The sequence below is a fragment of the Pleurodeles waltl genome, chromosome 11 (assembly GCF_031143425.1).
Source record: "Pleurodeles waltl isolate 20211129_DDA chromosome 11, aPleWal1.hap1.20221129, whole genome shotgun sequence".
Classification (NCBI taxonomy): domain Eukaryota; kingdom Metazoa; phylum Chordata; class Amphibia; order Caudata; family Salamandridae; genus Pleurodeles; species Pleurodeles waltl.
In genome coordinates, this window is record NC_090450.1 from 180,354,291 (window position 1) to 180,498,469 (window position 144,179).

The 144,179-nt window shown below is 43.1% G+C and overlaps 1 protein-coding gene across 1 annotated transcript; it reads right to left on the bottom strand.

The window, feature by feature from the left end:
- Window positions 1-32,136: 32,136 nt before the first annotated feature.
- Window positions 32,137-94,444, bottom strand: LOC138265570 (carboxypeptidase B-like). The gene is made up of 11 exons (XM_069213394.1): window positions 94,333-94,444; window positions 93,347-93,422; window positions 78,487-78,611; window positions 65,999-66,095; window positions 65,797-65,898; window positions 64,178-64,279; window positions 60,345-60,455; window positions 60,166-60,256; window positions 54,817-55,019; window positions 43,523-43,607; window positions 32,137-32,366 (listed from the first exon to the last, which is right to left on the bottom strand). The coding sequence occupies exons 1-11, from the start codon at window positions 94,395-94,397 to the stop codon at window positions 32,182-32,184; spliced, it is 1,242 nt and encodes a 413-aa protein (XP_069069495.1). The 5' UTR covers window positions 94,398-94,444; the 3' UTR covers window positions 32,137-32,181.
- Window positions 94,445-144,179: the final 49,735 nt, after the last annotated feature.

Below are 144,179 nucleotides of genomic sequence, written 5' to 3' on the forward strand. Positions count from 1 at the left end.
TCTCAGATTGCATCGTGCAACATATGGAATCCTCGTCTAACCTCAAATTAGCATCGGCATGTGGGACTTCATGCAAAAACAATTTAGCAACATTAATTTAGAAAACTCCTAGCTAGGGCTCTTATCAAAAAATCAGCAGTTGGTTACCTAAAAGAAACACAATGCAATTTTACAATTCCCTTTCATATTTACCAATTACGATCAGCATACAAGGAAATCTTCGTCTCACAGGTACCGTTTCTCGATCAGCATGGGACGGGACAAAGGGGCAGGGGTGAACGGGGCAATCGCCTCACGGCGGCAAGTTAAGACTACTACTTCATGCAAAGGGACAAATCAAAGTTAAAGTCTCTAGGGCAAGAATCATTAAAGTCTCTTTCTCTCGACTAGAGAAAGCATCAAAGTCTCTCAAAATGGCGTCGCAGCAAAGTGGGCCATAATAGCTACGAAGTCTGCAAACTGGCGGGTATCGAGCTGGTAATGGCTGTAATGATCTCATTTCTTCTCGTGCACCTGGGTTTTATAGACAACAGTTCGAATCCAGTAGGGTCTCCATTGGAGGATTCATAGGTTAGCTTCAAATTGTCCAATCAAAAACGACAGTTCTCAAGCTTTTACTTAAGCATACATTATCCTTGGAGATGGGTACGCAAATCGCAACATTGTCTACCAATTAGCTCACTTTCAGAGCCTCCATTGTCTGCACCTGCAAGTCGACCTTGAATTAAAGAGAAAATATGCCAGGCTGGCACGAAACTTTAAGATAAGCATGTGAACAGTTTCTGTGGAAAAGTACAGCTTCAAGCAGAAATACACGTTTAATAGCACATTGGAAAAATACGAACATCTAAACCGTGAGACCAGGCCACTAGGCCAAAGCCTCCTCTAAAGTAATGCTAAGCTAACGTAGTTCAAACAAGCAAATCGAAGCACACATTTATGATTATGTCAGATTAGTGCAATTCTAATACACCACGTTATATATAAAGCACGCGTATAATGTTGGCAAACTACTCTGAGGGCACATTTTGTCCCCGTACAATCTTTATTAGTTCGGTTAATGTCACGCATGATTATTTCACACTACGTTTATGCGTTAATAAATCAAAACCTTCATTTTCTGCTTCATCAAGTGCGACCTCACAGTGCAGCCTAGAACTACTGCGGCCGTAGTGTTACAGTGTTACGCTGCCTCAGGATGGATGAAATTAAAATTATGCCCCCTACCCTGAAAAAATGTTGTCCCCGGAACAATTTCTGCCACCCACGTCCCCCCACACACACATCTTCACAGCACTCACGTTCTTTTCAAATGAAACATGGTAGACAAACAAAAGCTAGTCTCTGGGATGCCCATAGAATGTTAGAGAAATAACTGCTGGTTTCTGTGTTTTGTGGAGGATGCACAGGTTCAGCTCATGGTGTCTAGTAGAGTCTTAATGACCGAATTCTGAATCAGCCCCAGCTAAAAAATAAAATTTCAATTCACATCCTTTTATTCACACGCAAACAAATAACTAAGAGCACTTTTTAACCTCTGTCTGCATCGTTGTTCAATGTCACTAGATGTCATCTTACCACTGAAGATGAGCTGCAGTGAACAGTTCCTCTGTTCGTGATTATCTGGTGTTCTGAGAGTTTTCTGATCATGTCGGTAGGAAATGGGCTGTACATGAAAATGTAGGAAGTGTCTGCTTCCTCAAATGATGCAATTAAGATTACATGTTTTTTTTTTTTTTTTACAAAAGATTGGAAAGTACAGAAAGTTATACGTGACTAAGCAATGCAACTTTAAGGAGGACACGTGCTATTTTTGTAGAGAGAGATATTATGATTTAACAGAGACAATTAGACATTTATTATTATTAAGTTCCTAACCTCTACATACCGGACAGGGCAGATTTACTAAGGGCCTGATTATTATTGGATCGGTGTGTTTCAACATCTATGTAAACCGTTTGCACATGGGTCACAATAACGTGTTGATTTGCATTTACAACATCCAATAATTATCGGCTGATTTAAATAACTGACCCTCCATTCAACCTCCTGGAGTTTAACAGCAGAGAAGTGAACGGTAGTTACTGTACCATGTATATTTTGGTACAGTAAGCACTAAAATCATCACATAATTCTTCAGAAACTCATAACAGGTGCAATTTATATCCCATAAATAAGGTACCCCTGAGTATTGGTAAATATTTCGCATCAAAAAGCACCTGCATTCCAACAAACTTTGAATCAGACTCCAAGACTTTGAGGCACCACAAAGCGAGCAAAGTAGAGCATGCTAATGAATATCCACAAATATTTGTTTTGCATTGGAAAAGGGCCATTTTCTTTAGAGCAAAACGGCTTTGTGCAGCTTCACAATGTTTTATATCATTGAGGCATTACTGGAGAAGATTAGGGCATACACCCATTGGTTTTGATGCAAAGCCTGATCTATTAGGAAAACCAGATCAGTTTTTTTTTCTAAAACTAGCATGCATGTGCACGAGGAAATGAGTTCCTTTCTCTATATAGATTATACATTACGTGTGCCATAGTGTACAGCACACATCCAATGTGCGGTATACCACCGAGTTTGCTACTCATTGGAATTTGTACTGGAATAGTAAACTCACAGAACATATCATCAGTGCTTAATGTGTGCTTGTTGTTTCCGGTGCGGGGCACCAGTACTTATTTTTGAGGGCCGGCACTTATGTTTCTGCCTCAAGCATTTGCTGCGAGCTAAAAAGACATCTGGGAAAGACGGAGGAAGAGAAAAACGAAAAAGCGTCACACTGGGAGAAAGCAGAAAAATGCAAGAGTGAGCTGAAGGGACAGGAAGGGGCTTTAAATGAATTGAAAAGGCCCGAGATGGCTTCAGGACTAGCTGCCTCAGTATTTCCTGTTCACACATTTAATTGCAGCAGCCCCGTGTTTAAGAGGAGAGCTTTGGGCACCTGCACTTTTTTTATGTACAAATTAAGCACTACATATCATATGCTGGGCAATGCACACTCATACCATCATGGTAGCCTTTTTTTGAGTTTCAGGGTAAGGAATCACTGCAACAGTAGGAAAATCTTGGTGGTTGTGACTCTGCTGCGTTTGCACTCCTACAATGTAGAGCAATTAATTTGGACGAGGCACTACATTTTGTGGCAAATTAGTAATTCTAGGCCTGGGTATTACTTCAAGTACGGTGTAATTTTTACATTTTCTGTCTTATGGGTTCTCATTAGGGAACCCCTCTCTTTAGGTTTTTACTAGCAAAAGTAAAGGCAAGAATATCCAAATGAAGCTTGTGCAGGAACAGTTCTGTGCTGAAGTTCGTCCCCCACAAACACCACAAATGGTGTCCACTGCAAATCTTCTGTAATGCTCTAGTAGATATTGATAGGGTGCAAAATGAGCAATGAGCATCCAGCCAGGGTAACATGAGACATGCTGTCTTGACGTTAAATGCATTCCGGTCTGCTCCTGGTGTGACAGGACTTTTTAGGGTCAAGCCTGTGTTGCATGCGCTCGTGCATGCGTATCGCAGCGAGACTCTTTTGTATTTAGAAAAGGGCTCAGGGCCCTGTCAACTTCACGTCAGTGTGGTTCGTGGGCTTGCCTAATAAAATCTGCTTGCTTTCATTAGTCGAATGCAGGCATAACTCATTCCTTTTCCGGTGGCTAGCCCTCCTCCAGCGCAGCGACCAAGTACAGAAAACATGCGAGGCTCGCTGTTTTCCATCGGGCTCGTGGACTTCTTTTTCTCTAATTTACGGGCGCGATCTCGCTTGGCAGAAGTCGAGCGCTTTACATAATTAATTTCACTTTTTCAGGTTATGTACATAAATGCACTTTTGCCCGATAGGTTAAAAGTCGGGTTAGGAGTTTACAACGCGATCAGCTCTAACATGAGCAAACGCGAGACCCGTTGCATTGTAAATGCTTGTTTATGATGGTGAGGGCTTGGAGGCCCTGCTTTTCGTGTTTGATTGGATGTGACCACATTATCACGACTGAATTGACTACTGGGGACACATGGAAAATCCCCAGTAGGCAGAGCCCAGACGTCTTTTTGCCACACACGCTTTTGTGCAAGATGACTCAGAGGTAGTATGATCGAAAAGATTGATGGGAGTGTGGGCTGCGCACTTATAAGGAATAGAAAACCGCGCCCAACGCTCATCCATATATCAAATCAAACAGACAATGAAGTACACACTTGGCATTAACTGCAACACAATCTTCCGGCACGACGACTGAAAAACAAGACACTTGTTTATTAAATAATTCAATTAGACAGAAGTGATGATCTGGTGGCCCGAGAAGCAACCCTATGCTAACTGTAAGGACATTGATTCACCAAATGCAGGGGTAGTGAAAGTGATTTCAGGCACTATTCGTCTCTATAATGACATCAGAGGACACGCCCTCTTCTTCATTGTGCTTCATTTGATGCTTAGGACTTCACAGGAGGGGAAACAATATAACATTTCACCCGCACATTCTGCGTTGCCGTGGTCAAAATGTCCTTGTGTCTCAGGTTAAAATAAGACATATTTAAAAACAAACGCAGTCTGAAAGAATTCCTACTTAAGAATGATCATTTAGTCAGAACTATTAGGGGCATATTTATACTCCGTTTGCGCCGGAATTGCGTCATTTTTTTTTTACGCAATTTCGACGCAAAGCTAACTCCATATTTATACTTTGGCGTTAGACGCGTCTAGCGCCAAAGTCCATGGAGTTTGCGTAATTTTTTAGCGTGGACACCTACTTTGCGTTAATGAGATGCAAGGTAGGCGTTCACGTCTAAAAAATCGACTTCGAGGCATGTGCGTCGGATTTATACTCCCGGGCAAAATTCACGCCCGGGAGTGGGCGGGTCAAAAAAAATGACGTACGCCCGCTTTTGCGCCGTTTTTTAGCGCCTGCAAAAGGCAGGCGTTAAGGGACCTGTGGGCTCTGAAGGAGCCCAGAGGTGCCCTCCATGCCCCCAGGGACACCCCCTGTCACCCTTGCCCACCCCAGGAGGACACCCAAGGATGGAGGGACCCATCCCAGGGACATTAAGGTAAGTTCAGGTAAGTGATTTAAAAAAAAAAAATTGTGGCATAGGGGGGCCTGATTTGTGCCCCCCTACATGCCACTATGCCCAATGACCATGCCCAGGGGACAGAAGTCCCCTGGGCATGGCCATTGGGCAAGGGGGCATGACTCCTGTCTTTGCTAAGACAGGAGTCATTTCTATGGGGGTTGGGAGTGAAACAAAATGGCGCAAATCGGGTTGAGGCGAAAAAATTGCCTCAACCTGACTTGCCCCATTTCTTGACGCCCAAGCTCCATTTTCCCCTACGCCGGCGCTGCCTGGTGTACGTCGTTTTTTTTAACGCACACCAGACGGCGCCGGCGGCTAACGCCGGCTAACGTCATTCAATAAATACGGTGTCCGCATGGTGCTTCAGAATGGCGTTAGCCGGCGCTAATTTTTTTGACGCAAAACTGCGTTAGCGCAGTTTTGCGTCAAAAAGTATAAATATGGGCCTTAATGACTGCATCTGAATTCCGTGCATTAGTAAGGATAGGCAGCTTTTTGTTTAGAAAGAGAGTATCCATGACCGTAATTGAATGCATTTCACCCGTGCAGTAGAACAACGGTTTGTTTTCAGAAAAAAGTGCATTAATACAGATGTATTTATTTTATCATTTAAAAAAGTGCATTGCTAATAAGTGGTTTTATATATCGATGGAATGTCAACATTACTTCGAAAAACCGGTGATCAATAACATCACGTACAAGTTTCTGGTGAACAATATAACAATAAATTGTCCATTTCTTGAGAATCCATGTTTCGAATACTTACTGTTCTTAACTTAAATGCAAGCTGACAGCAGCATCGCCCTGAACCAACACTGGAGCTTGAAAAAACAGGACATTTTATTCACAAGACGTGCCAGATATGCTATGGTTAAACATAATACATGCTTTCCGTATTTACCCTGTCAAACTAAATTAGAACACAGCTCTGCGTCAGTTTCTGAATAACCTTTGTATAATGTGTATTTTCTACATGGGAAGAAAAGAGAAGCCTTTTACAAGTGACTTTTTCAATGATATATGGGTTCATCACAGCATGCAGTCTTATTTGAAGTACGCTCCAGCTAGGAGTGCATCAACAGTGCCAGGGCACCAAATGGCAAGCCAGTGGAAGCAGTTGCTACCTCTAGAGAGGACTAAACCCAAGGCCTGTTGAACATACAGGGACCGTGGAAGTGGCGTTTCAAAAGCCTTGGTGCAGGCTGGAAGACTCTTCTGAGCTGAGGAGAGCGGGGTATGGCAGTAGACTGAATCAGGAGACTACCTAAGGCTGGACCGTAGTACATATCTAAACCCTTAAAGTCCACTGCTGCTAGGAAGGAGGGTGCAGCAGGACCATAGAGGCAAAAAGCACCGAAGATCAATCATCAAAAATGTGGACACCAAGAAGGTCGAAAAGAGCGCTCGTGGTGATTGAAGTACACCAATGTCATACAAAAAAGAGTCAGAAGAAAAAAGTGATAAGTTTGGTCAGCTTCCAATACTTTAACAACCAATATCACTGAAGAAAAACTCCTGTGATTTAATCTGTGGCAGCTGCCACTGAACAGGTGGGGTGGTTGAAAGAAAAAAAAAAAAAAAACACTTACCGGCTCCTTGGAGAGACACATAGATCTTGCCTCCATCCTCGTCCTCTTCCCGGAATCACAACGCTGCTGCCACCAGCAGGACAGCAGCATCGTGATTGGTGTGAGCGACCTGGTATGGCGTTCACAAAGTGATTGAAGTGAAGGCTTGTGCACTTTTCCCTCCCTGTTGTGCAATACATCTGGATGGAGGACTTTAAAGTGCGCATATCTGTTTGGCCAGCCCAACACGGCTGGTCAAACAGACATGCGCACTTATGGCGCACTTGCCCCTCCTCCGCTAGCCCTCCTATTGGCACCTCCAGCTTAGCCCCTTCCCTCCCTAACCTGGCTTACAGGAAAAATAAATGATAATAACATAGAGTTATTATCATTTTATTTTTCCTTGTACTGAATGCAGTGGGGCGACGTTCCTCTGCCTTAGCAGAGGAGGTGCCACTGGAATTAACATATCTAGTCCTTCTTTTTGGTCTATGGGGGGGGCACCTAGTTGATTTTTATAAAGGACCCTCGCCCACCATTGTCTAGTGTGACACGCTTCATCCTTGGGTTCTTGCCCAAATTGCCTAATGTATTTGGGTGGTCACTATGCTGTTGACTAGCAGAGTTTTTTTTGGGAGGTATTGTGGGACCCTGAATACAAATTGCTCGCAGGTTTTCCCTATTTGTTTGGAAGACTTTTTATTTACTGCACCTTTGACAAGGTTAAAACCAATGAATGATGTCCTTAGAGTATGCAAAGTACTCCAAGTTCCAAAGTCCACATGTTTCAGCCATTAAGATTTGCCTAAAAAAGTTGTATGGCTTTCTTCACGGCCAAGGGTAAATATCTCTGAAATTCCATACCTTAGAGACCGAGCACTATTTGTGTAGGCCAATCAACAGTGATCATTTCTGATGCTACTTATAATGTGGCTTATACAAACCATACCTTAGTGTTCCAGAGTAGAAAGGGTTTTCAGAGAAGTAATTAACAGTGAAAGTCAAACTTTGCGTTTGTATATGATATAACACCATATAACTACAAAGCGAGGCCACAATGAAGCATTTTTCTTCACAGCAAAATGCTTTGAGTGAGACAAAGCAGGATAGAATGCCTGCTAAAGATGCATCCACTATGTGAAAGTTATTGATGCAGCAACCATCAGTTCCTTAGAGAACACCAGGAGGCCAAACACTTGACGCATTGAAAGTAATACTATTCTCTCAGCGCCACTAGCTGTCAGGAGGACTTCTCTCCTCCAGCAGCTCGACAAAGTGTATTTTCTTCCAATTGTTTCTTCCTATGCCCATTGATGTTCTGAGGAGGTCGTGCTAGTGAGATGCCAGTTTTATCCTGTGCACATCAGTTATAGGAGAACGTTGTTCAATCAAACCTAGCAACTCTCTCAACCAAACCCAACCTCCTTTTACAACACTTCCTTTCTCAGTTTACTGCAATCCTTTCAAGAGTCCCTCATCTAAGACAGTTATAGGGTCCTTCTACACCTTGGGAGTTTTGTCATGTAGCCATTCCCATAAGGAAATGGGGTGTTCTCTCTTCCCCGTTTCTGTAGTTGGCTATGCCTCTTGGTTGGATCACAGCTAAAAGGTCTAGGGTAGCTCAGGAAGGGTTTCAGTACCTGAGACCCGTATTTGGTATGTCCTCTTCAAAAGAAGTAGCTGTTGAGGCTGACCTATGTGTTGCCATTTGTGCAAGTCTTCTCCCCTCTTTCCCAGATGCTTATTTATGTATTTATTTATTTTCTTAGTTACTTAATTATTGATTTATTGATTTAATGTTTTATAAAACACGTATGCAGTGTGTTGCACAGACAAACAGCAGTACAAACATTGAAGCAGTTAGGGGGTTAGGGTTTGCAACATACCAAACTTATACAGGACATTGATTACACAAGAAAGCAGCCATGAAAGAATGAAATCTAGAAGAACCACAAGGAAAATGAGGGACAGACAAAAGACACATAGAACCAGATCACAGAGGCAAAGAAGTGACATGAGATAAAATCATAAAACACAGATAAGGAGATGATAGCAAGTGAAAAATGTAATGACAATAACAAAAACCAACATGTAAAGTTAGCAGGAAAAGATAACTAGTTCAGTTGGCATAAATATGCAGCTGTTGAAAACTGTCATGGAAGAGAAAATAGAAGGTTAGCACAAGTAATCTGGATGAATTGAAGATAAGTAATCAAAAATTTGGGCCCCTGTTTAAAGATGAGATATATTTAAGTGAGGATAAAATCAGTGTTTGTAAAACAAGTTTAAGATCAGCAAATATAACAAAAGATTTGAGTTTACAAATGTACTAAAGAAGAAAGTTGTAGATATTAACGACTGACACAGCAGTGCACAGTCCAAGGAATAGTTAAACACGGTACCCAATTCAAGCAACAGAGATTTAAAGAAAATTAGTAGTGGGCATACAAAGGGATGTGGAGGAGAGTGAGTCGAGTGGGCAGGATGTAAAAGAAATTCTGTCTTACTGGTATTTACTTTAAAGAAATGAGAGGTCATGCATGTTTAGACCACAGGTGGGTGGAGCGCACGGAGTTCTTCTCTGCAGAATGCCCCAGAGTTATCTAAAATTTCAGTGAAATTCTGTGGAGTTCTGCGTCTGGCGGAATGCAGACTGGTTTGGAGCAGCTAATGCTCACCCGGTCTCCAGCTCTCCCTGCTGGCCTCAGTAGTGCTCCCCATAACACCACTTCCTTTCTCAGAGATTCTGGGGAGACAGGTTTTTCAAGGGGCGCTCTTACTACAAGTTTCCCTTTTTTCCAAGCACAGGCCCCTCCACCCCCTCATGTGCAAATACTGTCCATGCTCAGTGCCTGCCCCGTGTGCACATAGAAGAAAATGCAACACCACGGTCTGATTGCTGTCTGGATTCAGGGTCCCTTTTGACAGCGACCTGGCTCTTTGCCTATCTCTGCTCCCCCCTGCTCCCTGGCTGCTGAGGACAGTGAAAGGAGGGAGGCCTGTAACCAGAGCTGGTGCTGGTGGAGCTCCTCAGCAGCAGCTTGCAGCAGCTCCACGCCACGCCAACTGGCAGAAAGCAAAGCCCTAGCTAGGGTTCCTCTTGCCTGTCATAGGGCAAATGTTTTCTTCACTTTGGGTAGAGTGTGAACTTCCTAGCCTTGCTTCCCACTGGGCTCTAAGGCACTCCCCCAGGCCACATCTGTATGTGGCAGGGGCTGCAGGGCTACCACTCAGCAGCTGATGGTCCCGCGGTTTCCAGCTCTCCCTGCTGGCCTCAACAGCTAACCCCATAACACCACTTCCTTTCTCAGGGACTCTGGGGAGACAGGTTTTTCAAGTAGAGCTCTGGCTGGAAGTTTCCCTTTTTTACCAAGCACAGATCCCTCCACCCCTTAATATGCAAATACTTTTCATGACCTGTGCCTGTCCCTGTGCACATAGAAAATAAAGTGACATCAGGGTCTGAATGCTGTCTAGGTCCTGTTGCCAGCGACCTGACTCTCTGCCTCCCTCTGCCCAGCCCTGCTCCCAGGATGCTAAGGACAGTGAAAGGAGGGAGGTCTGCAACTGGAGCTATCGCCAGTGCAGCCCCCTCAGCAGCAGCTTGCAGCAGCTCCACGCCAATCAGAAGAAAACAAAACCTTAGCTATGATTCTCCTGATCTCCTTGAATCACTCACTGGCTAGGCAGGTCTCTGCAACAGCCCCGAGTGGGAGCAGCAGTAATAGGAGCAGGAGGACGGAGGGTGGGGCACTCGACCACTGGAAAGACTGACCGGAAGGCTCATGCATGCACAGAGGAGCCCAGCAGTGGAAGAAAGGAGAGCATGTGGACATTTGCTCCTAGTACAGACAGGGTGATGCCACTGGTGTGCTGGTGAACTCTGCTCTGCTGCCAGCTGACAAAGATTTTTCCAAACTAGTGCAGAAGCTCTGTGAACTCTGCCAGCGGAGCAGAGTTCACCGCACACCCCTAGTTTCGACCTGCAGATAATCACTGTTCAGTGGTCACTATTGAGACCATACCAGCCTTCCTGCTCCTAGAAGAAAGCCCTTTCTCCTTCAGAAGGGCAATCATCAACAGTCACTCTGGTGTGTTCAGCAGCAGGAGCAGGAGCAGGACTACTGAGCAAACCAGTTCTCATTCAGATTCCACTTTGCCAGCACAAAGTATACTTTTTACGAAGTCACATTCCGATTAAATTGTTCAAAAGTTCACTTTCACTATTGAGTCAGATTTTTACCTTCAGGGCATAGAATCTGTGACTGAAAGCTCTTTAACCTTCCCAGGCATCGTAATCAAAAATAATATTTTACTCATAAGTAGAACGACTCATAGAAAATACTCAACGGTTTGCAACACTTGACTGTAGTTGCATAATTTTCTCTACTATCTGGGAGATTCCGCCTATACATCTTAAGCCACCAGCCCTGTGGGTTTATGAGGAACAATTTAGGGTAGACTAAGTTAATGCATAAAGTGTGTTGTGTACACGGTAAAGTTTTTTCCTTGCAAGTGACAGTGCAGTATTTTTAAATTGCTGTCCACCCCGAACAGGTTCCTGCTCTTTAGAAAGCTACACTCTGGTTATTTTATGTGGGTGGTGTAGCTCACATATAACATTATTGTTCACACCAATTTACCACGGCCTAACGAGAAATTAAAACAGGTGACGTAATGTGCAGTAAGTTTTTTTGTGGGAAAACTCATAAGCTGTGATATTCATTTTTGGTTCAGTGTAGCAGTGTGTTGATTGTTCTGTAATGTTTTGTTTTCCTATTCCAATGTCATGCAGATTTCCCAGTCTAAATCTCAGGCCTCCCTGTCGTAATGTTTATGGGTTTCCTGTCCCAATGTCAGTGTATTTCCCCGCCAAATGCAAGTCAAATGCTAGTTTCTCCTTGTTCCATTTAACTAAATGCCTTTTAGTGATGGTTTGGTGGTGTGATATTGTACATATCCCTTTGTCATGGAGTACGTCTCCTTGCCAGTGTCAGTTAGTGTACGCCTTTACCAACTAGCTTCTAGGTATGCCAATTCCCCAATAGTCTACGCTTCTCACACAATGTCTTCCCAGTATCAGTGTCAGTGGTACTTCTTGCCCTAGCGCCAATGTTCCCTCTAAGTCATTTGATGCCTGTATATTGTATTGTTTTGTATTGAAATTGCATTTATTTAGTGCTCACTATCACTGATGAGGCGTTGGAGTGCTTTACAATGGGTATACGTCTGCTCAGGAAACCAAGATTAGTGATTGTTTCAGTGTTATTAACATTAGTGTTGTGCCTCAAGCCAACCATTCCATGCATATATCCAGTTTGTTTGTAGTAGATTAAAGTAATAGGAGTTGGGTGCTACCATTGGTGGGGTGGGGGAGGTATGTAAGTTAATGCAGATGATTGGTGGAATTAATAGATGAGCTAGAGGAGGTTATGTATTGTTTTGTTGCAAGGGTATGTTTTAAAAAAAAGAGAGATTGTGATCTATGAAATGAGTTCTGCGCGAAGTGGAGAAATACAATGACACAGAAGAAGACAAACATACACGTGACTTACGTACGATTGTGCCCAGAAACAAAGGCATGCAGAGGATGGTAAAGGGAAAAGAGGGTCATTTGAAAGGAAAATGAAAGACGCTAATCAGAAATTTTTAGCAAAGATTAGTTTTTCGTGCTAGACTTTATGAATTCGCAGAGGTAGCTTTTTTAGACAACATGCAATTCGAGGATGCAGGTTTCTAGAGGGAAGCAACATTATTTTTATGTGAAAATTGTGCTTTGTTTGATACTTTTGATATATGTTAGATTTGGCTGAACAGTTTGTGTGGTGCTAGGCTACTTCTAGACCACTGATTCAGCAAGGACAGCTGATCAGTCTAGAGTTTGGAAGCTTAAAACAATGTCTGGGGACAAACATTGAAAGAATATTCCGAATATCCTGGTGCTGCTGCCTACACAAGTTTAAAAACTACAGATGATGGATGGAATGTTGAACAAATCAAACATGTGTCCCCAGTCTTAAATCTGGCTTAAATCTGTTGTTTTTTTGCCCACCATGCCATTCCAGCCAAATACAAACCAGTCTTGACCCTGCTCTCCAATGAAACAGTCCAGCCTGAACTGCCAGGCCATGTCCTCGATTGACCGAAAATAATCATCCTGGAACCGGTTTCAGGGATTCAACCCTCATCAGCCAGGCTAGCTTGCATCTAGTGGCATAGCGAGCATGGGGCCCATGTCTGGGCATACCTTTCCCACTTAGGGCGACAAATGCAAAAAGAACAGAGGATGGACAGAATACTGAACAAATCAAACATTCACCCCAAGTCACAAACCTGGATTAAATCCATTGCCTTAACAAGTCTGGCATACACTATTACTTGAAAAGCAAAGTAGGATCCATTTTGCACACCTCTGGTTTGAAGTGCTACAAGATTGAAGCCAAGGAGATCCTGACACAGTAATTCATTGAGGACTTTGTTAGCAGAAGGCTGCTGATTAGACTTCCTGAAGCACTGATCATTGGTAGATGGCAGAGGTGAGGGGTAGAATTGCAGATTCTCTTGTGCATGGGGAGGTGGGGGCCTTAGGTGAGGCATTTTGTCTTCTTTGATCAGATTTTCATTTGGATTAATTTCAGCCAGTGAAACAATCTTACTCTTCTTTGTGTCTCTGTTGTGGATGCTCCAGGCTAGAAATTACCCTGTTGTGAGGGGGGTATCTCTACACAAAGGCAGCCTGAAAGTAGAACACCAATACAGCTATGGATAGTTAATCATCTAACAGTGAAACAGACAACATGATGCACAGAACCACTAACACAGTACAACAGTTATAAAAAAATAAAAGTGCTGGAGGAAATGCAAAGCATCATTTTAGGAGACTTAGGGCCTGATTTATAGTTTGATGGATGGGGTTACTCCACCACAAACATGACGGATATCCCGTCTGCTGTATTACGATTCCATTTTATCCTATGGAAATTGTAGTACGGCGGATGTGATATCCATCACATTTGTGATGGAGTAATCCATCTGCCAAATTCTAAATCAGGCCCGTAGAGTTAATTAAGGCATAGTGAAATATGGAAGCATGTTTATTAATGCTTAGTGAAATACAGAAGGCATAGTAAAATGCATAACAAGAAGTCAGGAAATAAAGCACAGATTATTCTGTTAAATAAGACACACAGAGCACTGCAAATCACGTTGCAACCAAAATAAATTGCTACATAGTTTAACTTAATGCAGCATTGCAAGTATTGAACTCTGGGTTACATCACAACAGCATGTCATGCTGATGAAAGGTGACTGTGGGCTTTGGTGCACACCCAAATGTATGGTCATCAGTGCCTTGCTCTAAGTCAGTGAAGCCTCACTCAAGTCACAAATCACCACAGAGTAACTGGATACCACAAAACATGATGGCGTCATAAGTTATATGTACAGCAGAGGGGCAGTCTGAACTTCACAACCAGAATGGACACACTCCATGGAAGCATCACAAATCAATCAGCAGGACAAGGGAACAGACCAAGCTGGGAGCTCAATAAAGTGCACTCCCTCATAAGCAGGCTCCAATTTGTGTAATTACCGCAGTTGCAGACTCCCCCATCCCTGCTGTTTCCTGCAACAGGTGTACCAAAATGAGATCTGAAGCGGCCCTTACCTGGGTGACTACCCGATGCTGAAGGACTAGGTGGCACCCACCACCCTGGGGAAGGGGTCTCCATGCCAGTGCCGTGCTCTGGAGGTCCAGGCTCTCCCACTCCATGCCCTGCCCTGCCATCCCTGATTTCTGTGCCACTGCCCGACGTTGATGGGGTGATCTGGATCCCTGCTCAGTGAGCAGAGCCCTGAGTGGCCAGCAGCCTTGTAGTCTTGAAGATGATATTCTAGTGGTGTCAGTGCTTCCCCTGTTCCTGTGCAAGTGTATTTCCTGTCCCCCATGTAAGTATCACCCTACTTCAGTATTAATGCATTGCCTGTTCAAGTGCACATCTGTCTCTGTTCCAGCTTACAAGTATTTCTTATAGGACTTCACAATAAACGGATGTGAAGGAATGAATAAGTTGCTCCTACAGGATTGCAATTGTAGCAGAGTCTTAAGAAAGAAACACACTTCTTTATAGAATGCGATTGTTATTTGGTAGCCAATCATTTAAAAAACTGTCTGAGATAGCCAATATAATTAGAAATCATAGTTCTCTCATATGTGCAAGAGGTACATTGCTAGCTGTCATATTGCAGTAACTATCAAGTTGCCTTATGTTGGGATAGGGAAGCCCACTACGGGGTAAACAGGGTTGTGTCCTTGCCCTGAGTGCCCAAAAAGCATGTAATGTCTGGCTTTCAGACCATTTGTGGCTTAGCTCACACACTAATTGGCAAAGGCTCCTCCATGTCAGGGGAGCCGCACATATGGCTGTTTTTTCTGGGCCCGAGCCCCAGTCATGTGATCAGTGATTGGGCAGAAGTGCAGTTGCAACTCCGGAAGCACCTGGAGTGCTTCTTTTTCTTGCGGTCTTAGCGTGAGCACCAGCCCGCCTATAAAAGAGGCGAAGAGGTAGTGAGTGGGTCTTTCACTTCTGCTTGCCTCCTTTCTCACAGGTTGCAGCCGCTCTCTCCTTGAGGGCCATGGGGGATTTTATTTAGTCTTTGCTTCTGTGTTTGTATTCGTCTTCTTTATTTTGCAGGTCCAGCTCTCTGCTCCACACTCTACATCAGGCACGCAGCATTAGAGCAACCATCTCCTGCCCGGGGGCTGTACAGGTGTTAGAAATGGGGACTTTGGTTGTCAGTCAGGTTACCCCCTGTGCAAGCAAGGACCCTTATTCTAGTCAGGGTAAGTCACACACAATCCAAATTATCTTGTGCCCACCCTCTGGTAGCTTGGCACTGAGCAGTCAGGCTTAACGTAGAAGGCAGTGTGTAAAGTATTTGTGCAATAAATCATGCAATAACACAGTGCAAACTCCACAAAAATACACTACACATGTTTAGAAAAATATAGAATATTTATCTGAGTAGATTGAGGTCAAACCGATCAAGATTTCATAAATACAAGTTTAAATATCACTTTTGTAATGATAAATAGAGTCTTTAGTTCTTAAAAAGCAATAACTGTCTCTTGCGAGCACAAAGTACCTGGTTTGCGTCTGCACAGGACCTCAGACGAGAAGATGTGTGGAAAATGGGGAGGTGTGCATCGGTTTCTCCTGGTGCATACAGACAATGCATTGATGCTTTTCCATGTAGCAACGGCTTTGTGTTGATTTCCGGTGCGCAGACTTGGATCCTCTTTGGGTTGCGGGGTATTTGGATGCCCCGGGGATGATGCAGAGAATTCCTGGGGGTGCAGGATGAAGTGCCAGGAGCTGCATCGATCTGGTGGGTGATGCGAGGAAAGTTTTGTCGCACGGCAGGCGCTGCATTGATTCCTCTTGCAGGAAGTCAGGCTGCGTCATTCTGGCTCGCTGATACGTCGATCCAGAGGGCCGTGCGTCGAAGTTCCAGCCACAATGCTGGCAGTGCGTGGATCTCCACTCGGTGAGCCAGACTGCATCATTCCGGTTCAGAGATGCTGTGATTTTCGCACTGCAGGGCAGGCTGTGCGTTGATTCCGGCAGGCTGTGTGTCGATGTTCACCACACAAGGAGTTCTTTGCAGAGATGGCCCTGAGACTTCGGGAAACAGGAGGCAAGCTCAATCCAAGCCCTTGGAGAGCACTTCTCAGCAGAGCCAGAGGCCAGCAAGGCAGCATGGCAACAGCAAGGCAGCAATCCTGTTGGACTTTTTTCCTTATGCAGGGTCATCCCCAATCTTTTTGCCTCCTGCCTCCAATTTTTTCTGACCTATTGTTGGCTTAAGAACTCTGAGCAGTTTATCACTGCTAACCAGTGCTAGTCTCAGGGCCATCAAAGATTTCTCCTACCAGCACCTGGACTCTCTGCTGAGACTCCTGCCTTGCCAAGTGGTGCCCTATCCAGTTCCTAGGGCCTTGGAAGGTGAAGCTGGCAGCCGAAGACTGAAAATGCACACACAGACCGCCATGCGGGGAAAATATCGACGCACCTTCCGAGTCGCAGCAGAAATTGACGCTCCATCGACGACGTGCAACACCAGCTGACAGAGGCTGAGAACGCCGCAACCCACATTGTGTGGTTTTGCAGATACCGTGCAGCAGGATTTTCAATGCAAACCTTGCTGGGTGTGGAAAAACAACGCAATGCCTGCCCGGACCCGAGTGCTGCCCGGATCGACGCATCGCTCTCCTGTGGAGAGGAAAAACGGCGCACCCTGACCCGACCGGAAAAGGAGAAATGACACACAATTTTGTTCCCGGGTGAGAAATCAACGCACCGCTTACCTTTTTCAACGCACACTCGCCCATGTATGTTATTTTGACACTACCCAGGTACTTTTCAACGCTAACAGTGTTTTACCTGTTTACAAAAGGATTTAAGACTCTTTTGCTTTTGAAATTAATAACTTGACTTGTATATGTTGACTTTTTGTCGTTTGGGTCTTGTTTTGTTTAGATAAATATTTCCTATTTTTCTAAACCTGGGTTGTGTCATTTTGTAGAGTTTTCACTGAGTTACTGTGTGTGTTGGTACAAATACTTTACACCTAGACTCTGAAGTTAAGCCTGCCTGCTCTTGCCAAGCTACAAAGGGGGTGAGCAGGGGTTAGCTGAGGGTGATTCTCCTTTACCCTGACTAGAGTGAGGGTCCTTGCATGGACAGGGGGTAACCTGACTGCCAACCAAACACCCCATTTCTAACAAGTCCTTTACAGCAAAGCAGTCAGAAGAGTCCTTTGGGAAGCCAGGCAGCTCTCTTAAGAGGTTGCAGGTTCCTGTTCAGAGTTCCTTTCCCAGTAGGTATCTTGTCAAGAAGGTTCCGAGTTGGTAGGGTCAGAGACCCAGTTTACATACCCAAATGTGCCTTTGAGGTGAGGGAGACCTCAAAGAGTGGCTTAGAAGTGCACAAGGTCCCCTTTCAGTTCCATCCTGTCTGCCAGGGTCCCAGTAGGGGGTTAGGCAGTCCATTGTGTGAGAGCAGGCCACTGTCCTTTTATATTTAAGTACTGGCCCTCCACCCTCCCAGCCCAGGAAGACCCATTCGGTATGCAGATGTGTGCAGGTGTGGCTGAGCATCCTGTGTTTGGGGCTGTCTGAGTGAAATGCACAAGGGAACTGTCAACTAACCTAGCCAGACTTGGATTGCAAGGCACAGAAGGATTTGAGTGTAGGGAAATGCTCACTTTCTAAAAGTGGCATTTCTAGAAAAGCAATATTAAAGCCAACTTCACCTATAAGCAGGATTTTCTGCTACCATTCTGGCCACACTAAATATGACCTGGTTACCCATTTCAGATCAGAATCTACCACTCAACCAGGATCTGAGGGTAGCCCTAATGCTATCCCATGAAAGGAGCAGGCCTCACAGCAGTGTAAAATACATTTGGGAGTTTTACACTACCAGGACATATAGAACACACATGTTCATGTCCTGCCTTTTACCTACATAGCCCCCTGCCCTATGGGCTACAGAGGGCCTACCTTAGGGGTAACTTATATGTAGAAAGAGGGGAGTTTAAGGCTTGACAATTACTTTTAAATGGCAAGTCGAAGTGGCAGTGAAACTGAGACATGGTTAAGGGCTACTTATGTGGATGGCACAACCAGTGATGCAGGCCCACTAGTAGTATTAATTTACAGGCCTGTGCACATGCAGTGCACTTTGCTAGGTACTTACAAGTAAATTAAATATGCCAATTGGGTATGAGCTAATGTCACCATGTTTTAGGGAGAGAGCATATTCACTTTAGCACTGATTAGCAGTGGTAAAGTGCGCAGAGTCCTAAAGCCAGCAAACATGAGGTCAGAAAAAGAGAAGGAGGAAGGCAAAACGTTTGGGAGTGACCCTGCAGAAAGGCCATTTCCAACAACAGTAACTGGGTCGCTCATCTAGTGCACTCGGTGGCAGCTCCAGCTGGGGGCCGCTGGTGTTGTAGGTGAGGCGGCATTCTTGGAGCAATTGTGGACTCAAACAGGCATCTATGAAACTAATCTGGGAGTAGTTTTGCAGGAGATTTGGGAGAAACGTTTTGCTGGAGGCAGTGGAGACTACTAATTTGGTAGTGATTTTGCTGGCAATTTATGGCAGCTCCTTCTGGTGCCTGTGACAGATGGATGGCTAGATTTCTGGGGGGGTGGGGAGGTGCCTCTTTTGTGGCATGTTTTAAGTCATTTAGCTGGCTTTTGGTGTGGCAGGCTAGGAGGATTGTGGCATATTCTCCTGACTTGGTATTTACTGGTCATTGGAAGACAGCTGTGTTCATTGACATTTGATGTCACACGCTACTCCACTGCAAGGATTCAAGCCTCCCCCCACAGGTGCCACAGTTTCATAGGTATCTTTAAAACAGCACCCAGCGGAGGCAATTTATATAACCATTACCTGATGTGTTGGGGGGCACTTAAAGGATAGTCTGAGAAGTGACCTTGAAGGGATGAATTTTAGCATTCGTGCCATATTGGTTCATGCCATCTTGTCTTGTTTTTGCCTGACTTAAGATACAACTATGTCTGGGAGTGTGCCAAGCGCTCATGAACTCAAGTGCTTTTAGAGGTGTTAGTGCATAGAATGAATGCCATGGACTAGGTGATTGCTTTACTGAAGTCTCAGCCCGTAGGTGTGCCTGTTGAAGAGATAGAAGGGCAGGAGTACTTTCTAATGAGGCATAATCCCCAAACCTGAAAAAGGCACAGGCGCATGGCAAACATAAGGGGGGACTTGTAGTGGGAGCAATGCAACCTGATATGTTGGGGGTCCAGAACACTACCCCTCAAGGGTTGTGCCAGTGGGTCAGACCCCGGTGCTGGGTGACTTTGGCCAGGTGGCAGCTTAGGGTAAATTCATAGCAGTAATGGGACTGGAGGTGAGTGGTTGCATTATGCAGAATGGCAACAGGTTTATGTCTATTGGGAATACGCCCACAGGGGGACCTCTCCAGTCAGACCTGGTGGCTAATTTAGTGTGTGTGTAGCCTTGGCTTTCCAAAGTGGGGATGCTGTGCATCCCCCTAGTGGGAGGGGCCCTTGTGGGTGCTAGTGATGGGTATGATTTGGAAAGGGCGAGGTGCTTGGTGGCTCAACTTGATGGTGCTCAGGGTGTTCAGGGATCCCAAATGAGTGCAGTAGCTTTAGGAGCCATTGCAGGGGCCAGTAAGGTGCCCCCGGTTGGTATAGCAGCCCCATCAGGGGGGCAGCTGGGATCACCTGGGGTCGCCCCTGCCCTAGGGCTTGGGAGGCACCCTCTCAGCCAGTTGGTCGAGTACCTTCAGCATCTGGCACCACAGCAGGGGCCGTACACCCGGGAGACCTACAGTGATGGTGATGGCTCCCCCTGCTCAGGGATCAGTGAAATCAGGTACAGAAGCAACTTTACCAGTTGTTGGTTTCGGTAATGTGCGATCCGCGCATGAGCAGCTAGGCAGGCATATTTCAATGGAAGTGAAGGAAACAAACTGGAACGGGTCATATGTAGATATTATTGAGTTGCTGGTAGATAAGTCTGAAAGGGAGGAAGTCAAATGCTACAAGGAATGTTTGCACTCTAGGGACTGTGGCCATTGGCCATATAAGAAGAAAGTTGAGGAAACTCGGGTGAATTGGGCTAGAGGCTTCTCGACTTAACAAGCCATTTTGGCCAGGCATTTTAATGATTTCAGAGCACAACTTGTGTACAATCAAAATAGGATTGTGTGTGCTCATGATGAGTATGTTGGGTCACCCTGAAAAGAGTATGCTAATGAGTTCAGGAGAATTAAGGCTACTAGACCCACTCTAGCATTGGATAGAAGTAATCACATGTCTCGTTACATGAAACTTCACCGCACTGACGATTCCTCCAACGAGCACTTTTGTTCAGGTTCAGGGTCCACTAGCAGCCCAGAGGTTGGGGATAAAGAAAGGTGCTTGTTGGGATTTCAACAGGTGTACCTATACCTGACCAGTGGGGACCTGCCAGCGGGGACCTGTAGGTTCAAACATCGTTGCTCATTCTGTGGCTTGACATCTTACCCAGAACCTAAGTGTTTTTAGAAAGTCCAATGAAAAGGGCACCAAGAAACAGGAATGACCACTTTGACAAAGCTCCCTCACTGGTTAACTTCATGGCCCCATGGCTCAAGACATGCAATAATCATTTGGCAGCTCAGATATTATATGAGGGATTCAAGAAGATTTCAGGATCCCAGCAGAAGATTATGTAGGCTTCCGTTATTGTAGAAACCAACAGTCACTTAGGGTCAATCCAGGGGTGGCCAGAGCAAAGATCCTGAAGGAGCTGAGTCTTGATAAGGTGGCAGGTCCATTCGACATGACCCCTCTTGATGATTTCGTCTGCTCCCCCTTGCGGGTGCTTCCTAAAAAAAGAGCCAGGAGAGTTTCGATTGATACATAACATCGACTCCCAGGGGTCAGTCAGTGAATGAGGCCATTGATGGAGTGTTATGCTCAGTTAAATATGCTTCCCTTGATCAGGCACTACGGATGCTGCAAGAGCTAGGATCTGGAACCTTGTTGGCAAAATCTGACATATATTCTGCCTGCTGTTTACTCCAGGTGCATCCGTAGGATTTTCATCTCCTGGGTTTCCAATCTGAGGGTGTGTTTCACTTTGATAAGTGAAGGCCTATGAACTGCTCTGGTTTCTGCTACTACTTTGAGCAGTTCAGCACTTTCCTCAAATGGGTCTTCAGGAGGAGGTCAGGTCAACAATGGGCTAGATGATTTTCTCCTTCTGGGACCACGTGGCACAGTGCAATGTGCTGATGCCATCTGAACTTTTCAGGACTTAATGGGTGAGTTTGGGGTCCCGCTAGCACAGTTCAAGGCACTGGGGCCAGCGACCACGATTGAGTTCTTGAAAATAGAGTTGGATTCTGTGGCAGGAGTCTCCAAGATTCCCTTGCAGAAGGCTAACATATTTTCACAAGCTTTGCAAGAAAGGCTGAGAGCTAAGAAAGTCACATGTCATCAGTTACAAGTCTTGATTGTCCAACTGAACTTTGCCTTGTGGATCATTCCCATGGGGAGTACCTTCTCCTGATCTATTGCCCAAGCAATGTCTTGCTTAAAGGTAAAGCATCATACCAGACTGTCTGGTGAGGTCAGGCAAGATATGAGAATTTGGGAGTGTTTTATGCAGGAATTTAACAGGATTGTGGTGTAGCACAGTCAACTCAGAACCAATGAGGAACTAGGTCTCTTCCACGAAGCAACATGTAGCAAGGGGTTTGCTGCCATTTTGAGGACAGCATGATATTCACAGTGGTGGTCCAGTGAGTTGGAACAATCTTGGTTGGTTACTAACATAGGATTCCTGGAGGTGTTTCCAATCCTGGTGGCATTGTCTATTTAGCCAGAACAGTTCCACAACCAGTCAGTCGTGTTCTGGTCTGCTAATATGACAATGGTAGACAGCATCAATCAGCAGGCAGCAAAATGCAAAATGATTCTGAGACTTTTAAAAGAAATTGCTGTGATTGATGTTAAATGTACTGTTCAAAGCCAAGCATGTCCCTAACTTGTTGAACAACACGACTGACGCATTGTCTCATTTCTAGATGTATGCTTTAAGGTTCTACCACTGAGGAGAAGCAGAGTCCCCTGCACCTGTCCCAGACCATCTGTGGTGGCTTAGTACCCAAGTTTACTGGGCCTCGTGGCAGCCAGCTTAGCCCCCAGGATCAGGTGTGCCAATGAGCGGTCATTTAGCACATACTGTGACTTCTTTGGCATATAGGGGTGGTGGGATGGTTTGCTTTCAATTCAGTCATAGCATTCTTGGGGGTGCTAAGAGGCGAGGGGCGATTGGTGGCTTGCACCGGGTGCCCACCGCAGCAATATCCTGTTTGGCAAAACTGCTAGGACACACTGACAGGACCAAGTTTTTCTTGGGTCAAGGTGCCTTGGATGGCTGGCAGAGTGTAGAGGGGGCCAGGTTGGATTCTTGGTGTCCCATTGATATGACCAAGTTGTCAGCAATTCTGGGGACTCTGGGGGACATCTGTAGGTCACCGGGGGAGGTCCGCCTCGTCAGCGCAGCATTTATCCTTTCCTTTTATTGAGCTTTCAGGGTGAGTTAATTGGTAGCCAAAAAGAAGAAAGTCACTGGAAGGAAGTTACAATTGGCAGACATTCAGTGGTTGGACAGGCCTGGGGCTCTGGCGGTTAACATCCCTCGCTCCAAGATAGACCAGGTGGGAGAGGTGACCACATCTTATTGGACAGGGCCCTGGGAATTGCACAGCCCCATACGTAAACTGGAGTTATTCCAAGCTCACTGGGCACAGGGTGAGGGGGGCCCCCTTACTTGTCCATGCTGATGGAACTCCCATAACCAGGTACCAGTTCTGGAGGATCCTTAACAGGGCCCTGCAGGCAGCTGAATATGACCCTACTACTGTTGGAGAAAGAATTATTGTGACTGTTGTTTTACTGAGTTTTCACACACTACCTCCCTGACAAGCCTTTGACTGCTTCAGCCTGGCTACTGTGGGAGGCAAATGCAGAAACAGTGTATTTAGACCAGTTTGTGCACCATAGTAGAACATACCCTAGGACACCAGAAGCAAATGACCACAACCACCATGACTCTGGCCCAGTTACCTCTTCTTGACTTGTGGTCCACGGGAATGGGGTTTGACACCTAACTTGAGGTATCACTGTGGGGGAGGCGGGATGATTATTTAAGGTATTGCTGTAGAATAACACCCAATAATATTAGTGCATGTAGCTATATTGTCGAGAACAAATATCCGGTGACAATTTTAAATATTCCATGGACCCATATTGAGCTATACCAGCATGTCTTCACTTCTAGAATAGCCCATTTTAATACAGTGGTTTAATATGTAGTGTAGAAAAGGATAATTTATCTGTTCCATTACTGATAAATTATACTTGTGTTGCATCAACTCAACTTTCTTCAAACTTATTTTTTTAGAGTAGCACTTTCTTTGTGATGGTGAATAGAATAGAATGCCTCTATATTATTTGTAGTTACAGATAGGTGAAGAACTACAACATGAAAGTATAATCCTCTGTATTTACCCTGCCATTAAATGTTACATTTATACAGTCAATCCGATGGTGCCTGTAGACTAAGTCGTCTGCCCCCAGTTTTCTATTCCTCCACTTCTGTTGAGCTAATGATTGTTTTTTGTGTATATTCATCTCCCTAGTGATAGTGATCACCTGAGTAAACCACTAAGGGCCTGATTTAAGAAAAGTGGCACTGCATCCAATGTAGCACCACTTTTCTTGCGCCCCTTACTGCCTCCTATGGCCACCATGTGTGCACCATATTTGATATACGGCACACCATGATGCAGGGTAGGGGCAATAGCATTGACATTTTTGACGCTATTGATGTACTGTGTAGGGTTATCTCCAAAATGTTGGTGCTAATGCTGCACAGTATATAGGGTCCCATTGAAAGCAATGATGTGCCTCCTTTTAACACCTGCCCTGTGCAGGCATTAAAAGTAGCCGCAAAAAGAGATTCCAGTGTGCCATTTTTGCGGTCCCTCTAATGGGGGAATGCCTGGTTCAGGCACAATGTGGTGCAAGGTGTTACAAAGTGCTGTCATGCATGCATTGCGTCACTTTGTAAATATGAAGCGGCTATTTTGGCCTCATTGGGCCACATGAGCGTAAAAAAGGTAGATTCAACAGGGTCTCTCAAGTAGCATTTTACGACTACATTTTATTTTGATTGTGAAGGATTAGATCACTCTTTAGAAGAGACTTAGGAACCATTTTGAGATTGATGGATGGAGGAGTCAATCGTATTGGTAGAGGCCATCCCATGGGTACTCTGACTGTAAAGATTTAGAGTTGTGTGCCAGCACAGCTGACAATTCTGTACATTGAAAGGACCCACCATCATAGTGGTTCCATTTAATGTACAAAACGTTTGGTGTAAGTCTACTGACTGAAGAATGTACAGAAACGTTTCAAAAGTTTTTGTTTTTAAAAACAAAACTCCCTAATTGGGAGTTTGATATTGAAAAACAAAAAGAAAATAACCCCCTGCACAGTGTTATGTCTTTTCTCCGATGGCCCCAACTCTGTAAGGCACACAGAGGAATATTTCCGTTTGACAGAGCCAATAGGAGTTCTGTCAGCAGTAATCTGGCAGTCTGCAGAACTCTAAATGAGGAAGTCAGACAGATGGATTGGCAGAAAGGGTACTTTTGTAATATTTTTGATGGATTATCCTATTCACCAAACTCTAAATCAGTCTCTTATTTTATTGCAGATTTTAAAACTGATTATCAGGTGCAGGAAAGTCAGATTTAAGTAAATAAAAAGTATCTAGTTAGATGGGACAACATGGAAAATGTACTAACAATGTTAAAAACAAAAGATATGTGCTTGCCTTCGGAGTCTCCACTTCAATTGAGATGGAATTTGGTTTCTTGAATGTTTTCATCTACCTAGCAAATCAAGTAACTATTGCTCTTATTGAGAGTCAAAGCGTGACAGATATCTTGACTGCCATATTACAAGCTCCATAAGTTATAATGAACATGTAATATAGTAGACAGGACATCTGTCATGTTTGTGATTAGTGCCTGATTTAGATATTGGTGGAGGGGTTACTCTGTCACAACAGTGACAGATATCCCATCCGCCAAAATCTGAATCCCATTGTCTCCAATGGGATTTAGATTTCAGCAGACGGGATATCCGTCACTGTTGTGACAGAGTAACCCCTCCATCAATATTGAAATCAGGCCTAGAGTATCTCATATGCCCAATCCTTCAAACTCTAAATAAGGCCCTATGTGTGTGCTGTGCCTTGAAAGGGAAGCAAGGACTTACAAATCAAGTTCAAATAAAAAAGCTTTCATTTTCCGAGAAGGTTCTTGTAGATCTCACAAGTTGTATTTGAGGACCACATCTCATTGAGTTTCTGAAGTAGTAGAATAAATTCCTCAGGCTAAAGTATTAAATGTTAATCTTTAACATAGAAAGTAACATGCAGATTTTTAAACAGGCAGGAAAATCTGTTTAAAACAAAGAAAGTGTTATCTAATAATATGGCGCAAATCAGAAGGTATGGGGCCTAATAACAACTGGTCGGTAAAATTGTTATCCTTGCTGTGCAAACACCTGCTGGTATAAGGATTATGTATGGTGTATTATTTATCACACCTGGTAATTATCTGGGGAAATAAAGTTTGCCCAACCAATACATTTTGTCAGGTCAAAAAATGCCTGGTGTATACAAGGACATGCAGTCTTTGTTGTGCTAAAGCACTGAAACCCATATGTTATTCCCCCAAAAGTCAGAATAGGCACATTTTACCATGGCCGATGAATTCTGAACCCCAGCATGGCAGATTTTATTTGATTCAATAAATCACAACTGTCCCTCGAGGGCACTCATCGTCAGGACAATAGTGATAAAAATGTCTCAAAAACAGGTGGTTTATGCCTGCACTGGTGGCTGTGCAAAATTCCGAATTATTCTTGTGGACATGAAGACAAATTACCAAAGCATGTCCTACAACATAGGTATATATTTATTTAAATCGTCTTAAAATCGTGGTACTGTCAATGCACAGCTGGCTTTGTCATAGGTTTTTGAAATCTTATTATATTAAATTGTCCTCGTGTTAGGGAGATGTTCATTGGAGTCCAGTGAAAGAATGTATGGCTACATAGACCACTTTGAAATCGAAAGCATTATAGAATTATTTTCAAAGAGGTAACAGAGCTCCTCACCTTGCAAGATAGTTAAGGATTTCAAATCATTTCTTAAGGAGCCCTGTATCCCCATGCACCGGCAGATCATTCTTATACAATAAGTAATTCAATGAGGGAAACCATAAAATAAACTTTCACCCATTAATTACTTGCATAATACACCCGTCACAAACAAGGGAGCATTAGACATAAAAAATAACATGTTTAAAAAACCAATACCTTAGAACATAGACCATTTATTTATGGATTTAGTCAGTTGAAGCAGTCATAAATGCGGAAAACCTTAATAGAAATAAGGGCTCACTTTGAGCCACCACCTCCTTGGACGTGGTGGATGAGAAAAAAATGAAGCACGATTTAACATTCCTAGCTGGGTGCGAAAAATAGCGCAAACCACTCCTGCCATTTTCCATAAAAACCTTATGAAAGACAGTAGATGAAAAATGAATGTTCTGGAGATGTGTGATAGTGATTGGAGAGGGGAACATCCATGGTAGTTTTTGACTTTCTGGAAAAGCAATTAAGGAAGTCAAACCGTTAAAGAAAGATTTGATTGATGCCTTTCTTCAAATACCTCACTATGAATTAGGATGTATTATTCTATAGCTCACCTTTAATGTACTGCCAACTTACCACAGGCTCAAAGCACTAATAACAAATGAGGCTAGTACCTCACCAATCTTCAACCTCAGCAAAATGAAATGTTTCCTCAGTAATTAGTATTTATGCCTTCCATCACGAACACGGTTCCGAGGAACAGATAGATTTGCCTATTGGATTAATAAATATTTGTGCCGTTTTGTTCTCATAGTCAATACTTAGAGGCTAGTAAGATGTATTTTGAGTTAAGCACTTGCTTCTGGCATGTCGGGATCATAGTATGTATAACAGGTCAAAACCCCTTTCTTTCATAAACCAGAGTCAGGGTACAACATGAGAATTAGCAAGGCGGTTCAATGGATCTCATTTCTGATCAGGTATGTTCCATATGTGAGGACCTGTACTGGATGCAAACTCCACAAATTCTCTAGTTTTGAGTCAAAGCGATTTTTTGCAGTACTCTCAAATTGCTGAATAGTTGAGAGTCGCATAGGGGGCACTGTGATCCAGTACATGTTGACTTGGCCTCTGTTTACCAATTTTCATGGAGTTTAGATTACTCTTGGAATTGCCATTCACGTGGCCCATAACTCTGGCAACCGCAACGTGAGCATTGAGCGTCTACATGACAGAGGTTTGTGTGCCAAATGGCGTTTTTGCACTGAGGAGACACATTTAACTAGTGATTTGGGTCGAAACATCAGCTCTTCCTCAGGGGTTGCCCTCGTAAAAACACATTGAATATAGGGAAAAATATTTAGATTGGACTATAAATCATGTGGCGCAGGGACCACCCCTGGTTGTATATATGTGTATCATACTGTCTGTTTCATATTACTTTGACTTTTGAGCATTGCACCTTCCGCACTACTGTATATTTTTAGGCACTCTTGAAAGGTCTCTGTAGTGGAAATTAGATATCTGGGGATCTGCATGTCACAAAAGCGAATCTCAGCAGATCGTTCTCAGCCTTTCACCTTTCCGAGTTTGATAAATGTATTAGCATTACAGTCTGTTTTCCTAACATGTTGCTGAGATGCTCAGAATGGTGGTATGAATCACTATATGAAATGAAATAATTGGTAAATGTTATTCCCAAAAATGTATTTTGTTTAATGTGATAGTCCTTTCATTTTTGCCAGATGTGTCAGAATCTTCTACTGAAACTGAGCCAAACACGTATCATTTTTTAAGTACACCAAGTACACCATGCCATTGGAATTTATGCTGATTTGCTTGCATCAATTTCAAAGGTTCTATGGGCTACTAGAAAGAAGATCAATTCAGATGAAGATGCAAATGCTTTATGAGGTGAATTGATGGTCCCAAACTGGAAAGGTGAGATCCCTTCTTTCCAGATGTATGTATGTTCCCTGCTATAGATGGAAGAAAAGCATGCAAAGTTATAAGGTTGGAGTTGTATGCCCAAATTTCAAGGCAGAATCAATTGTTACTACTCAGCATCAAAAAATGCGCTAAGGATTCCCAACTTAGAAAATCAGTGCTATGTCCCTTCAGAATGGGTATTTGTATTAAACAGGGTACTCTCAGTTAGGGTATTAATGCTAGGCCCAATCTATACAAGGCTAGTGTGAGAGGTTAAACATGTTTTAATATTCAATTTAACATGAAGCAACCAAGATACTTCTACACGTTGGCTACATTCATAAATAATGGAGTTAAATGCACAAGGCGAATTACAACTATAAATGAAAAGAAAAATGAGATATTGGCCCTCATTATGAGATTGGCGGCAAATGGCGCCTACCGCCACATGACGGCCACCAACATACTATCGCCGTGGCTACCGACCGTCCACGCCATAATGACTGTAGACAGAATACCGCCAGAAGGCTGGCGGAATTCCGTCAACGGTCATGGCGGCGGACGGTGGCTCCAGCAAAACACCGCCTGTTCCATGATACGCCCTGGCAGTGTTTTGCTGGCGGACACTGCTGCTGGCAGCAGCGCTGTGTCCCGTCTCCTGCCGGAGGACCCCCTGCAAGCAGGTAAGTCGGGTTCTCCAACAGGAGAGGGGGTGGGGGTGTTGTGTGCGTGAGTGGGGTGTGTGTGCATGAGTGCATGTGTGTGTAATGCGTGTGTGCATGAGTGGGTGTGAGTGTCTGTGCATGTTGTGTTGTGAGATTGCATGTGTGCCTGGATGTATGTTCGTGAGTGTTGCTGTGAGTGTGTATGAATGTTTGAATGCGTGGGTGAATGTGTGTATGCATGTGTGTATGGGTGTGTGTGTATGTGTATGTGTGTAAATGTGCAGGGGTCTGAAGAGGGAGGGGAGGGTGAGGGAGGATTCTGGGGAGGGGGGGGAGACCCCTATAAGTGCCAGGGAAGGAATTCCCTTGCACTGATAGTGCCTACTGCCATTGTTTCAGTGGCAGTACCGAAACCACTGAAACCTTGGCGGTGGGCCGGGTCATAATGCCATGGACAGCCTAGTGACGGCTGCCGGGCTGGAGACTGAAGTCACAAAAGTCATGCAAACCTGTGTAAAAATCTTGGTAGGAATTTACTTTCCAGCACAAATCTGATTTGCGCTGGAAAGTTGCCTGAAAGTAACATAAAGCAGGGCTTTCCCATGCAACCATTTATGGTTTTTGATGCAAACCACCTTGTACTTACAATAGCAGATGGGGTTTGAGGCAAAAAACAATGCCTTTTTGAAACAAGTGTTAAAATGAGAAATATATTTTTTTAACTTTTCCAGCTTTGCATGTGTGCTGCTCTGTATTACACACATCCATAGGACTCGGAGGCCGCCATAGGGGCCTCACCCCAACACTGGTCATACACCAACTGACAAGACAGTTTTGTTTGTTGGAAGAAGTATTTATTTTCAAATAAACATTCATAAACACAATTTATGCAAGTCATCATATGCACATTACTCAACTAAAACATTTCACTGCAAACTTTAATATATATAAACTGTTATAGACGCTACTTTGTAACCATAGATTTTGACAGGATCCCTTCCTGTCCTGAACCTCCTTTGGACCACACAGGGACTGATCGTCACCTGTATCCTTAGGGGGGGCGGTATCCCTGCTTCCTCTGTTCCTTGCCCCCTTTTTCAGGGTTCCGCCCCCTCTCCAAACACCACTCAACCAAGGGGTGTACCAGGGCGGCCCAGGGCATGAGCCCCGTGACCACCCCAGTGATCTGGGCTCCCTACCCCCAAACAGGTGTGTCCATCCGCAGGTTGGTCCAGGACTTCAGGATCCTATCTCTGTTGTTATACCGGGGCCCCACCCTTGGGGTCCCCTCTGTTTCTTCCGGTTACTTTATTCTCTCTTTCTCTCGCCCTTCCTCCAAGCCTAATAATAAGGAGAGGGTGGGTGGAAATCGCCGATGGGTCTGCCTGTCCCAGGGCCGCCGCGCACGAAGGAAGAAGGCCAAGCCTTCTGGGGGGGCGCTTTTATGCCCCCCCACCAGTGCGCGGCGGCCCAAACCGGTCCAGCACTGCCCCGACCACCGACGCTCTCCCAGCGTCGAACTTCCGCCCGCGCGTCTCGCGAGACACGCAAGCGGAAGCCCATGGCCAGCCTGCGCACAACTAGTGCGAGGCACGACCCCAGCTTCCCCGATCCCTAAGTGGCCGCGCTCCCCCATGTTGGGGGGGTGCTCTTCCAAAGTCGGAAAAGTTTAAAATTGTGTCTAGGCACAGTATTTTGTACTGGAAGGGCACCCCTCCAATACCAAACCTATGTTAGACATGATATATGAATCTTTGCATTATTGCGCAAAGATTCACCCTCTCCCTGGTACTGGCATACAACCAGGCGCTACACAGCCTGGTTGTATGCCAGTACCTGAGAGATAGTAGAACAGTGACATGTCTTAGTAGAAATTATGTTGTCCTGCGTTCCCCCCTTTATTCCAGAGCGTTTAAATTATGTTTTTGGAGCATATCCTTGGATGGGATAAGCTGTTGTGAGAGGAATGGTTCTCAGGAGATGTGGCCAGTCAGTCAGGGTTAAAAAAGATCATGTTTCAGAGCACTGTTCAAGAGGACATACCTTTGCTAATCTTTGCAAGAGGGCTCAAAGTGAAATATTCAATACTATGGCGTGAGAAGCCTTTTAGGTAATAGATGGTGCTTGCACACAGACTATGTAGAATGAAGGTATACAGTATAGGCACTAGTGGTTTATAGTGTGTTGCTATAGTGCAATTGAGAATTTACTGTGCTTTAGCGATCAATGAATACTGTGAGTATTTGCCCATTAACATGTCTTGATGTTTTTTTACGTGTTCTACATCATGGAGCTTTTTCTATTTCTATAGAAATGTCATATGCAGACCAGTCAACAGTAGCATACTCACCAAACATTGAACAACTCAATATAAAACACCTTCCGACAAGGTAGATCTAGTATACACTGGCATGAGCACCGTCATCATGAAAAGAGGTATGGAGCAGGAAGTTTGAACAAATGATAGAGATCTTGGTGGTTTTGTGGAAGAGTTTGAGGGGAGATTCAGGTCCACTTTCTACCTGCCAGTACAATTTACAACCATTCTGGGACTAAGGGCCTGATTCACAAATGGACTTACGACTCTTAAAGTTACAAGTATGGAGTCTCTGCACTTGGGGCGGAGTCTCTACACTGAGCTGCACTGAGCACTGGTGTGCAGAGATTCCACACTGAGTGTGGAGATTCCGTCCTGAATGTGGAGACTCCGTCCCGAGTGCGGGGACTCTACACTCACAACTTTACAAGCTGTATGTCCCTTTGTGAATCAGACCAAGAGTGCTTCTATGTTGGACAGACATCCCTATTACAATTTGAGAGAAGATTTGGGCCACACAAATAAATCAAAAATATAGGTGGCAATTTTCTGGTGATTTCTGAAAAAATGCTGTCCTGAAAGCCTATCATTTAAAACAATTGTTTATGTGTGGCATTTAAATTTTAATGTGAATCGTTGTCACTAATTTGTATTGAGAACGTTTTTTGCCTTTTTATTAATGATCTTGAAAAAACATTAAATTATAAATATTTCCCTGTTATGTTCATCAAAATTATTTATTCCACATGATACTGATTTTCTCTTAAAGAAAAGTTAAGACACAGATATTGATTTTCAATAAAATTTTATTACACTGAATTGTGCTCTCCTGTCTATACCTTTTTCTGGATATATTCAGCAATATATTTGACTGCCAACATGGTCTCTTCACATGTAGGCTTGATCTGAGATTCAGGCAGGAGGAATCCATACCTGCCTGTGTCCCGGAGCTCAAAGGTAAAGGAGTACTTGATCCCCTCGTCGTAGGCCCAGTCATCAGAGCCACCAGCAGCTGGATCTGCAATTGGGGAATAAAACCTCATCAACACAATTTGAACTGGATGACCAAAGATACATATTTCAAAAACATTTTAAAACTGTCAGTGTTAAAATAAACATTATAATTTCAAAAGATAATGCAACTGCATACAATAGTGTACATATATATATATTATATCTAGAGTCAATAAAAAAACTAAAGGTTACAGGGACGTTATAGTTAGGCTCACATTTTAAACTTATAAAACCATAGAAATTCACCTGTCATACTTATAGAGTTATCTCAAGTAAATATAACTCGTGCCCTAAGGTAACTATAACTCGCCATGCACAGTTCGTTAATCAAAAATGTTACCTCAAATATTACATTAATATTATCAATGATGTTATCAAAGATGTCATGGGTGCTGTGTTTTGTGGGGTAATTAGCAATGCGTGGCAAGGGAGCGAATTATAGTTACCTTATGGCACAAGTTATAGTTATTTGAAACAACTATAACTATAACAGGTGAATTTCTATGGTTTTGTACATTTAAAATGTGACCATAATCTTTGTTTTTTTCAGTGAATTTCTATGTTTTTTAAAAATTCTATTTCCTAACTATAACATCCCCTTTAACCTTTGTTTTTTTTCTGTGAATTTCCATAGGTTTTTTAACATATACTAATTTTCATTACGATACGCTAATCCAACCATTGCCGCGCCCAGCCTTCAGCCAATGCCCTATAAGCACCTAACCTTGCACCATGCACGGCCTTCCCCCATGCGCAATTGGGGTTGCCCGCAAGGCCTGGCCTGCAGCCAGTGTCTGTGGCCAACCCCCTAACCACCCAAACCTACTCTGCACGCATAGACTACAATATTTTTTTTAAACCATTTTGTTACACTCTGCATGCTATCTGGGACCCCGGAGGTAGACTTAAGGCCTCCTCCACTGTCACAGCAGATTTTTTTTTTAAATGTTGCCCTTTACGGGCTATCTTGGACCGCTGGGGGAGCCTCAAAGTTTCCGGCATGGTTCCAGCTGGCTCCTGCATGAGCCAGCATTGCTCCACCAAGCAAGGAACTGCTTTTAATAACAGCACCCTGCTTTCTGAATGAATATTTTTATGTCTTTCCTGCATGCATATCTGTGTGCAGGGTTGACAGATGAAAACTACGCTTTCTGACAGTGGGACCTGTTTGACAGGTCCTGCTGTCAGAAATTAAAGTTATGTTTTCTTTTGCTATGTGGGGGTGGTCAGCTCCCACCAAGCAAAAGCAAACAGCTATGTCTTTGGGGTGGGCAGCCTGGGACATAGTAGGAGCCAGCCCTGGGGGGTGGCGGTTTCCAGCTCCATCAGTGGCTCCTCGAGGGGCATCCAATGTGAAATAGCTCTGGGGAGGTGGTTTGAAACCAACCCACTTTACAATTTTTGTACTGTTTGCCCCAGGGAAGATGTGGTACCTGGAGCTGCGGTGGTGCGTAGACCCCTAACCTATGTTGGATAGAAGCTCCGGGGAGGTGGTGGTCTCTGGGGCTGCAGGAGGTTGCATGCCCCCCGCCCCGTATTAGGTAAAAGCCCTGAGGAGGTTGTGATCCCTGGGGCTGTGGAGATGCCACGTGGCCCCTCACACCATACTAGATAAAAGCCACAGGGAGGTGGTGGTCCCCGGGGCTGCGGGGATTGCATGCCCCCTGACTGATATTAGATAAAAGCCTAGGGAAGGTTGTGGTCCCCAGGGCTGTTGAGGGCCGCATGGCCTCCTGCACCAAATTTAGCAAATGCCCTAGGGAGGTGGTTGTTCCCTGGGGTGTGGGGGGATAGGAGGTTCCCTCATTAAAAAAGAACAATGCCACCGGGACTTGGCGCACTTGGGTGCCTATTAAAAAACAAGCATGGGAGGCCGTGCTTGTTTTTTGTTGCATTTTTTCCCCTGAGTTTGTGACAATGTTGCGATTGCGCAGCAATATTTTTTTAAAAAATTGTTCTGCTCTGGCGGAATCCCTCTGGGACCCAAGCACCAGAGCTAAGGGGTCAGGGTGACTCTACCCTGGCCCCTTGTCTTTTTTTTTAACTCTTTTTTGTGGGACTGGGCTCAAGCTGAGACCCAAGACGGCTGTCAACACTTCCTGGTTTGAAGTTGGCAGCCAATCAGGGCTGAACATTTGCTGTGCATGAGCTCTTAATCTCCGCAAAGTTGTCACGGCCTGAGATATCCAAATGTGTTTTTCCTTTAATATCTCAAAAACTACTGAATGGATTTACACCAAATAAGCAAAACTACAATCTGCGTACTGAAAGCTAGTTTTCTGCCAAATTTGGTGTAATTCCATACAGTGGTCTGGGCTGTAGTTGTGTCTAAAGGCCCTGTAGAAATTAACATGGGAAATGCAGCTTTTTTGACCCCCTCCTTTCTCTCAGGCCCGCTTGATGGATCACCCCAAACTTTCCCGGTGCAACAAAAATCACGGGCACTTTTTTTGGGACAATTTCGTGAAGACTTGTCAAACGGTGCCAAAGATATAGGCAAGTCCAAAAACGGGAAAGGTCACAGGAGCTCCTGCCATGCTCTGTGCCTGATGTGACGACTGGGGGAAAAGGAGCATTTCCAAGATGGCGGCAGGTGCTGAGTCAAGACCAAGCTACTGACTCCCTGGGGCCCATGCAGATGGGAACAGAGGACTCAGGTCATATTCAGGGAGGACATTAGGTGTAGTCTGAAGTCTGAGTGCCCGAGAGATGTTTGCAAGGTGGACTCACCGGTTCTAGGATGCTTTGTGTGCATCATGTGCTGAGTATCCCTGCCCAGAGTTTACGGAGCAGCCGAGAGAGGAAACGTTAAGTGAGTAAGAAGTGCTCTCCGGCCCCCAGATACATCATGTATGGCATACCTTGAGCTCTGCGAATCTATGTCTCTCGGGGCTGGCGGCTCCAAGGTACATCGCAGTACTTTCGGCTCTTCTGCTTCCCGCCCAGAGCTACTCAAGAGGGGCGCTAAGTGGCTGAAAATGCTCATCGGCTCCAGGGTACATCGCACAAGTCACGCATGAGACCCACGGCCGGGGGGGGTGGTCTGGAGATTTGTGGAGCGACTGGATCCTACTGAAAGATTCATGGACCAAGAAAGGGTAGGCTTTGACACTGCAAAAACTGTGAGTGATTTTTATAGTGTGGCTGCAATTTTTTTCTTGAAGCCTTTCAACTTTCACTTTTACCATATTGGTGTTGATAAAAGTAGATAAAAGTGGCAAACATAGGACTGTCAACAGAGTTTGCCTCCTGCTATAAAAAATTGATATGTTAAAAGACTGACATGCAGGGCCCAGGAGTGGGTATATGGCAATCCACTGGGGTCAACAGGGGCCCTTCCAGGTGGAGGTGGGCTTTGGTGGCTACGAAAGCAGTCTATGTAGCTGTACATGCTGTTTGTGGCTCCTGAGTCCCACTCTCTTGCCTTACCAGACCCCTGAGGCCTTGAACCCCCATATTTTGGTAGACCTGCCTTTTTGGATCCATAAGGGACCTAAAAAAAAAGAACCAATGAAACGATTCCACGGGATACCTCCATGTGAGCTCAAGCCCTCAGCAGAGCTCCTAAGACGTCTAAGCATTGGGGCCATAAAATCTCCAACGCAATGCAGGGCCGTATAAATACAGAGAGTATCAGTGACCTGGTGGGCACAGTGCAAACATTTCTCTGCAACCGATTTCTCCAGAGTCAAGACCCCTGACAATCAGTAATGCTGAATGGACAGACTTCAAAATACCACGTCAACCTGCAGTTAATGGGGAGTCCTCAAATATCAGCTGTACCACTAAGTCCAAAACGTTGGCGGATCTTGCAGAGTCAGTGGGAGCAGGAAGAATGGCTCAAGCAAGGGCTGTTAATGTGAGCCTTCTGATCTCAGGTGGGCCTGACTTCGAGCCAGTATCAATCACTGGGTTAAGACACATTGTCAGTCTTTCCATCTTTTTCCTCAGTAGAACTTGTCCTGCATCAGAAACTCAGAGAAATATGGAAGATGAAGATCTCTCAGGAAGAGGCCCACAGAAAAACCAGTGAACAACTCCGCCAGCTTAATACCAATATGCAGCTTCTGTACTCCCGGGTGTCCAAGGTGGAACAAAGAATATCCATCTTGGAGGACTGCAAACTAAAGCAGGACTCTACAACCCTTAAAATCCAGTCTGACCTTGCTGAACCACAACTGAAGCTCCATGACTTTGAAAATCCATCTCGCCGATCCAATTTGTGCTTCATTGGCATTCCGGAGTGGTGCCGTTGATAACTGAGCTTATAAATAAACTTGTTTGTCTAGATATGGCGTCGAAAGTGGTGGAGCTTATCATTTCCCTGCACATCGAGTTTCAATACCCTAATCTTCAACCTCCTCAAACTATTTTTGTAAACTTTATGGGACTACATTGTGAAAGAACATATAGGGGGTCATTCTGACTCCCGCCGGGCGCGGTCACCGCGCGCCCGGCGGGAGCCGCCAAAATACCGTACCGCGGTCGGAAGACCGCGGCGGGTATTTTGAGTTTTCCCCTGGGCTGGCGGGCGGCCTCCAAAAGGCCGCCCGCCAGCCCAGGGGAAAACGACCTTCCCACCATGAAGCCGGCTCGTAATCGAGCCGGCGGAGTGGGAAGGTGCGACGGGTGCTACTGCACCCGTCGCGTATTTCACTGTCTGCTATGCAGACAGTGAAATACAAGCGGGCCCTCTTACGGGGGCCCCTGCAGTGCCCATGCCATTGGCATGGGCACTGCAGGGGCCCCCAGGGGCCCCGCGACACCCCCTACCGCCATCCTGTTCCTGGCGGGCGAACCGCCAGGAACAGGATGGCGGTAGGGGGTGTCAGAATCCCCAAGGCGGCGCAGCATGCTGCGCCGCCTTGGAGGATTCTGACGGGCAGCGGAAAACCGGCGGGAGACCGCCGGTTTTCCTGCACTGACCACGGCCAAAGCGCCGCGGTCAGAATGCCCTGCGGGGCACCGCCGGTCTGTCGGCGGTGCTCCCGCCGACCCTGGCCCCGGCGGTCTGAGACCGCCGGGGTCAGAATGACCCCCATATTGTCTTACGCCATTAGAGGCAGAGTTTACCAGACCCCTGACAATTATCCATTTAGAGTTTTTTAAGACATGTCACTTGCTATGGCACATCACAGCAAAGAACTGAAGGGTAAGATTGATGTTTTGCAGAACCTTGGGGCACCAGCTGGCATAGTTCGGCAGTCAAAATTGGAAGTTTTGTAGAAAGGTCATGCACATGTTTTCCAGTCACTAGAGCAAGCCAAAACATTTTAAGATCAAATTCATCAGGCTTGATGGATGGGAAGAGTATGGGTATTTAACAGTTCAATGACTGTCCATGCTTTAAATTTACTGCGTGGCCAGAAGCACATTGGAACGTCTTCTAGAGGTGTGTCCTGGAAGATAGCCTTTGAGTGCCAATCCAGTGCACTCTATGTGGAGGTCAGGGTTTGGGTACAGGTGCTGGAGGAGTTTTCACTCGGGGGGCACCTCCTCAAGAGACTCGTGTGGGCGGGGTTCTGGGTATGGGAGGTTCTGGGCTGGGTTGAGGGGAAGGTAAAGGGCACATTTAGGAAGGGAGCAAGAGGTTAGGCAAATCAGAGCACTTTATGGGGGAAAAGTCAGGTTGAATTTCTGTTAAGTCAGGTTGATGAAAAAGAATCAAGATGTTTTCGGTTTTGGGAAAGAGCATGGGGGAGGTCCTTTAACTTGTCATTTGAACCAGCTTTACAGGGCAGCTGCAGGTTAGAATTTAAGATATCAATTTTCCATGAGCCATATAAGAGCTGTTACCTGCAATGTAAATGGGACAAATAATCACACTAAATTTAGGGCAATAAAGGCATGTTAAGTCCTCAAAAGCTCGGATACTGCTTCTTCAAGAAACACATTTGAAAATTCAGGATAGAATACCTCAAACCCCAACCTGTATAGCACAGGCCTTCTATTCATCAGCAAGCACAGTGGTCAGAGGAGCAGTGGTCCTCATAAGCCACAACTGTCCTGCAGAAGTGGTCCAGGTGGTTAGAGATCGAAGGGCACGCTGGATTTAGGTCATCCTCACCATGGGTAGCATATTAACACATATTATTAGTTTTTATGGACCCATTGAAGATGAAGTGACATTTCTAAGAGAAATGTGTGATATGTTACTTCATTTAAATGGCCCACTGATTATTGGTGGCGATTTTAACATCATACCATAAATTCATCTTGATTGCTCACAGAAAAATAAACACCATAACAAACCAAAGAGCAGCTTGTTTATTATTACAGCTATGCAAAGATCTTGATAGTTGATCCATGGCAGTTAAAATTCCCTACCAGGCAAGAATGCACTTGTCATTCAAAATGCTTTAATTCGGCGTGGCGAACTGATTATGGTTTGGTGTCATATGCATGTGATAGAAAAGCCTTTGGTATTTTAGTCAATCCCTTTACTGATCATCAGTGTGCGTTTTGTGTATTGAATACCCCTGCTATTAGCACGGGGTGTCTGCGCTGGCTGTCAGACAAGTCAATATTAACTGAGGAGGGTTGGATGTCACATATGTGCTCAGAAAAAGAGCATTTCCTTAAACTAAACATTGGCAGCGCTTTGAATTTCGTGGTTTGGGGCGCCTGTATAGCATTTATAAGAGGGGGAAGCAATTGCACTTAAAGCTCACATGGACAGAGTGAAGAATGAGATTGCAATCCCTTTGCAGACAGCACTCGATCAAGAAGTCAACGCACTTCTTGCACTCAACAACATCAAATTTAAAGCCATGCTTGTCCTAGCTAATCAACACCTCAAAGATCACTTTATCGCTGGCACAATCGTTAATCAACTATCGTGCTTTCCGACACAATCTGAAGAAAGTCAGCATGTTGGGCAATTTTTAGCTCGAGCAACCAAATGGAAAATAAATTGTGGAACAATTACTCAATTTTCAATGAAGCCCTAAACTCAACAGTTACACAGTCCGAATTAACCTGAAAATCATTTTTTGAGCATTATACCCGATTATACTCTCCAGCGGGCTCAATACCAGAGGAGGTAATAAAAGCATTTTTGGATCTTAACACTCTCTCAGCATTAAATCGCTAGTGCCAAGCCTCTATCACAGCCCCTATTTCATTAAAGTAGTTAGAGCCGCCATCCAAGCTTTACCCAAGGCAAAAGCCCCAGGGAAGGATGGTTAGCTTGCCAAATTACACAAGATCTTTATGGCACAGCTAGAGACATTTCTGGTAACCTTATTTAACCGAATTTTAGAAGGATGTGAAATTCCACATACATTCACCGAAGCTGTCATTGTCAGTTTTTTAAAAGGATAGGCCTCCTGAACAGAGTGGCTCGTACCGCCCAATTAGTTTACTTAACACTGATTACAACCTACTCACTAAAATATGTGTGATTAGATTAGTCCCCGCTGCAATCAGAGTATAGTACCCTAAAATCGAAGTGGTTTCACATCCACCAGATTGTTATCACCTAACACTAACTTTCTGGTTCAGGCTAATGATTATTACTCACATAACACAATCTCTGCCGCAATTATAATGCTAGACACTGAGAAGGCATTTGAATTAGTTCAGTGGGTTGTACTATTTGCAATACTGAAAAGATATGGCTTTCCCCTGAAGATCGTCAAGGAGTTGCAAAATCTATACAGCAAAGCCACGACTGATATGGTAATTAAGTCACAGATGGCAGGCAGGCAGTCTTACAATTAAGCGGGGGAGGAGACAGGGTTGTCCCATGTCACCGATCCTATTTGCTATCTTTATCGAACCATTGGCCGCCTCCATGGGTCAAGAACCATCATTCGAGTCCCCCGTATCAGGACCATCTAAAGTGAAGCTATACCCGGATGATGGGATTCTTTATCTGGCCGCTACAGAACAAAATCTTCTTAATGTTTTCGCTAAACTTCCGGTGTTTGCAAATATCGGTGGTTACAGAATCAATCATAGGAAATCTGAAATGCTGCTATTTAAGAACTCCCGGCTTGTATTGCCTCTAGAAATGTGGCAACATTATTCTACAACTCGTTCAAGAAGGTATCCGGTGTCACATAATTTTGCTGAGCTCTAAAAGCTGAATTACTTCGCCACTTTAAAGCTTGTGCACGATTACTAAAGTGGCAACATCTGCCGCTTACTATGATCACAAAGATGGCTTTAATTAAAATATCTATTTTGCACTTATTCTTAATTATATTAACAAATGTGATTATTAGAGTCCTGTTCCACTTTTTTGATGAAATTGACCAAATAATGCAGCAAATTCCTATGGGAATTGGCTAGAACAAACCACCGACAATTCAACTAACTTTCGAGCAGGGAAGCTTGTCCTTGCCCAATATTAGATGGTATTTTCAAACCACCCTTCTTAATTGGCTCACTCAGTGGCCACAGATCAATATAATGATTCTCCTTGCTTTTACCTTCGTCTCATGCTCTTAGAAGCCGCTATTCCACTACCTGCATTTCTCAAAGTCCCCAAATTACCCAAGCACCGTCACTATAAGTTGCCATACATGATCGAGTTCTGATTTAAGCAACTCAGGGATCAGATATCGTTCCCAGTTTATCATCCTCAGATGCACATTAGAGGATGTTTCGAACTCGGATTAATCATGGGTACCGCAGCATTAGTACAATGGAAAAAGGCTGGGATACTTATATTTTGCAATTTCACTCCAGTAGGTGGAATTAAAACCTGGGAGCTCGTAATGAGCAGTAACCCGGCTACCGCAGCCATCCTTAGATTTTTGTTTCTGCAAATTACTCATTTTCTGCAGCATAACCCGCTCGAGAATAATTCCTTTTTGGAACGAGTCTGCAAAGCTTACACTAAGCAAGATGACCGGAGTCGGAAACTGGTATCGTTTGCTTCAACTACAGAGGCTACCGTCGCCAAAACTAAAACTCTGACCTGTTGGACAAAAAGTCTATGCTCTTGGCGTAGCCCTGATATAATGGCTTATTAAGTGATACGAGGCGCCAATTTTAAGTGCAAAGCTTTTTTTTTCTTTATAAACCTCAGGTTTAAAATACCCCGTTTCGTCTCTAAAAAATGTGTCCCGCCACGTCTGCACAGTGCTTTAGATGTAGGCATACTCCGGAGGATAGGGTACGCATAGGCTTCATCTGTCCCACACTGTATACTTTCTGGTACCAGATATTTATGGATGTTATAAAAAAATGCAGATACGGTGATTCCAGGATCGAGTGCAGCACTATGTGATGTGTGTCCTCCATCTAGCAAGGCCTCTGTCAGACAGAATCAATTCTTATACATTGCCTCTGTGTTTGCTCGGTCATTGATTTTGCAGAAATGTAAGTTTTCTGAGTCTACCACTTTCGAATCCTTGGTGACTAAGATTCTGAGGATTGAATGCAGAGACAAATTAAATGCTCAAAGGCTCTGTCTTTTTAAAAATATTAGGAATATTTAGAGTATTTGGGGTAAGTGTATGGTAGAATAAGAAATGCAAATATAGTTTATACTTGATTTGAGGTAATGAATACTAGTAAAAGTGAATTTATGTTTCAAAATTTCACGACTTATCTATATTCTATGCTTTTTACCTACTAAATGCTGAACAAAAATAAAATACAAATAAAATGTAAAAACCTATATATATATATATATATATACACATATATATATATATATACATATATATAAAAATCAACACAAATGGACTAGGCACCAATATTGATAATCTTCTTGTTGTGATAGAGATTTATGTGCTTTGCTTTTGCCTTTGGCTGGACAATTAAATAATGACCGGAACTGCCCTATTGTACTCGGAGATTGCCTTTCTTTTTTCCATTTTTGATTTATTAAAACATGCTGTATGAAATATGGAGATACAAACAAGAGAATGCTAGTCACATAAAGATGTAATATCAAACATTACCACCTTTTTCAATTTACGTCTTCATCTGCACTTTGAAAAATTAATAATTAACAAAAGTTATGTTACCCTAACTGTAAAACATCTTAAACCCAGGAACATGTTGTCAGTCCACACTTGTCTAGAAGTGAATACCCAGAAACACTCTCATCCACGAATAATAATTTTTCTCATACATTAATTTAAATGTTATGTATGCTCCTTCAAATGTACATATTTGATGGGACATGATTAGTTTATTTAGCTACATAGCTGTGTGTTTAAAAATGGAGCGTCTTTCAAGAGCCGCACTATCATGGATGTTTTAAAACTGGACAGGCATCCTTTTAATAAAATAAAAATCGAAAGATTTTGCACTGGACATTAAAAAGTAAAAGTTTTCATCACAGCCTAAGTCTGAACATTATTTTTGTATGTAGTACAGACAAGAAAGTAAGAGAAATTAGGAGGGGCGCTTAGTCCTGGTGAAAGATCTGCTGAGGTGCCAGATTGACGAAGACCCTAATCCTAGCCTTCCCAGCAAAGTACTGTTCACAGTTTTGAAAGATTGCTACCTAGCTGGTTGGCATTTTTTTCTGATAAAAGTACTCCCACCGTTGTAGCAGAAGCATGTACAGAGTGGGCCACCAGCATTTTTTCCATTTTGGAAACAAACCTGGGGCTTCAAAGTGGGGCTTCCTTTCCAAACTAAAAATGTAAAAAAAAACAATATCCTTAAAGTGCAGGGACTTTTCTCCCTGTGTATAGGATCCAGTTGGGTGTGCCCTGCACAGATTTGCCATGCTTCGCCTGGTGGATTTCAGAGGGGAAAGTCTGTATCTGAAGGACCCTTAAATTGGGGAGACATCTCAATGCAACAGATGTGGTGAACATATGACGGATTGTCTGCTACCATATATTGTGTACCAGCAAAGCCTACAAAGGCTCTACTAGCATGCAATCAGTGTTTCCCCCATCTCTACATGGGGTGGGTAAGCTCAATGTTGGGGGGTTAGCAACCCTGCTGTTTTACATTGAGGGTTCCACTTCCACAAACTCTAAATGAACCCCTAAATCTCTTGTAGCTCCTCCTGATAAAGACTGCAAATGTAATAGAAGTTTGGAAGAAAGCTGTGTAGTGTGTATCTTTTTTAGCTATAATGTATGACTTATACTAGTGTAATGTAGCTGTGTATCAAGTTACAAGAGGAAAATAAATATTAACATGCTATTTTGTATGTTCTTGAAAATGCTTTATAAAACTTACATATTGTTTTGGCCCCTGGACCGTAAGTGTACCTTGTGTTGTACATGCTGGAAAGTTGTGCAACAGCAGCTTTGGAAATGGCGCTCTGAAATGAGAAAAAAAACAGTATATGTATTTGCAACTTGTACCACAATTGTGGTAGCAGTTTGTTTTTATTTAGTTCCCTTACAATAAACTTGACAACTTTTTATCCTTCACTCCAGACACCCACTGTAAATTATTCTCATTCATGGTGATAGTTTATACAAAAAGTCTAGGGCCACAAATAATTTCCTGTACATTATTCCCCATGCATGGTGACATTATTCAAATTCTCAGAGTTTGTTAAAGGGATACAGAAAGTGTGGTCCATACCAGGTTCAAGCACATAATTTGATGATGAGGCCTGTGGCTCTATACAAATAAACATAGGACCTGATTTACAGTTTGGTGGAGGGGGGTTCTCCATCACAAACGTGATGGATAGCCCATCCACCTTATTAAGATACCATTAAAGCCTTTGGAAATCGTAATAGGACAGATGGGATATCCATCACATTTGTCACAAAGTAACCTGTCTGCCAAACTCTAAATCAGGCTGTAATTTGAGACAGATTTGCAATTTTGAATAACACAGCATGGGGAAAAAGTATCACAGAACAATATTTACTAAAATGTCCTGTTATTTTCATTAACAACACTGGTGCAAAGACGGGGCTGCCTAGCGAAATGCAAACCCTTTCCACCATGGTTCAAAGGTCTAGCATTGGTTCTGTAATGGAAACATACCCTCCCAGGTCAAATTCTATGTCTAGACAAATTCTATTTCATTCCACACATTGAAAGTGTGCTGTGCAGTGCAGCAAAAATCAGTGTGTAATCTTTCAATAAACTGAAACATTTCTCCAACTATGCACCTGCTTCAAGGAGGTGGTATGTGTTGATGCACATCCCTGTCTGACTACATTAGTAGATCAGGTTTTGCTTAAAAAACGATGAGTTTTTCCGCTGATCTGCTCAAGCAGAAGTCATGTAACACCCCCTTGATGCAAAGTGGCACAAAGCAACACAAAGCACAAATTATGCTAATAAAAAGACACATTCCCTGTGCAGAAAACCTTCGCAATAGACTTTGTGCCACTTTGCTTCACTCAGTGTAGCGTTTCTCCAACACAAAGTCTTGATAAAATTGTCCCACAGTCTCTGCCATAGTTTTGGTCTCATTGGTGTCCCAAATTGTTGACTAGTAAGAGCTTTGAAATTTCACCATTTTAAATAGTGTTAAACAGTTTCTTGTAGTGGACACGTTAAAGACATGCACTGCCTTTGATTGGAAATGCAGTATTTGTTCAACTATCTAAAGTGACTAATAGAACGTAACACAATAACGTACACAAAACATTATGATAATACAATTAAAACAGAACACAGGACAATCAGGCTTTAGTTTGCTACAAAATAGGTGCCAGGGCCCTTGTCAAGATGCCACTGCACCTTGCACCACCCATTGCCCCTGCCAGTGCTACCAATGACAGTACCAATGCAACTACTGATGCTCACACTCCTACAACTTTGATAATTCAAACTATTCCAGCCCCCCAAAACTATAAGAATGGTTTGTGCAGCCGCAATTAGTCATTTTTAATAAATATTGAATTAATAAAAAGCTGTTATTGTGCTCATTTCTAGAATTATACAAACATCATCACCGTGTGGCAGACTGTCCGAAGTGCCGGTTTTGACAATAAAGTGCTGCTGCAGAGCACCGGAAACCACTGGCTCAAATTAAACACTGAGCACAATAAAACAGTCAAACAAAAAGCACCAAAAAAAACGACATTACGACACATTTGACTACAGTGATTCAACAGAATAGAACAACAGCAAAAAAAAACAACAAAAAAAACAGAGCACAGTGCCTGTGCAAAAAAAAGCCCTACATAAAAAATTTGCACAAACATTCTTCTAACACATTACCATCTCAAGAAATCTTCTTTCATAATACGGCGGTGCAAAAACCTTTCACCAAGCACTGCCTCAAGGTGACACCAAGGACATCGAATAACATTAGTCAAGATGTGATGTCTTCCGGGTCCCGTTGCTTACTTTATTTGAAATGACACAATGCCTTAAATTACCACCTTCAGTGGTTACTTTATGTGATTGGCCGTTTCCACTATCACCAAACGTATTACTTTTTAAAGCAGGATTCTGTTTACAAATGCCATGTTTACATCGATGCACTAATCTTCAAAACACAGTCGACCTGATTGATAGCGATTGGCGACAATAAGCTACACATAATAAACACAGTGAGCAGGCAGCAAAACAGGAGCTCAGTTTACACCCAGAGCAATAAAGAACGTACTCCACTATCATCAAGCCGTGGTTTATGGCCCGCAAACAAAACACATTTTTTACACAATACACATCCTCTAGAGAATATCTGTACATGAAAACGAAGTACCCAAAGCGGACCACAGCTGTTCACTGCAGCCTACACATGTCCAAATAGCGAAGGCCATCATAAAGCTATTGTAGCACAGAACACACGTTGTTTTATACACATGAAACATCGAATGCGATAAAATCATCTTCCTTTACAGTAAATCACGTGGATTGAAGGACAACACATATAGCAAGCAAAATCAATAGGTCAGGCATCTGCTGCCAGCCTTTTGCCTTCGTCTGTGCTAATTTTGTCCTGTTTTTTGAAAAACATTATTTTTGGGTAAGCTGCAAGACTCACTCTAATATATAAAATGGCTAAAAGCCAAAATATGTTTCAGTCTCAAAAAGTACACAGTGCCATAGGAGGCCCTTAAAATGAACAGATGAAAGGAACTACTTTGTGTGTGGATGTCTTCCTTGTGAAAGAAGAGAATAAAGGTAGCCTTGGCTTGGCTGCACTGGAAAGACTAGTCTCCCTATGGTGGATGCATATATGGTTGACATTTTACTCACACAAACCATAGAAATTCACCAGTTATAGGTAGATTTATGTTACAAAACTCTAACTTGTGGCCTAACGTTACTTAATGCAAAAAGAACAAGTGATGGACGGAATGTTGAATATAAAACATTCACCCCCAGTACGGAGATCTGGGCCTAAATCCATCGTTTTTTTGCTACACATGCCATTCCAGTTTGGACCCAGCCATATGCAAACCAGCCTTTGCCCTGCTACCCATGGGAACAGCCCACCCTGAACTGCCAAGCCAGGTCCTTCCTGGACTGGAAACAAGCATCCCGGGACCAATTTCAGGGTATCACTCTTCGTCAGCCAGACTAGCTTGACTCCAGTGGCAAGCGAAGTAAGGGACCCACTTCTTGGCATACCCTTCCCACTTAGGGCAACAAATACAAAAAGAACAAGTGGTGGATGGAATGCTGAACAATGTCAAACATTCACCCCCACTAGAGCGTTCTGGGTCTAAATCCATTGTTTTTTTGCTACCCGTGCCATTCCAGTTTGGACCCAGCCATGTGCAAATCAGTCTTGACCCTGCTCCCCACTCACGCCCTTGCTGGGCACAGTTTTCTTATCAATAATGTTATTGCAAACATTGCAGTGATATCAAAAATGCCATACAAGAGTTCATCAGTGACATAATATGTGGAGTAATTAGCTTTTCACGGCAAAGGCACGAGTTATAGTTACCTGGTGGCGCAAGTAATAGTTACTTGAAAGAACTCTGTAACTGCTGAATTTGTATGGTTGTCTATGAGCAAATTCAGAACCTAACTATAACATCCCTGTAACCTTTATTTTTTTCAGTGAATTTTAATTTTTTTAACGTAAAGTAATTTTAATTACTATATGTTTTTCCAACCCCCGCCAGGCAGCCAAGCCTTGCAGCCAAGCCCTTATAACCACCCAACCCTGTACCATGCATGGCCTTTGGCAGCACAGGTTGGCCGCAGGGCCTGACTCTGTCAGTGGATGAGCGGGTGGGTGCGTGAGTTTCTGAGTGGGTCTGAAGGTGGGTGTGTGAGTTTATGAGTGGATCTGAGTGGGTGCACAAGTGTCTGAGTGGGTGTGTGAATGGACAACTGAGCCTCTGAGTGCATTTATGAGTAAATTAATTAGTGTATAAATTAGTCTGTTTTTCCTTTCAGATTTTTCCATAATTGCAAATATTTTGCGAACAATTCATGGAAGTTCCCCAAAAATTGTGAAGTTTTGTGATTATAGCGCACTGTGACACACAATTATATTAAACCCATAATTTGCCCTTAAAACACACTTATGTCACACCCCTGTGGTCAGGGTACCTTCACCCTGACCCCTTAAGCCACTTTGCATTTGAATTTTCACCCCCGGGGACCATGTCTTGTGAAATAAAATGGCGGGCACAACTGTCTAGTAAGGTTGCGGTCAGCCAATTGCAATGCTTCTTTTTGCAAGCGTATTTGCAAAAATTCACGAATTTCCTGAAATATTCACCGCCAGAGATATACACATTTATTTGCACTTCAATATCTCCTAAACTACTGAACAGATTTACACCAAATAACAAAAAGCACAATCTGCATACCCGCAGCAAGCTTTCTGCCAAATTTGGTGTAATTCCGTCCAGTGGTTCGGGATGCAGACTTGTTGACAGGTCCTATGGGAATTAGCATGGGAAACACAACTTTTTTGAGCCCCCTTTTTCTTGGACCCAGCTTGACGGATCATACCGCATCTTCCGGTGAACAACAAGAATCAATTGGTCACTTGTTTAAAATAAATTCATGAAAATTTGTTAAATGGTACAAAAGATGTAGGCAAGTAAAAAAACGCTTTTTTGGGGACCGCCAGTAAGTTTTATATCTATCTAGCTATCTATATATATATATATATATATATATATATATATATATATATATATATATATCCCTCCAATGATTAGACATTCATGATAACATCTGCTGTGATACAGACTTGAGTGCGAATATTGGCAAGGTCGACTCAGCCAAGGTGAATTTCCTGTTGAGGGATAAATGTTGACATCACCAAATTGAGCAACAGTAAGAGCTGTTATTTACAATAACTAACTATTGGCACAAGTGTGGTGCGATGACAAGATAAAACAAGCTGTACTTAGTCTGCCCAGAAGAAGACCTCCTGAGTTGAAAATCACAAAGGACATAGGCAGATTCATATGCAAGAACATTTTCCATCACATTTTTTGGCAGTTGATGTGATCTCTTTCTGGTGTGGGAGCAGTATTTTAAATCCACTTGTTCCTTATTGATCATTCCTTAAGACACCATGTAACTTGTTTCCAGCACTGTCGAGCATTATCAAATGTGTACTGGAGTGATTTGTTGTGATATCATGATATGACTAAGGGACTTGCTATGACGTAGAAAGAGTATTCTTTTACATACATTGAGACCTGGCATTTGAGCAACAAGGAATCACCTTTGTTATCTGGTACACAGTAATGGCTGTGCATTTACTCCGTTGCCTTCTATGTTGTGAACCAGGCAGGGCACTTTTCTCCTTTGATCTAAATACTTCACGCTGGAGGCATCTCCAATGTGGTGAAGGTAAGATAGACATTCATTCCTTTTAATTAATGGCTTACTTTCAGTTGATTCATTTTTTTGGTTTGTCATTAGTCATGGTTATTGTAGTCAATGTGTTTTTTCAATATTAATAGAGTATTTAGAAAATGTAACTGGTATGTCATTGTAGTGTGTTGTGGAATTATATAGTGCTTATCCCTATAAGAGGTCCACAAAGTTCTTCGAATTCATCTTGTTCATGGCACTGTTTCAAAGGGCATTGTTAATTGGGTGTTGAATTTAGTTTGCTTATATTGAAAGTCATGGATGGGTTTGATGAGTCTAAAAGACGTGCTTGAAACAAGGTGCAGCAAGTGTTGCTGTATGTAAGCATATTTTCAGAGAGCAAAAGCATTTAGGAATACGTACGGTCTTGATGGTGCCCAGTACCCTACGCAGAGGATGCCATATGGTTCCTGGCAAGTTGATAGGTGAAGGTTATGAGAAAGTCTCTCCTGTAATGTGGTGCACACCCAGAAGCAACAGAGATTTGACCCCGAAGGCACTGTTAAACACCCAACGTGTATATCATGCAGCATCCACTTCCAAGGAAGGAAAAACACAGTAGATAGTGTTAATGAACCAGGACATGTAATATTACAGTAAATAGGTTTAAGTGTGTGTCTTGGACCTGTGTTCATCAAATGTCTGTTCTGTCTGGAACTCCTTTTGAGGAAATTCAGACTAGCTCTTCGGCTTCACAGTTGCTTCCACTGTCTAACGCTAGTCTCCCTGAATTCAATCCTATGGTTCCTCCATTCCCACCCACACCATTGCAGTGACATCACCTTCAGTATGTTGTCCTAGTGTAATTGTAAGTTCGATGCCCAGCTGAGCTCTAATGACTAAGAACTATGTGGTGTACCTGCACAATGGTGAATGCATGTTAACTGTTGGCTTCCTCTTTTCCGATGCGATGTTTAGAAGTTCTCCTTAGTAAGACTTGCTGGATATAGGGTCGTTCTCTTTAAGAAGAGTTGGCGGGGTACCAAATTCATCTACATGGTGCTTATCTAGGCGAAAGTGTTTAGAGCTGTGCTGTGTGCACTAAAACCAATAGGATCTATCACAGAAGTGAGAGTAGATAAGAATTGGTGTGCTGCAATCAAATTTGGAGATGTAACAACATTTTATTGCTTAGGGTTTATACCTGGGTGTGCAAGATGTGGGCTCAAAATGCACACATTTTCATTTTTCCAGAAACCAAAGTTGCTAAGCTGCGGTGCGGAACAGTTAATGGCCATGGCGACTAAGCGCTAGCTGCCTTGTGCCATGCTAAAACCTTTGCACTATAATGCAAAAGTGTGTACGTAGTACCAGCATGGATTTCTGCACTGGAAAGGTAGCCATATAGTAAACAACACTGCTTCGATTAACTCTAAAACTTTTCCCACTTTGTGTGCTGTAAAGTGCAGCACACATGCAAATTGAGAAAAGTTTATATAAAATAAAACGTTTGTCCCACATTTCCCATGTTGCAGTACAACCGAAAAGTGTACAGTGGTTCCTACTCGATTGCCGCTCTCTTTTTGTTATGGACCGAAAGGGAAAGAGATTGTTGTGGCAAATCTGGCGTATTTTTAAAGAAAACTTTCAATTAAGATGACGTGCAGCTATGCGGAAGATTGGATTCATTTATTGTAGGTTCCTTTTAAAAATAGATAATTTCTTCGAAACCAAGACTGCATCCATGATCAGAATATATACTCAAGAAATCATTAAATTAGATTTCCGGGAATCCTTTAGTTAAGTGCCACATCTGGTCCTGGGGTGGGTTCTGGTCCCCTTGCCAGGAAATGCTGTCATGCTACATAAATATTAAAGTTGAAGACAGAGTTGTGACAGTGCTCGATCACCCTTTAATAAATGTTGAATGTTTCACTAGTCCTATGTAGTAAAACGCATTACAAATTCAAAAGATGTGAGTCTGTCATTCCTTGGAAGACCCATTTATTCATGGAACGTTCTCAATGACAAATGCCACCCATATATCTTCTGTATGGAAAAAAAACCTCACACACAAGGTTTTATTTTAATATTCTCTATACCATGTGTGCATGGCAGGGGTTCTATTTGTATTGACATAAAACAGTTACATTGAAATATGCATTCATTATGATAGAAGTACGAACTTTATTGCCTTCTAACATTTTGGCGGTCATTAAGATCTTGCTGCTGGTGGTAAACTCATGCAAACGCAATTTGCATCATTCTGCGATTACCGATAGGAGAGGGCCACAAATTACGGTGTTTAGGGCCAGATGTAGGTAAGTATGGTTTTGCGAGTTGCAATTTGCGAGTCATAGAGACTCGCAAATTGCAACTCGCAAAACCACATGCAGAAAGGTGTCTCAGACACCTTCTGCGAGTCGGTATGGGGTCGCAATGACCCACCTCATTAATATTAATGAGGTGGGTCGCAAATTGCGGCCCCATACCGACTATGGGCACTCGGAAACATGGAGGCCTGCTGTCGTCAGCAGACCTCCATGTTTGCGACTGCTTTTCAATAAAGCAGGTTTTTTTTTTCAAAGTGCAACCCGTTTTCCTTAAAGGAAAACGAGCTGCACTTTGAAAAATAAACCGAAACCTTTTGTTTCGGTATTTTTCAGGGCAGGTAGTGGTCCATTGGACCACTGCCTGCTCTGAAAAATTATTTTTGTGATCATTCACAAAGGGGAAGGGGTCCCATGGGGACCCCTTCCCGTTTGCGAATGAGTTACCATCCACTTCAAGTGGATGGTAACTGCGAGTTGATTTGTGACCGCTTTTGCGGTCACAAATCAACTTACATCGCGGTGCGAGTTGCAAATAGGAAGGGAACACCCCTTCCTATTTGCAAGTCGGAAACACATTTTGCGAGTCGGTTCCGACTCGCAAAATGTGTTTCTGCATCGCGCACAGGCATTAGCGCCTCGCAAACGGCGTTTTTCGCCGTTTGCGAGGCGCTAATGCCTTGCTACATCTGGCCCTTAGTGCGGTAATCCACATGTTCATACCTGAAGGTAATTACTCATATAAATCAGTTAGACTGTGGTAATTATAGATGGGAAACAACTGCAAATACTATTTGCGCACATTAGTCCCCAATTGCTTGCATAGGCAATATTTGGGTGCATAGTATATTCAACACATGGCCAAACCCTGTTTAGCATAGCTGTTCTAGAAGGGATATGCTATACCATACAAAAATCACAGAAACATCATTGAGGATAAGTTATGGTTTCTTCTACTCGTAAAATCCTACTTTATTGTAATTGTATTCATAAAAGCATTTACTACCCCTAATGAGGCGTTAAATCGCTACTCTAGAACAAAAAAGGACTAGTGGTGGATTTCTATAGGGAAACATGAGTTAATTTAAGTGGAGTCTTTCAGTGGGATTGATTAGGATAATGGAGGGATAGAAGAGGAAAGTGTCTAGAACATGTTATTTGGAGACCATTGAAGTAAGATGAGGTTTGAGATTAGTAAAAGGAGAGATGGAGGAGGGAAGAGTCTTTAGAAACGGATTAGGAAGATCATACTACTCAAACAAGGTTTGGGATAAGTCATAGGAGGTATACATGAGGGAAAGAAATGGTGGTTTGGGGATCATAGTAGTAAAATGAGGTTTGGGGTGATCCAAGGAGGAATAGAGAAGGGATGAGTCTACAAAGGGTTATTTTCGAGATAACAGTAGAAGAATGAGGTTTGTGATGAGTCAGAGACTGGAGGCAGATAATATATTGAGAGAGCTACAGGGTGAGACAAAGAGTAGAGCATTGGAGAGACTCAATGTTTTTTTCTTCTACTGTAGGAGTGAAGCAATAGATATATAGATACATACGTACATAGAGAGGGTATACATGTATAAGGAAGACAATTTATCAAGATTTTAAGTAGTATTTTATAAATTCAGACTTTCAACTGTTGCTGTACTTTAAGCTAATTTAATTGTGAATTTTCTAAGTAATATTTTTGATTTTTTTTACATTTTATATTTTCCTCAATATTTCAATAGTGAAGCACTTGTAGATAATATAGGGCCAGATGCTGGAAACGATTTGCGAGTCGCAAACGGCAAAAATTGCCGTTTGCGACTCGCAAATCGCATTTTCCTATGCAGAAATGCATATTGCGAGTCGGGACCGACTTGCAATATGCATTTCAGAATCGCAAATAGGAAGGGGTGTTCCCTTCCTATTTGTGATTCGGAGTGGTATGCAATACCATTTGCGACCGCATATGTGGTCGCAAATGGTGTCGCAGTTACCATCCACTTCAAGTGGATGGTAACCCACTCGCAAATTGGAAGGGGTCCCCATGGGACCCCATCCACTTTGTGAATTGACCCAAAACTATTTTTTCAGGGCAGGTAGTGGTCCAAGGGACCACAGCCTGCCGTGAAAAAATACGAAACTAAAGGTTTCGTTTTTTTTTTTAAGTGCAGCTCGTTTTCCTTTAAGGAAAACGGGCTACACTTAATTAAAAAAAACTGCTTTATTTAAAAGCAGTCACGAACATGGAGGTCTGCTGACTACAGCAGGCCTCCATGTTTGCGAGTGCCCATAGTCGCTATGGGGCCGCAATTTGCGACCCACCTCATTAATATTAATGAGGTGGGTCTCTGCGACCCCATACCGACTCGCAGACGGTGTCTGAGACACCGTTCTGCATTGGAAATTGCGACTTGCAATTTGCGAGTCGCTCCGACTCGCAAATTGCAAGTCGCAATTTCCAAGTTTGCTACATCTGGCCCATAGTTATGATACTATTTACATATTGTGATAGATAAATAAAACGGAGACCCATAAGCATCTATTCAAATAACTTATATTAAATTATGCAGTGATCTATATAAATATACATGTTGAGCATTGAATAATATATATGTATGTGTGTGTGTGTGTGTGTGTATACATATACTCACACACACACACACTATATATATATACATTTGTTAAGCAGTCCTAAATAGTATCTATCTATTTTAAAAATGTCTATGCTTTCAATAAGTCAGCAATTCCCTTAAAAAACACAGATTAACCTAATTGTGATTATGAAAAAAACTAGCAAACTATTCAGTTGGCCACTCATGATAACCTAAACATACCATAGTTTGTATCCCTGACATAAAAACCATGACTAGTACACAAAATGCACTGAATATGACCTGATAATATTTATACCGATAAATAGAAGACAATGACAACCTAGCATTATAAAATAGGAACACATAGCCAAAGAAAGGATCCATAATGTCAATTGTAATGTGATATGTAGCGTCTTCAGTAATGCCTCTCATGGCATTTGTGAGGTCATGTCAAATGTTGTGTCAGGTCATGAGGAATGCATGGGGGGTGCAGTTATGGTTTTATGGCTTGGATGTGAGTTGTTTCTGTCAGTTAGTCATAACATGCCAATTTCCGGGTATTTGTATGAATTTATTTCGTAACAAAGTCACTGTACTTTTAAATACATATAAACCTCAAAATATAAGTTGCTCTTTGAAATATTTGTCAATTCATAAGAAAAGTGAAATTCCCAAGTTGACCTTGAGATTACTAAGGTACCTGATCCACTGATGTTCATAGAGACAGCAGCGGATGTTTTTACCAACTGTTAGAGAACATCAGCTAAGCACATTTCTTCTTCATAATGAATGAGCAAGTCACAGCAGAAGCCACCATTGCCGCTGGAGAGTTCTAAGAATTAGGGTTGTTTTGAATAAAACATAGAAAACAATGACAAGTCTAAAAAATGCATACTGCACTCACCAGTTCAGCATTGTCGCTTGTAAGACTGTAAGTGTAGGAGTAAGGGAACAGCAGCAGTTGGCTGTACGAATGAACAGTAATGTATCCCCGGATGGTTGAGCGATGGCTACGAATGAAGTCAGCTAAAGCCTTTGTCTCCTTTTCTGATTCAGGTGCTGGACCACAGTATGTATCATCACATGGATTTTTAGAAGCACCAACAGCTGTAAAGAGGAATATACTTTCATCCAAATGACAGTTTTGACAACAAGGTGTATTGCTTGAAATAAAACATATGCACAATGGAAGTGACCCTATCTGAACTGACCCTGTCCTCACAGTCCCAATCTGCGTAGACTCTGTCCAGAATGATTCTATCATGAGTTAGCACTATGGTGCAAGGGTGCCTGCATTGCTGTGAGGCTGCCGGAAGTATGGCAGCATTATGAGAGAGCAAAATTGGATCATATCTTAGTAGATACGTCAAATGTCTACTCTTTTCCATGGACACATTTCAGAGCAGGTCGTTGGCATACTGTGTTGCCTGAAAGTTTAGTAAATCTGGTCTCAAGTGTCTGGTCAGTGCAGGTAGCTCAGAATGATTTTTATGGCATATCTCAATTGTCTTACTTGGTTAGAGGTCACACATACATCTCCGCACAAATGGCAGTCCTATCAGTGAATAGGGCAGTGGGCTGCTCACACCAATGAGCACAAGACAGGCAACCAATTTAAGGTGAGTCATGTCTAGGAATGGGGCACTTGTTGGCAGAAGCAACGCCACCATAATGGGGACGTTCACATGCACAATCCGGGTTATGTGAGGAAACCCCAGAAGAGTCACCAAGGAGATGGTTTTAAAATCTATCAAGTACGGAAATGCCATTTTTGGATGAAGATTGTGACCAATTATGGGACCAGGATGGTGTTTTCCATTGGTCATAGGAGGATACAACCTCCTCTGCTTTTATCAACACTACAACCTACATGCAAAGGATTTTTATCCCACTGACTAGGGGCCATTATCGGTTTCCCCCTCACATGACCACCATGCATTGAAAAGTGGTCTTGGGCAAGAAAATGGAGTGACTGTCTTCTGCCCTTAATGGGGCTGGTGAGCATAACTCTGACATGGGTTCCCCTCACAGACTTGCCGCTAGTTCCTTGATATCTATTGGCCAAGACAGCTGAGAAGGTGTCAGTGGAATCCCTGTGGTTTCGCTACCTACAAATTGGCTGTTAAAGGAAGTGCATCCACATAATTTAGAGAGCACACAGAATCCACAATTCTCTATGTGAGACCCAAAATGTTTTGGAAAGTTTATATTTATTTTTCTGTTTTTCCTGAATGAAAAACCCTGCCACTAATGGAGAAATGGAACGAAAGAGGTATTTTTGCGGGCTCCAATCTGAAAACATAAGAAATTAAGATAAACCTTAAAGCCTGGGATGCGGCTCAGCTTGCCAAGGTAGACACAGACTATTATCCTGACAGGTAAAAACCTAAATCTGAGAATTCTGTAAGGAGGCATCCAACAATGTAGATGAGGCTTGCACACTCATTATATCCAAGATCCACATCAAGTTCAATAGGGGGCCTTTCCAATAAGCCCCATACAATAAAAACAGAAATAGAGAAAATTGCAAATATGAGAGAGTAGGACAGTATTTATTTATTTCAGTTAAATCCACATGTACAATACATTCACCATAAAGCCTTCCAGCCACCTTACAACATACAGTTCCATATTTCCCATGTGCTCCACAGGCACACGCTTGTCACATGTACAATCCTTGGTCAGTATTTCTGTTTACTTCTCTCTCACACTAGTTTGCATCATTGTGTAATATGATTTTACCAAGTCAGCATGTGTTTTCTGACTCCTAAAATATTTTCCCTTGCACCACAGTCCAAATGAACTTGTGTATGAGCAGCGCTCTAACACATCGATTTTATTCAGTTTGCATTTCTCATCTTTCTTTCCCTTGAGTTCTCACACTGCACATCACTTTCATTAGTGCACAATGATGATAGTCTCTATGATGTGAAAGGGCTGAGCACATAATGTGCTCAGTTTTGAAAAAAAAAAACTGTATGCCTTTTTCTTGGTGGTTTGCTGGAACAGTACATTTCTATTCATGCTTTTGCCCCAGCTGTAAAATAGATCTCTTGTAAACACTTACCCTTTAATTGCAATGCTTGGGCATGAACAAAACAGATTCTTTCCAGTTCACCTGCATCAGACAATGGTGTTACTTTTTGAAGGGGCGTTATGGAATGCCAATAGGTACAGGGGGTAATCTTTTTGTGGTGCTCTGATCTGATACCAATGAGGTCACTAAGACTTTTCATGTTTATAATACAAACATTTCTGTAATTAATTAAAAGCATGGTAGATGTATTAGTTTTGTATGTTCTTATTGTTAGGACTAATTCTAACAGTCAAGTAGCTGATGTCACATGAGATGCCTTAAGTCAGTATTGTTTTTGGTAAAGTACACCTTGTATTTTTTAAGTTGTATTTTCACTGCCAGCATTATACATATATGGCCAATTCACAAATACATTTTTGGCGATCTATGCCAGGAATTCATAAACTGATTTCTGGAGGGCGTAAATTAAAACACTTCTGCGTATTTCTCACCATAAATGGGGAGACATCCGCAGTAGTAAATCCCATGGGCGGGATGGGAAATGGGTATATCCAAGGCATGGTTTTCATTGTATCTTTGTGAACACCCAACAGTGTGCGTTAGTGGGCTATTCATAAACTCAACTCTGATCCTTTCCCACCTTAGAATTAGTCATAAACTTACTCTGGCCAAGAACTGGAATGACTCCCCTACAAGAATGGGAAGGGGAATGAATCTCCACAAGATCTGTATGGGGAAATGCAGGAAGGGCTTTCTCCACAGGTAAACATATTTTCCCACTGAGAAAAAATAGATGTATGCCTGTACATTCAGCTGCCCTTCCAATGGTGCAGAATTGTAAAATATGTACAATTTCGCACAGGAGGAATATGCATTGTTAAAAATGTCCCATAACAAGTTTAATCCTATGCAAGCAACTGAAATGCTCTCCAGTAGTGCCCACTTTGTGAATGGCCAAAAAGACTAAGGGCCAGATGTAGCAAGTGTTTTGCATGGTGCAAACAGCGAATTTCGCTGTTTGCGCCATGCAAAACGCACATCGCAATGCTCATTCCGATTTTGCAAGTTGGTAACCTGGTTACCGACTCACAAAATGGGAATGTGACTCGCAAATAGGAGGGGGTGTTCCCCTTCCTATTTGCGATTCGCATCGCGATGTAGAATTGCTTTGTGACCGCGAACGCGGTCGCAAAGCAATTCGCAGTTAGCACCCATTTCAAATGGGTGCTAACCCATTCCCAAAAAGGAAGGGGTCCCCATGGGACCCCTTCTCCTTTGTGAATGGCTCTGAAAACATGGACCACTGCCTGCTCTGAAAAAATTAAACAAAAACGTTTCATTTTTTCGTGTGTATTGCAACTTGTTTTCCTTTAAGGAAAACAGGCTGCAATACCATTAAAAAACTGCTTTATTAAAAAGCAGTCACAGACATGGTGGTCTGCTGTCTCCAGCAGGCCACCATCCCTGTGAGTGCCGCGAATCGGAATGGGGTCGCAAATTGCGACCCACCTCATTAATATTAATGAGGTGGGTCTTTGCGACCCCCTTCCGATTCGCAGATGGTGTCAGGGACACCATCCTGCATCTGGGTTTGCGAATTGCAAATTGCGAGTCGCTCAGACTCGCAATTTGCAAGTCGCAAACTCGGACTTACCTACATCTGGCCCTAAAAGTAAGTAGAGTCGCAGAATAGTAATTTAGCAATTTATATTTTTTATGAATTGGGCCTATAGAATTAAGGAATACGAACTGTTACAGTTTTGTCATGGTTGGATGAGAGAACATGGGCAGAAAGAAACAATACAGTGAACAAAAACGTGTTAATTGCACAGGTTTTGCAACGGAAGACATGCAGGGATAATGGGCACAGTGCAAAAAAAGCCTCGCTTTTAAAGCAGTGAAGGAGTGAGCTATTTGTTGGTATAAAAGACGTTTAGTACAAAACCCTATAGAACTGTTCAAATCGAGCAAATACTATGCCGTTCAAAAACATACCAGAAAAACCGGTGGAATTTTAATTCAGCCTCAGCAGTTAACTTACAGTAAATATAAACATGCAACAAGTACAATCACATAATAAACCTCATAATAAACGAAATAGCGTGAACTAAAGCCTTCCAAGAACTGCATTTAAGTACAAGGTGAACTTGATTCCGTGCTGAATCATCACTGAGCATCTTCGTTTAATTGTTTTGGAATTTAAATTGAGGGTAGAAGAAAAGTGGCTTCTAAATACACATTTTAATGTAAGTATTTATTAAACAAAATATGGAACTAAAAAGTTTCACTCACATTTTTGTAGACCTGGCCACCTTGGGCCACGTTTACAGAAATGTCCACAAAATATGGACTTCTATCCACCGTCCGTGTATCTCAATTCTTGGTGCCTACTGTAACTCCTCTCCCACCTTGGTGTGAGGGGAACACACTCTCACGTCCAACCCTCCTTTTTCTAGCTTGCTCACGTCTTCCCAGCTTCCAGTTCATTTCCATTTCTTTATGACAAGTGATTGAACATGTTTTACATTACTCTAAGGACTAAGCATAGTTTTAGATACATCTTGCTGAATTTACACTTTATAGTGGTTGCATTTAAAGACTCGAAAAGTGGTTAAAATGTTACAAAATAACATTTTGTTGAGCAGTGGACTTTGAACGCCTGTCTATCAAACTAAACCATCACTATATTTCATGGGTTATTCTTACAATACTTACAGAACAATCGTGGTACAGATTGTTCTACTTTAATTCCACTGCCATAGGCAGATTGGCAACACATTTTAGCACACATAGGACAACAAGCACTGGCAAGGCCAATAGCTCTGGCATTTACTGCCATCCTTTGGGCTTTATCTGTCTTTGTTTAAGTTCGTTATGGTTTTTGCAAAACAATAGTTAAAAGCAAAAATGTTTTGTGGTATCAAAAAGCACACATTGACACAGTTGCTCTTAAGTGAATGACTGTGTGCGGATGTCCTCTTTGTGAAAGGGCAGATGTAGCCAATGCCTGAAGTGGGCTGAGCTGCTGCCCCATGCAGCAGGCTGTAGTGGGCGGATGAATAATCTGAATGAATGGAATAATCCTAAAAGCATTTATTTTCTAATTTACAAACAACTTTATAAATGGTTTATGTTTCTCTAGATATTAAAGATGAAATAAGCGAAACCCATCTAATTTTGTGCGGTATAAAAGTTTCATGTAAGAAAAATACTTACTACACCATCCTGCATTGAAATTCCTGTTAGGATCTGTTCCGATGCAGTTGCTGTTAGCATTTCTGGATCGAGTTTTCCTCCACATACGGTTCTACAATCAAATGTTGGATGTAGGAACATTAAAGTAGGATGTTGTCCTTTAACATGGCATTTGTTTACTGAAGTTTATCCATACTTACGTTAGTCCATGTGTAAGAATAACCATCCACATTCACAACAGGCAAGACGTAGAAATCCAGATTGTTAAGGAGGTTAGTCATCTGAGTATTAGTCCCATATGTGCTGACAGCCTTTATATCAAGAAAATATATTTGTTATTTTTCATTTAATTCAATAGGTTTTTAGCTTAGGTGAGAAGATAGTTGTATTGTTAAAAACGTGCAAGCATGTAAGAAGTGAATGGAAATATTCAACTCATCTTTAATTGTGTTGTAACATAACTTGAATAATACAAAACAAACTGGCTTTCAGCCTTAATACTAATACAAATTTAAATCTCCTATCAATAAAGATGCAATACTGCTGTCCTTAGGCAAGTAACTTTCGAACAGTCACTTATTGTATTCCTTTGTGATGCTCTTGCAAGATGCAGTATGAGCAGAAAGCAATTATATAGGAGAAGTTCAAAATTCCATGAATATTATAGGATCAGAACTGAGAGCCTCTGTGACTCTAATTCCCCTCCTGAAGGGATGTTTGTTATCTTTGCCACAAAGAGTGCTTAGGGAATATCTGGCAGAGGCAACACACATAGGGGCATATTTAAGAGCCCCGTGACTTTTTGTGACGCTCCCGTTTCCCAATGTACAAAATAACATCTACGAGGCCATGCAAAGCCACTTTGCATGGATTTGAATGGTTTCATAGACATGGAGTAATTGCTGCATTGCCTTATTCTGCGCTCGGGAGGTGTTCCATGGGTGTTGCAGTGGATATTGTCACACAACTCCCATGGATTTTGAAACTTGCCCAGAGTTAGAAAAACATGTAAACCTGGGGATGCACCAAAACCTTATACCGCTGGAGGTGAGGCGCAATGAGACAAAATAACTCTATTTCTTCTCATTTGTTTCCTCTTTCCATGCACATATAGAAAGAGGGAAACAATCCCAGGATTGTTTAAATGCAGTAAGGTGCCCCTTCCTGCACAAACCCAATCCTGCTGACAACACAGGCTCCCTTGTACCATGGTGCTAGGGTGCCTGCAGTGGTACTAAGCTGCTGAAATGGCACCCGGGAAGGAGGACAGGATTACACCCTATTCAATAAATACCTGCCCTTTCACTTTGGCATAGGCCATAGAATGCCCCTTTATGAGTTTGACCCTAAGACTGTATTTAGACTTTGGGTTTAATCCTGGAAAATGTGCAGTCTTGGAAGATATCTGATTATCTTGGTTATCTCTCAATACTTGCAGGATTTTCTTCAAAGAATTTCAACAGCTTGTCGACAAATTTCAGCTAGTTTTAGAATTGCCAAAGTCCCTGGAGGAAAATGTCTGAGCATTGGGGTTATGGTGCTACTGGTGATCCTGACGGGGCCCATCGTCAATTATATACCACTTGGAATTACATCCTTACAGCTTCAGATTCCACTGAACCTGGTCCAGTATGTATTTGGAGATCTGTAGCTGCAATTCAATATACATGTTACTTAGATTTATAATCTGAGTATTCCCTTGATAGAACTCAAGGGTTTGAGTGCAAGTTATCCATCAGTTGTATCCTTATTTACTCATATATAGCACATTCACTCGCATTTCTGGGGGAGGCTTTTTTCCTACCTCTGTGCATTCACAGCCTTTTTAATATGCACAATTCACATTTCTAATATCTTCCCCACATCTTTTGCTACGTAGGATATTTTATGCAGTTTTCTTACTACACCATTTTCACCCTGTTCATTCCAGTGTAACTTAGAAGTGCAAAGAAAATGCTCAGCCGATATTTGTGAATGAGAGGTGGGTGAAGCACTGAAAGCCTGAGCCAGGCCCGAGTCAGATGCCTGACACTGCATCAGTTTGAGGTTCTCTTGTTATGTTGCTATGTTAAAGTCATTTATAATGGGCTTAAACCATCCCAAAATAGGTATGTCGGCACAAATCACAACTCAAACAAAAGCGGTAATTGATAAGTTAGAATAGCACTGTCTTAAGTAGTTTGTGAAATTTGAAATGATCCATGCACAATCGAATGTGTTGAGGTACTCAGTTCCAATACAGAGGGGCAGGGTAGGAGAAAAACTTACAACCTGTTTAAGTTCTTTTGATTCATGCAACCACCAACAAGACTTTATCCCTGGATCTCAGAAGTCTAAGTGGATGATAGGGTGAAAACTTAGACGATAGGTAGCTGGGAAATTTGCCTATCAGGGAATTATGTGCTGGACAACAGATTTTTAAAATTATTCTTTTCTGCACTGGTAATCAATGTGATGACTGTAGAAGAGAAGAGGATGCAGCACCAGACGATAGGCTACAGGTAATGCAGGCAGCGGTGTTCTGCACCACTTGGAGTTTAGATAGCATTGTTTTGTTAGCTGAAGGTAGTAAGGCGTTGTCGACTAATGACCAACATTTGTATCAAGGTTTTCTGTGCTGAAAGTGGAATGAAGGTAAAAACTCTCCTCCGCATGTGCCAATAGTCGACGAGACTTGATCTTCCGTGGAGAGGGTTTGATCTAAACGCACACCCAGGCTCTTGACTACTTGTTTGGGGGTCAGAGCTGTGCCAAGTTCAGGGGGGCACTAGTTAGAAGCCCAATACTGTGTGGCCTGTCCACACAGCATAATTTCAGATTTGCCTGTGCTCTACTGGCAGTGCTCTGACATCCAGTTGGCTATTGCTTTCATCTCGGCTAAGAAACATACTGGGGCTTTGACTGCCTATTCATCAAAAGACATCCATGATCCTAAAATGAGCCAAGCTCTCATGTGCCTTCTGCCAGCCACCCATGCTCTGCAAAGGATAAACAAAAAGCATTGACCTTAGATGAAAAACAGGAGCTAGAAATAGATATCCATCTAGTGTGCTAAAATACGAATTTTAGCCACACATTGGGCCCACATGACAATTAACTTGCCTATGAGTTCTCTAATAGCATTTTCGTCAGGGCCGGGTGGTGGCAGAAATAATGTTTCTAACTTCATTTTTAAGAACTTTTAATTATTACCGATAAATGCAGTGATACAATCTGGTGTACTTCGATGAAAGGCTTTTGTGTCCTAAAAAATGCGTGTTTTTGAATTTTGTAGAGACTACTATATTTTTACATGATGTTTGTTGCATATTTCACATGCCAAACATTTTCATGGTCCGGATCATGAAGGGACTTTTAGAGCCAAGCCAGACCCCTGGTTCTGCTCTGGCTCAGCTCTCACTGCTAATGTACTGGCTTGTCTGCCTCTGTTGCGAATACTGCAAGACCACAAATATGCAGGAGTTCTCTGCATATATATTGCATATTGGACTGCCAACAGACACTTGCCTAGACACGCCCTCACTTTCCTCCAGGCAGAATAACACATCCGAATACAAATCTGTCTTGATGCATCCCTGTTAGTATTACAGACTGAGTTTCAGTGCCAAAATCACAAAGATTTCGCTGTGGGTAGATGTGACATACTCTTGTTGTCTCCAGACTTGTTCCAGAGTTGCAGGAGTAAGCCAGGGGTAGCTCATTACTGGCTTACTACTGTAGTTCAGGCATATGCCAAGCACACAGCAACAGTAAGTCACAGCAAAATCTATGTGAGTTGTTCTTCGTGTAATAATGATTCGTAAGGAAGCCATTTGGGTCACTTGTGAGGAACCAAATTCAATCTCAGATGTTCATGGGGACAAGTTCATGTGAATTACACCATGATGAATGAATTATTGAAAATGTCACTGAAACATGTATGGTGAATCAATATACATGTAAGCATATTGATGGCATTCGCTTAAAACGAGAAGAAATAAAGATATTTTACGTTTTCATACTTACAGTACCGATGACATTATAATATATTTACCTCTTTCACAAACCACTGACAGAAAGCAGGAGAAATCCATTCCCTGGCATGGAAGCCACAGTCAATAAAGATGGCTTTTTTGTTTGGAGCACTTTTTCCAACCTGTTAGGCAATAAATAAAAAATGTCAGGAGTTGTTCTAGGTATGGCCGTGACAACTCATCGGTAAGGCACAGGCGTGGGAGGTATTTAGACAGGCCTAACACCGGACTGCTAATTGTCGCTTGAATATTGTACTTGATGGAACATCCACACGCAAATCTCATAGGTTTGCTGCACAGTATGAATCACATTTCTCAGAATAGCTACTTGCTCTAACATTAAGGTAATAACAGGCAGCATTGAATGTAACTGGTGGTCATAACTGAAAAATGAACAGAACTGCTATTTCTGCTAACATCGAAATATCATTATTTTCTGGCAGCTATTGCAAAAATGCTGTGGATTCACTTTTTATGATGTCCTTAATTTTGTTACTGTTTGACTCGCACGCACTGAAAGATAAACAAGTGACTGTGTAAATAAATAATGCATTTGCGCATTATCTCTATATTAAATAATGGAAAGAAATGTGGGTGCAAAAGCTAGTTAGCAGACTGTGTGGTTTTGAACTGAACACACTTTACAGTAGCAGCTTTTCGTTTGGACTAACTTATAGGGAACCCTTAGATGTTATGTACAAAACACTAGTCAAATATATAACTTTCAACAAATTGCGGCCAGCGGCAATTTTAAGAACGTATTTATGTATTAACAGGTGAATTCATAAAATTCCTATTCGGAGTGGGTGGCAGTCAGATCTACCTCATAAACATTAAAGATTCCTGCCATAAGTTGCAACTTTCTGCAATTGGATGCTATGGCATGGATGGTGACCTGCTGGGGTCAGCAGACCACTACATTTGTGATTGCATTTGAATAACATATTTTTTTAAAGCAGCCCATTTTCTTTAAAAGAAATGGGGCTCCATTTAACAAATACTAACTTTTTTTTTTTTTTATCCACAAAGTAGAAGGGACCAGTTTCCTTTTTGCCAATGACCGAGCATTCCAACTCAGAGTTTGGTTAGGAAAAATTGCTACACCTCAAAGACTCATTATTTGGAAAGGACATCAACAATACGCCCCTTCCAAACTAACACCTCTTCCAAACAGCAGTTACTTATCTCAATTTGGCAAACCCAGCTATGATTCCAGTACTAAATCCAGTCTTAGTGGGTGTAAAGGTGTACCCCACCCAGAGCCTCAAGAAGGATTTTTTAATTTATTTTTAGCTATCCCAAGTGCCTCAACATTTCAATGCCCCCTGACTTAGGTGGGGTGAATATTCTTATTACACCCCGGTATCCTTCTCAGGGGTATTAGGCCTTTTTTTTAGCACACTAGCACTTCCAATGAAACAGGTGCATGCTTCTATGAGCTACCATGATCTGACATGTGGGCTACTTACACCTGAATGTAAAATTCAAACTGTGAAAGAGGGAGTTCTTGAAAGAGGGGGAGTTACTGGATGCAAGAGATCCATGGAGAGACCAGTAAACAGAAAGTGATTTTGCCTAGGATAGCCACCACAGTTTTTTATATCCGAGAAAATTCTAATGTAAATATTCTTAAAAATACCTTGAGAATGTAGATTGGGCGATTTTCATAGGATGTTCCAATTTGTGTACGGCTCACGAGAGATGGATTCTGAGAAGCAATACTCGCAGTCCAGGAAACGATCTGTGCAGAAATATTCAGATAGGGTACGGCATATTAAGGGCTCCGTGCATCCATACAAACGAAAAAGCACAATATAATACATCTGAATTACTCATCTTACCGCATTATAGTCATTGTACTTTTCATAACTGTGAGCAGCACGAATGTTACTATCACGCTCATTGTCCATTGCAGCTTGTAGGTCACCAATCAGTATTCTACAATAAAATTGGAAATATTTAAGATGAGAACTTCTAAAAATTGAGAAAAAATAACTTAGTGGGCTAACTAGGCAAGTGAAGCACGGTCTTATTGCTTTGTTATGTGAACAAAGAGAAAAAGCAATTCAATGATACACTGAGAAAAGAACAAGAAATCAAAGAACTGAAGCTAATCTTAACTCACACAAAAGCGAGACATACCTAAAAACATTGCAAAGCAATCATAAAAGAAAGTATAGTTTAATTTGCTTTTGTGTGCAAAAACATTGCGGTGTAATAAATAACACATTACTTTCAGACAGGATAGTATTCCATTTACATGACTCCTTCCTCATTCTCACCAATTTATTCCCTCCATTAGGCCCTCCTGACACCTTTAGCCCTTTGAGATGGCTTACAGCAGTTAATTCATCAAAAACCTAAATACATATCTTTCAGACTACGTATATATTGGAGGTCTAAGTGGATCTCTGTGAAAAAGTGCATATTTGGATGAATGTTTCAATGTGTGCGTGGGTGTGTGCATGTGTGCATGCACTACACAAACTCATTCATATTCCCATTGCCACTGTTTTTTTTCTAAGAACTTAGCAATATGTTTATCAACACGTTCTATCAATGTGAAATAAACTATTTCTATTCATTTCATTTCAATATTTATGACTTTTAATGTGTGTCATGTTTTCTGAACCCATTCAAAAATAAATGAAATTTGTAATTACTGCCACTGCAGTCACAGGACCGCTATCATAAAGGGGATAGAGCTTCTCTCAGAGAAAGGAGTAGTGTGGTTAGATAAAGATATTTAAAAGGAAAGGCAGGCAACCTTCCTTGGTGGCAAGTAAGCAGGTAATCGTTTAATTAAGAGGGTGTTATGAACAAAAAATACTCATTTAGTTGAATCTGTCAAGCTGTACGACACAGATGGAATATTGGGTTTTCACTGAGATTTTTTTTAAATTTCGGCAAGTAGTCTAGAAAACATTTAGGGGGTGATTCTAAGCTTGGCGGGCGTCGGTAGCCGCCCGCCAAGCGGGAACCGCCAGAAGACCGTACCGCGGTCAAAAGACCGCAGCGGTCATTCTGGGTTTCCCACTGGGCTGGCGGGCGACCGCCGAAAGTCCGCCCGCCAGCCCAGCGGGAAACACCCTTCCCACGAGGACGCCGGCTCAGAATGGAGCCGGCGGAGTGGGAAGGTGCGACGGGTGCAGTTGCACCCGTCGCGAATTTCAGTGTCTGCAAAGCAGACACTGAAATTCTTTGTGGGGCCCTCTTACGGGGGCCCTGCAGTGCCCATGCCATTGGCATGGGCACTGCAGGGGCCCCCAGGGGCCCCACGGCACCCCATACCGCCATCCTGTTCCTGGCGGGCGAACCGCCAGGAACAGGATGGCGGTATGCGGTGTCAGAATCCCCATGGCGGCGCAGCAAGCTGCGCCGCCATGGCGGATTCCCATGGGCAGCGGAAAGTCGGCGGTACGCCGCTTTACGCTTTACGCTTCTGCGGTCAGAATGCCCGGCGGTGCACCGCCAGCCTGTTGGCGGTGCTACCGCCAACCTCCGCCCTGGCGGTATTTACCGCCAGGGTCAGAATGACCCCCTTAGTTTTGCTCTTCTTTAAAGTCTTTGCAATATCTTAAATTCAGTTAAATACTATTGATACCTTTTAATATATATTAAACTAAGTGTTCAATTGCAACATGGATGTGTGCCAAGCAATGTAATCGTGTGTTACCAGCATGTCTTAATTAGGGCTGGGAGTAATTTACATATTTTTTTGTAGCGAAGGTATGCAGAAATACATCAAAATGACTTGATATTATGTGCGATAACAAGAGGAATATGTAACCCAGTATTTATCACTATTTTCTTAGTGCAAATGCAGCCTCGCATCCAAATTGGACTAGAGGTTGCACTTTGTGCAAAGGAAAATAGCGCTAAATGCACGAAACATGAACAGCAGCAGCCGCTCATGGTTGCTAAATTAATTGGTCCTGTGCTCCTTCAAGGGGATGTTTGCACCATAGTACACTTAATTACGTGAGCAGGTGTAATAGTGTAGTTTTCAGTAATTTCTTATCACAAGAAATTCAAATTTCACTGATGCCTCGTATATATTTATTAAAATAAGGGGTTATACTCTACTACTCCTTGATATTTCACCATCTTACAAGTTATGCCTACATTTGTTAGCTTTCTTCACTAGTGTTGATGGCATAGGACACCTCCAGGGCTTTGTTGATCTTAAGCAAGGTAATTACATGAGAGCAACAAACCACACACGGTGTACTAAAGATCTGTGATTCTTTACTATCTTAGGGACATGTCTGTCTTTGGCTGCTGAAGTCTGAAATCATGTTAATCAGCAGGGACAGAGTGGTTTAAGCCCGGGGAATGCATGATGGGTAGAAAGCCAGGAGGCAAACTTACTTTTTTTTACTGCACTTCAAGGTCAATGGTTTGTGTAATTTTGTTACATTGAATGAATCAACTATGGGTAGTCATCAGTTGCAGACGCAACACCAAGAACTGAAAATAAATATTGCAGAGGGAGCTTTGTTGACTTGCTATAGTTTGTCCCCTTTGCCCTTATCTTTACTTCGGAGCAGTAAAATATAACCTGTTGAGTAACTGCAGGGGAGGCAAAGTGGGAACCTTGTGGTGTTGTATGCCACCAAGTGGTTGTGTCGCTTCTGCTGCTCATGGCACTTTGGTGAACTGAAGTTTATGATTGGAGTCCGGTTTCATGATGCTTTTTCTAACAGTAGGTGTGTCTTTTTCAGAAACTTTGATTTCAATGACACCTGAATAGCCAGGCCTGACTTGCAAGGCATGAGTACTTGTGTAATTGTGCCTTACTCAAAGGTTTGATGTTATTTATTCACAGTCCATGTGGTAGGACGTTACCTCATCGAAAAAGCTCTGTTGATCACAATTTTTCACCTTTGTGAGAAAGACTTTGTCCTGGAAATGCTTGATTATGTCACACCGAAACCTAGAGCTAGACACAAATACTCATAAAATATCAGCAAGAATAACCCTTTAGAGGACTACCGATCCAGATTCAGACCTCACAGCAGCACTGTGACCCTCAAGATAGTTGACAGTGAGCTGCTGATTGCTGGCAAGAAGCACCCATACCTATTGATCTTACTTGACCTCCCTGTAACCTTCAAAACTGTCACCCACAAGGCACTAATTAACATGATTCAAACAAGTGTGGACTTCTCTGACCTCATATGATGGTTCCTTTCCTGCCTCCCCAACTACCACCCATTCACTCCGATGTGAACCTCATGATCTCAGAAACTGCAAAGTTTCCAAAGGTTCTAGCAAGTCCCTCATAATCTTCAATCTCTGCATCACATCCCTTGTAACCCCTTAGCAACAGCAGCATCAAGATCAATCAATTTGCCAATATCAAATAACTCTACCTTAAAATATCCATTCCTCATAACATGCATTGGCAAAACGTGTCTTGATCTAATTTCCAAAACAATGTCAATGCTTGCCTAATAGTGAACATGATTACCAAAGAAGTCCTTCAATTTGTCAGTGCTAAAACACGGACACAAATCTAAGAATGGTTCTCTACACAGAAATTGGATAATTTCATCTCCCAGGTGACAACAAATGCAAAATAACTTGATTTCACCCTTGATGTCAAGCTCTAGTTCAAGCAATACAGTTATAAGAATTGCAAGACAGCATGATGCCATCTCTCTCTCCTTATGAATGTAAAATTCCACCTCTCAAACCTACTTTAAAAAGCTATACACGCCTTATAATTTAGTGGATAGAATTTACTTGGTTGGGATGGTGACGAGCAGTTACTCTTCCATCCTGAGGGAGCTCTACCCTCCAAATTTAGGGTTGTCTGCAGGCCTTGCAGACAACTGTCTAAATGGACAGTGAGTGGAGCTGACTCCCATGGCCTGAGGAAGTGGATGGCTTGAGCTCTTGAGCTTCTTGGCACCCGTAATCCCCCAGTCACTTCAGGCTGCCATGCACGCTCCTCCTGACACAGAAGTGGTCTCTATGGGCATCTGAGTACCCTGGTAAGCCTCTGGTTGTGGTGTTAGGGGTGAGAATGGAGCATAATTGGGCATACGGACCCCTACGCTTAGATCCTTCCACAGCCCACAATCTAGTGGCCCAGTTTCATGTGTGGAGACAGCACTAATCTCCTGCTGCGGCTGCGGTACCTGGCTCAGCCTCCCTCCTGCCGTACTTTTGAGTAAGGGGCCACTGTCACATCGGCTCCTGAACTATGTTGCTTGGCCAAGGGGTCAAGCACTTTATGTGGGGGCCATGGTTGGGCCTTGATTGCACCCAAAATGGGGTCTCCGCTGTGATCCAGGCAGCAGGGATAATTCTATAGATGCCGGACAGTGCTTCCTTCCTTTGCTTCTGGGATGGAGCAGCATAGCAGACTGTGGTGCTTCTGGAGGGTGATAACTAGGGCCCATGCCTGCATCGAGGGCCCTTGGATGAACGGGTTCACGGAACTACTTTGGTGTTTTGCCCCGGGGTCTGCATTGCCTTGTGGATGGCCTACAATTGGGTATTGGCACTATTTATGGTGGCCGCCCTGCCTTAATCACAGGGGTCATGCTTTTGCCTTTGGATGCCATTTTTTGGTGCCTAGGAGGGCCTTGCACAGTGGACTGTTTTGCCACTGGAGGTACCTGGATGTGAGGGTGAGTGCCTGTCTGTGTAACAGGCAACCTTATTCACGATGGTCTGAGGGCCCTTGAACACTGGAGGTGGTATTGGTTTTGGCCCTTGGGGGGGGAGCTATGATTGTTACTTGAGGAGGGATACTGGGTTGGTTGTGTGATTCTGCCTGCCTCATTGTGGGAACCCCCACAAGGATGCTTTGCTTTGTGGGTTTATGGACTGGAGCCCCTGTGGCTGCTGCTGGTGAAATAGGCATAGTCCCTTGTGGGGGGCATACCGCTGTCCTGAGTCAATGCTTGTACCACTCCTTGTACTGGCTACTGGAGAGCCTAATAGTCTGGATTTTTACCCGGTGCCCCACATTTGTATTGCTCATGCTGTTGTCCTGCAAACCTCCTGATGACTTTGGACAAGGTCTTGGTGGGTGAAGATGCCTTCCTAGGCCTTTGTGTGGCAAATCATACATAGTGGTTCAGATGCTTTGAGGTTCCTTGTGCCTTCCTGGGACAATCATGGGGTGCACACAATGGTCCAAGGAGGAAGCAGCTGCCAGCACCCCCTAGAAGGGGATCAAACAGGACACTTCGTCACAGGATAAGGCATATATGGACAGCAAGTTTGAGGTGCTTTTGGCAGCCATTGATTTTTCTGGTGAGTGCTTGAAGGGCAAAATTGGCTTGCTGTCAGTGGAATTGGGCCTTATCCATGAAAACATGCAGAAAATGTAGAAATGTAGGAGAAGGTCCATTCACTGGAGAGCACGGTGCAGTCTCTGACACCCACATGTCCAGTCTGCGGAAAACCACATCACAACTCTCCAGACGCAGACATGGCACCTGGTGGCCCAGCTGGGTGACCAAGAGGGTTGCTGGAATAATATCTGTATTGTAGGATGCCCAAGAGGGTTGAGAGGGACTCCCTGCTGGCTTACATGGAGGATTGGCTATAGGAGGTAGAGGACCGGGAGGGCCTCTCCAAATTCTTTGATTTAGAACATGTACATAGAATGCCGGCACAGCAGCCTCACCTTGTAGTGCCACCACATCCAGTGCTGGCTCATCTTTTGCCTTTTCGTGATAGGGATCATCTCCTACAACAAGCATGTGCTCATGGCCCTTTGCTGGGGAAAAGCTTGCTGTAGCCTAACTTCACTCTCCAGGTTCAGACTCAAAGGGCATCGTTTGTTAGCAGTAAAGAGGAAACTGCATGACCTGGGATTGATTTATTCACATCTGTTCCCTGCCCGACTACGGGTTCAGGCTGAAGACAAAGCACATTTCTTTATTGACCCATCTCCAGCCTGGGTTTGGCCTGAACTCTACGATAAAGGTACAGCGCTCACCGAGATCCCTGTGTTGTGACGGACTCTTCACTCATGATGCTAGTGATCTGGGCAGGGGGAGTGTCCCGGCCTACGGCCTTTCAGATGATGTTTGGACAAACAATAGCGTTTGAGAACGTTGCGTCATTGAGGATCAGTGAACGATCTAAGTATGGGGACTCTGTTATTCAAGCTCAAGAACACTTTGATGGGAGTTATCTCGGGGCCTCTGGATGATGTTGCTTAATTCTGCTTGTCATAATAATGCTTTCTCATCATGTCTATTTTTCATTTGTAATTCATCCTACTGTTGTGTCAATGAGTGGCTTGATTAGGTGGCTCATTTATCCTCTGTGTACTCCAGATGTTCTTTATGACTGTCTGTTACCGCACTTCACATAATTTTGCCTTGATGTCCATTACTATATGTTCCTGCTGTTTTATCGGGGCGGGTTGTGCGGCTTCTTTCTCCTTGGTGTAATCCGGATATGAATGAGACTGGTGGGGAGACAGACAAGGTGAGCTTGCTATTCGCACCCCCTTGCATTTTTTTGCTTGCTAGTGTGCTGCTTCTTTTTCCTTTAGCTGGCACTCCCTTCTTTGGTAGTCTTCCTCTGTAATAGAACATGTTGTCCACTGGCCCCTATTTGGCTCTTTGATGAGCCTCTTGTGTTGGTGTGTTTGGACAGGATGGTTGTGTGTCTCAGTCCCAGGGGTTGGGTCTTTTTGCTTTTTATTATTATTTGTTTTTGGGTTCTTGCAGGCAGAATGTATGATGCAGAGGTATTTCTTTGCTTGATGTAATGTGAAGTGGATGGTGTCAGAGGTGCTTGTTTCTGAATGGGGTTCCTGTGACCCTCGACTTGTGGTTTAACCACATGACGGCACAGGTTAAGGTGATTATGTGAAATGTGCAAGGTCTTTCTTTCCCTTTCAAACATGAGAACATCCTAGCTTATTTGAAATGGAGGGGGGGTTCAAATTGCATTTTTGCAAGAGATTCATTTCATAGAATCTGACCAATCATTTGGCTTTCTCGTGCAGCACCCTTATTTGGATCAAACCTGGGGTCCCTTTTATGGTGCATAGGGTCCTTCGCGGACGGAGATGGTCCCTATGTACTAGTATTGGGTTCATTGGATGGCAGGGATGTGGCGTTATTGATTATTTATGAGCCGAATGTTGACCAGTTGGCTTTCCTGTCAGGTTTGCCCCCCCCCTTATCACTCATGGTGCCTTACTGGAGGATTGCTGGGGGGGACTTTAAATGCGTGGTAGACATCAGCTTGAATAGCAGTGCACCAGTGGCTAAACTGGCAGACTCTGTGCACATGTGGGTTGTCCAAAGGGATTTAGTTGATTGTTGGAGGACAGGCAACTGTGTGCTCATGTGTATTCCTACCATTAAGGTTTCATGAGCTTGAGGTCTGGTTTGACTGGGTTTACACCTATCGGATGCTGTATGGTAGGATGGTGGGAACCGAATACTTGGCGAAGACATACTTTTATCATTTCCCCTTTTATATACCTTTCAATGGTCCTCTGCTAGAACGACAGGCCGTACCTGGTGCCTAGACCCAGGGATGCTGGAGGATCGGGCTTTCTGAGTTTTACAGGGTGAGCATGTCACAAATTTCTGGCTTGGCAATGCAGGTTCAGCTTTGTCAGTGGGAGTTTCGTGGGACGCTATGAAGGTGGTAGCTAGGGGTTATTGTATATCTGTGGGTACAATCTGGACAGCATTCTGATATTCAGCATCATGGGATAGTGGTTAATGGTCTCCAGTGCGAGTTGTAGGGAACACCAGATGGGAGGGGCAGATTACTGGAGAAAAGGGCCACATTATGGTCGAATGCCTGTGGTGTTTTGACTAGAAGGCATATATGACCAGTGTCCACTGTGGTAGGAATAAGTTGGAGAGGATGCAGGCATGACTCCTACAGACTAAGAACCAGGGCCATACCATCCTCCAAGTGCATGACTCGTCAGGGCAGGATTTCTTCACTCAGAGTGAGATCAGTGAGGCGTTGTTTGACACTATAGTGGGTTGTACTCGGCAGTGCCCTTGTGTAGTTATGCAGGCATGCTGAGTTATATTGCACATTGTTCACCGATTTCCCTTGGTTCTGGGATGACGGGGCTGTTGGGGGCAGATATCATCGAAGAGGAAGTCCGGTGTGCAATTAAGGATATGTGAGTGGGCAGATGCCCAGCCTAGTTTGCCTCTCCATAGAATTCTATGCAGTATATTGTGCAGTCCTCATCTCCAAACTTGTGGCCCTCTGAGATGATTCTCGTCAACGGGGTCTGCTTCCTTTTGCTCTGCATGAGGCTGTTATTATATTATAAGAATGAATTGTATTTGTATAGCACTTACTACCCCTGACGAGGCATTTGCGGCGAGTAGCATACTACTTGGGTGCCAAATTAGTGGTCAGTCAACTAGTTATTGGGGTTAGTTTTGCATGCTCATTCCATGCATTCACGTCAGTTTCTTTGTGGTATTAGTCGACATAGATGTGATCATAAGAGGGGGGCTAGGTGAGACACAATTCTTAGCTAGAATTAATAGATATAGTTATGGTTTCCAATGGTTTCCAAAGAGCTTTAAGGCAGTTAAGCATGAGAATTTTAGAGTGACTTGTATACAGAAGAGGGAGACATAAGGTAGAAAGAAGCAGAGGCCGATTTAAAAAAAACATAAGTGATGGAAGGTCAATTTTTCATGCAGGATTTTAAGGGTTATAAAAGGCTGAAAATTTTTGCATGCAAATTGTGGATGTCAACATGAAACCATTTTCAAAGAAGCTTCTCATAGTAAAAAAGGAAACATAGAGTGACAAATTAGAGCCTCTTTTATATATCCAATACAGCATATGTAATACTATGCTATAAAGTATTGCTTTTTTATGCAAATTATACCCACCATAAACAATATGTGTTATAAAAAAAATTATGTAAACACCCCACCAACTGAAAAATATAACAAGGCAACTAATATAGACACATTGCAGTAACCACTAGCATATTCAGTGCCATGTTTGTCACCTATACAGTGTCTGGTTTGGAAGGTATTGTCCCCTTCATCTGCCCTATGAGCATCCCCACAGAATAGACACCATGTCCAGCATACTGGATGTGTCTAGGCTCACCTTCTCCTTCCAGCATCTAGCTTGCCTCATAGTGAAGCACACCCGGCCCTATTATGTCACTTCCAAAGAAAGATGGGGACCAGGTCTTTCTGGATTTGTATTGCCCACTCTCAATGCTTAATACAGACAAAAAAATCCTGAGTAAGGTATTGGCCGGCCCCTTGCCATCCTTTATGTGCTCTCTGGTTAATGTTTATCAGATGAGTTTTATCGCCACATGTAGCACTATGCCCAATATTTGCCAGCTGCTTCTCACTTTGGATTAGCATGGGAGATTGGTGCAGAAGGCATTATTCCTCTCAGTGGACATCAGAAAGGCCTTTTACTTGCTCCGGTAGGAGTTCTTATATGCCACCATGTTCAGCATGGGCTTTGGCATTGTCTTAGTTAGATGGACGAAGCTCCTATACACTCGCCCGCATGCTAGGATCCTCACTGGTTCTCTGAAATAGGATGCTTTTGCAGAGGAGTGGGGCACCAAAAGGACTGTCCCCTATCTCCCTTATTGTTTGCTCTGGCAATGGAGCTGTTCTCTCAAGCGGTTCTTCTAGCTCACCACTATTGTGGTTTGTGCCTCTCTGGTGAATGTGCAGATGATATGTTATTCTATTCCAGGGGAAGGACGATGATTTATAGGGGGAAGTGACGGTGCTGACAGAATGTGGCTGCCATTCTGGGCTCAAAGTGAAATGGAGTATATCCTAGATTTATACACTTTGGGAACAGGTTGCTGAGAACGTCCCTGTACTTGTGTCCCCAGCTTTGCAAGGGAGCAGTAAACTATCTGATATTTTGGGGTTCCCATCTATCGTTCACTGGATTTGTTATTCAATGGCAACTATGGCTGCACACTTTCTGGATCTTCGGCGGTCGGTGGCGTTTCAGACAATGTTACCACTATCCATGAGTGGCAGGGTTGCTGTATCCGAGATGGTTGTCCTGCCACATCTCCTCTATTTGTTTGCAGTTCTTTCAGGACCTCGATGGCAACCTGTGGTCTTATATTGGGGTGCACTGAGAAGCCACATGGCTCTCTGGAAGTTACACTTATGCAGCCCCTGATCAAGAATTGTATTACATAGCAGGGCAGTTACAATGGGTAGCTCACTGGTGGTCATGCCTGTGGGATGCTATGTTTACCCAGGAGAGTGGTTCCCAAACTGACCAGTTAGTGACAGGAATTTTGTTAAGTCCTTCCCCTCCCTCTAGTGTGCAGAATTTGAATGTGCTTATTAGAACTGCAAGGTTTGTATGGGCCAGGCCCCTTATGAGGGCACGTACTATGACTCTTTATTCACACCAACTCCCGCTGTTGTTGGCTTGACGCTGGGAGCGATGAGAGGGTTGGTCTTCTATCCACTGCTGGATGACAGCCGGGGTCACAGTGTTGGGTGATCTTTTCATAGGTGGTGATTTGTGTTTCTTCTTGACTCTTTGGGTGTTCTAGGACATCCCAGGTGGCAATTCTTGTTGCACAGCACACTGTTGCACGGGATTCACATGTGGTGGAGTTTAGGGCTGGTGAAGCCTCCGAAGCACGATTGTCTACGCCTTCTCTTTCTCATCACAAGTCAGACAAAGTTTGTCACTCTGCTGTGTAGGGCTCTCATGCAGAGGAACCGACTAGATCTTATGGAGCCCTGCATGTGTTGAGACATGGATATTGGGTCACTGCTGACTAATTGGACTTGGAGGAGGATTCTGGAGTGCACCTCGAAGGTGTCCTGAAATGCATGCTTCAATTGCATTCCATTTTATTATCTACATCAGGTCTACCTTACTCTTCAGCGCATTCAAGCCATATTCCCTGAGTGGTGCCCTCGATGTGCTGCTGAGAACGCTGGCTTTTTGCATTTGGTGTGGTCTTGCCTCTTCACAGGGAAGTCCCAGATGAGTGCAGAAGGTACTGATCCTGCCTGCATGGGGCGCCATCATGACGGTTTGACCTCGAGTGATCCACAAGGGTCATATTATCTTGGACGGCTCAGTCTCAGAGGTCCTTTTGCCTGCTGCTGCCTCATTGGTCATGGCATAGGCTAGGTACGCCTGTTGTTGAAGGAGTGTGGTTTCTGTGACAGTTGCAGCACAGAATGTCTGAGTAAACCTTAGCACGTCTGGGAATTAATGGGCGCCTCGATGACGGTGATGGTGGGTAGTATATTAGCTTTATGGAAGGGTTGGATCCTACAATGGGCTTATGTTCTTCTTCTTCGTGGTGATGGCTCCAGAACTGCCATCCATTCCACTTGTGAATGATATTGCCTCCACGTACACTGCCTGCCGATTTTGTTGTCTTATTTTTTTCTTTTTACTTGGTATGTTTTTGTTGCAATAGACAATTAATAAAAACATGTAAGTAACCTGAATCTGACTAGCCTAAACCAGAACATCAGATTGTTGTCATTGTTTGAATTTGTTATGTCCCCAAAGAAAATTATTTGTATATATTCTGGGGATCTTCTGAAGGGTGGGTGTTCATTTATAACATATTCGGGCCACTGTAGAAAGCAATAAAATGCAAATATCTTGCTAAGACTTCCTCTTAAACTACAATTGTTTGAATCCTGACACTTGCTTGCTACTGTTAAGAGTCATCAAAATAAAGATTAAAATTGTTAGCACAGTTTCTATGTCTACCCCAATTTTTTTCAGAGTTACTGCTGTTTACTGCAAAATGTGATTCCTTCAACAATTCCAGCCATATGGAAATGTTCACCTCGATGAAAGGATTGAGAATGTCGATGCTTTAGTGATATCTCTGTTCTATGTGTGCATGCAAAGCACTATTACACCACGAATATTAAGGAGACTTAAAATACATAGATTCTTATGATTAAACTGTTACAGAGTTATACTATCATTAGGAGTCCATCAATGCGCGTGGTAGTAATCTACTTCTTATAAGACTTTCAACTGCCTAAAAACCTTATTAACTTTCTTCGATATCAAAATAATGTAGAGCTGGCAGAAGTCGGTGATAAAGTAGAAATGTTACCTGCAACGTTTTCAAAAGTCACTAAAGTCTACAGTTTTAAACAATGGTTACATAGATCACTTACAACCTGAGCCATGTTACTGAAAACTGTACCATGTGGCAAAGTAGCCACTGTCTATATAGCAGCAAACAGGAAGCCGTGATTTCTAACTGCAGTAGCTGTAGGAACAGTTACAGAGAATCTAATAACATTTTGAAAGGAAAAAACGTGATTAAAATGAAATGTAAAGAAGAGCTTACTTGTATGTTATTCCACTTTCTGCAAGAATTCTCTCCACTCTGTAGGTTTTACGTGCTTCGACGTGGAAGTCCACATTAATTCCTGTTTTTATAAGTTCAACAGATTCTGGGTGCCAGAAGTCAACCTGTTCAGAAGGCCAAAAACACGATTAAAGAATAAAAATTATTATGATCAAATTACATGAATAATTTAAATTCTGTATGATAACCTATTAATCTATGATATGATCATATATAATTTAATGGTGTATGAATACTTCCATTGGATACTCGTAAGGCCTGAACACATCGAAGCAAGGAATAAAAGCCAATTAAAGGGAGCCATTAATACCCGATGATTATTACATGATTATTTAAGGTGGAGTCAAACAGATCAGCTACATGAAGGAGAAATACATTTTCCAGGCCTAGAAGTATTGGAATAATGACACATAAATTAACAAAGACCCATGGTCAACCAAATAGGCATTTTCAATTTAAAGAGTATTTTTGTTCTCTATGTTTTGTATTCATATAGAATGCTATACTGTATTATCGACACCAAAATGCATTTTAGGTCTCACCCACAAGCAGCTTTAGCGTAGGCTGTCAGCAAAAGACACATTTTATCCAATATACCGTAACATATACTGAAAGCGCAAAGCAGGTTATCCCACTTTAACCATTGTCTTGAGTTTGTTTTGTTTTACCCGGTAGCTTCAGGTATTCTCAATCACATTTTGGATCATTTCAGTTTGGCTCTTTACCCTCATGCTTCCTGTATCTCTCACTACACTTTCTATCCAGTGTTCTTACGTCGCAGTTTATAAGAGACTAGTTGTTGTCCCTCTTCCTCTGCCACTCTCTCTTAGAGCCTCGTTATGAGTTGAACACAGTTGTGTTAATACTGCTCTGGTCAACTATGTCTATTTCAGTGCATCTGGTTCCCTAATTATCAGGTTTGCAAACTCCAGACTCAAAATGACTTGCCTGTGGAACTGCATGAGCTGCATCCAGTTGTTGTGGCCGGGGGAGCAGAAGAAACTCCCCCTAGCTGAAGTAAAAAAGAACCTGCCTTACCGCAGTCCCCATGCCCTTAAATACCCCCCAGAGGCAGAATAAAAAGCTCCCATAATATTTATCTATTGTTTCAGATGGTAAATACTTGCAAATTTGTGAATTGTGAATGTGGGGCAATTATTACCCTGGAAGTGGGAAAACATGTGAAATTATGCTTGGTATCCTGGGGGTGATGGCTAATGTCCATTCCTGAGGAGTTAACTTGTAATTTGTGTTATCTCTCAAGGAGATAATGCCTGGTATTAATGAATCGGACCCCGTCGTCAACCTTCCAGGATAACAGGAAACATGTGATGCCTTAGCAATGCTCTGCCATATTTTCCCACTCTCTCTGTTTCTTCTGATTCCCAAGCCCTGATCGTTTTATGGAGTGCTCCCCACCCCCGCATCTCTCAGTAGTCTCTCATAGGATCTCCAAGTCATTACAATATGAGGGGGTCTCGCCTCCCGACAATCATCTTAACACACTAGTACTTTTTTATTTCAACCGAATAAAGGCCCCACCCACCTCCACGTCTGCTTGTTTCCCTGTCTGAAGACAGGTACGAGAAAGCTCTAGTGTACTGTAAGATTTACCGGTGCTTACAGTCCTTATTTTATGAGTATGCTCTGCATTTCTGACATTTCTATTAATTACTGATGCAGTTCAGCCACGTTTACGCTATGTTTCCCATATCACGAGGCGTATGGCAAGGCACATTGTTTTTTCTGCACCGCCCATGGCTGTGCCCCCCATACATGTGCTTGGCTGGGATGGGGAGCATTGTCTGTAGTCCGCGGGTGGACCATCCGAGTGCTGAGGGCCTGTTTGCAGGAGAAGCCAATCTGATTTTAAGTATTCTTTGTATTCATTGTATGAGACTTGGTTTCTTATTAACAGGTATAAATGGGATGTGGTGCCTTTAGCATGGCAGACTTCCCGCTTGGTTTGTCGGCAGTTAATTTCTGAGGTTGCTTTCGATGGAGCCTGTTGATGTCTCTGCCACTGCGCCCAGTAAAGCTGCTTTTAAAAGGAAGCATGTACAGGAGATTGAAGAGGAGGGTTTGCTGCAGTTTGCCAGATCTAATTTACAAGACCTTACTAAGAATACGGTTCAGGCAGCTGTATATGACCCACGAGCTAAAAAGCAGAAGAGAGATATTGATGAGGATATAGACAAGCCCCCTAAGGTCAAATAGGTGCAGGGGAAGGAATTTTCTGATATGTTGGCACATATTTGCGAAATTCTTGGTTTTAAACCAAAAGCCCTGGTGGACAAGTGGCTTTATTCACAGTACAGTTCTTCTGTGGTGAATGATTTGCCTATGCATGATCTTATAAAAGACATCCTTGCAAAGGATGGAAAGATATTGATAAGCAAATCATTCCCCGTCTTTTGAGCAAGAGGTATCTCCTGGTTTGGTTTGAAGATCAGTTCCCACAAACAGCAAAAGTGAACTCCATTTTGTCTTCCATGGCATCTTGCTCCTCTCTGTCACATGAGGAGGTGACCCTTTTGGATCCAGTTGAGAAGAAGGATGAGGCAGCCCTGAAGAGGGCTTATGCAGCCTCTACTTTTGGTATACAGGCTAGTACGTATTTAGCCTATGCATCCCAGGTTCTCATTAAAGACTTTGAGAGATTGTATGAACACCTTCAGGAACAGGGGGATCCTACACATTTCCTGGCTCATATGGAAGTGTTGGCTTAGTTCCTTTCTGATGCCACTTTTGATACTTTGTGGACTTTTTCCGCCTCTTCAGGGGCAGCTGTGGCAGGTTGTAGGTCCCTGTGAGCTAAAACACGAGGAAGCCCACTCATGGAAGTGGTTCAGAAGCCATTGATCCATACATTGCTGTTTGAGGGTCCTAAGTCGTTTGGGGATGATTTGAATGCTATGGTGCAGCGATCAGCTGAAGTAAATAATATTTTAAAGCCTTTTCATTCAATCCAAAAAATAAGTCCTTTTTCATCAAATAGAATTTCAGGTGGGACTGTGCCTTCACATCTCTTTCCAGGCCAGGCTCATGGTCAGAGAGCTGCATTTGCAAATAAAACCCGACCCCAGAATCAACAGACACAGTGGGTCTGGTCAGAAAGGACTATCCCAGAGTTGGGGCTAGACTTCGGGTTTCCAAGAGCAGTGGCTCCAGCTGATTTCAGACCAGTGGGTTTTATCAATCATCAGCCAAGGTTTTCGGATCTCCTTAGTTGATCCTCCCCCGATGGGCTAGTTTTGGGAAGCCCAATTATCAAAAGGCATCGAAAAACGAGATGCTATGATGTCATGGGTTGAGAATCTCCTCACCAAGAAGGCAATCATCAGAGTGCCACATGCAGAGGACGGAGTTAGGTTCGACTCCATTCTTTTCTCTGCCCACATGCGAGATGGCTCCTCCCAGCCAATGGATTTAAAGGCTCTCAACAGATTGGTTAAAGTCGATCAGTTTGGATGAACACTTTGCAGTTCATCATTCCTCTCATCCAGAAGGGTGATTTTTTGGTAACTTTGGATTTAGAGGATGCTTATTTTCACATTCCCATCCATGCAGACAGCCAGCACTTTCTTTGATTTGCAGTGAACAATGTTAATTTTCAGTTCCAAGTGTTCCCATTTGGTCTGTCGACTGCTCCTCGAACCTTCACCAAAGAATTGTCTGTGGCTGTTTTGCAGCTTCATGGGTTCTCAGTTTTTCCATATCTTGAGGATTGTCTAATCTGTGCTTCCTCTCTTTCTAAGGCTCTGATGGACGTGGAGGCAGTAGTTGCTCTACAACAGCAGTTGGAAATCAGACTTAACCTTGGAAAATCACATCTGCCCCCTGTCCAACGGTTGCAGTTTATCAGAGTGATATTCGACACTCAGACAGGGAAAGTTTTCCTACCTTTCGCTCGGAGGGGGAGTCTGCAAAGACTCCTGATGCTTCTCTTGTCCCAGCAGTCTGCCCCAGGTAGGTTTTGGCTGAGGGTCCAGGAATTGATGTCTTCCACCACTGTGGGTGTTCCTTGTGCTTGTCTACATCTAAAACCTCTCATCATTCATCTCTTGTCCCACTGGGATCAATCCCTCACATATTTCAACTTCCCTGTTCCCCTTTTTCCTGATCTGAATCAGTACTTGGGTTGGTGGCCGCAAACTCCCAACTGGTAGAAGGGTGTCAGTTTTCATCTCCCTTCTCCATTCTGACTGACAACGTCTGCCAGTATGTGGGCTTGGGAAGCCACTCTGGGAACTTTGAAAGCATGGCTCAATGGTCCCAGAGGGACAGGGTTCGCTTCAAAAAATGGCGGGAATTGGTAGCAGTTTCGGAGGTATTTCATGTGTTTCAGACCCAGTTACTGGGGCAAATCTACTGATACGTATCGACAATAAGGTGGCTCATTGCTACTTGTATCGCAATGGAGGTAAGCGGAGCGCCACTCTGAATCATATAGCCTCCCTGATTTGTTAGTGGGGGTGACTCATCTCAGCAATGAGGGCCATTTACATCCAGGGTCAGATCAATTATCATGCTGACAGTTTGAGACGCAATCTACCCTCCTCTGTCCTTTCCGCTCTATCAAGGCCTATTTTCAGAGACATTTGCCTCCTGTTCGAGGACCTGTGGATTGACCTCTTTGCCTCTCCCCACAATGCCCTCCTTATGAGTTTCTGCTCAGAGGTGGTTTATCCTCAGGCTTGGGCAGTGGATGCTGTTTTGATTCCTTGGACCTCAGGTCTGCTGTATGTGTTCCCTACAAAGCCCCTCCTCCCAAGGGTGCTGCAGAATATTCCAGTGGAATTTTTTTGGGTGATCTTGAGTGCCCCATTTTGGCCTCATCACCATTGGGTCAGTCTGTTGCTTCAGTTTTCCTGGGACAACTTTGTCAGGTTGTCAATGATCCTGTCACCTCTTCTGTTTCCAGTTTTGTCGTTGTCCTGCCTCCGTCAACTGAAATTGATGGCTTGGCTCTTGAGTGCTTAGCCTTGGAGATGATGAGCTGCCCTTCCCTGTTGGCAGAGGATATTCAGAAGTCCTATAAAAATTCCACTCTTAAGTCTTATATTCAAAACTGGGTCTCCTTTGTGAAGTGGTGTGCGGCTGAGATAATGAATCTGGTTTCAGGGGATCCGGTTCAAATTCCTAAGTTTCTGATGGATGTTTTTGACATTTTAAAGGATTTCCCCCCTCTACTTTGACTGCTCAGTGGGCTGCTATTACAGTTTGTTGGTTGGCATGTTTGTTAACATTTTTCTGCTTTGGTGCTCAGTGTTCTCAGTACTTGTTCCTACCTGGAATTACCTACTGTTGTTCAGGGTCTCCAACTGGCCCTTTTGAACCTTTGCTTGAGGCTGAATTTATGTGGTCATCTGCCCAAACAGCTTTTTATCTCGCCATTACTTTGGCTCAGAGATTGGGTGAGTGGGGAGCTTTAAGGATGTCCCATCCAAGGCTACAAATTCTGCCTGATATAGGGATTCTGAGGTTAGATCCAGCCTTTGTTTCCAAGGTTTCTTCACATTTCCATTTGCAACAGAGATTATTCTTCCTGAATTTCCTGGTGAAGATATGGTCCCCTCCTCTTTGGATGTTCGAAGGGCTCTATAGGTCTTTTTGCAGTGCATTAGGGATTTTTTTTTCCTTTCTCCTGCTCTATTTGTCTCTTTTGGCAGGGTTACTAAAGAGAAAAAGGTTGCTTCCTCTACACTCAGAAGATAGGTGAGGCAGGTGGTTTGTCAATTCTATAAATCCTTGCTTCTGGATCCTCCTGTTCAGTTTCAGGGGCCTTATACCAAATCTGTTCTACTTCATGGGCTGAGGTTGCAGGGGTTTCCCTATGGGAAATCTGCAGGGCTGCCACCTGGCTGTCACATCACACTTTTATTAAGCACTATTGACTGGATACTTTGCATGCTTTGATGGATAATTTTGTTGTTGGTGTTGTGAAGGCAGCAATGTCATGAGTTTGATTTATTAAAATTGGGTTTCATACTATCTCAAGCTTATTTCTTGTTTTTGGGCTTCCGAGGTACTCATACTGTAATGACAGGGACGAGGAGGACCCATGAGGGGGAAATGTGCTGTTGCTATTTGGTAATCTTCATTACCCCAATTAAGGTCTTCATCATCCCAGTCTTGTCCCCTCCCTTCCCCCTCTGTTGTTGTTTCTGTACTTGTTACTAGCAGACATGGAGGTGGGTTGAAGGAGCCTTTATGCGGTTGAAATAAAAAAGTACTAGCATCTTAGGGTGCCTGTTGGGTGGCAGAACTGCCTCATAGTGTAATGGCTGGGATAAGGAGGACCTTAATCAGGGTAATGAAGATTACCGGTAAGTAACAACACATTCTGACATATTGATCTGAGGTCCTCAATTCTGGGTTCTCGCTGCCCATTGATATGACTCTCTGCTTTCACACCCTCTGGTTTGGCGTATTTCTGTCACCTGCAGGTATTACAAAAACATTTTGAAAGGTAATATCTACAACCACCTTGAAATGATACTCTATTTATATTTGTACCATTTAAGGCAGCCGTCAAGTTGCATGTAAACGTGTCTGGTGTGTCCACCTTGAATTGGTATTTGTTGTATCCTGATTTCATTCCAAGAGGGATGTCGCATTGCCTCTAATTGAAGCATGCACACACAAAGTGACCGCAACTTGGAGTTGTACAAGATTAAAAACTTGTCCTTTTAAGAACGGCATTAGCCTCGCTTTAATGTTGCTCTGCCGCAATTGAACAAGCACTGGTAAAGGAAATCAAAGAATAGCGATTTACCAAATCAAAAAACAAAAAAATGACAAAGCCAATTGTCCAGTCGAGACAATTTAGCTCTGCCAAGGCTTGCTATGTTTGTATCTTGTGTCTTTTGACTCCTAGATTACAAAAGTTGCCCTTTAAAAATATTAAGATGTAGTTGTATTGAAAAAAAAAAAAACAATATGCTCCCCCTTTCGGTATTTCTCAGAGTGAAAACTTGGAAAGGGACGTTATTGGTCAAGGAAAACCACAAACTACTTGAAACTCAGATGGGATTTTAAGGGATTTGACAGGCAAGAAATATTAAATGTAATTTAAGTTACTGGGCCCTTGACGCACCCTAGATAAATGGGCTACCTGTCATATATTATAGATGGCTCATTTCATTTAGAAAATCGTCACTGACCAGTTCAGCCTTTGCTATTGTGACCATAAAATAAATCTCACATATTCAGTCCTCATTCCAATTACAGAAACACCTGCAATTGAATAAATGTGCTAACGATATTATTTCTGGAGAAAGGGAATTGGGCACTTCTTCATGTTGAGATGAGGCATTACACATTAGCAGACCATTTAGAAATCAGGTGTGCAACAAATCACCAATAATGATGGTTGTCGATTTACACCTAACCTGCCATACCTATCTAACTACTATACCTGCCTACCATACTTCCCATGTCTAACTATTTTTCATACCTTCCTTACATAAGTTACCGTACCTACCTCCCATACCTGAACTACCATTACAAACATGCCTACCATACCTTCCTATCATTGCTATCACACTTACCTACCACATCCACCATAACCATACCATCTTACCTACCTAATTTGTCACGCCTACCTATCTGACCTACCATTCCTATATAAAATACCATTCTTCCCTTACATAATCTACAATATATGCCTACATACTCTACCTACCATGCCATTAAGAACTGAGTTGTACAAAGTGTTTATTTTAAATGAGCGACTTTTGTGACTTTCACGATTATTGACTTCACCTCGCCATTGGAAATGTCTGCTCGTCGTCCGGCTAAGGTTTACGTCCCAGCCCATTTTCTAAGAAAGCGTTTCTGCATGAGAGAATACCTCACTTAGCATATCGTTCCAGGAGATTTTACACTTTTGAGGGAAACTGCTGAAAACGAGTTAGCTATGGAATTTCGCTATCTTCTTATATTTTTAATACTTTTTAAGAAATACTAGATGGGTGTCAGAAAAAACGTTGTAACTTTTCACATCCCTGAATAAGAGAAGAAGGGAAAAAGAGACCATCTTCTTTCGCATGAGGTGTATGAAATATACATGAACTCTTTGTGTAGTGCACAAAGACACACCTCTCTATAGAAAATAATCTTGGTGCATTTACTCTTTGTGAAGAAACCGTGTCAGCAGCAGGACCACTTTTTATTGCGCATCCAGACATTTCAAAGATGTGTGTCTTCTGTAGACTGTTCAATGGTTCAAACATGCACGTTATGGGCCTAAAGTTTCCTAGAGTGTTTTTACACAATCAATGTGGTCTGAGGGAAACCAATATATATATTTTTAAAATTGCAACATAATCAGTCATGGGTGATAGTCAGTCTTTGAATGGAAGGTGTTATAACCATAGAACTAGGCAAAGCGTCTAATGTTGATCCTTCAATGTGTCTTCGAAACGTTAACTGCATTCATGGCCTGTCTAGCAGCAGGCACATTAGGGAAGGACAGCATGTGTGATTTACACACAACATAATATCTGCCACTTGTTCGCACCACTAGTGACACCAATACTCTTGTGATGATGGAGAATCGGGGTATAATTTATTGACAATTTAGCCCTGTAGAGGGCAAGGCCTGAAGACTGCATGCCCTGTTATGCTCCAAGTTTTCACTGGATTACACATATGTTCTGTCTCCATTGGTGCATGGGAGCACACTAACACAAGCCCTTAGCTGTTTTGAAGACCTCGTGCCATCAATCCTCCAAAGTACAGTAACAATCAAAAAGAGAGGAATTATTTAGGGTTAGGCCCCCTCAGCCACTGGTATTTTATATTGTGTTTTACATGACTTGTAATTGCTTGGATAGGCTGTCCATCAAGGCCATGCTATTCTGTGGATGGTTACATTATCCCATTTGTGTTCTCTTCAGGCTTTGGTGATGGGCATCAAGTAGTCCTTTTGATAAACTACAGATCAATGTGACCTACAGCATGTAATCGAGGGCCTTTGTGTCCTTTGATTCGTTGATCTTACTGGCACATGGGTTTATTTTTTAGGAAGTGCCTGCTCTTTGGAAAACGTAGCCTGTCATTAAGTTGAAGACATAATCCTATTCACTGATCAGCCTTACACATTAAATTGCTTTAAATTGCTGTATTGATTTCTTTGTTTTGACAAAGTTAAGAATTTGGCACCCCTAAACTTTCTTTAAGATGCAACAGAAATACTGGCCGTTCAACAAACGTATTGTCTAAAGTATCTCCTCTGTAATATGTTGCTGTGTGTCTCTTTTAAGTTGAAGCCTTACAATTTAAACTTCATCTCCTGGCTCCTTCTGACAAAACATTTCTCTGGGGGTGTAAATTAATCTACACACAGCTTTAGATTACACCACAAATACAGTACATACCACACAACATACAATCGACAGATCAGTGGTTATCTCTCCTTAGCAATTTTGGCATACCTAACCTACCATACTTAACCAACCATAGCTACCATATTTACCTACCATATTCAACTATCATATTTCATTATTCAACCTCATACATACTATGCCTAACTACCATATCCCCTACACCTAACCTACCATACTTACCCATCATACCTACCAACATCCCTAACCCACCATAAAGAACATACTTAACCTACCATACCAATCTACTGACCTTACATAACTACCAAACCTACCATCACCACCATACCTACCTATTATGCCTAACTACCATAAAACTATAAACACTTCCCATATGTACTTACAATATTCACCATACCTTACCTGCCTATCATACCTACCACCATACTTAAATTAACATACCTAACACACTATACCTACCTACCATGAGCAACCCATAAAACCTACATACCTAACCTCCCTACAATACCTACTGCACCTAACCTAACATGCCTATAATACTTACCTATTAACCATTCTTACCTCTCATGCCAACCATAACTACCATACCTACAAACCCTATGTATCCTTCTGTATCAACCAACAATACCTACCCATCATATAGTTCATACCTAACCTAACCATAATTTGCAAACCTAACCTACTACCCATAACGTATTATACCTATACACCATACCTTATTTACCTACACACCATACTTAATCTATCATACATACCCTACCACCCCCATCTACCGTAAGTCCGACCATACCTACCTGTCATGCCTAACCTATGCACCAACCATAACTATCAATGCCACTTACCTATCATAACTATTTACCTAGTTACAGTACTTTGTAGTACTTTTGCTCTGTAGAGGGCCTGATTAAGGAAAGATTGGTGTTTTTTGACCTGTGTGTAAACCTCTGGTTACACACAAGTCGGAATCATAAAATTGAAGGTATTTGACAATACCTTAACCTCTGTTAAAGTTTGGTAGGTCAAACCTGCCGAAATTTAACGGGTACTTACCGATTCATGTGGACTTTGATGTGCTAAACATGTGCATCGTATTCTCCAGAAACTTGCAAAAGGTGTTAGTTATCACAACCGATCAATAATGTACCCTCTGGTATCGTAATTTATCAGCCACCCGTACTCCTAATCAGTGCCTAAGAGTCGGAAAGTCAACTTCCTCTTTCACAGCTGAGCTGTCATGTTTGCATGTGTTTCCAGTGAAAGCCTCATAGCTCTCCTTTGCTTCCTTAGACCAGTTGTCCTATTTACCCTCTAGCTACAACTCTGCTAAAACTGTAGTGATTCTCTCTGGAGTTGTTTGCATTGTAAGACAAGAAGGGGTGCCCTTGTTGGAAACAGCTCAACATTTTTCATAACCACGAGTGGTTTGGAGAACAGATGCAAGGGAGGAGAAAACTCCTCATTAATTGCAGTTGTTTACATTTCACGCTGAAGTCAGTGACTCCCCCCTCCACTTCCAAGGATAATTAAAAAGGCCAGTCTGCGTCTGTCAGCCCACGAGCACTGTAAATATTATTTTACTTTGCGTAGCCATTTTACACCACGAGGAAAACAATGCATGAACATTCCCTGGTTTTACAGTTTTCGTTTTTAATGCGATTTCTCATTTTAATGTTTTCAGGGTACCGAAAAGTTGGCCTGACGAAAAAAGAGAATGTCACACACAGAAACTGGGCAATAGATGACTCTGAAGACTAGCAATAAAGTGTCATGCAAACATATTTACTTTAATGTAATTTAGTTTCTGAGATAAAGAACTAGGTATTCGCTTCTATACTTGTCAATAACTTCCGTAGTGCTGTTAAAATTCTCACAAGTGAAAGCAAAGGTGAATCACACCCTGACTTTAGCAGTCTAAGGGGCCGCTTTCAGAGCTGGGTGGGCTGCCTTGACCTAACCATGAGAACCCTCTGGCCCTATTCTACTCGAGGCCTCCTGCAGTGTCTGGGGGATAAAAACATTGTTGGCAGGACTGGCTTTGGTTTCCAGTCCGACCCCGTTTGATGGTCACACATGATTAGCTTCCCATGTGTGTTTCACTCATGTAGACCCACCTACGCAAATCTTCCAGAGTCCTCCACTGCCTTAAAACAATCAGATACTGGTTCCTACATCATGAATATGCGGCAGTTCTTCAACCCTCGCTGTGTGACAGTTACTTCCATCTGATCATTACTTCTACTGGCTAAAATTTCATATCTTAATCCATGTCCATTGTTCATGCCCAAAAGGAGAAAAGTGACAAGTCAAAATAATTGGCAGATGAAGTAATGGTCAGTCAGTTTAGGTGATGGTTAGGTTATGGTGAGATCAGAGTATGCTACTCGGGTGGCATCTTGGACCTTAGACATTCAAATTCTACATTGCGAGCCACCAACTCTAGTACTTAATAAGGGAATAGTAGAATTTTCAGAGCATGTCTTGAATGAAAGTGGTTGTGGACTAATGCCAATCAGCTACCATGCAAAAGATTCTGACCCCCTCCGTCATTTTTAGAAAACTTGGCACTGCCATTCTGTTAGTCACCTCTGAATGGAAAACTCTTATTGGTTCATGCTATTTTCCAAATCATGGTACTGCCATTCTGTCCTCTAGTGATGTAGTCACTGTTTAACTTCCCCAATAACATCTGACACCTTGGGGCTTGAAGGTATTGTGTGTGTATCAAATAGAAACTATCCCAGGTTTTTGCAGAATAACATGCAGATTTTTGTCTGCATGTGTCAGTTATTATCAGGCCTTGATCCCATGTAAAATTCCAGTACCTTTGACGTGCCAAACGTAATTGAAAGTAAATGTTATGTGACACTCTGGTGGTGCTGTGCACTGTGCCATATTTACAAGGTGGCGCTAAGCCACTTTTTATGGCTTACTCTGCCTTGTAAATATGGGCCCCACAATGCAGTTTTCTGCAGCATAGGGGCATGCAATGGGTGTTGTTGTGGGTGTTCCACCGCAACACCCATTACTTTTGACACTGCCTCGAATTTACAAGAAATTGTAAATCTGAGGCAGCGCAAAAAACTAACACCACCCGAGGGGTCTCGTTAGAGTAGCACAACAAGGAGAAATAATTGTATTTCCCCGAGTATTTTCCTTTTCTATGCTGTTCTACATTCTGCAGCATATGTAGAAAGAGCAAAAGGTCATGAACGATGGTTTATGTCCAGAAAGGTGTCCCTTCCTGCACATAAACAATCATTAAACAATAATGATTCTGCAGCACATGTAGAAGTGACAAATCACCATTGTAGATTGTTTTGATGCCGGAAGGGACACCTTCCTGTGCATAAACAATCATTCCCTTCAACGCAGACACCCTTGCACTAAGGTGCAAAAATACCTGTGTTCGTGCTAGGCAGCTAAATTTAGTGCCTGCGCTAGGGAAACACAGGGGTGCACTGTATTTTTGCAAATACGGCACATCCCTGCATTTCTAAAGTTCTGCGCTGTTCCACTTTCTAGTAAATATGCCCCTTGGAGTTTTGCAGACAATAGTAATAGATATCCTCCTGAGGAGTAGTTTTTAATCTCTTGGTAGATGTTCCCTTGATTTAGAAAATGTGTTTATGATGATTTCTAATTATTTTGTAAATGTGGACTTTTACTTCTCAGTGACTGTGCAGATTGAAGTTCTTGAAGGATTTTACAGTAGTATTTCTGGGATCTCCAGACTGCATAATTGTGATCCTGTGTTTTGATCTCTCACCGTCAGTTACTTTGAAGCTCTCCCTTGCTTTGGATAATCAGTCTAATTGAACCACTATTTAGTTTAAATGTAGTTTTGCATTTTACTCGCAGCTATTGTTTCAGTGACCTCTCATTTTTAGTCTATTGAGCTGAAAATGTATATTTCCAGTTTAGTATTTTAAAAATCTAAGTTCTGTGGTTCACAGCTACAGAAGATATCATAGTTCTTCTTGGCTTTTGCAGTTTTTGGCATTAAAAATTCCAACTCAATGTGAAATGTCTCTGTGTCAAGAGCTACTCATAACCCCTTTGTGCAGTGATTGTCTTCATAAGACAGAAAATAATTAAACAAGAATAATTAAAGCAGAGACATGCAATTTCAGGAGCACATTTGTGTATGGTGCTAAGTTTAGGGTGTGTCCCTTAATGTGGGTAGCCAATGTGACTAGCTGTTGAAGATGCGGGGTAACAAAGTAAGTAAGAACATAATGAGAAATATTAAGAGCTTTGCAACTTCCAGCTATTCAAATCTTCTACTTTAGTTATACTTTAGATGTGGCAGTGCATTTAATTCAATGATCGACTGTCCATTTTGGAAATGCAGAATGTGGTGACCTAAAAATCAGGAAAAAGTGTTCTGTTTATTGAGGTGTAAAGTTAATGTTGAGGTAAAGGTAATAAACAGAATTTGACGTGGTGGCAGTGGCAGTAATGTGGGTGCACTGGAATATTCTCTATCAGGCATTCATTGTATACTGTTTTGGAAGAAAGATAAATTAAAGGGTTGAGCTTATAAAATAGTGGTGAAAGTGACACAGTTACATATATCCTTATTGGAGCGGTTATCTGGTCCATCAGAATTAAGAGGCACATGGAAACATCCAACCTGTCTTGTTTCCCCTAGGGATTTCAGCTGTTAAAACAAATGGAAGTTCTAGGGAAGTCTGCAATAAGGAACTGGGACTTTCTCGGAGAATCGGTACTAAAAATTACAGATTCACTTGAGAATTTACATTGAAACCTCAGGCTTCCACTCAGAGTTAACCTGACACCTGGCAATGTCAAATACACTGCTGCGGCCTCAGTGAGTATGGGACCCACTACCCACAATGAGGGCTTTAGTGGAGGGCAGATCATTCTCTCTTTGGGCTGCCCTTCCCACGTGTAGATACCATTTTGAAGTTCAGTTATATAGTAATGTGTCACATCTGCAGACTTTAGGGTTAATATACAGATCAGTCGTGGAACTGAGTGGTTAGTTTGTAGTCAAGATCTGACCAATCAGTTTGTCAAGTGGGAGCATTCATGCACAGGATTGTTATTTCATAAAACTCAGTTTGGTATAATAAACATTTATTTACTGTGTCGTAAACTTCAATTATCCAAGTAAAAGAGGCGATGTCCAAGGCAGTAACTAAACTGCCCCAAGGAGGGATAAACGTAAAGCTTTTTTCCAACGAAAACAAAGGATTTTTGAAAGACAAGACCATGAACAAGTGTTAGTGATGGGCGTGCGGTGGGAGTGGTTAAAAGCCCAGATACATACCAACATGTGGGAAAAGCAGCGCTTGCGCGCCTCTATGTTCAACCTAATATCCGGGTCACCATTGTGGCCTCCTGAGTTCAGATATTCATGCTATGGGCTCCTGTCTATTAAAAACATGTGGAAACCCCAAAATAATGGGGAACATCTGTTTGAGGTGTGTAAGTGGTTTTGAAGTAACTGTAGAAGAACACTGTACCTGCAATGAACTGGTCAGAGATGTCACAAATGCTACCTCTTCTTCATTTTGCGGGGTTACACGAAACACCTTATCCCTGGGGATTTAACACAATAAAAAATCATATTATTTCATTGTAGAAATATCACTCCACTTTTCATAGATGCACTTGTGAATGTTGATTTTGCTTTAAAATTTGTATTACCCTCTCATTAATTTTTTTCAGGTCTGGCTTAGAGAAAGCTCTAGCTGACTCACCATCTCATGAGTTCCAATAACACAGAAAGACATACATGCATATGTACATATATACAGGCTTCTCTTCAGCACTCTTCAGCAACTAGTCTGTTCAAGTGGCAGTCACATTTTGCTTCCCCTACCAAAGCATGCAGTAGGGCACGTGGGTGTGTTCCAGTTCAACTATTGCCTATCTTACACTGTGAATGACAGCATTTTCCCTGACCACCTGTGTACAGCTGCCCGAAAAGGATTGTACTTCGCTACCAGGGCTGGTGTTTATGGCCTGCTGCACCAATTTTATATTTTTATATTCTTGCCGATTAAGTTTGCCTATTGCAAATGTTTTAAAAAAAAGTTAACACATTGAAAGTATTGCACGTTTGTCAAGGCTTATCTACTTTGCCAATACTTGTTTACTGTTCGTCTAACCTCTAAGGCTGCACATACCTCTGCATCAACTAACAACCACAAATGTCCCTAAAAACAGCAAATAGGAATATGATTGTAGTAATTCTTGAACAGGACGCTCTCCATCAAAACGGATCTACTGAGCCATTACCTCTCACAGGGTCATTGACAAGGCCTGGCTTTCTTTTGAGATACAATATCACGTGACTGAGACCAATGCAACGTCAGCTCATTACATAGCTTCTATCTGTCAGAGCAGTAATATGCAATGTGTTTTTGAAGTGTAAAAAATATAAGAAACAGGCCACAAATTAAACAAACAGACGTGTGTAGTACTAGGACATGTACACAGTCCTTACCTGTGGAAGTTGTCAGGTTTCGCAGACACAGCTGCAATACTCACAAGTAGGAATATGGCCCACATGTTGACCACTGAGGCTCTTTCTGTGCATCTTGCTTCTTAAATACCCCTGCCTGATGCTCGATTTCCCTAACTAAACAAATACCAGTTTACTATCAGCCTGACCCTGACTTTTTCCAAGCGAGACCGTACACACCTGCGAAAGCGAGTGGAAGTTCCCATGTTTTATTTCACCTTAACATAATCTGCAAAAGGCCTTGCACGTGTTAAGTCTCTATTCTCGAAAGATTTTGAAAATTATTGCAGTGGAAGCTCTGTGAGGGAGGGCAGGCTCCACAGGAAAGGGGATCGTTTTTTTAAAGCACTATGGAAAAGAACAGGGAAGCCTAACATTGTTTTCAACAGTAAAGTAGGGTTGAGGGTAACTCGCAAAATTTGCAGTAGCATATTTAGCCAATTTACTAACTACGTCCCTAATGCATTACGAGTAGCATTCACTACTTTCTCTTTTTTTAGGAAAGAATTATTCAAGAGGTATCTTAACTAAACAATGTTTAACTATGCAGGTTTGTTAGCTGATGAAATTGAGCCTGTCAAGTAATGCACAGCTATTTCATACAACAGTTCTGTGTCCAAATCAATTACTTCAGGAAATGTTTCATATCTTTAGACATCACCCTTATCAATTGAACTCTGGCTCATAGTGTTAGGGGTGTTGTTGGACCTGGCCCTTTTCGCAGGGTCATCCCCAAACGTTTTGCTTACTTTCTCCTATTTTTTTCTCTGACCAGTTTTAACTGGCTTTAGGACTCTGGGCACTTTACCACTGCTAACCAGTGCTAAAGTTCATATGCTCTCTGGGTGAATTGTATTGGTGATTGGTTTATCCATAATTGGCATATTTGATTTACTAGTAAGACTCTAGTAAAGTGCACTAGATGTGCCCAGGCATGTAAATCAAATGCTTCTAATGGGCCTGCAGCACTGCTTGTGCCAGCCACATGAGTAGCCCTGTAAACCTGGCTCAGACCTGCCACTGCAGTGTCTGTGTGTGCAGTTTTAAACTGCCAATTCGACCTGGCAAGACTACCCATTTGCCAGGCCCAAACCTTCCATTTTTATCATGTAAGGCACCCACTAAGGTAGATCCTATGTAGCCCCAAGGGCAGGGTGCAGTGTATGTTAAAGGTGTGACATGTACCTATGTGTTTTCCATGTCATAACAGTGAAATATTATCAAATTCAGTTTTCACTGTTGCAAGGCCTATCTGTCTCATAGGTTAACATGTGGGCTGTCTTTAAGTAACGTTTAAATGCAGTTTCCCCTTGGGAGCAGATGGAAATGTGGAGTTGGTCTCTGAACTCACAATTAAAAAATACATCTTTTGGTAAAGTGGGTTTCTAAACTGTTAGTTTGAAAATGCCACTTTTAGAAAGTGGGCATTTTCTTGCTTAAACCGTTCTGTGACTCAACCTGCTTGTGGATTCCCTTTCTGGGCCAGACTGACAGTTGGGCTGTTTGTGAATCCCCTATAAACAGTGACACAAAGGGAGATGGGGTGCAGCCTGCTTATCCTGATGGGCCATCTGAGCTGGAGTGGAGGGAGGGATGGTCAGTTAGGCCTGAATGTGCTGTGCCTGCTCTCACACAATGCAGTCTCCAACCCCTGATGTAATTCTGGAGCCAGGCCTGAGCAAGGCAGGATCTTGTGAACAACAGAGACTTTGCTTTGAAGTTTGCCTACTTAGAAGGCAGAAAGGGGTATAAGTAGTGGATCCAAAAGTCCTGATTTTTAGATTACTTGTGGAATCAAAAGGAACCTCTGGCAAGGAGAAGAACAGCTGGAGGAGGAGTACTGCCCCTTTGCCTGTGACTGTTCTTTGCTGGGTTGGCCTGCAGTTGCTGCTTCTGCCTGAAAAAGGACAAAGACTGGACTTTGTGGTATATTCCTGCTTGTGAAGAATCTCCAAGGGCTTGAACTTAGCTTGCCTCCTGGTTTTAAGTCTCAGGGCCAACAAAGACTTCCTCTGCCAGCACCTGGACTCTCTGCTGAGACTCCTGCCCTGCCAAGTGGTACCCTGTCCAGTCTATGGGCTCTTGAGAGGTGAAGTTGGCAGAATAAAGACTGAAATCCACACACAGAACACTGTCCAGGGAAAATTTAAATGTCGCACCTGCAACGTGGCTGAAAATCAACGCTCTACCTGCATCGTGGCTAGGAGATTGACGCATCATGGCCGGAGAAATGACGTAATATCCACTTAGAGCTGCTGATAACGACGCAAACCCCAGGCAGTGCGGTTTTCCAACACTGTGAGACCTGATTTCTCTTGTATCGTCGTTGGGCGTCAAAGTCATCGAGAACCTGTGTGGACCCGAGTTGCCCTGTCCGAAAATCAACACATCGCTCTCTTGCGAGGGAGAAAAACGATGCATCATCTACCTAACTGTAGAAAAAACGACACACGGCCTCACTTGCAAGTAAGGAATTGATGCATCCCCTACTTTTTCTGATTCAAGCTCGCCGTGCAGCTTTATTTTTGACACAAACCAGGTACTTTGTGTAAAATCAAGGTTTCCATTGTTTTCAATGGAGTAATACTCTTTTTACTTTGAAAATTCATATCTTGATTTGTGTATGTTGGATTTTTGTTGTTTTGGTCTTGCTTGATTTAGATAAATATTACCTATTTTTCTAAACTGGTGTGGTGTCCATTTTGTAATGTTTTCACTGTAGTATTGTGTGTGTTGGTACTAATACATTAGTCATTGCTTTTGAGATAAGCCTAACTGCTTGTGCAAAACTACCACAGAGTGAGCAGGGGTTTTCTTAGGAGTGTAACACCCTTACCCTGATTAGAGTGAGGGTCCCTGCTTAGACAGAGTGCAAACTGACTGGCAACCAGAGACCCCATTTCTAACAAGTGTAGACACACAAATGGCATTCTAGGCAGCCTCTACGAGAACCTTCGGTCAAATTTATCAACACCTTTTGCCGGTGTAAAGGCATCGAAAGTGCTACAACACCTCACATAGCGTTGATGTTGAATTTATCTTTGAACAAAAACCTTGTTTTGAGCTGGAAAGGTGTCTAAAAGTAATGCAAAAGAATTGCCATGTTTCTTTGCACTAGTTTGCATCAAGGGGGCATCATATTTTTGATACATTGGCGTTACCATGCAATCACCCATGATTTTTGTTTTAAAACCTAATCTGACAACATTAATAGGGCATTGTATCAATGATTTACCCTCCCCCTTTTGAGGGGGAGCAAAGAAGTAGAAAAGTGTTGTTTTCTACAAATGCATAAGTACTGTAATATACAGCACACACAAAGGGGCAGATGTAGCAACAAAACATTTTGCGAGTTGCAAATTGCGAGTAATAGCGACTCGCAATTTGCAACTCGCAAAATGTGATGCAGAAAGGTGTCTCAGACACCTTCTGCGACTCGCTATGGGGTCGCAAAGACCCACCTCATGAATATTAATGAGGTGGGACGCAGTTTGCGACCCCATAGCGAGTCCAGGCACTCACAGGGATGGTGGCCTGCTGGAGACAGCAGACAACCATGTCCGTGACTGCTTTTTGAATAAAGCAGTTTTTTTTTCTTTTTGCAGCCCGTTTTCCTTAAAGGAAAACGAGCTGCAAAAAGAAAAAATTCCGAAACCATTTTGTTTCTGTTTTTTCAGAGTAGGCGGTGGTCCATAGGACCACTGCCTGCTCTGAAAAATTATTTTTATTGCCATTCACAAAGGGGAAGGGGTCCCATGGTGACCCCTTCCCTTTTGCGAATGAGTTACCATCCACTTCAAGTGGATGGTAACTGCAAGTTGGTTTGCGACCGCATTCGCGGTCCCAAAGCAACTCAGCATGGTGATGCGGTCGCAAATAGGAAGGGATCACCCCTTCCTAATTGCGAGTCGCAGCCTCAAATTGCGAGTCGGTACCGACTCGCAATTTGCGGTTGTGCATCGCGTTTAGCCTTTTGCGCCTCGCAAACTGTGTTTTTAGCAGTTTGCGAGGCGCAAAAGGCTTCCTACATCTGGCCCAAAGTGTGAAAAGTTTGAAAGTAAGTCAAAGTATAGTATTGGTACAGGAAGCATACCCTTCCAGTACAAAGTATGTGTGTGTGGGTCTGTGGTGGAAGTCAGCCAAAACGTATTTCAGAGCTTGGGAATCGAACAGCAGCACCATATCTCTGTAGGCATGACGCTGTACCTGTCTCTCCCTTTCCCGGAACACAGTGCTACTTCTTTGACTGCTCTGCTGAGTTGCATGAAAAAAAATGTAAATGTGCGGTCTCCTTAAAACACTCACTTCAAATGCATTTTAAATGTAAGTGTTTTAATACCATTTGTCATATGTTAGATATTCAACAATTGTGTTTATGTGTTTTCCTGAGACATGGTAGCAAAATATACAACGTTATTGTGCGAAGCACTCTGGTTAAAAGCATGTTCCTTTTTGGTTTATGCCTTCCAGCGTAAGGTTTTAATAGGATTTCTGCTGAAAAAGGATAACTTTGCTTTGAGTTCCAATAGCACCTTTGGGGTTATTTTCAAAATATTAAACAATATATCAAACTTACATGTGTGAGGAAAAAAATATATTTGTATAGTTCTAACTCTCTGCTTGCCAGACCACAAAACAAAGTAAAATCTCTTGAACCATAGGGTGCAATCCATAAAGACATTACGGCGACTCACATTTGTACAACTCCAAGCTTAATTCTGGCATCAAGGAGCAAGCCAGGCATGATACCTGAGACTTACAGTTTACTCCTGGGACTCCATGGTGTGCCAGGGGTACCACATGGGTATGTCATAAGTACTCACAGCAAAATTGTTTTGAATCAATCCCATAATAAATCTGATCAAGTGAAGCACAAGGGTCCTGCTGAAGTGAATGCAAGGGTCAAATGCCTATAGTTTGAAGGGTCAAATAGGTTAAAATAATGGAGTGAAAGTATTTGATTAGTTAAAATGTGTGTAACAGTGAGACAGAATGAAGACAAAAACATGCTTTAAAAAGGCTGAGAGAGAAAATTGGTCCATTTATTAAGTATTTAGCATTGACTATGGGTCGGATTTTGAGTTCGGCAAACAGGTTCTCTGTCATAAACGTGAAGGACATCATTAACAACCTCTTACAATTGCCATAGGGTATAATTCACTCATAATTAGGAGGGCACCATATCCATCACATGTATTATGGAGTAACCTATCTGTGAAACTGTAAATCAAGCCCCACTCTTGTAGCACACTTGACTTTCTCTGCAATTCTATAAATAACGCACTAATAACCCTCATTTACTTCAATAAGACCAGCCATGCTATAACAGTAAGTCACGATTGGTCGTATCAAAATGTTTGTTAATCAGGCCCAGTGAGATGCCCCAAATTTTTCAAATATCATCCCTTTCAAAGTTAAGAACAAACAAGTAAAGTACTTATCAAGGAGTCAACATACTACTTCTTCTCCTTTTCAACCTTAACGTTGATCATGATGGCTAGAAATGTCTTTGTGTCTGTGTATGTGATTTCAAGCTTTTATACAGGCCTTTGGAGACTACTGTACCATGCTTAGAATTTTATTGGGAGTAAAAGTTGAAACACAGCTATTAATTAATGATTGAATTGAAATTGTAATATGCAGTTTCTTTCACTGGTTGTGTATGAGGATTTTCTTGGCTATTACTAATTGTTTAGGGCACCATGGACTAGAACTGCCCCTTTCACCTAATTATTTTGTTAAAGTCTTCTTCACAAGGGAAGCATATATCTTTGAACAATTTATTTTGGTCTATAATAAATATTGCAAGCCATTTTATTTAAAGCAAGAGGCATTTTTCCCACCGTATATTGGAGAGCCCATCTGCAATGTGTAAATGAAATTTCAGTTAGCAGTATTTTGAAAAAATTACACTTCTCCACATTCTTTTTAAAGATCTTTGGCCTAATACATTTAAAATTTCATGAAGAAGCTTTATTTTATATGGTTAGCTACAGCCTTATCCTCATGGCATCAATATTTCATCTGTGGGGCTGGGCTAGGTTGGGTGTCATACTGCAGATTTATTTCTAAGAGAATTTTGGTCCTTGGTTGTGAGAACGTGCAGGAGCATGATTTACAATCTTTCATATGATGGATCTTTTTAATTTGACGGAAACGTCAAATGAGTTAACAATAATAAACAATAAAAAATTTGTGTAGCCTTTTTGGCCACACAAAAAGGACCAGGAATCAGTGATTGAAGTCAAGTAATTTTATTACCAATCAAACTTCAGTCTATTTAAATGCGTGTCATGAAAATATTAAAAAGATAGAGGATTACAGCTGGCAAGCTGAAATATCACAATTGGTTCAGTCTTAATAGACTAAGGGCCTGATTTAGATGTTGGCGGAATCGGTTCCGCCACAGGTTTTCCAAAAGAAAACCAGTTTGCCTCCTTGGCGGTCCCCTCATTCTATTTGAGACTGCTCGAGTCCTGCCAGCTCTGACAGAAATCTCTACCCGTGTTGACGGCGCTATTGGATATAGTGGCTGGTGGCAGGACTCCAACCACTTTTCCCACCAAGCCAATCAAAATGTACCTTCCTGCCAAGACAACTGCGGTGGAGTTACCTCCACACCTGTGTTGGTGGATTGGAAGGGAAATCTGGTAAAAACCTACCTTTTTTATCTTTTCCACTTTAGTTTTCAACAGGACCCAACTGGACAAGTCCTGCTGTTGCTGATGCCATTGGACCCCGAAGGAAACATGATCCCGTTCTCGCCGGACTGGAAGGTAAGCATGCCATATGACCAGTGAACATTGTTTGCTCACTTCACATTAGCTTGGAACCAGTGTATTCACATACATGTTGCATCTATATTTTAATAAACAACTTGTGGAAAGCATATGTCTGTAGCACATCTGTGTCAGACTGTGGTAAAAGTGGGCTGAATGCAAAATCCCCCTTGCTTTTTGCCCAATTTTTAGCTGATACTCTTGTTTTCTGAGACTGACAGCCCTGGGCCCTGCTAACCAGTCTCAGGGCCAGTGTTCTTTTTAAAATGTCATATGCAAATTAGGAAAATTATAACTGGCTCTGTTAACCTACCTATATGTCCCTAGTATATAGTAGGGCATGTAGGTTTAGGGTCCCCAGAGTAGATAGGGAACCCCTGGGTGCACTGCTGTGGTCCTGGTGTCATTCTAAAGGCAGGCCTGACTTGCAAGCTGCTTTTAAGTTAAAATTAACCCAAAATTTGACTTTGAATTAAAAGTACTTCCAAAGTCACAAACGACCTTATTTTTGCAAACGTCACCCCTAATGTCTGCTCTAGGTGCCCTCAGGGTTGGGTGCAGTGTAAATATAAGCAGGGGCTTTATAAAAGATGTTTTATAAGCCCTGGTGAGGGAAAAAAAAACACATTAATTTTTCTCTATTGTAGTCAATGGGCGCAAAGGCTAACATGGAGAGGCTTTATTTTAAAATAATAAAGTCTTATTTCCCAGAGAGATGCGCTAAATATAGTAATTTTTAATATGGATAGCCCAGGGAAAGAGCTTGAGAACTCTTTCTGAAAGTTACCAAATTCAGCCTTGTAGTGCCCTTTCCTGATTGGTCAGCCTCTGGCAGCCAGGCTACCTTAATGAGGTGTGAAGTGGCCTGGGCTGCAACAAAGGACCCATCTGGTGGGAGGAGAACTGCTACAGAAGATGGCAGAGCAGGATTTGGAAAGAACAGCCAAACTTGTCTTCAAAGGAGGGAAAGCCACCTGGGACAGAAACTGGGCCTCCCTTCAACCTAGTGGGACACAGAATGGACCACAAGCTAGTCCATTGCAATAGTCAAGAACCATGTCATCCGTACATTTCACAAGTGCACTTGAAGGCGCTGCAGACAGTCTCATGGCTCTACCCATGATTATCTCATGAGTGGGTAATCCTGTTTTTCTGCCAGGGACACTACAAAGATTCATCAGCACAAGACACAAAGCATCGGACCACTTCAGGGATGTTGATGCACATGCTTTGTCCAATCCTACTTTCAACATTTCATTCACTTGCTCCCCAATGCCAGAGGCCTCTGGCCGATAACTGCAATGTAGTCTCTGTTCGATTTGGAGTGCTGCACACAACATTCTGAGCATCCCATTATTTGAAATGAGTCCATTAGTCTAAATCCAACAAAGTCGAGAAATCAATCTTAGTTATCAACTCCCTCAACAACAGTTTGGCTACTGTGACACTGTCATTCCTCCTGGTTGGGTAAGTCTCCACACAATGTGAGAAGATGCACACAAATAGAAGGACGTACCTCAGCCCATTGCACACATGTTTAACACATGTTAAACAACCCTCCTGATCTTCTTCTATGACTCAATGTCACTGGAGTTCATTTCCCTATGTTCATCTGTTGACACACAACAGATCCATGGAACATTTCTTCAGTCACCAGTCTAAATCATGGGTTAAACCAATGTTGTTTGAATATTATGACTGTGGCATCCCTCCCAATATGTGTGAGGCAATGAAATTGCCTTGCCATTGGAGACAGCATGCTGTCGGGCAACCCTGGTCTGCAATCTACAGGAATCCACATATCATCTTTCTTCACACATCCTGCTCTGATCCAACCTTGCTGTTCCGCCTCTGGCACTTCCTCCTGCAATGTCTTCACTTCCTCACAGGTGTCCATTGTTAACAACGAAAGGTTATAGTTGGTCTCATCTTCATATTTATTTACAAATTCACCATTGAATGTTTGTGATGAGAACCTCATCAGCATAACAGTTGCCTACTATCACACAATTATTACCACTGCGGTGAGCAGAACACTTCACAACTGCAATTTTTGCAGGCAGCTGTAGTGATTCAAGCAATCTCATGACATTTTCCTCATTTTGGAATAGGTATTCAGATAATAAATCCTCTTTGTGACCATAACTGTCTGAAATCGTTAAGGACACCAAAGCCCTACTATCTGCACATTTAGTCACACTCAGCTGTTCAGAGACACAGCAAGCTCTAGTATTAGCTATCAGTTCAGGCACTTGTTCAGAGAACTCCCGTTGAAGCCAGGAAGCATCAACTTCTCCTGAGACTGTACAGCCCACATAAGCATCTCTCAAGTTTCCCCCCTTGTCTGTTATACAAGGCACATCCAGAAACAGTATGAAATCAGACTCTACCAGTAGGTCATCTCATATATATGGTCTTGGCTTGGTGTATAGTTCAGTGACATTGAGACAATCATGCTTAACCTCCCCATCATCATTTTCATTCTCTGAGAGAGGCATTAAAGTGACAGGATTCAGAGTAGCACATCTCCTAATGGTGAGAGTCTCAGCCACAAGTATAATTTGTTCATATTTTGTAAGGTAGCTATTTGTTAGATGCTGAGTGTGAGCACATGTCAACAATATCTCACCTGAATGTGTTACAAGAACAATTAGAGGATGTCCCATCACAATAGTTTTTACGCTGTTTAATGCTGACACCATCTGCTACCAGAGCTTTGTGGCATCCTGTGGCTTTAGGATGAAGAGTAGCAGATACGTAGGCCAAAGGTTGCCTCCCATTCCTGTGCATCGGTATAAACAGTGAGAGAGCACAGCCCTCTCCCTCACTGCAGAAAGGAGTCAAAGCTTTATTGTAATCAGACATTCCCAGTGCTGAGGCATGACAGAGACCTTTTCTTAGTGCTAGGAAGGTAACCAAGCAGTTGTTATCCCATGGTATCAGAACAGACACATCCTTGTGTGTCAGACTCTAGAAAGACTTGGCCACTAGAGAAAAGTTGGGTATCCACTGAGGACGGTGGCCCACCATTCCCAAAAACATCCTGACTTTTCTCTGGGTGATTGGCTGATTCATTTTCTCTGACAATACTGCAGCTTACTCTGGGACACATTATGTTAATTCTCAGCTAAGTGGTTCAACAATGCAATGGTATCTCATGTGTAAGCTTCTTGGGTATTAAATGCCACTAACAGATCATCGATATGCTGAACTAGAACATAATTACATGGCATGATTAAAGCCTTAAGATTATTTTTGAGGATCTGATTGGAGATTGAGGGACTCTTTTTACACCATTGTGGGACTCATAACCATGCCAAAACACAATTCTGAAACCAGAATGCAAAAGGGTCCAGCTGTCCTCATGCTAAGAAACAGAGAAATATGCCTGACACAGATCGATAACAATGAAGCACTCAGCCTCACATGGAATTTGAAACAAAATCAGAGCTGGGAAAGGGAACAACAATGTGTTAATTCTTCACAGGGCCTGCACAATTAGGTATTTACCGCCAGGCTTCTGCAAGTCCATAACGGTAAATTACATGGACTCCCCATCATCTCCTTCAAAATGACTTCTTGTATCATTCACTCAATCATGGGAGTGATTCCGATAATTATTGTATGGGTCAAATTGAACTGTGGGGTTCATAGTTACTCAACATTGAGCTTTACTTTTATGCAAACAGATTCTCCCCTTATGAGATCAATCTCTTTTCCTGAATGGTCCCAGAAGTAAAGCTTCATTGTATCCCTATCATTCAGTGGTAAATCCTCAGATGTCATCACAGGGTACTACCCAATCTCTGGCCCCTGATTCATCAATGTAAAGCCTACATCCTCATCTTGGCCATGAAACTCTACACATTTTGGTGTGCAATAAATCACATCGTAGTAAGCTCACAAGATGTCAATCACACACCACAAACTCATGATTCTCCTCAAAGATCCCTGTTTTAACAGGTGCTTCTTCTGTAATGGAGTTTGCCATTTGCTTATCTCACAACTTGGATTCCTTAACCCAAAAGGGATAGGTTTGGAACTACCACTGTTCTAACAATAGAGGTGGTAGAACCAGTATCAATTAAGAATTATGCTAGGTGGCCATTCTTCTCACCACCTACAAATGGACTACTTTGGTCTACATCTAAGAGTACGCTAAGTACGCAAACTTCCTCCCCCCTCAGGCACCGTCATTGTGAATGATCAGAAACATAGCCTCAAAGGCATCAAACACAGGAAACTACTGAACCAGGTTCTGACTTTGGAAGGAATTTAGATTTAGATTTTGGATTTGATATAAATTAAATCAGGGACTATTCACATTTTACAGTGGCATCAGGGTTTGTGGAGCCTGCATCACTGGATCTTGGGACTTATTAGAATTTAGAATTCTCAGTCGCAGTACATTCTGTGGCTGTACTGGGTTATTACTTATTACTCTGGGGCTGTGTAAACCCTGAATTCTGAACCTGGTTCTCATTCATCATTATGTTGGGATTAAGACAACATTCCTGCTTCCAGTGCCTAAAACCTGTTGCAATAATGACAAGGATTTGATCTCTTCAAGGTTGCCACATCAGCCCCAGTGCTGGCGCCAATTGGAACACTGCCACCTCCATCTTGTTGGGGGAATCCATTTCCATCTGGCATCATGGGTGGGCCCTGTTGATACACTCCTTGCTTAGATCCAGCATTCCCAACAAAAGGTTGACTCTGACTTCCTTTCTGTGCTGGCCACCATCAACGTCTCCCACAAACACTTCTGCTTCATCTCCATTTCTTCATCACAATATTTTGCATATCTCAGGACGTCATCAACAGCCTTGTTCTGCCAAGAGGTCAAATTTTGTTTAACTATCAAGCTAATCTCAGGTCTCAATCCTGTCACAACCGGGGACACAAAATGTCCCATGCCTTTAGATTGAGAGCCTCCATTCCGCTGTGCTGCTTAAATATTTGCAACAGTCCCTCATACTAAGCATGCACCGACTCATAGGTTCTTGAGTTGTCCTGTCAATCTTAACCCAATCAATGTCTTTAGCTAGTATTTTCTCTTTCAAAAAGGTTATCAACTGTTGATATATTTTAATCACAAATGATGAAGGTGCATTTGTATCAGATTTCTGGGATGTTCTTTTTCTGGCCACTCCACAGCCAGTTTACATTTTGCCCACAAATCACTCAGAACCACAACGTCGAAAAAGGTATTCAAATGCACCCACAGGACCTGTGAAATCATAACAAATTGTTCAACTTGTTTATACCATTCCACTGCTTATCTCATTCTTGGAAAATCATTAGTGAATGACGCAAGATCACTCCTGCTCCAAGAGTGGAATTAACAAGGACACTAATCCCTGAACTCTTTCCTGTCAGGTTATGACTCACATTTACTGGTGCAGTAACTATTCCAGAATTTATACTGGCAATTGCAACATTCATTCCTTCAGTTTGGGTCACATTATATTGAGGTGGACGCACTGGTAGCATCACATCTAGGAGATCATCACCAGAATCACTGTCACTGACTTTGCCTGAAATATCTGGGTTTCCTTTCTTTTCCTCCTTCTTCTTGCCTTTCTTTTCTTCTTTTGTCTCACATTCTTTACTCCTCAATGCAGGGTACAATATTTCTCCCTCTATTGTATCAGTCCGTCAACACCATTGTTCTGCATCCCATCTAGCATCCGCACACCTACGCACTGCCTTACCTGATATATTTCCTTTCCCTAACATAAGCCCGGTGCTCCCAAACATTAAGTACGTCGAAATGTGCAGGGCTAGTGGGTGGCTTCATTTTGTACCATACCGTTCTCAAGTTTTCAATGATTCTCAAATTAAATGTGGCATAGTGTAGGAACATAAATGCACCTTTTACTTAGGGATCTTATGGCATTGACTCAGCCCAAGACATGTATGAATGCCCATATTTAAGGCCATGTAATGACTTGGTGTATTTTCAGTTGGTGCATCTTCTCCCTCTTGAACAGGTATTCTCAAATTTCCCCTAATCAAATTCTGTATAGCCTTGAAGAAATTAATTTTTCAACAGTAATGTCAATAATCACAAATAGGACACAATTTCAAACAAGGAATAAATTATTCTTACTCACAAATCTCATCCATTGTTAACAATCAATAAGAGCGCTGCACTCTATAATGTAGTCAACCAATATCAGCGTGGCACACTGCGTTGTCTTTCTCACTCCTCTAATGGGCTCACCTTTTTTTATATTTCTTCATGAACATCACAGTACAAACAGAACAACAATGCCAAGCAAATTCAACAACTTTGTCTTTTCCACTAAAGAATCAGTAGTATTCGATCACACAAGAAATGGTCCGGCGCAACACTTTTTGTCCAACTCTGACCCAACCTCGAGTGAAACCTCGACTAGTTGGGAATCACCTGAATTAGTGTAGCTTCTCCCCTGCACAAAAGCATCCACCACACCAACCACACCTTACCCTCACATAAAGATATTGGTCCCTATCTCAATTGTCTAGATAACGGTACCTTATGACTAACACCACTAATCTTAAGACACAATTACAACACAGTGTTTCTACATTGATAACTTATTACCTTCCTGGGAGCTTAGGTTATGTTGCGCCTGATAACCAATACAACTTCTTTACATTAAGCACTTCCTCATCTGCACAACAACTTAAAACATCAACTCATCAGACCACGCAACAGCAGCAAAACACTGCAAACTAGACATAAGCAATTGTAATGCGCAACACTATTAGTACTCACTCCTCTGCTGTTAAACCTTCATTCCAAATTTCTGGAATACCACTGCTCCTCTGCCTCAAGACATGGACTTCGGGATCAGGAATGGCCTTCTGCAAGATGGGCTCTCACATGTATACAAGAACTCCTTCGGTCTCAATAATGGAACCGTATAACAGGCTACCATTTGAGAGAACACATTTACTTCTCTCATATGATGGATCTTTTTAAGTTGACTGAGATGCTGAGGAAGTTGACAATAATACGCAATGCAAACTTTGTGAAGCCCATTTGGCCCCACAATAAAGACATGGAATTGGTGGTTGAAGTTAAATAGTTTTATTTTCAATCAATAATCAATCCAGTATGTAAACATGGCATGAAAATATTAAAAAGATACAGGAGTACATCTGACAAGCTGAAATATCACAATTGGTTAAGTCTTAATAGAGTAAAATACAAGGCAATAACAGCCACTGCAATACAGAAACTGAGAATTAGAAATAGGTGTTCCATGAAGAAACTCCTTTTCTCTCTACTAAACATGAAATTATTCTAAAATCATATAATCAGAGTTCTAAGTAAGGAATGAGGATGGTTTAAATGAAATCTTAGGGAAATATGGAAATGTGAGAAGGTGTCAGCATAGGGGAGACTCCAGTAGAAGTCTTTCAACAAACGGAATAATTGTTTAGCATGAAGCTTCACCCTTTCAAAAATAAAGGAAGCAGTGAGGTAGGAATTTGCTGTAACTTCTAACAGCGTAAGCATTAAATAAACCAAACAGAACCTTCAGCATCAATCATATTTCTTCCCTCCCTTCCTGTAACCAATCGTCTCTTTTTCCGCCGTGTGCATTTGCAACATCACCTGAATTTCTCATCCCACAGAACTTTGGATGGTTACTGCAACCTTGAACATCCCCATTCTCGATGCGCTATGAGTAATAGACTTCAGCAGCCCATTAGGTCTTCTGATTTCTTGCCAAGATTTCTCTTCTCAGGCCTTACTATCAATAGAACTAATACATTTAAAACACTCCTTTTCTCTAACAAATGAATCCTTGAAACCCACCTGCAAGAGAAAAAACATGCTAACCAAGCAAAAACATTTCAAAACTAAGGGCTTTAGTCAGGCTATTTTAATTAAACGTTTAATGCACTTTTTGGATATATGATTATACATGCACACATAAAGCTTTTTAAATAAATGCAGAACATGAATAAACAAATGCATGTTTACTGATAAAATGTCAATACAAAACATGAATAATGAATACATGTAAGCTTTTTCAAATGAACAATAGTGCGCACATTTATAAAGAGAGTTTCTCAGTGATTGCATTTCATTAATGCGTTTAAATGTTCACACACGTTAATATCATAAAGACACACTGTAAATATAATGTCAAATATAAATACGCATTTGTGCAATACTGACTTGTTAAGTATGGAATATAAATTGCTCTGCTCCTGTAACATGACCTGAAAAGACTCAGCAGAAAGGTAGTTCTGTAAATATAGGATAAATTCATATTCATGAATACACTGAGGGGGGATCTGTTTTGTATCAAACGTCTCATGCAAGAGACAGTGTCTGTATAGACAATTCTCCCTGCACAAGCCCCATAACTGTTGGTATCAAATACTTATCTTCTGACACTGTACTGCTAATGGTGCTTGAAGGCAAACACCAATATAATGCCAGCTCATGTGTTGAGCACAGTCTATGATCTGAATAGAAACTGGGTACGCCAATTGCGAGCGGTCAAAACATGGTATATGAGCTATGCTTATGGTCCCAGAGTGATATGGTCAGAGTCCCCCAAACACAAACCTAATACTCCTTATCTGTGTCCTGCCCCACCCTACAGATGTGTTGTAAACAGAGAGGTGCATGAAGTTGCAATGCTCATCAAACACAAATCAGCTAAATGTAAAAAAATGCAAAGACCAAACCAAGTTTACAAAAGAGAGAAATGTAGTAACATATTGTTTGAGGGGTGGTAATACTTGCCAGCATTGGACTACAAATGGGTTAATCCTAAGAAAAGAATGTCCGTAAATTACTGTGATTGAAGACTCTACATCAAAGGAATGTTCTGTTCATTCACTTGGCTCACATTAAAAGTTACTTGGTGTTTTGTGCGATACCTGTCAAACCTAATATAATCCAATTCAACAGATGTAAACTATAGGATTGGGATAAAATTATTACAGGTTTTTACGAAAAAACATGTGGACTTTGGTATTTACTTCAAGCAAATCTACATATTCATGTAATGATGAAGCAGTTTTCTACTGGCAAATTTTTGCCAAGTTTGACCTGCTGAAATTTATGTGGAGAAAACTGTGGGGGAATGCAGTACACTATTAGCCACAAATCTGATAATTGCGGTATGTACGATAGAGGAGTTATTGCCACTTGCAATGAGGGTGTAAGTGGTTTCAGTTGAACAGACAGAAAAATGTAGTGTTAGAAATTGATCTCTAGTTGGCAGATGTTTGCACCCTGCCCAAGTAGGGACAACAATCCTTGTCAGGCTAAGTCAGATACACACCCTAAATTAACCTGTGCTCCCCCTCTGGTGGCTTGGTACAGAACAGTCAGGCTTAATTTAAGAGGCAATGTGTAACATATTTGTGCAACCCTTAATTACAGTAACACCATGAAAGACACCACAAAAAAGACTTCACACCAGTTTAGAGAAAATTTAAAATCTTTAAAAATATGTAAAGCAAGATCAAAATGACAAAAATCCAATAACTAAAAATTGAGATATAAATTTTTTTAAGATTATGGGAGTCATTACAACATTGGCGGTAAAAGCCGCTTACCGCCGTGCAGAAGACTGCCAATACACCGCCGCGGCCGCGGAAATCCGCCACAGCTATTATGACCTACATCTCGGAATCCGCCGAAATTCAGACACCCACACAAGTCCACCACACCAGAGGTCAGTGATAAACTGGCGAAAACAAAACCTCCACCGTCACGCCAACAGAAACACGCCCATGCTATCACAACCCACGAATCCACGCAGCGGTCTTTCAACCGCGGTATTCCATTGGCGGTACACACCGCCGCGCTCAAAATACACACACATCTCCAAAACACCGCCACATTGGACAATTCGAATTACACACACCTGATACACATACAAACACCACTCCCACACACCCAACACAATATAAAACACACACCCACATCACCCACAAACCCCTATGACCAAAAAATAGAGACAAAGGCCAGAGAGAGAGCACAGAATAGACAACCCCACCACACAGAGGCACACAACACCATCACCCACACAACATCCACGCACAAAACACCACACACCACTACACATCACCACACTCATCACCACATACACCACCCCACACATCACCGACGCCACCCCATGGCACGGCAAAGACACCCCAGGTTCTCCGAGGAGGAGCTCAGGGTCATGGTGGAGGAAATCGTACGGGTAGAGCCACAGCTATTTGGATCACAGGTGCAGCACACCTCCATAGCTAGGAAGATGGAGCTATGGCGAAGAATAGTCGACAGGGTCAACGCAGGGGGACAGAACCCAAGAAATCAGGACGACATCAGGAAGAGGTGGAACGACCTACGGGGGAAGGTGCGTTCCGTGGTCTCCAGGCACAACATCACGATACAAAGGACTGGCAGCGGACCCCCACCTCCTCCCCCACAACTAACAACATGGGAGGAGCAGGTCTTGACCATTATGCATCCTGAGGGCCTCGAAGGAGTCGGTGGAGGAATGGACACTGTTAAGTCAAATCTTAACTATCATATCCCCCAACCTACCTGCATGCTATCACACACCCCCACCCTCACCCCCTCCCCTATCACTCCAACTCCTTACTAATGTACTAATAACACAAACCACCCATCCCAACACCAAGCCCTGCATGACACAACAAACACGGACACCCCTCACTAAAGCGTGCCCACTGCACATACCCATAACACCCCCCCAACCATCATCACACAAACCCCCACACAGGAATGCTAGCACTTGGGTACACGCTCACCCACCCATTGCACACCATGACACACACACATGCAATAATCATGCTTTTACACCCCTGCAGGACCACTACCTAACGTCACCATACAGGAGGGTCCAGACACCTCTACCCCACCCACAGAAGAGGCCCACAGTGATGACAGCAGCTCTGGCCAACTGGATCCGGATGACTAGCCCGGACCATCGTGGGCCTCGGGACAGTCGGTTCCCCTCGCACAGGCACAGCCCAACACAGACCTTCAACCCTCTGGAAACACCAGCACAGTACCCACCCAGCGGGCCCATACCTCCGCCCCCAGAACACGTCAATCAGCTGTGTGTCCACCACTACAGGGAACCCAGGATAACCCACCACCCCAACAACCGCAGGGACCTGGGGACAGTGGTAGTGGGCACACGGTCCAGGGGACGGAGGCACAGGAACACAGGGGAACTGGGAGGGCTGCCGTGTGACAGGGGGCGGACAGGCCAAGGGAACCCACTCTCCACGAGGCCCTCTCCTCCATCATGGGAGCATACCACCAATCCCAGGAGACGATGGCTAAGGTCCTGGCCAAGTTTCAGGAGACCCAGCACCTGCAGGAGGAACAGTATTTGGGCTTCAGGGAGGAACTCAGAACCATCAGCTCCACCCTGGGCACCATCGTAGGGGTGCTGAAGGACATACAGAACACCATGAGTGACACCGTGGCACTCCAAGGGGCCCCTGACACTAGCATGGACGATGAACTGCCCACCACCTCCGCCGATGCTAGTGGACAGGACGCCCTGCCACAGGACCACCACACCAGCACCCCACTCCCTGCAGACGGAGAACCACCCCGCAAGCGGTCCCTGAGATGCAGGAACAGGACAGAGCACGATGGCAAGACCCCCTCCAAGAAATGAGACCACCCTGATTGTCATCCCCTGTCCCACTTTGTAACCCTGTCCATACTGGAACTGCCCCAGCTCCACTTCCTATGCCCATAAGGGCAATGCACCTGTGAGACTAATAGACTGGACTCTGCCATGGACATTCCTCCACCATCACCCCTCACCATTTTACCACCCCCTCCAATAATTAGCACTACAATAAACACCCTTGAAGCACAAAACAGTCTGGAGTCAGTCTGTGATTTACAAAATGTGTATTAGCCATGACAGTGACAAAATCCGTTCTCAATATAATGTCAACATACCTATGTCACACATCACAAGTCCATGAAGGATGCAAGCAGATGACACACGTTGGTAACCACACCTGTGAAACCGTAATGGAAATGTACAACTCAGTTACCAAATACTGCTTGAAATTGACAGACAGGATAGAGGTAGAAGTGTGAAAGTACTTGTATCAGTCAAGAAAGTGTTCTCACCTGTGTGTCACTGGAAATATTGCTGTATGACTGAGTCCCTGTTGTCAATGTCTTCTTCCTCTGCTTCCTTCTCATCACTGTCCACAGGCTCCACAGCTGCCACAACACCGTCATCTGAACCATCCTCCTGCAGAAAAGGCACCTGGCGTCGCAAAGCAAGATTTTGAAGTATACAGCAGGCGATGATGATATGGCACACCTTCCTTGGTGAGTAGAATAGGGAACCACCTGTCATATGGAGGCACCTGAACCTGGCCTTCAGGAGGCCGAAGGTGCATTCGATCACCTTCCTAGTCCGCCCATGGGCCTCATTGTAGCATTCCTCTGCCCTTGTCCTGGGATTCCTCACTGGGGTCAATAGCCATGACAGGTTGGGTTAACCAGAGTCCCCTAATAGCCACACACAGTGCCTCTGGAGTTGACCCATCACATAAGGGATGCTGCTATTCCCCAGGATGTAGGCATCATGCACAGAGCCAGGGAACATAGCATTTACCTTGGAGATGTACTGGTCTGCCAAACATACCATCTGTACATTCATGGAATGATAACTCTTCCGGTTCCTGTACACCTGTTCACTCCTGTGGGGTGGAACCAGAGCTACATGTGTCCCATCAATGGCACCTATGATGTTAGGGATATGTCCAAGGGCATAGAAGTCACCTTTAACAGTTGCCAAATACTCCACCTGAGGGAAAACGATGTAGCTCCTCATGTGTTTCATCAGGGCAGACAACACTCTGGACAACACGTTGGAAAACATAGGCTGGGACATCCCTGATGCCATGGCCACTGTTGTTTGAAATGACCCACTTGCAAGGAAATGGAGCACTGATAGAACCTGCACTTGAGGGGGGATTCCTGTGGGATGGCAGATTGCTGACATCAGGTCTGGCTCCAACTGGATACACAGTTCCTGGATTGTGGCACGGTCAAACCTGTAGGTGATGATTAAATGTCATTCCTCCATTGTCAACAGGTCCACCAGCGGTCGGTACACCGGAGGATTCCGCCATCTCCTCACATGTCCCAGCTGACGGTGCCTAGGAAGGACAAAAGCGACCACAGAGTCAAGCTACTCAGAGGTATGTACGCACAGCTACACAGAACACGAAACATAATCTAAAAAGTTGTCTGTAAGTGTGTTGAGTCCAGGCCTAGTTATGTGTGATGCAGTTGAAAATGAAGCCATGTGGGCCCCTGAAATGGCGGCTGCCTGACCTCCAAACTGGGACAATTGGATGTGAGGTAACTGCGCTGGCATTGTACACCGTTGCGGTAGGCGGTCGAAGACCGCGGCGCAATGCTGCATTGGTTAACATTGGACCCTATGGGTCCCAGGAGCCAATGACGAAGTGCTCTGGCGGTGATGATACGCACCGCCGCGGACGTCACCACCACGGACGTCACCGCCATTTTCTATCTGTTCAATCACTCGATACCTGATCTTCGACAGGAGAGGACCTATACTGCAATTGCTGCTGTGACCTCGGTCTGGAAGAGACAATGGCACGTGCGTCTGGGGAAAGGGCCCCTGCCTTCACTGCACAGGAGTTGGAGAAGCTCGTGGACAGGGTCCTCCCCCAGTACACGCTACTCTATGGTCCTCCAGACCAACAGGTGAGTACATAGGGTGCAAGTTGTATGGGCTATGCCTGGGTGGAGAGGGCTGGTTGTAAGAAGGAAGGGGACAGAGTTCTGCGAGCATGAAGGACTGTGAATGCATGTGCCACATGGCAAGGGCAGGGATGTGGGCCACTCACTTCGACGGTGCAGTTGTTAATGACTTTTCTTCTTTCCCTGTACATGTCATGTAGGTCAGCGCCCACCAGAAGAAGGATATTTGGCGTGCCATCGCCAAGGACGTCCGGACCCTGGGGGTCCTCCAGAGACGGAGCACCCACTGTCGTAAAAGATGGGAGGACATTCGCCGCTGGAGCAAGAAGACGGCGGAGGCTCAGCTGGGGATGGTCTCCCAACGTGGGAGAGGTGCCCGTCGCACCATGACCCCCCTGATGTTCCAGATCCTGGAGTTGGCCTACCCTGAGTTCAATGGGCGCTTGAGGGCATCACAGCAGACACAAGGGGGTGAGTCAAACATCATTCTGCTGACTTTGCGCGCAGTGGAGGGGTCTGGGTGGGGGAGGAGGGCTGTGGGTTTCCCTAGGCCAGGGCGAGTTCCGTAGGCTAGGCCCCTCCGTAATGCAGGCCATGTGCCACTCCACCCCACTTCTGTAGAGTGCCAAGTACAGGTATACATGCCCCTGTGTCATCAATGTGTGCAGAGGTCCACCATAGCCATGTAGGCCATATCCCAGGAACTGCATCTGTAGAGCCCAACAGCGCGGCGTAGTGCAGGGGCTGCTGTGTCTGTATTGTCCGCCAACGGTAGTGGTAAGCCATGCACTCCACCTGTCTTTCTTCTGTCATTCCCCCCCCCCCTTTTTGTGCTCTCCCTGTTCTTTTGTGCATCAGCATCATCAGGCGGAGGTACAGTGGCACCGGAGCACGAGGGGGCTGCATCCCACATGGCCATGGAGGGCCACACCACAGACTCTGAGTACACCAGTGGGACAGAGGGCGAGGGGAGCTTCACGGCGGTCACCGGATCAGCAACCAGCGACACGGACTCGTACTCCGATGGGAGCTCCCTTGTGGTGGCAGCAACATCTGTGCCCCCCACTTCTACAGGTACAGCCGTCACCCCCCCTACCAGCACCGCCCTCCCAGCAGCCCCTCAGCCTTCACCCCGTGCCCGCTCACCCAGGAGGGTGGGCATCACTTTCGCCCCAGGCACCTCAGTCCCTGCCCCTGTCACCTCTGCTGCCCTCAGTGAGGAGGCCATTGACCTCCTCAGGTCACTCACTGTTGGGCAGTCTACCATTGTGAATGCCACCCAGGGTGTAGAAAGGGAGTTGCAACACACTAATGCATTCCTGGAGGGCATTCATTCTGGTCAGGCTGCCCATCATCGAACCCTGCAATCTCTGGCCTCAGCACTGATGGCAGCCATTGTCCCTGTCTCTAGCCTCCCCCTCCAACTTCCTCCACCCAGACCCAATCCCCTGTACCTCTGCCTATCCCAAGCACACCATAAGACCAGCCTGCACACACGTCAACGCACAATGGAAGCTCAGGCAAACATAGGCACCACACATCCCACAGGCACTCACACAAGCATCACCCACATACAGACACAGCAACATCCACTGACTCCACTGTGTCCCCCTCCTCATCATCTCCCTCCTCCCTCCCAGTCTTGTCTACACTCTCAACTGCATGCACTACCACTACAGCCACTAGGACTTGCACCAGAACACCCACCACCACACCCCGCTCACCTGCACTCACCACCCCCACTACCGTTTACACGTCCCCTGTGTCCTTTCCCAGTGTGTCTGTGACGCCCCCTCCCAAAGTACACAAACGCGGGCACACACACACCCAACATCCATCCACCTCACGACAGCCTCCAGAACATGCACCTGCACCCAAATCATCAAAAGTTACACCTCCTACAACCACCCCCTCTTCCTCCACTCCCAGACCCCCTCCAGCTACCCGTCCCAGTGTTCGTCAGAAACTTTGCCTGAGCAACGTTGACCTCTTTCCCACCACCCCCCCTCCAATTCATAAGTCCCGTACTAGCACCTCAGCCAAAAAATCTCCGGTACCAGTGGTGCCTGTTAGAGGTATGTGGAGTGCACCGGGCACCAGGGCAGCCAGTGTGACACGGAGCCAAAGCACAGCCGGTCCCCCCCTGTGCAGCACCAGAAGTTGGACAGTGCCTAACGGGATAGGGGGAAGACTCCAGCCGGCAAAGCCGCTCACAAGGGTCCCGGGGAGTGTCGACTCAGCTGTGACTCCTCCCAAGGTGGGGAAAGGGCAGAAGAAAGCGCCAAAGTCTGGGAAGAGCAGCACGGCGGAGAAGGCCGCCATCATCCCCGCTGCCCAGGAGGCCACTGCCAGCCCTATCGTCACTGGCCTGGACGCCACTGCCAGAGTCAGTGCCCAGGAGGGCAGTCCCATCATCACTGGTCAGGAGACCACCGCCAGAGTCAGTGCCCAGGAGGGCAGTCCCACCGTCACTGGTCAGGAGACCACCACCAGAGTCAGTGCCCAGGAGGGCCCCCGCAGCCACAACCCCACTGGGCAATGAGAGTCCGCCATGGCAAACACCGCTGCACAGGTCAGAGACAGCAAAGTCAAGCACCGCTGAACAGTGCAAGCACCGCTGAACAGGTCAGAAACTGCAAAGTCAAGCACCGCTGAACAGGGCAAGCACTGCTGAACAGGGCAAAGACCGCCATGGCAAGCACCGCTGAACAGGTCAGAAACTGCAAAGTCAAGCACCGCTGAACAGGGCAAGCACCGCTGAACAGGGCAAAGACCGCCATGGCAAGCACCACTGAACAGGGCAAGCACCGCTGAACAGGGCAAAGACCGCCATGGCAAGCACCGCTGAACAGGTCAGAAACTGCAAAGTCAAGCACCGCTGAACAGGGCAAGCGCCGCTGAACAGGGCAAAGACCGCCATGGCAATCACCGCTGACCAGGTCAGAAACTGCAAAGTCAAGCACCGCTGAACATGGCAAGCACCGCTGAACAGGTCAGAAACTGCAAGGTCAAGCACCGCTGAACAGGGCAAGCACCGCTGAACAGGTCAGAAACTGCAAAGTCAAGCACCGCTGAACAGGGAAAAGACCGCCATGACAAGCACCACTGAACAGGGCAAGCACCGCCAACTCAAGCACCGGTAGCCCATGTGCGGCAGGGGCAGTGACGGAACTGAGACCGTCACGGGGAGAGTGATGCACTCTGGGCACCAGTCCCCCTCCAGAACCAGTGGAGAACAGCATCCACTACCTCAGTCCTTAACAGGATGAAGCACTATGGGCACCAGTCCCCCTCCAGAACCAGTGGAGACTGTCATCCACTACCTCAGTACTTAACAGGATGAAGCACTCTGGGCCCAGTCCCCCTCCAGAACCAGTGGAGACTGTCATCCACTTGAGAGACTGTGGCTTTGCACTCCCCAGGATAAAGCAGTGGGCAAACCACCCACTGTAGAGACTTGTGAGACTGTGGCTTTGCACTCCCCAGGATGGTACAGTGGGCAAACCACCCACTGAAAAGACTTGTGAGACTGTGGCTTTACACTCCCCAGGATGGTACAGTGGGCAAACCACCCACTGTAGAGACTTGTGAGACTGTGGCTTTGCACTCCCCAGGATGGTACAGTGGGCAAACCACCCACTGAAAAGACTTGTGAGACTGTGGCTTTGTACTCCCCAGGATGGTACAGTGGGCAAACCACCCACTGTAGAGACATGAGAGACTGTGGCTTTGCACTCCCCAGGATGGTACAGTGGGCAAACCACCCACTGAAAAGACTTGTGAGACTGTGGCTTTGCACTCCCCAGGATACATCAATGGGCATGGAGCCCCCTCGTGGATCTGGCGTGGTGCTGTCATACGGATGAGGTGCCCCCCCTTCCCTTCCCCCTGAGGTGCCTGTTGTATTTCGATCTGATGCCCCAGCAGTGTTCTCTCCGTTTTGCTCAGGTATCTGATGTGGGCCTCGCCCATGCATTTTGGGGCCAGTGGTCCACGGATATTGAATGGTGCATACCTGCACTACTAATCGTGATGTATATTCTGTTGAATGTGTTTATATATCTGTATATATTAGCTTACTGTATTTTGATACATTACAATGGTTGCACTAATTTCCTTTTGTCTTTGCATTCTTCCGGGGGGGTTGGGGGTTGTTACTGTGATGTTTGGATATGCATTGGTGTGTGTGTTGTAGTGGATGAGGGTCGGGGTGGGCGTATTGCATGTGTGTGTCCCTGACTTTTGCCTCCCCCCTCTCCTATGTCGTAGGTGCAGTACTCACCGTTGTCTTTGGCGCGGATGTTGCTGATGATCGTACAGGAGCAGGAAGACTATTGCAGGGGGTATTTGGAGTTCCGGCTCCATGGTGCCCTCCTTCCTCGTGTGTAGAGGTGAGCGTTTTCCCATTGAAATGTCTGTTTCCGCCGTGTTTTTATCCACGGTGAATCCACCCCGGAAAAGGTGGCAGATTGGTAGGTTGTGATACTGTGGGCGGTACTTTGCTCCCACCTGTCTGTTGGCGTTGACCGCTGCGCTGCTTGTCTGTACCGCCGTGGCGGTCGGAGGGTTAAAGTGGCTGTCTTTGTTGGCGGTTTCCGCCACGGTCATAATTCCCTTTTTTTTTCGCCGGCCTGTTTGTGGTCTTACCGCCGCTTTAACACCGTCCGGCAGGGTTGTAATGACCCCCTATATGTGAAAACAGAGCTTAGAAGTCAATAGCAGTCAAAATGTCACTTGAGGTGGTGAGGGACCAGTGCAAAATCAAAATCCAGGCCGACCGCAATGGGGGGTATGGCGGCTACAGAGCCCACACAAAGGTCCACTGAAACAGTACCTTTGATGGAGCAATGCGTTCACTGCAAGGACACATTGTGTTAATATCTTTACTGCACTGCGTCATCGCCAGGCTCTGTGAAACTAAATGCACTGTGTCGGCACTGGGCCATGCAGTCTGTGAATCTGCTGCAGCGCAGCCGTCAATGGAGCAGTGTACCGAATTTTCACCTGCACTTGAGGTGATGCATTTCTTTTTGTAGGTTTTAGAACCCACTTCTGAGGCACAGGACTGGAGGGGGCACCTTAGGCAAGGGTAGGACTCACAGGTGGCAGAGTCCAGCAGCACCAGGAGAGTGGCAAGGAGTGTTTAATGTCCCAGAGACTGCAGAAGAACAGGAGGCAAGCCAGCAAGCCCTTGGAAGATTCTTGGGTTCAAAGAAGTAGAGAGCAAGGCCAGTCCTTCTCACTGCAGGTAAGAAGCAGCAGGTAGCAGCCAACACAGCAAAGCAAATAGCAAAATGGCAGTCCATCCTTCAGCACAACAAGCAGTAGGTCAACACAGCAATGTAGTTATCGAGTGGCAGTCCCTCCTGTCAGTACAGCAATCCTTTCTCATGGCAGTGTGTCCTTGGTTCCAGTAGGGATCTGATTTTGGTGGGACTTGGGGTCCAAAAGCGCCTTTGAAGTGTGGGAGACTTCAAAGAGGCCTTTGAAGATCACAAGGACCCTGCCTTTCTGTTGCCTAGCTCCAGACACTCTACAGGAGCTTATGCATTCCTTTGTCTGAGGAGAAGCACAAAACTATTCAGGTGTGAGTATAAGGTCCTTGCTCCATATCTAGCCCAAGAAGACCCATGAGCCTGGTGAAAGGCCATCAGGATAAAAATGTCATAACCACACTTCCTTTGTGTGTGACTGTCTAAAGAGAATGTACAAAGCCCAACTGTCAACAACCCCATATGTGCATTCAGAGACAGGCAGAGGCACAGAATGGGTAAAGTAAGAAAATTTAAACTTTCAAAAAGTAGCATTTCAGGCTTACAGTCTAATCCAACTTCACCATAAATTGTGGTTTTAATTTGTGAGTACAGAGAGACAAAACCCCTTATTTATATATTTTCCCAATTAGAAATTACACTTAAAAGACGTCTTAAGGTAATACCAGCATTATCCTAGAGAAGAGACAGGCCTTGCAATAGTGAATATTAAGAGTTTTTCACTATCTGGGCATGTTAAACTTAAAAGTACATCCACAACTTTTTAAATACACTGCACCCTGCCATCGAGGCTAAGTAGGGCTTCCCTTAGTGGTGACTTACATGTCATAAAAGGAAGGTTTGGGCCTAACACCTGGGTACACTTGCTAGGTCAGAATGCCAGTTTAAAACTGCACACAAAGGCTCTACAGTAGCAGGCAGGAGACATGTGTGAAAAGCTACTGTAGTGTGTGGCACAATCAGTGCTGCAGGCCCCTTAGTAGCATTTACAAATCCCAGGGCACATACAGTTCACTTTACTAGGGACTTACAAGAAAATAAAATATGTGAAATGTGAAGAAGCCAATGTTACCATGTTTGGAGTACAAACACCTGCACTTTAGTACTTGTCAGCAGTGCTAAAGTACCAAGAATCCTAAAGGCCAGCAAAAATGAAGTCAGAAAACAGGTCAGAGGCAACAAGTTTAAGGGGAAAACACACCAATTCTAAAGCTTTTTCAAACAATACCTCATTGCACCAAGATAGCACTGACTGATAGGCTGGAAGAAAGTAACCTATTTTGGAAAATGCACTCCAGTTCTCTGTGGTTATGTTCTTCATCTACAGTTTTATTCCTGGAGTTTGGATTGTGTGCTCAGTAGCAGGGCACTTTGTAACTACCAAAATAAACTGATTCCAAGCATTCGAGATTCTATTGTGACCAGTAAAGCTGGCATGAAGAGGGAAACAGGTAAGCATCGTGCTTCACGTCTTCTAGCACACAGCTGATGCTAAGAGGACTGGCAGGCTGATGAATTCAACTTCTTATTCCAGAAGTTGGATTCCATATCTGGCAAGTTCAGGTTCCTTCAGGATTTCTCGACTTAGTCAACAAATGGTCAAGAGCCCAGCCTATGGTCTGGTATGTGCCGAATGTCACTACTCATCTCCTTCAATATACACTGAATAGCACTAAAGGCAAAAAGCCTTTAAATTTCCAGGAATTTGCACTGCTGTTTCCATGTACTGTGCCCTTCCTGAACCGTCACAACTACCAAGTGACAATGACTTACAGGCACATGGGCACTAAAGTTAGTCAAGCAGACAAAGCAGCAATGAGTGTGCTCCAGTCAATATAGGAGTCTTTTAATTTGCCTTCTTAACAAGAATCCTATATAGATAGTAGAACAAGGAAGACGTAGAAAATGTTTGTTCTTGGTTCAGGAAACAGGTACCACTTAAAGATTCAGAATTTTTACCAGATGACCGAGCTTTAAATAGAGCCTAAATAAGAGTACACCGTTATTTTATTGATGTAATTTGGAGTCTGATTAACCCTTTTATTGCTAGGCCTTTTCCTCCTAGAATGCTAAGCCTATTTTTTGACTTTTTTGGATAGTTCACGCTTACACCTTCAATAACTTTTTTTTCATAAAAGTTATCCATGCCAACTTTGCATCTTTTTTATCAAATGTCCTGGGAATTCCAACAATACCATGGGTTTGTGGATTCCTCTGGAGGGGAAAATAATCCAAATGTAACAACACTTGGGTTTTTCTGGGAATTATAGAAAAAAAGTGTTCCACAAAAAAAGCTTTTGTTTTGTCCAAAAAATGGCTCAACAAATGATTTGCTGTGCTAAAGTCAACATTTTCCTGGCTTTCAGGAACATGCAGAGTTGAATGAATAAAAAAACTATTTTTTCACCACAGTTTTGGCATTTTTCACAGCGGTAGCCAGCCCATTATCCCTAATTTTTGTGCTTTCAACCTATTTACAGTTTGTGATGGAAACCAGGGGGGAAACCAATGGGTGATCTGGGAAGACTGTAGATTTCTGAAAAATTGACAACATTTTAAATTCAGTAAGGAGTCATTTGTGTAGATTCCCTCAATGTTTTCCGAAATAAACTGTGTTGAAATAAAAACATATTGAAAATAAGTAGGACAAAGTAGTCATTTATTACAAAGTTTTCAATTGCAACTTCTTGTCACAATGGCTGATTTACTATAGCAATGTACCATTACTTTCGCTCACTCCTCAGGTTGAGGGACTATATAAGGTTTGTGGGTTCTTCAATACCCCATGGTACCCAGAGCCAACAACTGAACTGCAACGTCCAATGTTTTTTCATTGTGTACTGGGTTTAGAGCAATTCATAAGGTAAAATATAGAGAGTGAAAATGGGTATCAAAGTAACCCATGTATTTCGGAAATAGACACCAGCACAGCAGTGGTTATCTGTACATCTATCAACTTGTGGATATCCATTCTACCATGTAATGTAGAGAGTGTTCATAAAAAATTTCTTATTTCCTACACATTGCCTTATATTTAGAAGGTACAAATGCAGAGAAATTCAATTGCTAATAACAAATGGTCTACTATTCTGTATTCCCACATGTCTCCTGATACAAATGGCACCTCAATGTGGGTAGGCCTAGTGCCTGTGGCTATAAAGGGCCCTAACCACAATATATAGAGATCACATTTTTGCCACTGAAAAATAACCCTTTTTTCATGTGGGTAGCTGTGGAATTTGGGTCTTAGCTCAGCGGGAACATAGAGAAACCCAGAAAAAACTGTACATTTATGAAAACTAGACACATCGGGGTATCCAGGGTGGACTTGTGTGGCTCCTGCCAGGTTTTCTTACTCAGAAACCTTTGCAAACCTCAAACTTTGTCTAAGTAGCACATATTTTCTTCACATTTTTGTGAGGAAAATGTCTGGAGTCTGCGGGGAGCAACACAAACACCCAGCATTCCTCCAAGTCTCCGGAAAAAAATGGTACCACATTTTTGTGAGTAGGGAAAGGTCCCAAAATGCAACATGGACTTATCCCATTTTTCCACTGAAAACTGACCCTTTTTTCCAATGTGGCTAGCTGTGGATTTCGGGCCCTAGTTCAGCCAGCTCCTGGGGGAAACCTAGCAAATGTGCATATGTTTGAAAAATAGATAACCAGTGTAAACAAGGTTAGGGTCACTTGCATGGCACCAGGGTTTCTTACCGAGCAGCCCTTACCAACCTCAAACTTTGACAAAAAAACACATTTTTATCACATTTCTATGATGGATAGATATGGAGAGAGCCACAAATTTCTGACCACCTACCATTTCCTTAAGTATCCCCATAAAAACAGTGCCAAACTTGTATGGGTAGGCCTAGTGGATGCAACCATAAAGGAGCCTAAATACAATTTGGAGACATCAACATTTTCTGTCACAAAAATGATCTGATTTGGAAGTGGGAGTGGCAATTTATTTTGTCTGGGGATCGGCGGCCACACAAAGAAACCTACCAAAACCAGACTTTTCTTTAAACTAGACACCCATGGGAGTCCAGGTGGTATGCCTGGCGTAGATCCCACAAAGTGATTTTTATCCACAATGGCCTTCAAAGCGCAAACTTTGCCTAAAATTACACATTGACACAATGGCATTTGAGACATGTTTAAAAAGCTATTTACATGTGCAGCACATTTAGTGCTTCAGGCCCACTGTTAACATTTAATTTACAGGCTCTGGGTGCACTTTTCTAGGGACTTATAAGTAAACAAAATGTTCCAATTTGGTATATGACAATTTTATCATATTTAAAGGAGAGAACACACACACTATACCACTGGTTAGCAGTAGTAAAGTACACAGAGTCCTAAAGCTATCAAAATGAATTCAGCAAAAACAGCTAGAGTAAGGCAAAATATTTGGGGGAAGATCACCCTAAGGCTGACAGGTCTAACACATATCATGTGCATGATTCTGGGCTTTAGTTTGGTTTCGTTTGTTTGGGCTGAGTTGCAAAAATGTTTATATTATTCTTCCCTAGCGTGTACACTAAAATAAGGTCTTCTCAGATAAGCTCCAAGCCATACATAGGAACATGTACTAAAGCTATCAAAATGAAAATGTGTTCTTAAAACTTTAGCAAACATTTAATTTAAAAGTGCACATTTGCCATAACGATTAGTTTTGTAGTTTTTAGGGGAAATTAAAGATAGATTCAATGTTTAAATAATTTGAAGTTGGCACTAGGAAGATAATACATGCTACCTGCATTTATTCAGAGAAAGGATTTAAAATACATGCCTATCAAGATGCAGCTAAAGCTTAACACTTTGCCTGTGAAGGGGTCTAAGTCAGGATAGTTATCCCTTTGTGAAAACAGCTGACAATCGAAGGCTGTGAGAAAGTGAATTATTAGTTTTGGTGAATGGTAGTCCACCACAAGTTATATCGCCACTAATCTTACTAGGTCAAAAAAAGTTTCAATAACATAACCTGAGCTCAACCCTTAGAAGCAAAGGCACAGAGTATACAGGCGTTATTTAAGAAAATGTGTAAAACATTTAGAAGTACCAACATGGTTAAAAAAGACAACACAAGACAAATCTCACTCTAATTTATGAACAATAGAGTATGTATTTAATAAACAATATTACCCTAAAATGCAATAAGGAGAACTGTCTATATCAGTGGTTCCCAAACTTTTGACTTCTGTGGACCCCCACCTCATCATTACTGGAACCCAGGGATCCCCTCTGACTTGTTATTGGAATCTGGGTACCACCCACTGAGTCATTACTGAACGCGAGGGACCTAATCTGTTAATATTATTTAATTTTCTAAGCAGTCACGGACTACCGGAGAAGGCTTTGCAGACCCCCATGGGTCCCTGGACTATAGGTTGGGAACCACTGGTCTATCTAAATTGTTATAGTTTGAATGGAAAATTTCACCCTAAAGTGTTAGACGCCAATTTCCATAATCTGGTTGCACTTCGCTGGGACCTAGGTGCGATTTAATGCTGACTGCAATGGAGTGCTGTTTCGATACAGAAGACAGGTTTGTCCTCGTCAGAAAGTTTTACCTTCTGACTTTGGACCTCATAATAATTGTGGCAGTCCGAGGACCGCTACACTCATGTTGACAGTCGGACTGCTGCACTCTAGGTGGTCTGACCACCCAAATACAACCCTGGTGGGTGGAACCACCAGGGGACCACCGTCCCTACTGGGAATATGGTTCCAGATGTCATGACAGAGGTCAGAGTTGTCTCAGCCAGTGCGGCGCTGAACTTACTGCTACCTGGCTGATTACAACTCCCCTCACCGCCAGCCTTTCTATGGCGGTTTAACCGGCATGGAAAGGCTGACGGTGAGTGTTTGCTGGGGGCCACAAGGGGGGGCCTGAACTGCCCATGGGCAGTGCAGGGCCCCCCTGGCCAGCACCATTGGACTGCACACTCTCTGCTTTTTTGTGCGTGCGCATTCAGAGGGTGCTTGTCACCCTTTCTGTGCTACAAGATAGCATTCAGCTCCTTCAAGGGATCTGAGTACTATCCCATAGCACTGTTCCTGATGGACTGACCGGCAGGAATGCTCAATTGCAATGTTACCGCTGGTTAGACCGGCAGGAACATTGTAATAGGGTGGGGGGGGGGTGCCAGCACTATGGCAGGGCCGTCCTACTCATGAGTTTGGCGTACCCACAGTGGGACTGCAAATTCTTTATGAGGCCCTTAGTCTCTGAAGCGGAAGTTAAAAATCCTCAGGTTAACTATGAGGCTGGATACCTCGTCCATGATGTCCCACTGAAACAGATTTGTTGCTGCAAAACCGTTCTGAGGCGGAGGAAACTGAATATTTAGCCCAGCAGTAATGTCCCTTTATTGGATTGAATTGGCAGGCTTGTCCTGGTCCTCTGGAAGTCTTTGGAGCTTTACAGGATGTTAGGAGGTGCATACTTTGACACAGGCAAGGGAGTCAAATCTTGAGCAGTACCACTTAGAGGTCAAGACCCACTCCAAATGAAGCCATGAGCAGGGTCTAGGGCAGTTGTAACTGGTCAGCCAGGCTCTTCAGGAAATGGACTTTTAGCAGTTTGTTGTGTCCTTGTAGCATAACAGGAGATCAGCCAACTAAACCTTGGCATCCACTTCCTTGTCCTGGGTACAAATATGAGTAGTTCAGCTTTTAAGGTCTCCTCAGAGGGCTCAATGGCAAGTGCAGCCCTTCTTCTGTCTTCCAAAGGTCCAGTAGTGTTCTGAAGAAGGTGTACAGGGGTGCCACATTGTGTCTGGCACTACCCTGTCGGGTGTGGATGACTCTTGCCCCCTTCTTCAGCAATAGGGAAAAAGCTCCAAGGGATAATTCTACCTATTTTTGCAGCAGTTCCTATATGTCCTACATTAAATGATCCTACAACCATTCTCTCTGCTCAATCCAACATTGCAAACCTTTCTTCCCTTGTGAGAGCTCCTACGCCCACCCCAGAAGTAGGGCCAATAAATGTGCAACTCCTCCTTTGTGGCCCTTCACAATTGGTTCTGTGGGCAGCATCTCCCTCAGTAGGATTGGTGCCTGGCTGTTTAGGTGGAATAAAGAGTGTCAAACCCAGGTGCCAGCTAACATCTGCCTATGAGAGCGTCGGCCTCTTTGAAGTTAATTACGTTCCTGGGCACTGCTCAGTGGTCATCCTGCCCAAGGAATAGAACAACCCCTCCCTCCCAGTGGTCATCCTGTCCAAGGAATAGAACAACCCCTCCCTCCGCAGTCAGGGCCTTTGGTTCAAATCTTGGAGCACTTTCACACCCCATCAATGTGCTATTTAGCTCCGGTGTGACAGTTGTGAGCTCATCCACTCTAGCAGCTAATTGTGACTTTTAAAATATTTATTACAAATCCGACTTTGCCAATGAATTGTACTTCTAATAAGTATTTTCAAAAGTTCAAAATGAACTGTGTAATTGTTTCCTAAGTGAAGATAAAATGATATACTTTTATTATTCTCTTCCACTGCTTCCCTACGGAAGAGTAGACCCTGCTTCCAAAAATGTTTTTTGATGCCTTGTTTAACATTAAACTTTTTCATGTCCTACTTTTAAGTACAATGTATGGAACCTCAAAGGCAGTTAAGGCTTACTTAAGGGTGACTTGATATTATTTAAAAATGTGGTTTTAGGCCTGTAAAAATAGATTATTTTAACTGGTTGAAATAGCAATTTAAAAACTGCACTGACAGGCTACACTGAAAGGCCTGCAGTCCTGTTTTTCATTATCTAATGGTGGTACAATGTGTGCCACAGTCCACAAGTAACAATTGACTTACAGGCCCTGGGCACACTGAGTACCCTATACTAGGGACATGTAGGTAAGTTAAAAGGAGTGTAGCCAATATCAACACGTTTTGGGGTAATCACACTTTGGGAGTTTGCTTTTGACAGATATAAAACTTTGCAAAAGTGTGACGGGCCAGCCGTGCTAAAATCACCAGCTTCCCAGCTTTCAGGAACAGGCAGACTTGAATCAGAAAACCCAATTTGTCAACACAATTTTGGCATTTTACTGGGACATACTCCATTTTTACTATTTTTGTGCTTTCAGCCTCCTTCCAGTTAGTGACAGAAATGGGTATGAAACCAATGCTGGTTCTCAGACGGATAAATATTTCTCAAAAGTAGACAAAATTCTGAATTTGCCAAGGGGTAATTTATGTAGATCCTACAAGGTTTTCCTACAGAAAATAACAGCTGAAAAAATAAATATTGAAATTCAGGTAAAAAAACAGTTATTGTTCTCCACGTTTTACTCTCTCACTTTTTCCTGCTACGTCAGATATTTGAAAGCAATATACCATTACATCTGCTGGAGTCTCCTGGTTGCGGGGATATATAGGGCTTGTAGGTTCACCAAGAGCCCTAGGCACCGAGAGCCAATAAATGAGCTGCACCTTGCAATGGGTTTTAATTCTATACTAGGTATACAGCAATTTATTTGCTGAAACATAAAGAGTGAAAAATAGGTATCCAGAAAACCTTTGTATTTCCAAAATGGGCACACAATAAGGTGTTGAGAAGCAGTGGTTATGTGCACATCTCTGAATTCCAGGGTGCCCTACTAGCATGTGAATTGCAGGGCATTTCTCAAATCAACGTCTTTTTTACACACTGTTTTACATTTGGAAGGAAAAAATGTAGAGAAAGACAAGGGACAATAACACTTGTTTTGCTATTTTGTGTTCCCCCACGTCTCCTGATAAAAATGGTATCTCACTTGCATGGGTAGGCCTAATGCTCGCGACAGGAAACGCACCATGGAGACATCACATTTTTAGATTGAAATCTGACGTGTTTTTTGCAAAGTGCCTAGCTGTAGATTTTGGCCTCTAGCTCAGCCCGCACCTAGGGAAACCTACCAAACCGGTACATTTTTGAAACCTAGACACCTAGGGGAATCCAGGATGGGGTTCTCACCAGGTTGTGTTACCCAGAATCCTGTGCAAACCATAAAATTAGGCCAAAAAAACACTTGTTCCTAAAATTTTGGTGACAGATAGTTCTTGAATCTGAGAGGAGCCACAAATTTCATTCCACCCAGTGTTCCCCCAAGTCTCCCAATAAAAATGGTACCTTAGTTGTGTGGGTAGGCCTGGCGCCCGTGGCAGGAAATGACCCAAACACAACGTGGACACATCACATTTTGCCAAAGAAAACGGAGATTTTTTTGGAAAGTGCCTAGGTGTAGATTTTGGCCTCTAGCACAGCCGGCACCCAAGGAAATCTACCAAACCTGTGCATTTTTTTAAACTAGACACCTAGGGGAATCCAAGATGGGGTGATTTATGGGGCTCTCACCAGGTTCTGTTACCCAGAATCCGTTGCAAACCTCAAGATCTGGCCAAAAAAAACACTTTTTCCTCACATTTCGGTGACAGAAAGTTCCGGAATCTGAGAGGAGACACAAATTTCCTTCCACCCAGTGTTCCCCCAAGTCTCCCGATAAAAATGGTACCTCACGTGTGTGGGTAGGACTAGTGCTCAGAACAGGAAATTGCTCCAAAACACAACATGCAACATGGAAACATCACATTTTCCCAAAGAAAACAGAGCAGTTTTTTGCAAAGCGCCAAGCTGTGGATTTTGGCCTCTAGCTCAAACAGCACCTAAGTACACCGACCAAACCTGTGCATTTTTTAAAACTAGACACCTAGGGGAATCCAAGATGGGGTGACTTGTGGGGCTATCACCAGGTTCTGTTACCCAGAATCTTTTGCAAACCTCAAAATGTGGCTAAAAAAACTATTTTTCCTCAATTTTCGGTGACAGAGAGTTCTGGAATCTGAGAGGAGCCACAAATTTCCTTCCACCCAGCGTTCCCCCAAGTCTCCCAATAAAAATGGTACCTCACTTGTGTGGGTAGGCCTAGCGATCACGACAGGAAATGCACCAAAAAACAGCATGGACAGCACATTTTCCCAAAGAAAATAGAGCTGTTTTTTGCAAAGTGCCAAGTTGTGGATTTTGGCATCTAGCTCAGCCGGCACCCAGGGAAACCTACCAAACCTGTGCATTTTTGAAAACTAGACACTTATGGGAATCCAGGATGGGGTGATTTGTGAGGCTCTCACCAGGTTCTGTCACCCTGAATCCTTTGCAAACCTCAAACACTTTTTCCTCACATATCAGTGACAGAAAGTTCTGGTATGTGAAAGGAGCCACAAATTTCCTTCCACCCAGCATTTCCCAAAGTCTCCCGATAAAAATGGTACCTAAATTGTGTGGGTAGGCCTAGTGCCCATGGAAGGAAATGTCCCAAAACACAATCTGGACACATTAAAATTATCAAATAGAAAACTACCTGTTTTTGTGGGGGGAGGGGACACCTGTGTTTTTGGTCCTGGGTTCAACAGCCATACATGGAAACCTACCAAGTCCAGACATTTCTGAAAACTAGACACCCGAGGGAGTCTAGGGAGGTGTGACTTGCGTGGATCCCCCAATGTTTTCTTACCCAGAATCCTCAGCAAACCTCAAATTTAGCTAAAACATCATATTTTTCCCACATTTCTGTGTGGGATCACCACACCGGGACAAATTTCCTACCATCCAACGCTCCCCTAAGACTCCCAGTAAAAATTATACCTCACTTGTGTAGGTGGGGTAAGTGCCAAAAACATGTCGAAATTGAGGGGGAACCAAAGCAGGTCCAAAAGGGCAGCTCGAAAAAAAACATTTTTAGGCTGACGAGTGGGGCAGAATTTTTATCGGTATAGATGAGACAGTGCTTGGTGGTAGGAATCTTGTAGATTTCTGCAGATTCTGGAAGGTTCTGTCACAAAAATGTAGAAAAAATGTGTGATTTCCAGCAAAGTTGGATGTTTGCAGAGCATTGTGGGTAAGAAACTGGTGCGGGTGCATGTGAAGGACACCATCCTGGACTCACCCAGATGTGTCTAGGTATTGTGGATTTTTCCACATGGCAGTGTTCCAAAGTGTCAAAAGTGCAGCCCTCACTATTCCAAATGGGACAATCTTGAGAGTTAGCCAAGCTCTCATGGCCCAAATCTAATACCAAAACCCAAAATAATCAAATGTCCTCTTGCTTGCTGTGGGATAAGATGTTTTAGTGTGCAGGGGAGAGCTGAAAGACTGTTACCCCCTTCAGTTGGGGTGAGGGCATAACCATGCCCATACTGGCTGGTAGCCACCACCACACTTTTTTTTTTTTAAATTCCCTGGCATCTAGTAGACTTTCTGTCACCCAGGGTGTGGATCGGGGGTAATTGCCCCATCTGCCCACTGGTGGGCAGAACAACTTTGGCCCCATTTATTTGGGGTGGGGGTATGGCCCTTGGGGGCAGATAGGCATTTCAAAAATAGGCCGACCTGCCCCCAAGGGGGGGCAGATATGGCCAACAGTAATGTGCCCACATGGGGAGCGACCCTTGCCCAAGGGGTTGTCACACCAAACAAAACACAAACACCAATCCCTGGTGCCCAAGTGGTTTCTGCCCCTGCAGGGTTAGATCGGCCTAATAGAAATAGGCCGATCTAACCCCAGGGGGTGCAGAAATGCCCTTAAATTGATTTGCCCCCTAGGGGGCGACCCTTTGCCCAAGTGGTTGCTCCCCTCATGACAATAAACATTGAAAAACAAACTTGAAGGTGTCCAGTGGTGCGATCGGGCAGCAGAAATGCTGAAAGACACATCAAAGGAAAGGAAAGGCCTTTCCTTTCCTTTGATGCCTCTGTCGGCCCCTCCACGTGATCGGAAGAGAAATGCCACTGTGGGGTCAGGCGGGCGGGGTGGAAGAGCTAGCGATTCCCCTTCCATCCCTGCCCTGGGGACGCCGAGGCGAGACTCATGGGGGGAGTGGTAGCGCTCCCCCCATGAGCCGGTCCAAGAACGTAACAGTTACGTTCTTGGTGCCTCGGCGCTGCAGCCAAGGATGTAACGGTTACGTCCTTGTCTGCGAATGGGTTAAAGGTGCATTGATGTGGATTTAAGAATCCGAAATCTGTACTTATATATATGCACTTAACTCTCAATATTATGTCCATCGATATCTTGTGCATATTAGTGTGCCACAATATTTTGGTACTCAGTATTCTATTATTATATTGTGTTTCACCTACCCAGGAACAGTATGCCTACCAATTTATTTATTTGCTCATTAAAATTACTCATAACAAAGGGAAGAACCATAAGCAAGGAGAGGCATTTTAAGGTAAATTTATCCAGATTACTCCATGTCAGCAAAATTCTTTTTATCTTCTCCTAAGCTTTCATCTTAGAAAACAGTGTATTCTGGAATTTTAAGTCCTGTTTCTGTGCATTTGAAGAAATTGGACTAAAGTCCCTGAAATCAATGATGAGTGAGCAGAAAGTTCAGAATTTGAAAGTTGGGACCTGATGGCATATACTGGTTTTGTAACCCTAGGTTAAATAGTATATATAGTTGAAAGTCTCTATAACTATAAAGGTAATTGCAATTATTAATTGTAATCCTAGGTAGTTTGCCATGGAAGTTACTTGGTACCTAAGTCAAACACTGGCAAAAACTGGTTAAATGTTTTGTGCTAAGAGTGCACTTGTTCTAATGCTGTATGTATGATATTTTTAAGTGAAGTATACATTTAAGGTTGATCACCCAGCTGCATGGTGGTACCTTGCAACCACAAGATCAGACAGTTAAACTTTCTTCCTCGTATATTTACACGTTAGGTAGGTCCTGAAGGTTACCATTACGATTCTGAGAAAAGAAATGATAAGCCCCCAAACTAGAGTGAATCATTAACTTGCAATAATCCATTCTGATAGTGCTGAACTGCCAAAGAGGTAAGGTGTTGAGCCATGTGTTCTGATTATGCACTTGCATAGAGAAAAAAGACCTCGACCAATTAAGGTTGCTATTCATTGGTGCTTTGTTAATCAGTGAGGTAAATTTAATCAAGTCTGAGCGTAAACAAGTGGGTAAATTTGACTTAAATAGTTGTGTGATGAAGAAACAATAGACTTCTAAGGCATTACTTTCTTCGCTGCAGTTTAAATTCATGTTTTGGTAAGAACAATATAAAAACGCAAGCACAAAGTAGAAGAGACTCCACCAAACTCAAGAGGTGCAATCTTGCTGCTTCCTCTTTTCTCCAGGATACTAGAGAGATCGGTGAATACATACATTCTCCATGCCTTCAATGGTCTTGATTCGGTCAAATAGGCCGTAGGCCAACACACTTCTCATATCCTGCCCTAAATGCAGCTCTGTCTGGCTTGAGATTAGATTTGGATGTAGGTAGTGTCTGGGCTCTTGGGTTTTAGGACGTACTGTTTCATTTTTTTCTGTGAAACCTTAACTAGTCTCACATATGCATTCCATTCTGGCTCCACACTATTTACTACATGTGGGGTGCTGGTGGCTTCCATTACCTATTTTGGCATAACTGTCTTTGTTTATGCTGATTATACTCTGCTGTTGGACACAATTCCTGGCCTCAATGCCTCCCAAGCTGCTAACATTTCACTCCTGCTTGGTGGCCATAGCAGATTGGACGGCCAAAAACAGTGTTAGGTTGAATTCTGATAGAATCTAAATTCTGGTTTTTGGTGGTGCTCATTTTATGTGGACATACTTCTTGTTGACTGGTCAGTCGGCGTCCCTGTCTAAGCCAGTTAACACAGCCTGGAACCAGGGATTTGTATTTCATTCTTCTGTCTCTCTTATTCCTCAAATCAATAAAGTGACCTCTATGTGTTTTCTTCTTCTCAATTTGAGGAGAAAAGGAATTCCCTTTCTTGACATCAGTGGCAAATGTATGGTGATCTGTGCAGTTATCGTGGCATCTTTTGACTATGGGTTTGCAAGTCAAAATGCCTTCCAAATAGGATACTGATGGCTGAAGAGTCAGCATGTTGTTTATTGGGCATGCACTAGTCAGAATACATTTCTCACCAGCTAGTCAAGCTGCATTAATTGCCAGCCATCAAGAGTTCTGTGTAAGACACTCAGGGGGCAGTCCAGTTCCCAAATGCATTTTTGGTCATAAACATATATTTTTGGCCTGAGATTCATGCATTTCCTACTGTCAGGAAATCACAAAAGTAACCATACCAGGCGTAAATGTGTCTACTACTGCTTGTGTCTCTGCCACAAGTAATGAAAAATGTGCAGTAGTAACCCCCACTCAAGTGATGGCAATTGGGCACAACAAGTGTGGTTAGCCCTGCAAGTTTGTGAACACCTACAAATACGTTGTGAGCCTTTACAAACTTCGGTCCGATGCATTCTCACTCCAGATGTTCTTGGAGATTTACTCCAGCAAATAGCTGAGATAACTCCCATTCCAAAAAGGAAAGGCGTGTCTTTGAAGGGAAATATTTTCCAGTGGGGGAAAAATATCTGCATCCGTCTCCTTTTTCACAGTGTTGAAGTGTAACCTCTATCTCTATGATTTACTATTGGGGAAATGGTAGCTATTTCACATGCCAGTTCCATTAGTATTTCTGGAAAATGTAGTGTGATTTAAGGTAATAGCTGAAAACAATTTACTGTTTAAAGGTTATACATGTGCAGAGCTATTCACTCTTCACTATGCCCTTAACATTATATTATTTGTAAAAAAAAAAACAGACAGTTAAGTCATTATATGCTCCAAAATCAGAAAGAAGATGCCAGGTAAAAGTGGTAACCCATGTAAGAAGCTGCAGTAACAAGGACTGGCAAAGTCAAGAGGTCTAGCTTGTCTATACGGCATGTGATCCAGCACCAGGCCCTATTTTTCAATTTCGAGGTTGGAGGAATTTTTCTTCTCTGTTCTGAAGGGTGCGGAGACAATGCATCAAATTATTTAAATTAATTACAATGTAACTCAATTGTCATACATCCAATTCCACAGACCAACGTATAGTTCAAAAGGCTTTATTTACACTCAAAGTCAAATTTATATATACAAGCCTCAAAATCATAGTATAAATATACTGAAGGCGAATCAAAACATTGTGCAAAAAAAAATGTAACTTACATGTAAAAGACCACTAGTTCAATAGGATAATGCAGAAAATGGAGAAAAGCAATTGATGCATTAATTTTGACAACTTATGGAAAATTTTGCATCAAGAGAGGTATGGTGGCATGAAGCCACACAGAAATTGGAGTTCAAGAGAGGTATCTCAGTAAGGTCCGCTCTCAGCTAAAGGCAAAAGAAATCTGAAGCTTACCACTTTAGGCTTCTTGGGTTTCGGTGTTGACCTTGGCACACTGTTGTGCTTTATAATTTCACAAGAGTTACAGCTGCCAGCACAGATTTCTCCTTACGTCCCCAATACACATTCTGCCAGGATTTTCTTACCATCCCAAATAACGAGCTCCGTATTAACTTGGTCTCGGAACCTGACACCTGCAGCTTTAAAGATACATTCAAAAAGCAAGCTTCACATTGGAGGTTAGAACACAGAAAAAAATATGAGCCTTCACTCTGGACTAAATAATTAAGCATGAATACACTTTCAAGTTAAAGACGTAATAGCACAGCCGGGTTACACTATCTCCCATGCAGACTCAAATTCTATAGGCAGCAATGGACACACAACATAAGTTACCTACAGACAGCATGTATAAATACACTTGACAGCCAGCACAATGTACTTGCTTGTGTGTACATAGGAAACTGTGTGTCATGAATGTATGCATGATGTATGTGCTTGTGGGGGGTCAGTTGTGTTGTTTGTGCTTGTGTGACTGCAAGTGTTACCTGTTCATATGTTCTCTTTGCATTACATACAGTGTTGTCTGTCTTTGCATGCACTGTAGGAAAGACAGAACATTTGGCTTCGCAAATTCTTTTTTCAGCTGTCACGTACAGGAATATCACTGTTATACCTGTCAGCCTTAGGGTGATCCTCCCCCAAAGATGTTGCTTGCTTCGGTCCAACTTTGTTGAATTTGTTGTTGTTGGCCTTAGAATGCTGTGCACTTTACCACTGCTAACCAGTGCTAAAGTGTATGTGCTATCTTCCTAAAACATTGTTTGATGGGCATATACCCTATTGGGATATTTAATTTTCTTGTAAGTCCCCAGTAAAGTGCACTGCATGTGCCCATGGCCTGTAAATTAACAGATACTAGTGCACCTGCAGCACTGACTGTGCCACCCACTTGGGTAGCCCTTTAAACATGCCTCAGACCATACATTGCAGACCCTGTACATGTGGTTTAAACTGTCAAGCAGACCTGCACTGGAACTCCATTACATCTTGTCTCTGATGCATTGCCACTGCAGCATATGGAACTTCGATGCATCTACTCGACTGCATGGGGTAAGTCAAACCATATCCTTGATGGCATGGTTCAGAACCACGCAACGCAACCACACTAGGATTTTAAGGCCCAACGGGGTGTCTGTAGCCAGTCCATGCTCCATTTCGGTTAGCCTGAACCTTTGACTTTGTCTCAATCAGGCCTGACCATGTATCCCTGGTTGGCGCTTTTTGCTTCTAAGTGCTATCTTATTGGTTATTCTTCAAAAATTCATAACCCAGGGTCTTGCTATTGGATATTTGTTGTGTTGATCTTGTTTTATTTATTAAATTAAGTTCTATTTTTCTAACCACGTTTGGTATCCTTTGTGTGATGAGTTTACTGTTTTACTGTTTGAAGTGTTGCTGAAATATTTACACAGTGCCTTTTTAAGTTAATCCTGACTGCTCTGTGCAAAGCTACTAGGGAGTGAGTACAGGTTAATTTAGGGTGTGTGTGTGACTTACCCAGATTAGGAATGTGGTTCCTGCTTAATCAGGATTCGTATATCTGTCAGCTACAAACCCAATTTCTAACAACCACCATTTAAGGAAACAGAAGATTATTTCCCCAAAAATTTAAACATGTACATCTAACTTATAGACAGATGGTATAACCCCTAAAATAGAAGAGAGCAGAATAAAGCACATGCATTTGAGAAAATCAAAGTTTAAACACAGACATATTAAAAATGTGTGTTTTTAACAGAACACTTTTTACCAAAATATTTATGAAAGAAATGCCTGTATAATATTTAAAAACATGTAAATTCCTTCATGTCATACTCGCACAAACTTTTTAACAAAAGCGACTGATTGGACAATTGTGTTACTGGCAGTATTGTCTCCTTCAATCATTACTATCAATTGGATGAATGCATGGCAAAATGGGATCATTAAGGCAGTACAATTAGTAGGGGGTGTTATTACAAATATTTATAGATATTCCCAATATTGTGGGCAAATATTATTTTCATCTAAGATACCTTGCAGACCAGTAGCTTCTCTTCAGAAACACTTTCTTTGAAGCCTCAACATACTGAAGGAAATTACATTGTGTTAACAAAATCAATTGTAATAGGGCAACCAGCAAAATAAATAAAGACAGAGGGCCAGATTCACATAGGTAAACATAGACCTGAAGTGTAAGTTCAGACCAGAAGTCTAAACTTAGAATCTTTCCAGGCTGCACACTCCCCTGTGTACCGTGGGAGCCTTTCCATCAGTTGCCAGTGCTAACAGCAGCCACAAGGCAGGCAGAGTCACAGATGGTCACCATTATGTGAATTCTGCAGCATGCTGTGTCCTGGAAGTGAACACTATGTGTCATTCACAAGCCAGCGCTGCAAAATCAGCGATCCACCAATGTGAATGCTACAACATTTGAAATGTGCATGGCCCTTATTCCATTTAGTGGCAGGTGAGCAGGGACTGATGTTTCCCTCTCACTAGGCCCTGTGCCGGGACATGCAGAGGCTGGAAGGGTTCGGACAGGCATCAACTGCCATTAGCCCTATTCAAGTCACTGACGCATAAAGTACCCTTCCCTAAAATGTCTGCCAGGCTGAGGAAGAGGCAGGAAATCAATCCTCCTGCTCCCACAAGCATGAACCTTAAAAATAAGAATAATGGCCAAAAATGTAACACATCTAACTACAGAACTACAGAAAAATAAAATATACCACTATTTTGGCCCATAGTATCAGGAAATGCAGAAAACTGTGCACCTCATGCATTACAATCAAATCACCCCTCAGGAGGCAGTATTAGGTAATAGGTAATTGAATAATGATTAAACAGAAATACCTTTTGGGGCATATCCAAGATGTAATTGACAGGGGTACATCTTTAGTGTGGGGGGATGGTGGTGAGTGGTGTTACTGTTAGCGTGTCAGACCTTATTAAGTAAACTTACAAGGGAGACGCAAATAGGCAGATGGACCTTTTGACTCGCTTCGAGGCTTTCCCACTATATATCCTGTACATGCACTAATCAATAACCAATAAAAATCAATAACATTAGCAAATCAATAGGAGTCAGTAATTGTCACACATCATGACCTTTTCGTCCTGAATAACCACACCATTATGCAAAAGTTAGAATCTTTTTTTCCCTATATTAACAATTCATGTAACGTAACATAGGTTGATCTCAAAATCAAATGATAAACATACAGAAACAACACTGGCTGTCCAAAGAGGCAAAAGAATCACAATCTAATCAAGGTTTGATCTACTACACACTCCAAAGTTACAGTACAAATTAATAGCAAGAATAATTGCACAAACGATATTACATACATTTAGAATCAGCAAAGAAAAGACATCAGTTGTTATTACATGTAGCAAACTTCATCAGTGAGAACACTAACTAACACCAGATTGGAATAGAATGTTTGGGCTTCATGCAAAACAATTTAGTCACACAAATTTAGAAAACCATCTAACTATGGCTCTATCAAAATATAGCGGTTGGTACCTAGAAACAAAAGCAAATAGACATAGCAGTCAATATCATAGTCAATATACTTCCCCTCAGTAAGGATCAGCAAACTGTGATGGTCTTCGTCATCAGGACATCAGTCTGGTCAGCAAAGCATCAGGATACAGCATCAAAGTTCAGAAAAAGCAAAGGCTCTCTAAGGAGTTCGGAAGGATAACAAAACACTCAAGAAGAATGGGGAGAATGGCCTCGCTCCTCCCGGTGCAGTCTGGCTAAGTTAGATTTCCTAAAACTACTTCCCACATCCTAATTGGTTCACGAATCGCATGTTCACGCTTTGTCCAATAAAACTAAAACTTCAAATCTACATTTCCACTAGCACATGGCTCACATGTCGATGATTGGCTCCTCTTGTCCCGCTCCCATCATTCGCCTCGTCAGGTAACAATATTGTTGCAGCTTATACTCCAGTCAGAGTCTCCATTGTGTTCTCCTGGAAACATCAGTCTTACACACATTACATAAAACATTGTTGCATTAGTAAGTACAGCATCTTCTAGCAAGCAGTTTCTCATGAGAATTAACTTTAGCTACGAGCACATGGACAATACAATGGAAAATCACAATTTAATTCTCAAAGCAGACATTTTAGAAAGATATGCAGCTTGATATGAGGCCATGCAACTAGGCCAAGACCTTGCTAAGATAATGCCTATGATTAATAAAGCTAATACATAATGCATAACACTTAATATGACACATTGCTACATTAGTCAAACATAAGCTCAACATGTCATATTAATAAGCGGTTAATAAGTATTCTTCATGAACATTGACGACCACTCAGGTCATACCTTCAAATGTGTGCATTATTTTTCTCTGAGTTATTACATTTTCTACGCAAATTTTACACTCAAATTACATGAATTTTCATTATTAACATCAGCTTTAACAATCCCTCTTCTGATGACTAAATATGTAATCAAAACAAATCTTCCAACAAAATTTTTCGCTTCATTTAAAAATCTGTCATCTCTAACCCTTCAGATTTTTGTTTACTTTTAGAATTTTCCCTAAACAATTTTCTCTTTTCCTTTCTTCCCTCCTCTGATCATTTTTCATTTTCTTCAATTTAATTAGTTTACACAATTTACATATTCCCCATGCTCCAATTATGCAAATCACAATAATCAATATTCCTCGTATTATTTTCAATAAGATCCCTTTCCCAATTATGCTGAGCCAATTTCCCACCTAAGCAAATCCTTTGTCAACTTTCTCCCAAACACCTTGTTCTTTCAGTTCTTTCAAATCAGCACTTTCATTAGTCAGATTAGTAAGTAAGTTTCTAATTTCTTTACTATTATCAGGAATAAACGAACAGCAATGCTTCTGTTAGAAATGGGGTCTTTGGTTGGCGGTGAGGTTACCTCCTGTCAAAGCAAGGACCCTCACTCTAGTCAGGGTAAGTCACACACAATCCAAATTTTACTGTGCCCACCCTCTGGTAGATTGGCACTGAGCAGTCAGGCTTAACTTAGAAGGCAATGTGTAAAGTATTTGTGCAATAAATCATACAATAACACAATAGAGCACCACCAAAATACACCACACAGTGTTTAGAAAAATATATAATTTTTATCTGGATATTTGCAGGTCAAAACAATCAAAGACGCAATAAGAATGTGTAGAGATATCACTGAAAAGTTATATAAAGTGTCTTAAGTCTTTTTAAAGCAAACAAAGTCTCTTTCAAGCACAAAGTACCTGGTTCATGTGAAAAATCTCCACAAAGGGCCGCAGAGGAGGAGAAGCGTGGAATTAAGGTGGTGTGCGTTGATTTCTCGGGCCGCACATGGCGATGCGTCGTTCAGATTCCACGTAGGGACGGCTGTGCTTCAATTCCCGGTGCTCGGTCCTGCATCGTCTTCGGGTTGCAGGGTTTTCAGATGCCCCGGGGTCTGTGCGTGGAATCCTGAGCTTACGGAGTGAAGTCACAAGCACTGCGTCGATCCGGTGGGCGTTGCGTGGAATTTTCTCCTGCACGGCAGGCGCTGTGTCGATTCCCCTCTGGAAGTCGGGCTGCGTCATCCCAGGTCAGCCGTGCGTCGATCCGGTGGGCCATGCGTCAAAGTTCCGGCCGCAACACAGGCACTGCGTCGATGTTCTCCTTGCGAAGCCGCGATGCCTCGTTCCGGTTCAGCGTGCAGTAAATTTCTCACCTCAGGGCAGGCTGTGCATCATTTTTAGCAAGCCGTGCATCAAATTTTGGCTGCACAAGGAGTCCAGTTGCAAGAGTGAAGTCTTTTTGGTCCTGAGACTTCAGGGAACAGGAGGCAAGCTCTATCCAAGCCCTTGGAGAGCACTTCTTCACCACAGCCAGAGAGCAGCAAGGCAGCAGGGCAACAGCAAGGCAGCAGTCCTTCACAGCAGTCAGGTGAGTCCTTTGGGCAGCCAGGCAGGTATTCTTGGCAGGATGCAGGTTCTGGTTCCAGTTTTCTTCTCCAGGAAGTGTCTGAGTTGGAAGGGGCAGAGGCCCTGTTTATATACCCAAATGTGCATTTGAAGTGGAGGAGACTTCAAAGAGTGGCTTAGAGGTGCAACAGGTCCCTTTTCAGTCCAATCCTGTCTGCCAGGCTCCCAGTAGGGGGTGTGGCAGTTCTTTGTGTGAGAGCAGGCCCTCCACCCTCCAGCCCAGGAAGACCCATTCAAAATGCAGATGTATGCAAGTGAGGCTGAGTATCCTGTGTTTGGGGTGTGTCTGAGTGAATGCACAAGGAGCTGTCAACTAAACCCAGCCAGACATGGATTGTAAGGCACAGAAAGATTTAAGTGCAGAGAAATGCTCACTTTCTAAAAGTGGCATTTCTAAAATAGTAGTATTAAATCCAACTTCACCAGTCAGCAGGATTTTATATCACCATTCTGGCCATATTAAATATGACTTCCTACTCCTTTCAGATCAGCAGTTACCACTCAAACAATGTATAAGGGCAGCCCCAATGTTAGCCTATGAAAGGAGCAGGCCTCACAGCAGTGTAAAAACGAATTTAGGATTTTCACACTACGAGGACATGTAAACTACATAGGTACATGTCCTGCCTTTTGCCTACACAGCACCCTGTCCAATGGGTTACCTAGGGCATACCTTAGGGGTGTCTTATATGTAGAAAAAAGTGAGTTTTAGGCTTGGCAAGTACTTTTAAATGCCAAGTCGAAATGGCAGTGAAACTGCACACACAGGCCTTGCAATGGCAGGCCTGAGAAAAGGTAAAGGGGCTACTTAAGTGGGTGGCACAATCAGTGCTGCAGGCCCAGTAGTAGCATTTAATCTACAGGCCCTGGGCACACATAGTGCACTCTACTAGGGACTTATAAGTAAATTAAATAGTCCAATTGGGTAAGATCCAATGTTACCATGTTTAAAGGGAGAGAGCATATGCACTTTAGCACTGGTTATCAGTGGTAAAGTGCCCAGAGTCTAAAAACCAGCAAAATCAGTGTCCAAAAAGTGGAGGGAGGCAGGCAAAAAGTTAGGGGTGACCACTCTAAGGCTGTCAGGTCTAACAGCTTCGAATAGAGCATTTTTCAAACTCCTCCATCCTTTGACAAAAGAATGTCTAACACAAGGTGGTTCTGAAGAGTCATAGCTCTTTCAGCAGCTAATTCAGAATCATGGCTCCTGCAAAACTTGTCAGCATGTTATCCACAAAAGTAGACAACTTTCAAATCTTTATCGAATTCAGAACAACTCCTACTGAAGGTATCATTGCTCCAAATATATCTCCCCCTATACTAGAAGGAGAGTCTCTCTTTTCTCTAATGTGATGTAACTTAGTCAATTTCGGTAATCTCTTTAAGTCATCCAGTTGGAAAATGTTTGGGAAAACTATCCCCAAATAACATGTACCATAGCATCCTCTTGGAATAAGCATTAAGCCCACAGATGTACTAAGAGACCAGGAATTGCTGGATCCTGTCCATTCAACATAAATGTCCATATACTCTGAAACAAAAACACATTTCTACATTCACTCGTTCCTACAAACAAAGTGTCAGAACTAGATTTAGGCCTATACATACAAAGCTTCCCTGTGTGTTTCCTATGCATCTAAAGCTAATTTCCCTTGTGTTTTTATTGCGCTATAAGCATAATAATTTCTAAAAGTCCTTTTCTCTAGGCCCTTTTCTAACTTCTCCTTCAACGCCTTTCTCCTGTCATCTGTGTGATCTAAAAAGCTCTTTTCTAAAGGTGTAAGCAAGCATGTCAAGTTATTCAGTGCTCATAAGCTGTCCCAAAAGTTAATGTAGGTTCAAATAAACCCCTCACTAATACTTTGTCATTATCTTTGGCTACTCTACTCATGTACCTAATTATTGGGACAAACGAAAACACCACATCATGATTGGAGTAGAAATACTGGATGTATTCCAGGTTATAGAATCTTGTCAGTAACAGACTACAACTTATCCCATAAGTAAGAGACAAATGATGTCCTTCTTCGACAGATGAAGGAATCTGCGCACGCACAACACAATTCTTCGCATCCATCATTTTAACATACTCACTCAATAAGCGATCAAACACATTAGAAGAAAGTTCCCCTTGAGCATTGTCTACATGCAGATACTTCTCATCTCACCTAAACTTCTCTATTGCTGTTAATGCAGTAGTAGTCTCTAAAGCTGAAGTATGGTTGGCTTTACTCTTGTCAAGAACAGTCATACCCACAATCAATACCACACACAATATCACAAATACATTTGCCAAACCAACACTCATGTATTTACAGCACCTGTTCTTCCTACCCTGCTCGCTAATGTTACCCATGATCTGTAAAGAATCAGAAAGTAGATGAGAAAATTCAGAACTTATGTGGCAAAAATCAAAAACAAAAATCTTCTTTTCAGCAGTTTTTCAAAGCTTTCAGTCTTGCTTCCAGGATCCTTTTTCTCAAAAACTGGCATGCTTGTCAAAAATCGGTTTAGCAGCTTGTCAAATCTGGTTATCAAAGTCTTATCTCGTTATTTTCAATAGTCTCTGTTCTCTTTGCACTTTTCTCAATTTGTTTCAACAGTTCAGTTCGTCACTTTCCCTGAAATGCCAAAATATTGACCAGGAATATCTCGATCAAAACAAAAAGACAAACATTCTCTCTGCTATTCACTTGTTGCATACACCCATTCAGGACCTGCGTACCTTCAACTTGCGATTCTCTTTCTTTAGAATTTTTGATCTCCATGCAACTCTCCTTCACTCAGATCTTCTATCCTTGTCGTATCTACTTCTTCCTCTAATGTTGTTTC

Coding starts and splice junctions, on each gene's coding strand:
- LOC138265570 (XM_069213394.1), bottom strand. CDS start 94,397: ATGTGGGCCATATTCCTACTTGTGAGTATTGCAGCTGTGTCTGCGAAA. Junction 43,608..54,816: donor CAAGCGACAATGCTGAACTG/GTGAGTGCAGTA, acceptor TTCTCATTTCAG/AGCGCCATTTCCAAAGCTGC. Junction 32,367..43,522: donor TCCAGGGGCCAAAACAATAT/GTAAGTTTTATA, acceptor CCCCAATTGCAG/ATCCAGCTGCTGGTGGCTCT.